This window comes from Schistocerca cancellata, chromosome 8 (assembly GCF_023864275.1).
Source record: "Schistocerca cancellata isolate TAMUIC-IGC-003103 chromosome 8, iqSchCanc2.1, whole genome shotgun sequence".
NCBI lineage: Eukaryota > Metazoa > Arthropoda > Insecta > Orthoptera > Acrididae > Schistocerca > Schistocerca cancellata.
Window position 1 is genome coordinate 348,227,302 of NC_064633.1, and position 144,179 is coordinate 348,371,480.

At 41.8% G+C, this 144,179-nt stretch overlaps 1 protein-coding gene across 1 annotated transcript; it reads left to right on the top strand.

The window, feature by feature from the left end:
- Positions 1 to 12,446: 12,446 nt before the first annotated feature.
- Positions 12,447 to 95,702, top strand: LOC126095572 (uncharacterized). The gene is made up of 4 exons (XM_049910349.1): positions 12,447 to 12,653; positions 69,033 to 69,880; positions 81,678 to 81,777; positions 95,493 to 95,702. Exons 1-4 carry the CDS (start codon positions 12,447 to 12,449, stop codon positions 95,700 to 95,702), a joined length of 1,365 nt encoding a protein of 454 aa, XP_049766306.1.
- Positions 95,703 to 144,179: the final 48,477 nt, after the last annotated feature.

Consider the following 144,179-nt stretch of genomic DNA (forward strand, 5'->3'; position numbering starts at 1 on the left):
CACTCAATGCAATTTTAAATGAGACTTATCCCACTAGGCAACACGTTTTCAGTCATCAACAGACTGATGTCAGGGTTGACAGGCCCAGACGAGGCGTACCCCTTTGCATCGTGCAGTCATCAAGTGTACGCGAGTGGGCCTTCGGCTCCGAAAGCCCATATCGGTACTGTTTCGTTGAATGGTTCGCACGCTGACACTTGTTGATAGCCCAGCATTGAAATCTGCAGCCATTTTCGGAAGGGTTGCGTTTCTGTCTCGTTGAAAGATTCTCTTCAGTCGTCGCTGGTCCCGTTCTTGCAGGATCGTTTTCAGACCCCAGCGATGTCGGAGATTTGATGTTTTACCGGTTTTCTGATATTCATGGTACACTCGTGAAATGGTTGTACGTGAAGATACCCACATTTCATCGCTACCTCTGAGATGCTGTGTCCCATCGCTCGTGCGCTGACTATATAACACCACGTTCAAATTCACTTAAATCTTGATAACCTGCCATTGTAACAGGAGTAACGGATCTAACAAGTGCGCCAGACACTCGTTGTCTCATATAGACGTTGCCGACCTCAGTGCCGAATTCTGCTTTTTTACATATCTCTGTACTTGAATATGCATGCCTTTACGAGTTTCTATGACGCTTCAGGGTATTTTACCAACCGCATCATTAACTTATACTTCTCTCTGTTTTGTCATCATTAGCTTGTGACGTTCATCGTATTAAATCAATACTACTCACAGAGAACTGTTATCAAGCCTTGACAAACTTTAAGGTGTAATAATAAATGATGTCGTGTGGCTCATCACGTGGCTCATGTAGATCTAATTCGGATCCACCCCCCTCTCCCCACCCCCTCATTGGCTCACATGTCAGTCGCATCCGTTGTCGCGTTCCGATGGCTTCTGGTCCGTCTGCACTAGTCACTTCCGTGACGAGCCTTCCATACATTCGCTGTGGCTGCTGGTCCTACACTCCCACGCATCTTCTTGACGTAAGTCGGGCCCCCATGACTGACTGGCCCCACCGCCACACATTTATATTCATGTAATTATTTAGTGACACCTGAACATAAAGCTTTATACTTAGAAACCGGTCATGGAATATATTCACAAATTACTTGCAACTAAAGCAGTTTTTTGTTCTATAAGTGGTAGTGAGAAGAGATAATTCGCACCATCTTTCAGGTGTGCGGTTATGGGAGTTGTTCCACTGCGGCCACAGTGGATAAAGGGCAAAAAACGTAGAACTTATATTTGTGTGGCCGTCGAAGTTCCAGTCTGAAGCATTCTTAGAAGACAAGAATCTAGGCACGTCCGAAGGCATCCTTGTGATCCCAGTTACAAATATATTTTTCTTTCTTAATGGGTGATTTTGGTGGGAGAAAACTTCATTCTTATAAACTATCACCTTCTGTTTAAAGCCCATTATATGAGAAAAAATTTTGAATTGGTATAATCCTAAATGTGATCTAGCCACGTTTGTGCTAACGATGTCATCCTTTCAGAAAATATAATTTGATGGCCTCTTGAACGTAATATTTTGACTTCCTTTCTCAGACGTTTTCTTGTCGCAGTTTCTTGCAGGTCCTGCAACGAGTGATGAGTCCGGTTGCTATGACGCAGTTCGTATGCAGTTCGGTATCCGTCTGCATCACACTGTTTCAGGCGACTTGTGTAAGCTAAACCCCCTTACATTATGGTCATATACATCGTAACACAATCAGTTGTAAAATAAAGCATAAAATTCCTTTGTTATCCTATGTGCTATAGGTACTGATGTACACTGAAGAGTCAAAGAAACTGGTACACCTGCTCAATACCGTGTAGTTCCCCCGGGAGCACCCAGAAGTGCCGCAACACGACCTGGCATGGACTCGACTAATATCTGAAGTAGTGCTGGAAGGAACTGACACAATCAATCCTGCAGGACTGTCCATAAATCCGTAAGAGTACGAAGGGATGGAGATCTCTTTTGAACAGAAAGTTGCACGGCATCCCAGATATGCTATATAATATTCATGTCTAGGGGAGTTGGGAGGCCAGCGGAGTTGTTTAAACTCAGACGACTGTTCCTGGAGGCACTCTCTACAATTATGGGGGTGTGGAGTATCGCATTGTCCCGCTGGAGTTGTCGAAGTCCGTCGGAATACACAATGGACACGAATGGATACAAGTGACCATACAGGATGCTTACGTACGTGTCACGTGTCAGAGTCGTATCTAGACTTATCAGGGGTCCCAAATCACTCCAACTGCACACGCTCCACACCATTACAGAGCCTCCATCAGCTTGAACACTCCCTACTGACGTACAGGGTCCATGGATTCATGAGGTTGTCTCCATACCCGTACACGTCGATCCGCTCGATACAATTTGAAACGAGGCTCGTCCGACCAGGCAATATGTTTCCAGTCATCAACATTCTGATGTCGGTGTTGACGGGACCAGGCGAGGCGTCATGCAGTCATCAAGTGTACGCGAGTGGGCCTTCGGCTCCGAAAGCCCGTATCGATGATGCTTCGTTGAATGATTCGCACACCGTCACTTGTTGGTGGCCAAGCATTGAAATCTGCAGCAATTTTCTGTCACGTTGAATTATTCTCTTCAGTCGTCGTTGGTCCCGTTCTTGCAGGATCTTTTTCCGGCCCCAGCGACGTCGGAGATTTGATGTTTTACCGGTTTCCTGATATTCATGGCACGCTCGTGAAAAGGTCGTACGGGAAAATCCCCACTTAATCGCTATCTCGGTGATTCTGTGTCTCACGGACGATGGAACCAAGTACAAACTCGCTTAAATCTTGGTAATCTGCCATTGTAGCCGCAGTAACCGATGTACCAGCTGCGGCAGACACTTGTTGTTTTATATAGGTGTTACCATCCGCAGCGCCGTATTCTGCGTGTTTACATATCTCCGTATTTGAATATGCATGCCTATACCAGTTTCTTTCGCGCTTCAGTGTATAACGACGTGAAGATTATTGTTAAGTTTGAATCAGTTGTGGATGCACTTCTGTTTTGATGTTGAGAATAGTAACAGGACAATTCTTGCTCTGAATAGTAATGAATCTGATGATGACAGTTAATTAAAGTTAAAACACTAATTATGCAAGCACTTACTATGATTGTCGTCCAGTTATTAAAACAGAATCATCACATGAATCACAGAATTCTCCAAAATGGTAACAGTGTCGTTTTTCGCTAAACGTCTCATTCATTTTCTCAACAGGGTAGGCCTAATATTTAGTATTCAGTACGTGGGATAACATAGAAGTTCGTATAATAATCTACTTATGAAACATTTGCTACATATACTACTTGCAGTTCAATGTCTTTTTTTTCAGAATCCAGAAGGAAATTCTAGTTTGAAATGCTTCATGTATCTTCCCATGCCAGCGTTACAGATATTCATCTACTGCTATGGTGGCCACGAACTAATTGATCAGGTATGTAATTCCCCGTAAAAAGTACTAATATCATGTAAGTATATTTTGAAGAAGCGTAATAAATTCCTAAGCAATTTCGGATCGTGCTCCCATGTTCGATGTACGTTGGAGTGTATATGCAGATAAAGATGTAAAATCTTCATTGCATCGTATTTTGAGGCAAACTGTTGACTGTATGTTGTAACTTCAATTGCTACAGGTATCTCCCAGTTTACACTGATCGATATATTTTAATTCAGTAACTTTTGGGGATCCTTCAAAAACCGTTTAACACAGCACACTACAGATATATTTCCCTTTTTAGTTATCCCAAAGAATCTTGACATATAGTAATGAATCATCCTGTACATTCCATGAATTCATAGGATGCTCACTGGCTAAAATTCGAAGTCATTCTTGTTTAAGAAAGCTACTTCTACAAACGATGGAACAGTTACGCATTTTCGCAATAGTAGAGGGTAATAATACCAATTTCCAACGGACAACAGAAATAAACTTTGAAACTGAAAAAACTCATTTAACATGAAATGTTGAACTGGATTTCGCTAAAGATCGAAATGTGATAGGCACACTTACTCAGTAAGATTAAATCATTTAGTAGTTTCAAATAAGGAAATACGAGGGCATGCTGAAAAGTAATGCCTCCGTTAATTTTATGTGGAAACTCTTACAACTTTCTAAATAAAACTAACGTTGTTAACATTCTACATCTTTTTTTCTTCATATATACCTATTTGCTTCTGAACATAATCACCCTGGCGATGAACGCATTTCTTCCGGCGAGAGGCTAATTTGTTGATACCGTGATTGTAGAATGTCTGACACTGGTTATTGAGCCACAACCTCACCTCTGCTTGCACCGCTTCTTCACTATCACAGTGAATCCAAAGCGTCGGACTGTTTCAGATTTTAAAGGGCTCGCGTGTGATCTGGAATTGTCATGCTGAAAGAGGGGGTGTTCCATGTGAAGCCGAACTCTTCGAATTCGAAATTCTTTAACAGCACGCTCTTCCTCACACAGCGACATAGTTACGTTGCAAACCGACTTGTTACACGCTACAATTCGCTTCCTTCTAGCGGCAGAGGGCTGCAAATATGTAGGCACGAAGAATAAAGATGTAGAATGTTGATAATGTTTATTTAATTTAAATCCATCAATGCTTCGCAATTGCTAAATATGTATGGGCGTTGGAATACATCCTAACCTCCTTTTCCCCTCTCGCTGTCCCTTATCCACTCCATCACTATCTTTATCCATATTTTCCTCCTTCCACCTATCTCTGTCCCGCCCCCCTTTTGTATACATCTGTTCATGCACACTCTCTTTGTCCATCTTTTCCTCCTTCCACCTATCTCTGTCACGCTCCCCTTCTGTAAACATCTCTTAATGCACACTCTTTTCATCCATTTCCTCCTTCCACATCTCTCTGTCCATATCCCCATTCCACTTCTTTACATCCATTTCCTCTTCCCACATCAGTCCATCTTCTCCTCCTCCTCCTTTTCTCTGACTTTATTTATTGTTATCTTTTTATGCGTAAACTCCGACTGTGGAAGTCTGCTGGACTGTATTCGTTGTTCCGGAGTCATAATAGATCGCGGATTGCGTTGATTTGCCTCCAAACACTGTCTACGCTCTCCGTCAGTCTCATTGAGTCAACGATCATGTCGTTGGCCTGCTTTGCGCCTGTGCCGACCGATATTTTGACGCCTCACTGGCGGAATAAGCCGCGAACTGAAATCAATTGAATATTAGTAACACACACAGTTGTCACGAACTAATACCAATACAGTCGCCGGACGCTGTGGCCGAGCGGTTCTACGCGTTTTAGTCCGGAACCGCGCTGCTGCTAGGGACGCAGGTTCGAATCCTGTCTCCGGCATTGATGTGTGTGATGTCTTTAGGTTAGTTAGGTTTAAGTAGTTCTAAGTCTAGGGGACTGATGACCGCAGATGTTATGCCCCATAGTGCTTAGAGCCATTTGAACCATAAATACAGTCTTTGAAACACACGAAAGATATGATTACCATCGACAACAGCCTAAAATATCACTTTCAATTTTCTTCTTTCATTCAGTATGGAACTTATTGTTGCTATGAAAACATGTGACAGCGGAACTGTCAAACTAAATGTCACTCTTTTTGTTATGTAAACGATTGTATCTCTCTCTCTCTCTCTCTCTCTCTCTGTGTGTGTGTGTGTGTGTGTGTGTGTGTGTGTGTGTGTGATCGCTTAGGAGAAAGAGAAAGAGAGAGAGAGAGAGAGAGAGGTAGAGAGAGGGAGAGAGAGAGAGAGAGAGAAATCTGCCAAATCGGCAAATCTGTTGATAGTTGTGATGTTCTTTGATACACGCGGCAAAAATTTCCCCATAAAATATTCGGAGGCAGTACTTTTCTTCACGCCTTCATATCCAAGGACATAGCACATGCAATAGGACCATGACCATAGTCTGATTTCACACTTCAGTGTCTAGTATTATATGGTTTATATTACTTGCGTTTACCTTTGAGGACATTGTGGGTCCCAAAGGTTTGAGGCGTGTTTTTGCTGTGCGATAACCATGTCCCTTGAAGCACAAAATAAATAGAGTGGGAACAGGGTTCAGAATACAATTGCAGTAAGAAAGAAACCTGCCGACATGACGTTTAGGCCGGCCGGAGTGGCCGAGCGGTTCCAGGCGCTACAGTCTGGAACCACGCGACCGCTACGGTCGCAGGTTCAAATCCTGCCTCGAGTTTGGATGTGTGTGATGTCCTTAGGTTAGTTAGGTTTAAGTAGTTCTAAGTTCTAGGGGACTGATGACCTAAGCAGTTAAGTCTCATAGTGCTCAGAGCCATTTGAACCATTTTGATACGCCTGGGCATAGAGTCAAACAGAGCTTGGATGGCGTGTACAGGTACAGGTGCCCATGCAGCTTCAACACGATACCGTGACGAGCCAATTGTTGGGGCACTATTGACAAGACGTTTTAAATTGGTGAGATATCTGGAGACTGTGCTGGCCAGGGCAGCAGTCGAACATTTTCTGTATCCAGAAAGGCCGGTACAGAACGTGAAACATGCGGTCGTACATTATCCTGCTGAAATGTAGGGTTTCGCAGGGGTCGAATGAAGGGTAGAGCCACGGGTCGTAAGACATCTGAAATGTAACATCCACTGTTCAAAGTGCTGTCAATGCGAACAAGAGGTGACCGAGACGTGTAACCAATGGCACCCCATACCATCACACCGGGTGATACACCAGTATGGCGATGACGAATACGCGCCTCCAATGGGAGTTCACCGCGATGTCGCCAAACACGGATGCGACCATGATGATGCTGTAAACAGAACCTGGATTCGTCCAAAAAATGACGTTTTGCCATTCGTGTATCCAGTTTGTTCATTGAGTACACCAACGCAGGCGCTCCTGTCTATAATGCAGCGTCAAGGGTAACCGCAGCCATGGTCTCCGAGCTGATACGCCATGCTGCAGCAAACGTCGTCGAACTGTTCGTGCAGATTGTTGTTGCCTTTCAAACGTCCCCATCTGTTGAATCAGGGATCGAGACGTGGCGGCACGATCCGTTAAAGCCATGCTGATAAGATGCCTGTTATCTCGACTGCTAGTGATACGAGGCCGTCGGGATCCAGCACGGCGTTCCGTATTAGCCTCCTGAACCCACCTATTCCATATTCTGCTAACATTCATTGGATCTCGACCAACGCGAGCAGCAATGTCGCGATACGATAAACCGCAATCGCGATAGGCTACAATCCGACCTTTATCAAAGTCGGAAACGAGATGGTACGCATTTCTCCTCCTTACACGAGGCATCACACAACGTTTCACCAGGCAATGCCGGTCACCTGCTGTTTGTGTATGAGAAATCGGTTGGACACTTTCCTCATGTCAGCACGTTGTAGGTGTCGCCACCGGCGCCAACTTTGTGTGAATGCTCTGAAAAGCTAATCATTTGCATATCACAGCATCTTCTTCCTGTCGGTTAAATTTCACGTCTGTAGCACGTCATCTTCGTGGTGTAGCAATTTTAATGGTCTGTAGTGTATTAAAGTCGTGCGACATTATTGCTATTGTTCAGTGTTCAATGGTCGCAGCACAGCGACTTGATACAAGCTCTGTAGCCCAAACAGGTTATTCAAATGAATTAATCTTTACACTTTTAAGACTTACCGATAACTTTCAGCTTTTAGATCATTAACTTGGTCCTTTCAGTAATGAATATCTGGCAGATCTATTGCATCCCAAACATATCAAAATTACCTATTCTAAACACAATTCGTCGTAAATTTGGATGACCAGAATGCATTTATAGCAATGTTTCGCCATAGGATTTGTAATTTATATTTGCACTTACTACATCGACACATCAAATCGTATTTCTCCAATCGTCGAATTCCACATATTTCAGAGACAAGGTCTTCAATGAAAATTTCAGAAAACATCAGACTAAATTCAAAGTGTCACAACATTTTATTCTACATTCGCATTATGCCAGATTCTGCCACGTATAAAAATTTTACGCTATTTAGCAAAGGTCTGCTATCGAACGCTACTGATCGTGAACTGGTACAAGATTAATACTACACCGCTATTATCAGCGGCGTCTAGAAACAGCTAAACGCAATTTCTCGCAAGGATTGGTTGTTTGGTCACGAATAACTTTGTCCACCATCTCATAGTTTCCTAACCGCGCCAAAGGTCTTATAGCGGATGCCAAGACATCGCTATGAATATGAAACAATCAGAAAAACACAAACATTTTAAATTATTTTGTCAAGAACACCAACTTTTACAAAACGAGTTGTCATGCATTGAAATAAATTGCGCAGTTTACTTCACCATGTATCGTGACATTGGGATTACCCGTAGTGATGCAGCTTCAAACATTGAACACATCACGTGTCACGCGATAAACGTGAAATAAAAACTAGTCTAAGGAAAAACGATCGCAACACCAAGAAGGAGTTGAGTAACATAAATGAACGTCGGGGATGTGTATCTGCATCTGACAGATAATGTCTATTCCAATTTTGCAGCCATCGCATAACAGTGGCTCCAATAACGCCACTATGTGGATGCAAATCATGTCGGCTTTAAATACGAGCTCTAACGGTCGTGAGTATTAGTTACCTTTGAGATTTGACGTGGTGAGGTGTTAGTCAAAAGGCCTTTAGGGAAGTAAGATGCAATTAATAACACCTCAAAAGGTTACGCTGTGAGGACTATATAAGAAATGATTGAGAATGTATGCAAAATCTAATTTACTGACAACATGTATTGTCCCAAAGCAAGACAGACATAAATTATGATAAATAAGTTATGATTGGATATCGTAAACAACTAACAGTTGGTATAAGAACACAATGGACAAGGATTGTGAGTGGCAGAAATGAGTCAAGTACTATGGCCCTAAAAAAAGTGGATAACGCAATCTGAATTAATCTGACACTGAGCAGACTTTGATTGTTCAAATGTACAGTAGTTTATGTTGGTGCAGTTGAGAGCAAGTGTCGATTGAGATCTATACGCCCCGACAAGGCTGGAGCAGCAGTATGTTATACTGTTTGCTTCAAGCGGCGATGTAACTCGCAGCTGGCGGGATGCATGCGGCGGAGGCGAGACGTTAGGCGGTACCAGTGAATCGATCGCGGTCACGAAAGAAACGCAAAATCTCACTGTCCAGCGATCAGGCAGACGGATCGCAATTTACTCTCTACCATCTATCAGAGACCTGACATCACGGTAGATTTCAGTTTGTGACACACCCGTTCGCAGGTCATACAAAGGACGATATTGGCTCACTTATAAGACAGAGAGCACAAGGATACCAAACCGCAAGACTGCCAAACCAAAAACGAATAAGTGTGCCCTAGGCAAACGAGTAGTCTGAGACGTTTGAATTCAAAACGTCGGTACATTGAGAACTTCACCAGCGGCTCCCCAGTTTAAAAGTACTCTCAAGTGAAGTCAGCCTCAGGGCAGGTCCCAAACCACAGATGCCAGACCATGACCAGAAGTCCTCTTACATCTACATCTACAACCATACTCCGCAAGCCACCTGACGGTGTGTGGCGGAGGGTACCCTGACTACCTCTTTCGGTTCTCCCTTATATTCCAGTCTCTGATTGTTCGTGGAAAGAAGGATTGACGGTATGCTTCTGTGTGGGCTCTAATCTCTCTGATTTTATCCTCATGGTCTCTTCGCGAGATATACGTAGGAGGGAGCAATATACTGCTTGACTCTTCGGTGAAGGTATGTTCTCGAAACTTTAACAAAAGCCCGTACCAAGCTACTGAGCGTCTCTCCTGCTGAGTCTTCCACTGGAGTTTATCTATCATCTCCGTAACGCTTTCGCGATTACTAAATGATCCTGTAACGAAGCGCGCTGCTCTCCGTTGGAACTTCTCTATCTCTTCTGTCAACCCTATCTGGTACGGATCCCACACTGCTGAGCAGTATTCAAGCAGTGGACGAACAAGCGTACTGTAACCTACTTCCTTTGTTTTCGGATTGCATTTCCTTAGGATTCTTCCAATGAATCTCAGTCTGGCATCTGCTTTACCGACGATCAACTTCATATGACCATTCCATTTTAAATCACTCCTAATGCGTACTCCCAGATAATTTATGGAATTAAGTGCTTCCAGTTGCTGACCTGCTATTTTGTAGCTAAATGATAAGGGATCTATCTTTCTATGTATTCGCAGCACATTACACTTGTCTACATTGAGATTCATTTGCCATTTCCTGCACCGTGCGTCAATTCGCTGCAGATCCTCCTGTGTTTCAGTACAATTTTCCATTGTTAAAACCTCTCGATACACCACAGCATCATCTGCAGAAAGCCTCAGTGAACTTCCGATGTCATCCACAAGGTCATTTATGTATATTGTGAATAGCAACGGTCCAATGACACTCCCCTGCGGCACACCTGAAATCACTCTCACTTCGGAAGACTTCTCGCCACTGAGAATGACATACTGCGTTACCAGACCAAAGCCCAGCACCTGAGTGCCTCGCACCTCTCCAGATAAAAAAAATCCGTTTACCCGCAAAGTGCACGAGCGACACCGCCTTCACCCCGTCTTGAGCCTATCACAGGACTTTAGAGGTGCTAAATCTCCCCTCCACAAACTCATGTTCAACCAGTGCAAGAGTTAAGAAACCTGCGTCTCTGAAAAAAACAAAAAAACAAAAAAACGAGAAACCACCAATTACTGGCTTTAAGTTTTTGCGAAGGTAGAAGGTGTTTTTCTCTGAAGTCGCCTCGCTTCCTCCAGCAACAAGAAACAGAAACAGTCTTAAAGATCTTTGTCTAAATCGCCTGTGCCTTGGAGCATGTTAGTCCCAGCTATGAGGGGTAATAAAGATTCTATCTCTAAACGTTTCCCAGATGACGGAGTTTCATACACAGCTGAGGCGGCCAATGGAAGTGGGTCACGGGCCTATTTGTAGCATCGGTGAATATGAAAACTTTTGAATTTTTATTACACATGACTCTGCACACAATGCCTGGTTTATGACTCGACTGAGTAGATGCGTCCCTTCAGTCCGTCGCCCACAGCCCGGCCCTCGGCTCGCCCCAATGCAGGTGTAGTGGCATTGTCCTGCTGGAACCTGTCTCGACTAGGGGCTGTTCTGTCTGCCCTGTACGGTTGTGGGCCTGTCTGGCAAGATTTACTGATGGGTTCGCTACCAATTGCTTTCAACTTCCAACGTGTCATTTCTACAAACTAAGACCCATAAAAATACCTCATGCTTTTCACGCCCTAGCTGGCTCCATCAATGTCTGCTCAGGCCGTTACCTTTCTGGAGTCTCACTCAAGGTGCGTAAGGTCGTAACAAAATCTTTAATAATTTCCCGTTTACGAAAAATAGGTGAGAGAGTAACTTGTCTTCTCTCAACCTCACCGAGTTTGAATGAGGTTGTGTAATTGGGCTACGAGAAGCTGGATGTTCCTTCTGTAATATTGTAGAAAGACTTAGCAGGAAAGTAACCACTGTACATGATTGCTGGCAGCGCTGGTCCCGAGAATGTGTGGTCACAAGGGACGGCCACGTGGCACTACCGAGAGCGAAGACCATCATGTTCGGCGTATAGATCTGGCACGTCATATTGCATCTGCAGCAGGAATTTTAGCAGCAGTTGGCACCACAGTGACACAACGAACAGTTAAAAAGCTGTTACTTCAAAGACAGCTCCAAGCCAGAAACCCTGTTACATGCATTCCACAGTCCCCAAACGACCTCCATCTCCGAGAGCTCACTGGAGGGTAGGTGGAGACTGCTGTGTTTTATGATGAAAGTTGTTTGTGCCTCTGCGCTGTGCCAGTGACGGCCATGTGCTGGTTAGGAACAGGCCAGTTGAGGGCTTGCAGACAACCTGCCTGCGGACTAGACACATTAGACCTGCACCTGGGGTGTCATTTCGTGTCACAACAGGGACACTCTCGTGGTTATCCAACTGCAGTACTGTATGTCACTCTAGTGATTCGTCCTGTCGTGCTGCCATTCATGAATAGCGCTCCAAGGGATGTTTTTCAGCAAGATAACGATCCCCCACATAACGCTGCTGTGACCCAACATGCTCTATAGACTATCGACATGTCACCTCGGCGTGCTTAGTCACCAGATGTGCCTCCACTAGGGCACATATAGGACATCATCGGACGGCAGATGCAGAGTAATCCACGAGAAGTATAATCTGTCCCTGTACTGACCGACCAAATCCGACAGGAATGGAACTCCATCGCACAAACTAACATCCGGCACATGTACAATGCATGCTCGTTTGCGTACTTGCATTCAACATTGTGGTGGTTGTACGGTAAACCTGTAATCTTGCAATGTTAATCTCTTATGTAAGTTATTTTGAAAAATGTATTCCCAGAATTTCATTACTCTACATTAGTTATTTTTTGATGTTGCCACTTGGTTTCCGTGAGTGTATTTTTATTCTGAATATGTTAGCGTCCGACGGTGTTCGGCCCAGCGTTCAGGCTGATGACAGCTACAGCACTCTTCACCATCACTCAACACTTTCCCTGCTCACAGGGCCTCGGAGTGTCGCTGTCCGCATACAGCTGTGAGTGGGTCGGCGCTACCCGGCGTGCCACCTCGTCGCTGCTCATCCTGCTGTGCAGGGCGCAGAAGCCGCTGCAGCTGACCGCGGGCAAGCTCTACCCCATCAACAGGATCACGTTTGTTTCCGTGAGTTTCAAGCAGTTGCGACATAAAGGAACGCAGGAGACGTGCAACTACACGCAAATACTGATCACGTCTATCTTCACGGCATTTTTTTTGCTGCTAATAAGAACAGTCCACTTGTTGTAAATTCCTTAGTTGTTTACTCTTTTCGGGTATAACCCATCGTCAGAACATTAGATAAAAGAACTAGAGTTTCGTGTCACATGAACACTAATGTTAATACTGAAATCATGTGGCAGTATACTCTGGTTTTGTCCTTTTATCTGATGTTCTGACTATGTGTTACGCCAGAAACGCTTAAACAAAGAACGGTTGTGGGCTGTTGTTACTAGTGACCATATAAAATTATGAGGAAGACGTGATAAATTTTCAAACAGTCTGGTAGGTAAAAGCATCGTATTGGAAAACATCCGGGTGTAAGAATCACTTAGTGACACGTGCAGGAACCCTCCACCTGTACTAAACTTGTAGAAATGTCTCACTTTAGCCAATGAGTCCGTAGAGGATGGTACAAAATGCCTAAAGTGATTTTCTATCCGAGTTTTGCGGAGATTAAGTCAATAGGCTCATGGCACGCTCTTGCCTTTCGGATGGGAAACTGCCCCTAAAGGCAGAAGGAATCAAAACTAATCAACGGTATGAAAAAGCAGAAGGCAATGGGACGCAGTGCATTAAGGACAAACATTGTGTATCCACAGGACATGTGGTCTGTAATTGAAAAAGTCTCATGATGATCTCTGTATTGGCAAAAGATTATGGAATAGTCCCCCATTCGGATCTCTGGGAGGAGATTGCTAAGGGGGAGGTGACGATGAGAAAAAGACTGAATAACCATCAAAAGGATAATAATGTTCTACCACTCGGGTTGTGCAATGACAGAAGTTTGAACGTGGTGGGGAAACTACAAAATCTGAAAAGGGAAATACTAAAACTCCATGTAAATGTAGTGGCGGTCAGTGAAGTGAAACTGAAGGAAGGCAAGGATGTTTGGTCAGATGAGTGTAGGGTAATACTCGTGTCAACAGAGGAGAAAACGATACACCGGGGATAGGACTCGTTATGAATAAATGGAAATGTCGTGTGGCTAGGGCCTCCCGTCGGGTAGAAATAGGAAAGCTGGGCAGAGACTGAGTAACTGGGAATAGTTCAGTGATAGGGTTTTTCTCATCATAATCGACAACAAACCAACACCGACACCGACAACAATAGTACAAGTATACATGCCAACGTCGCAAGCCGAAGATGAAGAGATAGAAAAAGTGTACTAGGATACTGAACGGGTAATTCAGATGTAATGGGAGATGAAAATGTAAGAGTCATGGCGGACTGCAAAGGGTTGTAGGGGAACGAGCAGAAGGAAGATTTAATGGAGAGTATGGGCTTGGTACTAGGTATGAAAGAGAGGAAGACTAATTGATTTCTGCAATAAATTTCAGCAAGTAATAGCGAATAATCTATTCCAGAATCACAAGAGGAGAAGGTGTACTTGGAAAAGGACGGGAGATACGTTCGGATTTCCGTTGGATTACGTCATTGCCAGGCAGAGGTTCCGAAATCAGATACTAGATTGTAAGGTGTATGCAGGAGTAAATATACACAGAGATCACAATTTAGAAGTAATGAAAAGTTAATCAGGAAAAATCAATGCGCAATGATGTGGGATACGGAAGTACTCAGGAATGAGAAGAAGTCCTCTGAGGAGTAGCTAAGGAATAGCCCAGTAGGAAGTTCAGTTGAAGAGGAATTGTGGTTTCTAATAAGGGCACTTACGAACTTTGGAAAGAAAAACATAGGTACAAAGAAGGTAAATGCGAAGGAACCTTGGGTAACACAAAAAATACTTAGATTGATTGATGAAAGAAGAAAGTTTATAAAAAAAGTACTCAGGGATATTGAGGAATCGAGAAATGCAAGTTACCTAAGAATTAAATAACTAGAAGGTGCAGGGAAGCTAAGCCGAAAAGACTGCACGAAAAATGTGAAGAAATCGAAAAAGAAATGCTTTTCGGATGAACTGAACCAGCATATAGAAAAGTCAAAAAACCTTCGGTGACATTAAAAGCAAGGATGGTAACATTAAGAGGCAATGGGGAATTCACATTTTTGAAAGCAGGGGAGAGAGCAAATAGGTGGCAGAGTTAACTTAAGGCTTCTACGAGGGAGAATACTTGTCTCATGACGAGATAGGAAAAAAAGAAAAAAAATAGAAGTCGATATGGAATATATAGTGTATCCAGTATTAGAATCAAAATATAAAAAAGCTTTGGAATAGTTAACATCAAATAAGGTGAGTATATAGGTGGCAGATTCAACTAAAGGCTTCTACGAGGGAGAAGACTTGTCTCATGACGAGATAGAAAAAAGAAACAGAAGTCGATAGGGAATATATAGGGTATCCAGTATTAGAATCAAAATATAAAATAGCTTTGGAATAGTTAACATCAAATAAGGCAGATAACATTCCACTGAAATTTCTAAAATCACTTGGGAAGTGGCGGTATAAGTCTGGTGATATTCCGCCTGACTTGCGATCATCGACTCAATTCCGATATTGCAAGAGCCGACAAGTGCGACAGTTACGGCGCAACCAGCTAAACAGCTCACGCATCCAAGTTGCTGACCAGGATAACATACAGAAGAATGGCGGAGAAAACTGAGCATATGTTAGATGACGATCGCTTTGGATTTAGGAAAAGTAAAGACACCAGAGTGGCAATTCTGACGTTGCAGTTGATTTTGGAAGCAAGACTAAATAAAAATCTAGAGACGTACATAGGATGTGCGACTCGGGGAAAGCGTTCGACAATGCTATGTGCTGCAAGATATCCGACATTCTGAGAAAAATGTGTAAGCTTTAGAGAAAGACGTGTAGTGTACAATACGTAGAACAGCCAAGAGGGGAGAGTGGAAGACCAAGAACGAAGTGATCAGGCTGTAGAGGGTGCTCAATAGGGATGTAATCTTTCACCCCTGCTTCATTCTTTACATCAAAGAAACAATTACAAAAATAAAATAAAAGTTCAATAGTGGAACTAAAATTCAAGGTTGACGCTACCAATGATAGTACTCGCAGTTGATATTGCTATCCTCAGTGGAAGTTAGAAGGAATTACAGGCTCTGCTGAACTGAATTAACAATCTACTGAGTACAGAATATGGGCTAAGAGTAAATCGAAGAAAGACGAAAGTAATGGGAAGTAGCAGAATTGAGAACAGCGAGAAACTTAACGTTACGATTGGTGATCAAGACGTAGATGAAGGTAAGAGATTCTGCTGCCTAGACAACAAAGTAACCCACGAGCGTCGGAGAAAGGAGGACATCAAAAGCAGACTAGTACTGGCAAAAGATAAATCTGCTAGTATCAAACAAAGGCCTTAATTTGAGGAAGATATTTCTGAGAATACATGTTTGGAGCTCGGCATTATATGGTAGTGAATAATGTACTGTAGGAAAAACGAAAAAGAAGAGAATCGAAGTATTTGAGATGTGATGTTACAGAAGAATGTTGAGAATTAGGTAGTCTGATAAAATAAGGAATGAGGAGGTTCCCCGGAGAATTATTGAAGAGAGTAATATATGAAAAATACTGACAAGAAGAATGGACAGGATATAGGACCTCTGTTAAGACATTACGGAATAACTTTCATGGTACTAGAGAGAGTTGTAGGGGTAGAAAGTGTAGAGGAAGACACAGATTGGAATACATGCAGCAAAAATAATTAACGACGTAGGTTGTAGTTGTTACTCTAAGATGAAAAGGTTGGCGTAGAAGAGGAGTTCGTTTTGGACCGAAAAAAGAAATCCGTCTTACTGAGTCGTGGTGTAGGATTCCTTCTACCTGTTTTGTCGAGAAGTTCTCGAAGTTTTTGCGTTTCACGAAGCAATGTCAGCGAAGTCGTGTTCTCTGTATAAAATACAGTTTTAGCTCCTGTGATTCTAAGTAATGAAAAGGGAAACTATAATATTTTGAGTAACGTTCAAAAGGTATGCCATTGAGATGCATTTATTTACTAAACACCGTTCAATCGTCGACAGGCTACCTGGGCACTCTGTCTGTACCTTGTCTTACACTCGTGATACTTCGTAGTCGTTCGTACATTTTCGTTACCTTAAACTTTAATCATTTATTTATCAAGGTGTCGACTGCTTGGGTTATAATATTTTTGTAAGAAAGTAATTATGAGGTGCAGGCTTCTCCTAATATCTCTGTTGGAAAAGGCGGCTTTTAATTGCAAATATTTATTAAGCAAGATCGCTTGTTTCGCGGCAGAATAACTCGCCTTTTCCTATGTACCTCACTGCCAATGTTACGGCCGTTCTCTTGTCTAGCCGCATCGGCTCACATCACCGTCCTGTGGCAGCGACACATGGTCAACTGGCCCCTCACCAGCGTAGGAACTGAACCCTACTCATGGTTGCGCCCATTTTGCTGTAATGCTTTACTCGCTGAATGGTACACGAGATCTGCAGGCGCGATACAAAATCGTATAACTGGAAAACAGAATGTGGCCTGAATATGCGAAACAAATTTCTACAGCAGAAAATCTTGATTTCACTTGTTAATATCGGTGCTGGCAGAAATGAATCATGTTACACAACGAACGCCTTCACAGAACGCTACCAAGCGGATACTCTAGTATGTCCATGACTGTTCGTTATGTTGATTAAATTTTCGTTTTTATGCGAGGACTTGTCAGTAGGGATTCCAAGAATACTACGCATTATTTCTTCTAGGAGGACTACATCAAATGACGATCATAGGATACTTCACCTTGATCCAATAGCGGGCCGATGACATTTACTGCAATGCTGGAGGAGGTTACAGGCAGAAGGTCACCGAAAACTCCTAGGAAGCTGGGTTGAGACCTCGAACTATCAACCGCCGTTTACCGCTGACACCCTACCACGACACAGATTTACATGATGTAGCGTAAGCCAACTGGGACATTAAGAGGCATACTGTGTATCGAGGCAAATTTCATAGCCCCTGGAAATTCGAGCGCGTTAGCTGCCTGTAAAATTCTTCTGCCGGGACAGGAATATTGCTGAAGCAGCTTAGTGCACGACCTTAGTTCCGTCACAGTAGTGAGTCCAGGTATCACGCACTGCAGCCATTTATCGTGGTGGGACCTCTTTGCAAGTCATTGACGAAATAAAATTTCGGAGCTTTCTGTTACACTCAGTAGCGTTCAAAAAAATTGTAGTAAGTAGTAAGGTTGGGTGGGGTAATTGATAGGAGAGTAGTCTTACATGCCGGAGTTTGTCGGTTCGAATCACGCCACGATAATATCCTCCGACGGTACCGAAAAGTTACAGGTGTTATTGTTAAACCAAAAAGTACTGCGATGTTGCCAATAGCAAATAATAAGTGAAATATACAGCGGAGTTGGTTCACTACCAAGAATCAGCAACAAGTGTTAGGCGTTACTTCGCTAAACAACCCACCAAGGAATGGAGACTCTCAATTCGCATACAACACTAGATAAAATAAGAGCTGTTGAAGAAATTCACCCAGGTAAAAATTTAGATATGACAGAAAAAGTTAATCTGTACAACACAGCCGGCCGGAGTGGCCGAGCGGTTCTAGGCGCTACAGTCTGGATCCGCGCGATCGCTACGGTCGCAGGTTCGAATCCTGCCTCGGGCATGGATGTGTGTGATGTCCTTAGGTTAGTTGGGTTTACGTAGTTCTAAGTGCTAGGGGACTGAAGACCTCAGAAGTTAAGTCCCATAGTGCTCAGAGCCATTTGAACCATTTGTGCAACACATAAACACTCGCAAAAGCGTGCTACTTATCTTAAGTCTTGCTGATGCCCAAAAAAATAGGGCTAGCAATACAGCAAGCGATATAATGGTTTGTATGGAGAGATGAAAGCTTTAAGGTTTCTCTGCCGACCTGAACCCTCAGTTTCACTGAGGGTGGACTGGGACTAACGGACTTGCACGCAAAATGCGCAGCACGGTTCGTCAATGGAACTAAGTGCGTAGTAGAAAAGGGATCACTCTCGCCAACTGCTGCACGGTTTCACAAATATCGTCATCAGGGCTAGCACCGGTTTGCATTGTCAGTATCCCACACTCAGTAAACGTTGGCCGAAATTATTATGTCAATAAAATCTACATACCAACAGATATCCTAAAACAAGGAAATGTTCGCAACATGGCAACAGCTCTCAAAAAAATAGCTGACTATCGCAGCACAACTGTAAAATTGTGTGGGGAAATTTAGCGATGAACATAATACCTGAAGTCCCCAGATCGAATTGGAACAATGTGATAAACCAGGCAACAGCGACCAACTCCAAGATGTACTCAATCAAGTTAAAACCATTAGCTGCATTTGGAATTTGTAAATCGGAGGACACAATTGAGCATCGGTTTGAGTGGCCGAAATTTGTCGAGATCTGGCACACAGCAAGGGACATGATTCGACTGTCCAGTAGAAGAGACGTACGCAGTATACAGTAGTCTAACGCCATGAGACCTGAATGGAAACCGTTTCCCAAAGGAATGCGAAATGCAACAACGTTGATCATGACACACACAGTTCATATAATTTGTTTACTAAAATTAACAGACGACTTACAGTACCCCGCATACTTACGGTATGAATACGAGAAAGTAACTCGTTATCCTAAATACAGATTTACATACTCTGATTTTCTCAAGGTTCCAATATGGAAAGGTTATGATGTTATGTTGACTAGAATCCTTCCGGAGAAAAAGAGAAAACCAAATGTAATGTGAATTCTAAAAAAGTGTATCCTAAGAAATCACTGAATGGGCACTTTCCTGCCAATTTCCGTCCAAAAGACTGAAATGTGCAAGTGTTGTCATTTATATAATTACATTTCAGACGAGTTTGTGTTCTGTTATTACGTGAAACTGTTAAATGCTAAATAAATGTCTCACAAAAGGTGCAGAATTTTATGTATTCTTAAATCTTTATCGATACGACTTTAATCATCATTTTTATTCAGTTAATCTAGTTAAAAGTAATTTTTAGTTCCATTCATTTATCACATCATTTTAATCATAATATCAATTTCTTCATTAGTTCTCATTTTCCTTTTTATCATTCTTTGTCCACTTGAAATCTTTGTTATGTGATTTTAATTAATTTTATGCAAAAAATTCAATTTAATTTCTATTGTTATATCACCCTGTTTTTACGTCCAAATTATTGCGTTCATTGCATCTATGTCCACTCTGTTTGAATTTCGTTATACTTATAATCCTTCATTTAATTTAAATCTTCATGTGCGTTATTTTGTCCATGTGCAACAGGTATTTCGATTATGTTTCAAACGTTCTTATGATGCAAAAAAAATTGCACGTTGGGTAACGAAAAATACATTTTTCAAGCAACTACGTAGTCAATATAAATAGATTATTTCGTCTTTTGCTTGTTTAGTGACAGATCTGAATTTTGAAATAATTGAGCTTTATAATAAGTACATATAATTAAATTCATATTCACAAAAATTGCAATAGGAAGAAGAGTGATATAAAAAAATGAAATAAATGAAAAAAGTTCACCTGGTGATTAAAATAATGTGACAAAGAAATAGTAATAAAAAGTAGCATTAAAAACAATTAATTGAATAAAAATAATGACCAAAGGCATTTCGACAAAGATTTAAAAGTAAAAAACATCTACTTCACCCGACGAGATTCGATCCCACAACCTTTACACATGAAGCTATTCTTCTATCTATGGCCAGACTGTGCAAATCGATTTTCTAACGTTATTCAGCATCATGCAAAAATCCGAAGTTTTTTCCGTCGATTACACTCAAAAGAGGACCACCAGGCTGAATGACTGCAGGGTGTGACGCCTGGGAATTTAACCTACACCATAGTATGTTTGGTTTCAAAAAGTCGTTCCCACCTCTGCAGACCTCTCCTTGTTAGAGAGCGTTTTCTAATGGATGTCCTCTGATTGCACGACCGTCGACCGACCATCGTTCTGCACACAACATCCTGAGTTAGAGACGATCACCTGACAATAGTGTCCGTACCGCCGACTCCTTACATTTGATCTTCAGCGTTCGGATCAGAAGAATGTGCCGTAAACAACCTGGTGAAATATAAAAGGAAGCTGCGATTCTCCAGACGCTCGAACTTCTGGAATAATAGTGTGGGCAGCTACTGGATACAATAACAGGACGGGTTTGGTAATTGTTCAAGGGAAGCTGAAAGCTCGCCAGTATCTACCAAGAGTGATAAACACTGTCGTCAGAAGCCTTCATGATCAGGGTACCATATTCCAGCTGAATAATTCAAGATCCCACACTCCACTTTACACCAAGAGCACCTCGAAGAATGTACGGATCCCTGACCAACTTGCTTAGCTCACGTGTGGGACGAGAAGAGTAGAAATATATTCTCTTTCCAGACACGAGGCAGAAGTCTCCATGAACTGAAAGAGTGTATTCTTACGCGTGGAGGTCACAGCTCGTACTAATGTCACTGGTAAACGTAAGTTCCGAACAGATTGAATGTTCAACCATTTAACATACACTATGCGACTGACATGTCCACAAAGGATTATGAAAATCGGAATCATACGTCAAGAAACACTTTCCATTTCTTTCAGTGTATATAATTTCATTTATTACGTAAATAAAGAAAAAATGAAAAAAAAGTCAAATGTTTTGTGAAATTGTTTGTCTAAAAGTTTAGTTCAGACAAGTTAACGAGACGCATGACAAGTGTAACATCTCGTTAGAGGTATGTTCATACCTTCCAAACCTCAAAGTATAGTATAAGTATGAGCAGTTTGAGTGCTTACGATTTGTCAGCAGCTACTTGATGACTCAAATCAATATTGTTTGTCAATTTGTGTGTAACGTGTTTAATTGTTAAAGTAGAGTGCGGATACATAATAGTGGCACCCTGCATGAAGATGTTTTTGTGAGGCGACACCTTTTACACGTGTAAATTAGTGAGAGAGGCACTGGAAAGGTCCGTGTATAACGGCCAAGTGTTATTGGTAGATGAGGCGTACAGTGCGAGTGTGAACACAATATCTGAGCAGACTGTTATAGACGGATGTGTAGCGAATGTGGCAGAACGTCACGAGTTGACCGACTTTCAGTGTTAGATAATAATCGGTGCAACGGCCATAGGTCAGAGCATTTTTGAATTGCACAAAAATTAGGGTCTCTGAGGTCATCAGTGTTTAAGGTCGATTTTCAGTGACCATGCACAAACAATGTTATCGCAGGCGTAAACCGCCGCTCAAGACGACCACTAACGTTTGAAGAACTGACGTCAATCGTTGCGTGCTCTAATCTGTGACGTCAGGAATCTTTTCCAGCCAGGACTGTAAGCAGAACAATAAACTTCGTATGCTGCAGCAGCATACGACTGAGTCGTGTCCCACTCTTTTTCCCACGAATTGTGCTCACTCACAATTAAACATTGCCAGTTATAAATAAACGATTTTCAACAAAGTTTGCGGGTATGTAGAGGGGTCCAAATAATACAGTACGTATTTATTCGTTTTGCCCAATTTCACTTTTAAAGGGTGACTCACGCCCCTGAAGATAATTTGACATACTACGTTCAGAGGGGAATACCTACTAAACCATGATACATCAAAACAGTGGTTCATACAAAAGCTGAAATATAATTGAAATTATTGAAATCTGTTTAATCAACATTTGTAATAATTTGAGATTTTGCAAAATACCTCATCACCATTAATTTCGTAAAATTAAAATTTTTGTTACAACATTAGTTAAAGAAACTTTCACGCTACATACGTCCATGAGTAACAAAGCCGGTTTCTGAAATAAACTTTTGGAAAATAAGCCGTACACTGTGTGCTGTCGGAGTATTTTGAACACACGTAATTTCAGTACATGGAAAACCTTCTCAAACAGACCTGATTGTGTACTAGTGACTGCAGGTTGATTATATTGTTCCTTAAGTGCAGATTGACTTCTCAATCAATGACGTGATCAGACTCTAGTTTACCAGATTCAGAGAGAAACTTCTTTTTAGGTGATCAGAGACTACTTTACCAGATTTCGATCCCCTTAGAGTTTACCTCTCAACGACCTTCAGTTAGTTAATATGGCAACTGTACGAAAATGTGAACAAGATAGTGCTGGCAATATATTCGGATGGGATTTTGAAAAGAGATTCTCGAATTCCCCTCCAAAACTCTCCATTAGTTTCATTTAAAACTTTGAAACCGTGGATGTGTAGTGTACAAACACACTTTTGAAGTCGTGCCTGAGAATAGGGAATTTGTTTATTTGGTGATCCCAGAACGCTCGACGGGACAGGAACATTCGTTCGTCATATATGGAAGAACTCTGTGAGGCTTTTAGATCTAGTTGTGCTGAATGATTATGACGTCAGTCCCCACTTAGGGAACAATGAAGTCAACCTACATTCAATAGTACATAATCAATTCTGTTTGAGAAGGTTTTCCAACATACCCAATGCTCCTGATACAGATCAGGATATTTAGTATACCGCACGCCATAATTCGAGAATCCTGTAGAAATTTGTTTTACATTGTGTTGTCCGTCGTGTATATTATTTGAAGACACTTCTTTAATTTTATAGAGAAGGTCTAAAAATATTATTTTATTAACCATTTCTTTACAGATTATCATTACTGTAATGAATTTCTGTAGTAATAACAAGCTACTTATTATTTTCAATTAACGAAACACGCATGTGTGAAATGGTAAACTAAAGAACAAAAAAAGTGCATGTAAAACGTAAAATAATCGTTTAGCACATAAATAAAAAAGTAAAATAAATAATAGGAATAATATTGAACGTTTAGATAATTTAATTAGGTATGTTGAAAATACACTGACAGTGACAATGTGTACAGCCCACTTTCAAAAAATGAATGTATGTACCAAGAAAGCCGGCCGCGGTGGTCTAGCAGTTCTGGCGCTGCAGTCCGGAACCGCGGGACTGCTACGGTCGCAGGTTCGAATCCTGCCTCGGGCATGGGTGTGTGTGATGTCCTTAGGTTAGTTAGGTTTAAGTAGTTCTAAGTTCTAGGGGACTTATGACCTAAGATGTTGAGTCCCATAGTGCTCAGAGGCATTTGAACCATTTTGTACCAAGAAAGCTTCTCAAATTCATGCTGTTACGAAAATTCCACTTTTTCAAAATTAATGAATAGTGTTGGAGTGTTTTGTAAAATTTAAAATTATTGCAAAAAGTTGATTATGCAGTTTATATATATATATATATAATGCTTACGAAGATATTCCCTCTAAAACTAATAAGCCAAATTACCTTTCGGGGTGTAATTTGCCATTTACAAGTGAAACTGGGCAAACACGAAGAAACAGGTATTGAATTGTTTGACCCATCGAAATACCCCTAATTTCATCTGGAACGATTGTTTATAAATAGGACTGTTTCCTTATTAGTGGATTACGATTTAGTTGTAACTGTGTCGGCTAAAGTTTATTGTGGATCAGAAAAGAAGTATTTCTCACAGGAATTATAATCAGCTTACACTCTGACAATCAGCAAGTCCAGATTCGTTACGTTGTAAACAAACTTTTACCTTTAACATGATCGAAAGAAATATGTCTAATTAAAACGCCGTCGGTTCGAAAACGGCCGCCAGTCATCCCTATTAATACCTAAAATTGCTCTTTAGCTCTGTTACCAGCATGCACTTGAATATAAGTGCTTGGAGACGCCTTCAACTTTTACTACCATGAGAGCCACACAGATACCAGGAGGGTACTAGCTACACTGGCAAAGATGATGTAAACTGTTATATCGACTGTACTCATTGGCGGGAAACCGAAGAATCAAACGTACAGTCACACAAAAGGCATCCTCCGCCTGCATGGCTAAGGTCGTTAACGTACACTTTTGCAGCTGCCCTGGGATCGAAGCCCATCGATTCTACCCTGGCACGAGAAAATATCAACGCCAGTATTTGATGGAAAGAGCGAAGAGGTGGAGGCTTAAAATTGCAGGCTGTCAATCTTTACGCCAGACCCCTGCGTTGAATATAGAAATCTCTCCATAATATCTTGTGATGTGAGCACATGCCACACAGATGACTGTTAACAGTCCGTGGAGTGAGTAGGAGGGATGGGAGGGGAGACAGGCAACCATATGGTTACGACCCCATTGTGGTTGTGCTTTACCCTTGCCTCATTCAAGCAATGGTTCACTCACAACAATTAGTTTTCCATTACAGCTAGCCACAGTTACTGTAGCAAACTGACATCCGTGTGATACTCTCACTTAGCACTGTGCAGCAAAAATATTCAATTTGAGGATGGGAGGTGGTGGTTCTGATTGCTGTACACACCGGTACCTCTGATACCCAGTAGCATGTCCTATTGCATTGATGCATGCCTGTATTTGTCGTGGCATACTAGCCACAAGTTCATCAAAGCATTGTTGGTCCAGAATGTCCCACTCCTCAACGTCGATTCGGCGTAGATCCCTGAGACTGGTTGCTGGGTCACGTCGTCCATAAACAACCCTTTTCAATCTATCCCAGACATGTTCCACAGGGTTCATGTCTGGAGAACATGCTGGCCACTCTGGTCGAGCGATGTAGTTATTCTGAAGGAAGTCATTCACAACATGTGCACTATGCAGGCGCGAATTGTCATCCATGAAGACGAATGCCTTGCCAATATGCTGCCGATATCGTTTCACTATCAGTCGGAGGACGACATTCACGTGTGGTACAGCCGTTACGGCGAATTCTATGACCACCAGCGGCGTACGTCGGCCCCACATAATGCCATCCCAAAACAGCAGGGAACCATCACCTTGCTGCACTCGTTGGACAGTGTCTCTAAGGCGTTCAGTCTGACCGGATTGCTTCCAAACACGTCTCCGACGATTGTATGGTTGAAGGCCTATGCGACACTCCTCGGTGAAGAGAAAGTGAGGCCAATCCTGAGCGGTCAATTCCGCATGTTGTTGGGCCCATCTGTACCGCGGTGAATGGTTTCGTGGTTACAAAGATTGACTTCGCCATGGACGTCGGGAGTGAAGTTGTGCATCATGCAACCTATTGCACACAGTTTGAGACGTAACACGACGTCCTGCAGCTGCACGAAAAGCATTATTCAACATGGTGGGTTTGTTGTCAGGGTTCCTCCGAGCCATAATCCGTGGAAAGCGGTCATCCATTGCAGTAGTAATCCTTGGGATGCCTGAGAGAGGTGTGTCTTCGACAGTTCCTGTTTCTCTGTATCTCCTCCATGTCCGAACAAGAACGCTTTGGTTCACTCCGAGACGCCTGGACACTTCCCTTGTTGAAGGCGCATCCTGGTACAAAGTAACATTGTTGACGGTATCGAACCGCAGTATTAACCGTCTAGGCATGGTTGAACTACAGACAACTCGAGCCTTGTAGGTACACGGTGGAATGACTGGAACTGATCTGCTGTCGGACCCCCTCCGTCTAGTAGTTGATGCTCATCCATGGTTGCTTACATCTTAGGGTGGGTTTAGTGACATATCTGTGAAAAGTCAAAGGGACTGTGTCTGTGATACAATAAGCACAGTCAGCTTCTGTCTTCAGGATTTCTGGGCACTGGGGTGATACAAAATGTTTTTTGATTTGCGTATCTTCAGTGAGGACCAACTCGTACAGTGGGTACAATACTTAAAACGTCTGTTAAGCGACGTCAATATCTAGACTGTCTAACTTTTGTAGTTATTATAATTCCATAATGTATCCAAATAAATCTTCATTGAACATAGACAACAATATAGTAATTACAGGAAATATCACCTGCGTTTACTCTTACTATTAAAAGTCGACTTACGTTTAAGCAAGTGTCCGTTGGCTACTGTTCTCATTACTACGAGTTGTGTTCAACTAAAGTACCACTAAGTCCTTCAAATGCACCCATCATCCTAAAGTATCAAAAAAGTTAAACAGCATTTACAGGACTGTTTCAATAAGTCACTTAGCCAGAAAACCAACGTGAAATTGATTTTGAAACATCTTACTCCTTTGAAACGTTTATATTAATTAGGTCCCCTTTTTAGATTAACTTTACGATTCACTTTGCCTGACTCTTCCGTTGAATTTCTTTCTAATTTCGAAGATCCGTTTGTTTAGAAAATCTCTCATCAGTATTGCATAGAGATCACAGTACAGTTATAAGCTGCTTTGTACTCAATTGCATTTAATTCATGGGATGGAGTGTTTCTTTAAATTCCACTCTCCTTTCTATTATTCAATTACTTACACAAACGCATTCCAGTATTACAAAAAGAACAAGTATGAATTCAAGGTGTTTTCCATCCCATTTGCCATTATTAGCAGACAGAAAGAAGCGAGTAGAGGAAGCAGTAACAAGGAAGAAGGTAGGAATCTCTTAACACATACTTCGTAAGGTTTTCTTTCATTTGTATATTTCATTAACACAAATAAGTTTAATAGTACATTATCAGACAACATTATTACATAACATCATCCTGAAACTACCTTCTCTGCAACAGCAGAATTAATGTCGTTTTAGAATGTTATCTATGATGTGCGAGTGAAGCTATGGCTCCCGCCTCCATAGATGTATATTACGTATTGTTGGATCTTGTACTGGGTACATCTTATATTACAGTAAGAGTCATAGGCAGTGATAACTGTACATGAAATTTTAGTAGTTTTAAATCATCGACTTTTAAAAAATCTTCTTTAGAGTTATTTCTTCATCGTATTCATTTAGTTAATATGGCAGTTGTGCGAAAATGTGAACAAGATAGGTGTTGGCGATATATTCGCCTGAATAATATACTTATTACTGCTTACATTGTCTACATAAATCATTAGATTATAAGGCCCTATCTGCATTAACAGTGTTTTGATCACTAAATGGCACACAAGGCCTAAATGACAATGCCGCCTACACACTTGTCCACAGTTACGCAGAATAATTTTCTCGTAATATAAACTTTTTATAGCGTGTTATACTATGTTAGTACAAGATGCGCTCACATAAGACTGTTACCGTTAAGATAGTGCGTCAGTTAGCAAGAGTTATACCAGTTTGTGAAACACTCTAAGCCAGGTGTCAGCAAACTACGACTAGCGGATCGAATCCGGAGCCCTACGTCAGTTCATCCGGCCGCCGATAGTACTTTAACTTGTTTGATAAGACATACGGAAGACGAGACGTTGCAATACCATTCAAATTTAGGTATTACGTTTATAGTGCTAAAAGACCTTCACACGTGCTGATACCTCCTGGCTGCTGCGTGCCTTAAATTTACCATGTTCAGTGACCAGGACCCAGCTGAAAGAAATTCTGGGCACTCTCTTCATACACTGCATGATGCAACAACGTGATCCTTGTGGGAAAGACTTAGATATTTCTTGTGTACTGAAAACAGTCTTTCTTAATGTGAACTATTCGGGGACATGCACTCAATCATCGCCAGTTCCAGGCCTTTCTTGAAGAAATTGATTCTGAATTCTGTGTCTTGCGTCATCACACACAAGTGAGGTGGCTCAGATGCCATGCACTCCTGTTTCATCTTTACCAGATCTGAAAACAAAAAGACGTTTTTCTAACTGAAAACGGTGTAGTTGTCAGATCCTACCTGGCTGTCAAAGTTGTCAATTTTGGTCCACATTACATACCAAGTGAATAAACTGAACTTGAAAGTTCAGGGACAGATTAACCTCGTTTGTGATCTCTACAGAATCATAAAGGAATGCCGGAGAACGCTCTCATTGTTTTAAGCACAAATGGAATGAGGAAACGTTCCTCATTTTCACTGTCTTAAGAGTTTTTGCAACAACTCCCGAAAATGTCAACCTTGATTTTTCTGGAAAGAAGTTACTCATGACTTGAGGATGCATATTTTGGAGAGATTTTCAGGTCTGGCTAGAAATGAGCGACATTCTCCTGTTCCAGAATCCGTTTGAGTGTAACCTTGATGATGAGCCAGATGAAACACAGTTGAAACTCACTGATTTGCAAGCGAATAACTTGCTGGAAGAGCAGTACAGAGAAGGAGATCTTGTAGCAGTTGGCAACTACCTGATGTGAAGTTTCCGAAACTGGAAACATTTTCCGCTGATTTGGCGCCAGCAAACACTTTCAGAAATGAAGTATGTTAAGTCAGCACATCGAAAGAAACTTTCTGATGAACATTTGAAAGCAATTTTCTTGATTAGCTCCAGCAATACCAAACCAAAAATTGATGAAGTCTTGAAAGCCAAACGTTATTTCACAAATCTTACTGTCTTTTGCAGCTTAGTTTAGGAGACGAGGATTGATGTAACGGTTTTTGTTGTTAACTTCGCCATCTTTGATAACTGCTTTTAGCAAATAAATATGTTGGTTGTCCTTGTTTTGTGTGCATTCCATGCCACACACCTGCGATTAACACGGAATGTTGAATTTAGGTTTCGTGTTTCTTTCCCAGAGCTTTCATTCTGGGTTGACTGAATTGTACAGAATATTAATGCGACCCACTCTGTCATTTTATCAGTTATACGGCCCATTGTGTGACGCGTTTGGTGATCTCTGCCTTATGCACTTAATAATTGTGCCAAAACAGTTGTTGCCAAATTTTTTTCTGTTCTTTTTCAGTTGCTGAACGCCTCCTACTCGTTCTACGCTTTGCTCCGCCAGACCAGAGATCGCTGACCGACTCCGGAAGTCATGAGGCTTTTACCACAAAACGCTGTCACTAAGACTTTTATACGTATGTTTCCAGATTAGTGCACACTGCTTTCCACCAGAGCTGTTCCTAATATCCGTGAACCGCGACCATTATTAAGACTGCAAATCGAAACATATGGAGGAACTAGTTGCATGTTGTTCTATGCTACGCCTAGATTATCTTCTCTGTATGGCCCCTACCCTTTCTTAAGCCCGTGAGAAATTTATGACTGGCGGAACTTACGAATAAAAATTTTGTACCAAGGCTGATATTCGAAACCAGCACTCTTGCCCACGAGGCAGATGCACTAATCGCCACGCCACCTTGGCACAATGCCTTTGTACAGCTGCACAGACTTCCCTAGTACACCCCTCCCCAATCCAAATTCTCCTTCAGCCACAGTCAACACGATATTCCCTGAAAACTCGAACAGCATTGCAGAGGCTCTCCAACTATATATGGAAATAGCCCCTCAGAATGGAAAGAACGTTGGATCCTGCCTGAAGCCCAGGCCTAGGTGCTTTAAACTATATGATTCCACTCACCTTTTCCAGTCTGAAACATATATGATGTATATATGCAGACTGAAGCAACGAATAAAAATTTTTACCAAGACCGGGATTCGAACCATTGCTGGTTAACTCATTTGCCTATTGAACCGGAGACCCTGGTTCGAATCCCGTCCTTGGCAGAAACTTTCATTTGTGGCTTCAGTCCACGTATCATAGGTGTTTAAGACCGTAAAAGATCTCTACAATCATATCGTTTTATATGAATTATGACTGGACTTGTGTAAATCATGGCAGAGCAGTGTCAATTTTAACTTTTTACCACAAAATGCGTAATTCAGTAACGAAATTAGTGTCTTTTATATTTTATAAAAAAGATGTAGGCCAGTAACTGTACATGAGTAGTTGTGTCAGTATAATTTCTTCCTTAGACTCAGAGGAACTCTGTGGAACCCAAATTTCCATCATCCCTTTACACGGTACTTGTGACGCAGTTTGGCTTCAGAGTGATACGGTGTCAAGTTCCTAGGAGTAGGTGTAGCGTGCTCAGTGTGAATTTGGACGGTGGCAATGTTTCCCCCGCTGGGCGTTTCGCTGATACATATGAAGGTAATTATAAGCACTTTACATACAGTCAGTGGATTTCATCAACGCCATCAACAGACTTTCATTACACATAGAAACTATCATAACCTTAAGGTAAAAATCTTTCCTCATAAAATAGTTTCTATGTTTTCTTACTGTACTCAATAACTCAAATAATATATATTTGTCCTTTAGAATTTATAACTTCACTCAAGGAAAAGACCCCCGCAACAGATTATTTTTAAAAAAAGAAACTGGAAATTCATGTTTCATACACTGATATGTTTGGATTAGCGGTAATCAATCTAAAACAGTTCTGGTCACAGACCTTAGAGCCTTCTCAATCGTTCTCCATTGTCTGGAGGGATAATTTACTTGCAGACTCAACCTACTTAACAATTTACATAAGCACGAGTCTTTTCAGGACTTTGAATTCAGTTTAGATCACTCCTCCAATTTTCTTCTGTAATGTGCACTCTGCATTGCCTTTTTTATTCACCTGAAAAGACTTAGATGAAAAAAAATTTACTGTCATGTCGTTTGGATCCAGCGCATGCTGAGAGAGTTTTAATGTTGAGGGATGGTTGTATTATCTATGTTACTCAGAAAGCGAATGTTTATTGTGCAAATAAAGAAATTAAAGTGTAATCTGTTCATGTATTCCTCGCAAAGCACCTATCAATAAACTATATAATTTCAACTGGAATGAATTATGTTGATATTTCATCCAGAAATACTCTTTCACAAAACATTTGTACTTCTGTAATGTATGTGTTTCGTTGCCTTCTTTTATTCATTCGAAATTACTCAGACAAACAAAATTTTACTGTCATTTTGTTTCGATGCAGTGCTGTTCGTAAAAGAAATTTGCTTTATTGTTAAAGAATGGTTTATTGTCTGTGTTACTAGGAAAGCAAATGTTTATTTTCCAAAATGGAGAAAATGAAATTATAATCTGTTCATATACTCCACTCAAAACAGCTCTCAATAAAATATGTAAGTTCATTTAGAACCATTGTGTAAGCATTCAATCTAGAAAAATTCTTCAATTACGTATGTAGCGCCCAGCACAGTATAAAATAAAGAACATCACTGAAAGTTTTGTAGATGTGGGGATTCCTATCCACTCCTTCTCACAACGTCCGTACTGCATCTTCTACTGGCGTTTCCTATCAAAACAATTATACCGGGACAAGCGCAATATTTTTAAGAATTTACTAGTATTTATGACTACATTCAGCATTATCAAGTCGTAAGTAATTATTAGTAGCAATAAGTATCAGGGTGGAAAGGAACTGAGAAGTTGTAGTTATTATTGTTTCTCTTTTTCTTAGAAGCTGAAAATCATCTTTATTTTGCCAACCTTTGAGATGTCTGGACAAGCTGAGTCTGTGATTACATTTTGTGTGGACACCTACACAACTTCACAAGTTTTGGGAAACATAGTTGGAGACAATGGTGGACAGAAATTATTTCGTGTAACTGGGCAACAATTGGTTCCATTATGTAGAATGTTTCATAATAACTCTGATGATCTTTGAGGTACTGTAAAGGCCGTATCGAGCATTCTGTACGCCGGAGACCAGGAATCACTTCTCAGGAAACCGTTCAAAAGTATAAAGAGGCTGTCGTATATTTTCAGACCAAAATCTGAGAGCGACGAATTCTTTGGCAACAAATCTGGCTCCTACTCCAGCCGAGCAATATTCCCTAAAATTTTGTCGTAGGGGCAGGACAGTGGTAATCTGCAATATTTAAAATTTACTGTACCGGTTTGCAGAATTCGAATGGAATATGGGTATTAAAAGCGCTTGAACTACTTTCCTTTACCATCGACTTACACACTTTTGAAGGTACTGAATTTTGGAAGCATGCAGTTTTCTTTATTGTAACAAATATGTGTGTGTGTGTGTGTGTGTGTGTGTCTGAGTGTGTGCGTTTGTATGTGTGTCTGAATTTCATAAAAAACCGAGAGGAACTTCCAGACGGTGTTAAGAATCTAATCTTCACTTGTCACAGAGTATAGAGGAACTGAACTACCTGCACCGAGCAACACGCAGAAATGTATAATCATTACTATCATTACAGCATCGAATTTCTTCACATGAACATATATCAAAGATAAACTGATCATCGATATACGGTGTATTTCAAAATGACACAAAAGACTGCCCAGATTTTGCAGACAAGGACTAGAGAAGCCGACTGATGAGTGCGAGAACATACCCCGAGACTACATGCAGTGACAGTACGCAGTAGCGGTGTTGTGGGAACGTCAACATTAACACATCACATGTGCCGCATAATGTTTGTCTGTAACTGAATTCTTGGACCGCTACCTTGATTTTAAATTTAAGATTCTGAACTGTTACGCTCCTGACACTAGCAAGTCAGTTAAATTTTATCATTTAAAGTGGAAATGTGGTTAGATGTACATGTACTCCTATTTGTAGGTATTATCTACTTTTATTTTATTTACATACTTAGTTTTATCTGTTTTCTTCTCTTATATTCAGTCTATACGTCTGTGACATTCATCCTTCGTGAGTCAATCTCTAACACATTGAGATCTTTTTAGACACCACCTCACACTCTTTGTATGTTTATATCTTTCTCATTTTAGTGAAACACTGTATTCCATCCGCCATGTTCGCTACACGGGCGCAGTACTGCGGTTTCTACTTTCATGCTACACTATGTAATCAAAGGTATCAAGACACCTCCAAAAATAGAAAAGTTCGATACAATCGAAAAATTACGCGACGCAGTTCGACAGTTGCCGCCGCAGGAGCAGACCAACCGAAAACGTGGCACAAGTATCGGGTGCCACCTTTTCGGTTGGACTGCTCCTACCGTCTATACTTCACGGTTAACGCAACCGACATCCCGTCACCACTCTATGCAGTTACATTTCACCTTAAGTGAAGTACGGCGACCAACAAAGCAGGTGAAAGGATCCAAATACGAGCCCACGTTGTTGTTGTTGTTGTGGTCTTCAGTCCTGAGACTGGTTTGATGCAGCTCTCCGTGCTACCCTATCCTGTGCAAGCTTCTTCATCTCCCAGTACTTACTGCAACCCACATCCTCCTGAATCTGATTAGTATATTCATCTCTTGGTCTCCCTCTACGATTTTTACCCTCCACGCTGCCCTCCAATACCAAATTGGTGATCCCTTGATGCCTCAGAACATGCCCTAGCAACCGATCCCTTCTTCTAGTCAAGTTGTGCCACTAACTTCTCCTATCCCCAATCCTATTCAGTACTTCGTCATTAGTTATGTGATCTACCCATCTAATCTTCAACATTCTTCTGTAGCACCACGTTTCAAAAGCTTCTACTCTCTTCTTGTCCAAACTATTTATCGTCCATGTTTCACTTCCATACATGGCTACACTCCATACAAATGCTTTCAGAAACGTCTTCCTGACACTTAAATCTATACTCGATGTTAACAAATTTCTCTTCTTCAGCAACGCTTTCCTTGCCATTGCCAGTCTACATTTTATATCTTCTCTACTTCGACAATCATCAGTTATTTTGCTCCCCAAATAGCAAAACTCCTTTACTACTTTAAGTGTCTCATTTCCTAATCTAATTCCCTTAGCATCACGCGACTTAATTCGACCACATTCCATTATCCTCGTTTTGCTTTTGTTGATGTTCATCTTATATCCTCCTTTCAAGACACTGTCCATTCCGTTCCAAGTCCTTTTCTGTCTCTGACAGAATTACAATGTCATCGGCGAACGTCAATGTTTTTATTTCTTCTCAATGGATTTTAATATCTACCCCGAATTTTTCTTTTGATTCCTTCACTGCTTGCTCAATATACAGATTGAATAACATCGGGGAGAGGCTACAACCCTGTCTTACTCCCTTCCCAACCACTGCCTCCCTTTCATGCCCCTCGACTCTTATAACTGCCATCTGGTTTCTGTACAAATTGTAAACAGCTTTTCGCTCCCTGTATTTTACCCCTGCCACCTTCAGAATTTGAAAGAGAGTATTACAGTCAACATTGTCAAAAGCTTTCTCTAAGTCTGCAAATGATAGAAGTGTAGGTTTGCCTTTCCTTAATCTTGCTTCTAAGATAAGTCGTAAGATCAGTATTGCCTCACGTGTTCCGATATTTCTACGGAATCCAAACTGATCTTTCCCGAGGTCGGCTTCTACTAGTTTTTCCATTAGTCTGTAAAGAATTCGCGTTAGTATTTTGCAGCCGTGACTTATTAAACTGATAGTTCGGTAATTTTCACATCTGACAACACCTGCTTTGGAATTATTATATTCTTCTTGAAGTCTGAGGGTATTTCGTCTGTCTCATACATCTTGATCAACAGATGTAGAGTTTTGCAAGGACTGGCTCTCTCAAGGCCGCCAGTAGTTCTAATGGAATGTTGTCTACTCCCATGGCCTTGTTTCGACCTAGGTCTTCCAGAGCTCTGTCAAACTCTTCACGCAGTATCATACCTCCCATTTCATCTTCATCTACATCCTCTTCCATTTCCATTATATTGTCCTCAAGTACATCGCCCTTGTATAGACCCTCTATATACTCCTTCCACCTTTCTGCTTTCCCTTGTTTGCTTAGAACTGGGTTTCCATCTGAGCTCTTGATATTCATACAAGTGGTTCTCTTTTCTCCAAAGGTCTCTTTAATTTTCCTGTAGGCAGTATCTATCTTACCCCTAGTGAGATAAGCCTCAACATCCTTACATTTGTCCTCTAGCCATCCCTGCTTAGCCATTTTGCACTTCCTGTCGATCTCATTTTTGAGACGTTTGTATTCCTTTTTGCCTGCTTCATTTACTGCATTTTTATATTTTCTCCTTTCATCAATTAAATTCAATATATCTTCTGTTACCCAAAGATTTCTACTAGCCCTCGTCTTTTTACCTACTTTATTCTCTGCTGCCTTCACTACTTCATCCTTCAAAGCTACCCATTCTTCTTCTACTGTATTTCTTTCCCCCATTCCTGTTAATTGTTCCCTTACGCTCTCCCTGAGACTCTGTACAACCTCTGGTTTAGTCAGTTTATCCAGGTCCCGTCTCCTTAAATTCCCACCTTTTTGCAGTTTTTTCAGTTTTAATCTACAGTTCATAACCAATAGATTGTGGTCAGAGTCCACATCTGCCACTGGAAATGTCTTACAATTTAAAATCTGGTTCCTAAATCTCTGTCTCACCATTATATAATGTATCTGATGCCTTCCATGTATACAACCTTCTTTCATGGTTCTTGAACCAAGTGTTAGCTATGATTAAGTTATGCTCTGGGCAAAACTCTACCAGGCGACTTCCTCTTTCATTTCTTAGCCCCAATCCATATTTACCTAGTATGTTTCCTTCTCTCTCTTTTCCTACTCTCGAATTCCAGTCACCCATGACTATTAAATTTTCGTCTCCCTTCACTACCTGAGTAATTTCTTTTATCTCATCATACATTTCTTCAGTTTCTTCATCATCTGCAGAGCTAGTTGGCATATAAACTTCTACTACTGTAGTAGGCGTGGGCTTCGTGTCTATCTTAGCCATAATAATGCGTTCACTATGCTTTTTGCAGTAGCTTACCCGCAAACTTATTGTTTTATTCATTGTTAATCCTACTCCTGCATTACCCCTATTTGATTTTGTATTTATAACCCTGTATTCACCTGACCAAAAGTCTTGTTCCTCCTGCCATCGAACTTCACTAATTCCCACTATATCTAACTTTAACCTATCCATTTCCCTTTTTAAATTTACTAATCTACCGTTAAGGGATCTGACGTTCCACGCTCTGATCCGTAGAACGACAGTCTTCTTTCTCCTGATAACAACGTCCTCTTGAGTAGTCCCCGCCCGGAGTTCCGAATGGGGGACTATTTTGCCTCCGGAATATTTTACCCAAGAGGACGCCATCATCATTTATCCATACAGTAAAGCTGCATGCCCTCGGGAAAAATTACGGCCGTAGTTTCCCCTTGCTTTCAGATGTTCGCAGTACCAGCACAGCAAGGCTGTTTTGGTTAATGTTGCAAGGCCAGGTCAATCAATCATCCAGACTGTTGCCCCTGCGACTACTGAAAAGGCTGCTGGCCCTCTTCAGGAACCACACGTTTGTCTGGCCTCTCAACAGATACCCCTTCGTTGTGGTTGCACCTACGGTACTGCCATGTGTATCGCTGAGGCACGCAAGCCTCCCCACCAACGGCAAGGTCCATGGTTCATGGGGGAGCCCACGTATGAGTACCAAATACAGAAGTGTACCCTTTTACACTAGGTTCCAGACAAGCAGCAAAATTGTCCAAGTCGATAACTCTGGACTTCACACAACTCATAAGGAAAAAAAAATCGTTGAACAAGTCATTCTGTTCCTTCTTTCCTCTGATCGAAAACACTGACCATTCGTGCCCGTTATCCGTAAACCCTTTATAAATTTCTTCAGTGTCGTCTTATAAAACACATAAAATATTGAAATAGCATTTTGGCGTATTACGTATCTTCTAATATGACGCTTCAATGCACCAGGAAGGATCTGAATGATTCGTAACTAAGTAAATACCTCAAGCCGTCATGTGTCACGGTTCAGTCAATGTCGAGCTTCGAATTTGTAACACGGTTATTAGTATCTGCGGAGTCTAAATGTAGAAAAGAACTTTCATTTGAAATGCACTCATTCTATAATAGTGAGGGACTTTTTGCACCACACTAATGGCTAACAACTCCAAAAAGTGACAAGATTACGGTCGCAACAGTGAGTCCTTGAGCAAAGTCTTTGTTACAACTCTTGACTGCTATTAGCTGGTGCCAACTATTTACTAAATCATGACAGTTTGATGTTACTGTTAGTTCCACGTCCGAGTAAGTTCTTACATCCATTGCCAATACGGTTTGGTCACCAGCTGCTATCACTTCCTACGTTCCGAAAAACAAGCTGAGCTTTGCTAACCACGTTGGTTGTGTTACGACCGAATTGTTAACAATTGCATTTTAACATTTTCTGGTCGCGTAGTCTACTGAACCGCTGTCACTGCATGAACCCGGAAAGACAAACTGGCTGCACACATTACGTTTTATAATTTTCTCTTTCTACTACACATCAAGGGTTAGGCATTTGCCTGTTGCATTTTGTAATAAATATATGGTAACAATTGCTGACGTCTTAAAGAGACTTTTCCTTAGTAACTGATCAGACGGTTTTCAGATATTTCAATATATAGTTGGCTCTCAGAGGCCGGAGGACATCGCAAGGAATGACAAAGTAATAAAATTTTCTATTGTCTATCTTATATAACTCTTGTGAAAACAACATGAGCAAAGTAAAAGATGGCTTAACATTTATGGCAACAAACTGACAGTAGCATGGATTTGTTCCACACGCCAGTGGAATTTGTAAGAGAGAAATAAAAGTCTACCACGAGCTATACACAGTCAAATATTATTGTGAAAAATAGTATTGTACATTTCGAATCGATTGCTTTTTTGTTATACAGTAGTACATCGCTTGAAGAATGCCGTTTCTGAATGTAAAAATTGGATACGAGAGGTATAATGAAGGGAAGGGCAGTAATGCAGTTTTAATTCATTATGTTTCAGAAGTGTCCCGGTTTGTATTTTTATTGCTTATTAGCTGACAAACCCGGCACTGCCAACGTATTCATTTTGGCAATCTTCTATTAGAAACGTAAACAAAAACTCAACTGTGCTGTATGTATCGAAAATACTTCATTTTTTTGTACTCGTGGAAACACCTTTGAAATTATGAAACAGTCCCACAAAGAAATATGAATAATGTACAAATGTATAAGTACGGGTTCCCGAACAGTTTCTGTAGGCAAAGCACAACTGCTTCGTGTGTCTACAATGCGAATTTGTAAACGACTATGGCAACGCCTCTTCATAACTTTGTAGAAGGTGAGTGTTTTCGCTTCCAGCCGTTTGCGCTTTGCAGTTGAAAGCTGTGAAAACTACTGCCCGGTGTCAGGGATTTCCTTAAGTTGACTCGACTGTATGAGTGTCTCAGGAGTAAAGAATAAATGTATTGAAGCACAATGCATAATGACCGAGCGAGGTGGTGCAGTGGTTAGCACACTGTACTCGCATTCTGGAGGACGACGGTTCAAATCCGCGTCTGGTCATCCTGATTTAGGTTTTACGTGATTTCTCTAAATCGCTTCAGAAAAATGGTTTCCTTGAAAGGGCACTGCTGACTTCATTTCCCATTCTTCTCTAATCCGATGGGATCGACGACATCGCTGTTTGGACCCTACCTGCAAATCAACCAACCAACCATGCATGATGCAGCATGTCTAATTAAAACGCCGTCGGTTCGAAAACGGCCGCCAGTCATCCCTCTTAATTTCTAAAATTGCTCTTTAGCTCTGTTACCAGCATGCACTTGAATATAAGTGCTTGAAGACGCCTTCAACTTTTACTGCCATGAGAGCCACACAGATACCAGGAGGGTACTAGCTACACTGGCAAAGATGATGTAAACTGTTATATCGACTGTACTCGTTGGCGGGAAACCGAAGAATCAAACGTACAGTCACACAAAAGGCATCCTCCGCCTGCATGGCTAAGGTCGTTAACGTACACTTTTGCAGATGCCCTGGGATCGAAGCATCTCTGTGATTATGCCGTTATTTCTCTTGAGCTACGTGTCGTACAACGATACATTTGTGTACGTATATTCAGCGGCATATGTGGACACTGTCTTCGAAATATGTTGCAAACAGAGTTAGTAACAAAGTATTAAATTTAAACGTGATGCATGATGTGACAATTTTTCAAGCATCTCTGTGTTTATAACGTCATATCTCCTGAACAGCACAATGCGATCAAAAGTATCCGGATACCACCAGAAACATACGTTCTTCATATTAGGCGCATTTTGCTGTCACCTACTGCCAGGTACTCCATATCAGCGATCTCAGTAGTCATTAGACGTCGTGAGAGAGCAAAGTGGGGCGCTCCGCAGAACTCACGGACTTCGAACGTGGTCAGGTGATTGGGTGTCACTTGTGTCACATGTCCGTACCCGAGATTTCCACACTCCTAAACATCTCTAGGTCCACTGTTTCCTATGTGATAGTGAAGTGGAAACGTGAAGGGGCACACACAGCACAAAAGCGTACAGGACGACCTCGTCTGTTGACTGACAGAGACCGCCGACTGTTGAAGAGGTTCAAATGGCTCTGCGCACTATGGGACTTAACATCTGAGGTCATCAGTGCCTAACTAACCTAAGGACATCACACACATCCATGGCCGAGGCAGGATTCGAACGTGCGACCGTAGCGGCCGCGCGGTTCCAGACTGACGCGCCTAGAACCGCTCGGCCACACTGGCCTGCGCAGTTGAAGAGGGTCGTAATGTGTAACCAGACCATCACACAGGAATTCGAAACTGCATCAGGATCCACTGCAAGTACTATGACAGTTAGGTGGGAGGTGAGAAAACTTGGTTTTCATGGACGAGCGGGTGCTCATAAACCACACATCACGCCGGGAAATACCAAACGACGCATCACTTGGTGTAGAGAGTGGAAGCATTGGACGATTGAACAGTGGAAAAACATTGTATGGAGTTACGAATCACGGTACACAATGTGGCGATCCGATGGCAGGATGTGGGTACGGCGAATGCCCGGTGAAAGTCATCTGCCAGCGTGTGTAGTACCAACAGTAAAATTCGCAGGCGGTGATGTTATGGTGTGGTCGGGGTTTTTCATGGAGAGGGCTAGCACCCGTTGTTGTTTTCGTGGCACTATCACAGCACAGGCCCACAATGATGTTTTAATCACCTTCTTGCTTCCCACAAGCACCTTCTTGCTTCCCACTGTTGAGAGCAATCCGTGGATGACAACTCATCTTACAACACGATCGAGCACCTGCTCATAATCCACTGCCTGTGGTGGAGTGGTTACACGAAAAGATCGTCCCTGTAACGGACTGGCCTGCCAGAGTCCTGACCTGAATCCTACAGAACACCTTTGGGTTGTTTTGGAACGCCGAGTTCGTGCCAGACCTCACCGACCGACATCGATACCTCTCCTCAGTGCAGCACTGCGTGAAGAATGGGCTGCAATTCTCCAACAAACCTTCCAGCACCTAATTGAACGTATGCCTGCGAGAGTGGAAGCTGTCATCGAGGCTAAAGGTGGGCCAACACCATACTGAATTCCAGCATTACCAATGGTGGGCGCCACGAACTTGTGAGTCATTTTCAGCCTAGTGTCCGTATAGTTTTGATCACATGGTGTATAATACGTAAGTGGGTCTCATCCCCACAGCGATTCTTGCATGACAGTAAGTGAGACGTGTACCAAGTTTGGTTAAAATCTGTCCCATTTTAGGAGGACATACGGAACATACACACGTACATGCATACGTTTTTTAATATGTGTGTAATCTTGCAGAATCGCGTAATTCCTTTAAGATACGGAAGTGGGATGCATTAGAAGATCCACATTGTGCGTTGTCCAAATGTTTTACGTTTATATTCGACTACCATGATGTGTTGTGTTCGTGGCTATAAACATAGGGCAGATTTCCTTGTTTTATTTTGTCAGTTATAACTGTCTAAAGCCGTACTTACTCTAAAAATTTGTTTGATCACTTCCATGCTTACCAACAATGATTCTATTGGCTGTGGCATATTGCTGCCGCCACCGAGGTCTTAGCTGAATTACTCCCTCATTTACAAGGAGACAGTGCAATGTAATCTCCGAAGTTTTTTGCATTTTTCACGTAGCCATTGATAAATATGAAGGCACAGGTAAATGACAAAAATGATTCAAATGGCTCTGAGCACTATGGTGCTCAACATCTTAGGTCATAAGTCCCCTAGAACTTAGAACTACTTAAACATAACTAACCTAAGGACATCACACACACCCATGCCCGAGGCAGGATTCGAACCTGCGACCGTAGCAGTCCCGCGGTTCCGGACTGCAGCGCCAGAACCGCTAGACCACCGCGGCCGGCTTGGTAAATGACATAAACAATACTAATATCGACTGAGGACCGAACTTAAAGCCTTTGGTTTAGCTACCTGACTCCCATCTAAACACCGGGCTAATGTATGATTCAGGTAATTGTTTAAAGTATTAAATGTTACAGAATATTCCGTGATAGCTCTTTGAGTTTAATTTAGCCTTCAGTTCATCTGTTACTGCATTCGGCTGATTTATGATTCAGTTATTATGAAATCAAACAACTAAACCTTCCACAGTGTTACGAGTGCTGTATTTACTGGAGCGTGTCCAGGTATTGAAATATAATTTAACGGTGATCAACGGCTCTGACCGACCTGTAACTTTATAGTCATTCTGCGGTTTCATAATCGCCCTCTCGTACGATAATAGAACTTGGAAATCAGTTTAACAACTAATCTGTTTTAAGTAATGTCGTCAAGCACTTTAAAATGTCGTTACATCGTCCACAGTTGGATTACACATTAGTTCGTCGACACCTTTGTTAACAGAAATTGCGAAAACGCCGTTATAAGCGACCAAACGATGTTGACAGGTACATCTTTTAATGTCTAGTTTAATGGTCAGTCACTCAATGCAGTGATTAAATACGAGGCTAATTGCGTAGTAAACAAACGCTTCATCAGCACTGACTGCTTTTTACTTTCCATTGTGCATCAGATTTACACAATACGTCCCTTAATGTAGAAAATTACATATCTGTCGTATCGTACGTCAGCAATTTACACACTGCTACAAATGTAGGGGCTGTCAGTATCTGTGGTGGGTGAGACTAACTTTGTTTTTATTCATTGCTATCAGAGTTGCTTCCGCGATTGTATTACTTTCAAAATAATAATAAAAAAAAAGTCATCTTCAGGCACATATAGTAATTTTTGTTTTAATGCAAGTTACATTTCAAGCCCTGGGTACTCATTTTCAGCTACTTGATCAGTGTATATCATTTTTTTCGGATTTTGGTTACTACTGGTCCCGTTAACAGTAGATAGGTATATTAAAAAGTTAGTTACGTCCACTTACTGTTACCTCTTACAGTCGTTAGCCGTGTTTACATGGCTGCGCAATGTGCTATAATTTTACTGGAGGTTGGCAGCATTATGTCAGCGTTCTTCATTTTATGTGGATTTAATATTAACCTCTTGATGAAATATTTCATGTCACGGGAGCATTATTGCTCTTGACTTTGATCGTCAGTTACTACAAGTAACTGCGGATAATCTGATGAGGGCACTCTTAGTTGGTGTTGAAACCAGTAGAAACAAAATTTTCTTGCAACCGATTGGCCATTTTATACTTATCAGTATCCAGTAACTATGTCCTAGCATCTCACGGACAATGGAAAATGCCCATTGACGACTCATTATTGAAGGAAATATGTTTTCGAAGAAGAAACTGAAACTGATGTTACTGACACGGCAGTAATCTAAGAACGTGGTATTTTGCCAGTGCAAACTAATTCCTTCCTTACTGGGGAAACGTGGTGCAGATGAAGCAATATTCCTGAATATGATGGTTGGGACATAAAATTGTGGCATCCGCAAACGACTTAGAAGTATAAAGTACCAACATGGTTGCACGAGTGGAAGATTCAGTTTTGTTTCCATTTACATTCAGTCGCCTTACGTTAAAAGACTCATCTAAAGTTCGCAAAGCCTAAGAGATCCGTTTCTGAAGTTGTTAATTCTTTAGACTGTGTCATTAGCATAATGATTTTACAACTTCAGAATCGACGTACCATGATAGCACTAATATGTATGTCTACTAGCTACACATATGATGAAGAAATTGAAAAATAATTTACGGTTCTCTCCCAGTACATACTGCAGCCTACATCCTTCTGAATCTGCTTAGTGTATTCATCTCTTGGTCTCCCTCTACGATTTTTACCCTCCACGCTGCCCTCCAGTACCAAATTGGTGATCCCTTGATGCCTCAGAACATGTCCAACCAACCGATCCCTTCTTCTAGTCAAGTTGTGCCACAAACTCCTCTTCTCCCCAATTCTATTCAATACCTCCTCAGTAGTTATGTGACCTACCCATCTAATCTTCAGCATTCTTCTGTAGCACCACATTTCTAAAGCTTCTATTCTCTTCTTGTCTAAACTATTTATCGTCCATGTTTCACTTCCTTCATTCCATATGAAATTAAAATATTTATAAGTTGCAGCTTTGTATCTGTTATGACTATGCGTAATCGGTTACACAGTAAAATATATGAGCAAGTTGGTTGTTCATATTATTGCCCTAAGTTGCAGATAGCCAAAAAATTTTCATTCTCACCATCAAATAGTATTTACTCTGCAGAGACAACAGATATTAATGATGCAATTAAGTTGGGGACCACAAAATGGATTAAAATATTATCTATGAATGATTCTGAAAGCAATTTGGAGCAATTAGAGCATGAAAAGTGGAAAGCTGATAACAGCTGTATTTATGATATGCTACAGTTAATAACGAAAGCTAACAAAAAAATAAATACGTTCATCTAACGTGGGTAAAAGGACACTCAGGTATTCGGATGATTACGTAGTAGATAGTCTTGCTAAAGTTATTTAGTTAATCAGTTTCATGTAGCAAAGACAATTTTGCACAATAAATCGTAAAGATGTGAAACGAGTCATTTTGCATTCAAATCGCAAATTAATTTGAAAATTTGATCACTTGCTGAACATCAGATACGTGTTTTTTTTTGTTTTTTTGTTTTCTTTTTTTTTCATTACACAGCTTTCATATTGGGAATTTCTACAGTTACGTAAGAAAGAGGCTTACAATGAAAAGGAATCCCTGTGGCAAATATCACAGCAGAAAAAAGATTTTCGCTCGCTCCAGTTCGGTGTAATGTATGGACGAAACCATGGCACAGCCATAAAAATCTATGTAACATCAGTTATAGGTATAAGATTGGGATGAGCATGTTACCCTGCACATTTCTACAGGATTGGAGTAGCACGTTCACCCACATGAGCGACCATTAATTAGACGACGGATATCTTGAGCATATCATATTGCGATGTTATCATATTACACTTTAAAATAAACTGTGGGAAAAGCCTCGTAAAAATAAAGATTCCCCTGCTGAGAAATCTTAAAATATTAATTACTAACAACAGCCCCAAAAATAATAGTTTAATAGTTAATATGTTACCCACAAGAAACAGATATAAATCTCTGGCGTATCAAAGACTGTATTTGTGATTTCATATACGTGCAAAGTAACTGTGGTTTTAGAATTTAACTGTAATCACTGACCTAAGCAATTGTAACGGTTGAATTGTTCCCTGGAAGAAGTCAACAAATTTAATCAAAGAAATATTTTACCCACGTGAATAACGTAATTATTAATTCATGTAGTATAGCTGCATGACTTTGCGGAACAAGGTTGTAGTTTGCTGTTGCTTTCAACCGTCGTCAGTGCCTATAACTCCATTTTGGCTAATGTTACGAGGCCAGGTGAATCAATCATCCAGGCTATGGCCCTTGTAGTTAATGGAATACTGACCCACCTCAGGAACCACAGATTAGTCTGGTCTCTCAACAGACATCCCTCTGGTGTAGTAGCAACTGTGTCGCTATTTGTATCAATGAGGCACACTGTAAAATGCTTAGTGTGGAGAGGAATGGGGTAAATACAAAAAGGTTGGGTGGTATCCGTATCCGACAACCGGTGATAATACCAAACATACCAATAGGCAAGAAAAACAGTTCCATATTGCTGAAATAAGGTGAATAATAGTTCAAGTACGCTAATTTGTGTGAAGTCATTTCGAGACGTTATCTTCTGGTTATGGGCTGGCTTCCCTATGGTAAAGATGGAGCAATATGTAACTTCAGCATAATCACTTTCAGTTCAAGACATAATACAAGACTCTCCGTGAAAACACTCTCATTTGTATGTTGCAGTTACAGTCTCCTGAAAAGTTCTTCGCGATTCTACAGGTTGTTGGTGTCGCTATAAAATGGCTCCGAGCACTATGGGACTTGACTTCTAAGGTCATCAGTCCCCTAGAACTTAGAACTACTTAGACCTAACTAACCTAAGGACATTACACACATCCATGCCCAAGACCGGATTCGAACCTGCGACCGTAGCGGTCACGCGGTTCCAGACTGTAGTGCCTAGAACCGCTCGGCCACCCAGGCCGGCTGATGTCGTTATAGAAAGATTTAGCAGTGTGTTGTTCATGTAACAACTTTGCAAAGACAGCACTGACTTTAATGAATTGAATAGTATTTACATATCCGTAATAGTGTTGGTGCAGTGAAACGTCGGATGTTACGAACGGTTCTTCTTAACAGTTTCAAATCAAGAAGCCGTTTATCGCAAGATATGAAGTATTCGGATTGGACACTGTCGTGGACGCCCAATCTCATCGAATCTGCAGTGTCAGGCGCAATTTCGTAGACGCTTCCACGAGCTGTAATACATGTCCAGTAATTCAGAGTTATTTTGCGTAACTCTTTTCAAAACTTGTTTTCGTTTTTATGTTATTCCTACTTAGACTAGGATCTAGGTTGGTGGGCGAGGGGACATGACCATAGGAACCACCACAAGAGGCAGCTTAATAATCCCTTCATAGCATGCATGCTATCAACACGACTTGCCTCGTACAGACTTATGACAGATTTAGCAGCAACTGCTCCAGATGTAGCTACTCATTCCTTACATGAAATTCACGATTAACGTTATGATGTGGAACGTGTAAACAGAACCAAAATACAATACTTACATATCACTAAATAAAAGCATGAAAAGTAATATTTATATGGCTTCTTGCTGGCCGTTTACAGTTTTTTTTAATTTATGGAATGGCTAATTATCTCTATTCAAGAATTCAACTACGTTATAGAAGAGTCTCTTCTGGAAAAGTATCTTTAAATTACATTTGAGAACACTTCTGCCCTCTGCCGGGCACTTTATTTCCATGGGTAGATTGTAAGACAGTTTTCTAGTTGGATATTTCACCTCTTTCTGCACGAGTTAGATGCTTTAAAGAGTACTGCAGAACATTTTTATTTCAACTGTGGTACACATTTGTGCTGAATTACCCAGTAACTTTCATAAAATGTCATTTGCTATTTTATCTGTTAATTTTTCTATGTTCGGCTTCGCAACAATGCTTGTATCATCTGCAAACAAGACTAATTATCGATCCTGATTCAAATAAAATGGCCGATAATTAACATAAACCAAGAACAGTATTGGACCAATGTCGAACTCTGTGGGTCCCTCATTTTAATTTTCCACCATGCAGATCTTTTGGCGTCCCGCTTTGTATTAATCGAACAACCTTAGGTAACTTACTGGATTCTGTTTCTTAAGTAACAACTAAACCAGGCCTTTTCTGAACTACATATGAGTATTCCAAAATATCTCAACTTATTTAATAGTTTATTATGACTTATAACATCAAATGCCTTCGATATGTCACAGTAGATTTCAGTAGGTGAGATTTTATTAATCAGAGATTGTAATGTGTGCTCAGCAGAATGGCCCTTTTGATATCCAAGGCGTGAATAGCTAAGTACCAAATAACTACTATAGTGGCTGACAAAACTAAAACAAATTACCTTTTAAAAAATTTTAGAGAATGATGTTAGGAATGACAATGGGCGCAGTTACTGACATCAGTGGAGTCAACCTTTTCATACAGAGGCCTGACAACCGCATATTTCTATCTCTCTGGAGAAACAGCCTGAGTTAACAATTCATTACATAAGTGACAAAGGACATTAAATATTATGGGGCCAGATGTTGCACTTTTTTTCATGCTGAACCTCTTTCATGCTCCACTTTTTTCTCCCAGTTTTTGGATTCCTAAGGCCCGCCGCCTAATACGTTTTGTGCGAGCCGTAGTCCACGTAGCTGAAACCAGTGACCCCCACAACACAACTTTTATGCTACGCAGCTAAAGCCGCAGTCTCCCCACTCAACACCATGTGGAGGTGGGTCCTCATGGAGGTCTTTTACCCTCCCATTTTTAGTAAATGGCAACTCTATTATACTTATAAAACTATTATACATCTATTATCCATCAAATTGGAAACAGGAAATTACAAGAGAAGAAAATCTAAGAAGAGCGATAAAAGAAGACAGGATAGATTCAGTAGCAAATGTTCCTTCACCTGCGCTGCCCAGGGAGGAGGTCTCGGAAAGTGACATCAAGTCTGACATACATTGTACAATGATAATTTACTAAGGTATGTTGACATGTTAGTCTACTTAATTCTAGGTCACTCTTTAACATGTTTACAATGGTGTCTAGTACAGTAACCGATCGCACTACGTTATACATTATGCATTATGTTTGTTTACTATGTGATAAAGGATTATTTCTGCTACGCGTTGTGTATGTTACGCATTGTATCTCTTCATGTGTTTTTTCACGTATATACTCTTATTCCAAACCGCATTAGGTGCTAAAAATCTTTGTTACTGTAGTAGCTGTTTTAACGTGACATACAGTAAAGTAATCAGCTACCTTACATGAAAAAACTGTCTCTCTACTTTCATGTATATTTAACGTTCATATATTTCGCTGTCTACATATTCTTCTTTGCGTGTTAAGTCATCCATGACAGTGTTGGACTAGTTCGTTGTACTGGGGTCCTCATGTGAACTAACCAAGTCGTCTCTTTGATGTCTCCTACGATGCCTGTAAGGTCTTATTTATTTATGGATGGTGTGTTCTGTCTTTGACAGGTGGTCTGTTATTTCACTTACTTTTTCCTACTTGTGTGAGTCCTGAGTGTGTGTTGTAGAGTTCATATTGTGATTCCTGTTAAGTTTCGTCATGTGTGTGAGTACTTCTCACAGTTCAGTACAGTGTGCGCAGGGGATCTATGTTCAACACATTGGTAGTTGTTGTCGACTGAAAATGAGATTTACATTAGGTCCGCTGGATACGGACCTTGACCAGTCAGGAAATGTACGATGACATGGACAGGTTGGCCTGATTCTTCCGTAACCATTCCCTGACGTTCGTGAAATTTTAGAAAGCGTTAGTAATTACACTAACAGAGCTGTCACATTTAAATTTTTCTTAGTTTTTTGTTTGCGTCTGTAATTTATTTTGTCTTGTTTCGAGTGGTTTAACGTATATCAGTCCTCTTCGATCATTTATAACGTTTTCCAAGGTTCTCGCTGCAATTATGTAGCTTACGGAGATAATCTTCCACGTAGGTGAACAAGTGTAACGGGAAGTTTGTACTGTCAAGTGGGTATCAGTTGTTTTTTCATGATTTCGGAATAATGTTTCCTATTCAAAATCTTAAGCGAAGTGTCTTTTTATTCTGAAAGTTATTGGGTACAAGTTTTCCCTTCTTTTCCTTTCCATAACAGGTGCTCATAATTTTGCTAAGTTTTTTTCGTGTTCCATGAATCATTTTGCACAACAAATCGTAATGATGTTGAAAGAGTCATTTTACATTCACATTGAAATTAATTTATAAATATGGTTATGTGCTGTGCAGATCTAAGCTTTTCTAAATATACGGATGTGAGTTAGTAATTCCTACCCACTATCTTTTATACATTACTCTAACAGAAATCTTACTGAATGGATGGAGTTGTCAAGGACAAACTTTTTCAGTTTGTTTTTTAAATTTTACTTTGCTGTCTATCAGACATTTTATACCACTCGGTAAATGATCCAAAATTGTATCAGCAGCATTGTGCACCCTTCTTGTTCTAAGGATAACCTTAATGTGGAGTATTAAGTGTCATTTTTTCATCTGGTATTGTAATTAAGTACTTTATTGTCCCATTTAACTGAAGTGGATCATTTACAACAAACTTCATGAGGAAATAAATATACTACGCAGCAGTAGTCAGAATGACGAACTCCTTAAACGGATTTCTCCAAGAAGATCGTGAATGAGCACCGCATATTATTCTTACAGGACATTTTTGAGCAATGAAGACTTTCTTTCTTAAAGGTAAGTCACACCATAATATTATTCGATATGACATTACTGAACGGAAATATGCAAAACATGTCATCCTACTGATTTGTCACTCCCGAAGATTTGTGATGATTTTAAGAGCAAATGTTTCTGAACTAAGTTGTTTTAGGGGTTACAAAATGTACTTTTCCCATTTTAAATTCTCATCAATAAGGACATATAAAAAATTGGAAGTTTCCTCCCTGTTTGTTATGTACTACATTTGTTATTAGTGTATCACCCCTACATTTGTAGAATCGAATATGTTGCTTCTTTTTAAAATTGAGGATGAGACCATTCACAGAAAATCAGTCAATGATACTTTTAAGAGTATTGTTTTCCTTTTCTTCGGTTTCTGTATTTATGCTTGGTTTTATTACAATACTACTGTCATCTGCACAAAGAACATATTAGATGAAATATAGATTACACATATAAGGAACAATAGTGGTCCTAAAATTGTTCCTTGGGGGACCCCATACGTGATTTATCCCCAGAATTACGTCTCCGCACTATAATGGTTTAACTACTAAATACAACATTATCCATTGGTTGGCGCCTTAGATAGGTCGCAGAAAATGCCAACTGGCGCTATTTTATTATTAAATGATTGTATAATTTGTTGGATAAAGTGCCACTAGCAATCTCAGGAGAGTAACTCTTCTGAAACCCAAACAGTGATTTGCTGGGAATATTATTGTCCCTAAGGTGAGATACTATACTAGAATACATCACCTTAAAAAAACAAAAAGATTGGGAAAATTATGTCAGCTGTGAAACAGGTCGGTAGTCGTAACGAGGGGTTTGACAACGGCGTATTTCTGCACCTCTGGAAACCTGTCTTGAGTTACTATTAGGGACATTTTGCACTTAACGTATATGATAACGTTAGGGTTCCGTAGGCCGCTTCCATATATTATTAGGTAAATAGTTAAACCTGTTGTTAAAATAGTGAAATGTCTATTGAGGACTGCCAATCGTATTATCAAGACAGAAATCAATGACAATGTTTGGCTTTTTCATTTTGTTTGTGATTTGTAATACCATCTACTTTTTAAAACTTTGCCACTGAGTAGTTTAATGGCAGGAGATATTACGGCAGAGAGCTGTACAGTGCCTTAGAGCCGATGCCTTTTTTCGGAAAACGTTAGGTGTACCGTTCCTCGCTCGTGAATAATGAACCGACACGAACGACAATAAATATATGCCAACTCCTGTAATTGATCATTGACGACAACAAACACACAGTTTGAAACTGAACAAAACATACCAAAAACGTCGTAATGAAATTTGAAAAATATTTGTGGTCGTTTTTAAATTCAAACGGATACCTACAGAATAATCAAAGTCTGATGTCACGTACGATACCGGCCCTTTAGTTGACACAAAGAAATTAGGAAACCTGTCCCATAATTGTTCCTAAAAAAAAAGCGAGATAAATCTTATAAGTGAAAACATTGTATTTTTCACATACTTGTGTTAAATTTCTGTGATTTGCTTGTATGTTTCTCACAAGATACAACCCTCTACGCCTGCATCGAAGTTTATTGCGTTTCCACGTGCACGCTTATACAGTCCCAGTGTTATTTTGGAAGTGCTGGCGTTCTTAGATTGAATCTGAAAGGAACTGGAAATGCTTGAAATATGCATATTCTATAAATATTGCTGTAGAGGTACTGATTTGCTGCTTGGGGCCGTTTATAAAGTAGAAATTAGTACGCAAGTATTTACTGTAAGTGGTTTCATTCCCAGTGGTATCCGTACACGCTGAAAAGAGAACTGTCGGTCTAGAAACAAAACATAATGATTCATCTCAACAAAGCTACAGCTTTTCTGACGTTTCAAAGCAAAGCTCTTTCCAGAAGGAACTGGAAGAAGAGATTTTGCGCTTCGTGACGAGCGTGTTTCTGTAAGTAATTAGTGAAGAACAACTTTCGTCGTAAAGTAAAATAAATTAATCCAAGGCAACAGATTTTGTGGCTAACGAATGTCTGACATTTTCTCTTTAATTACAAAAGGAAACCAACTGTGACCGCAAATGAAATTTATTCCCGTTTCTCTGGTGATTAAGATAGTTATTATCTGTGAAAGAAACTTCTGAAAACTGTGGGTATGAGATTTTAGAAGTCTTGTATCGATCCCCGTCAGAACCCAAGAAGCAACAACCACAAGTAAAACTACCGTTGAAACAGAGCTACACTGACTGTCGAACACAAGATGTAAGCAGCGGAAACACTTGTACAACGAAATAAAGTGCCCCAAGTCGTATAAAATGCATACTGTCAACCAATATCAATTTATGGATGCTAATGTCGATGAGTAGTGGGTTTTGCAACATTTTCAAATTAAAGCTTTTATCTCAATTATGTCACGTGAGCCCTGGAGTCTGGTGCCCTTCATAAAAATATTGCCTTGGGTAGTAGTCTTCAGATTCTACTGTTTATATCGGGTCTGTTTCTCAACCTCTCAGCTAAAGAAAAATTTTAAAAGCGAAACATCAATAACAAGCGAGCGTCTTTCGCAAAGATGTCGTAAGTGTGAGAAAGAAGGATTTTATTACTCGCAAATAACATAGATCGTTGACTGTGTGTGACAGACGAAAACAACGCTTGGGCCGGGATTCGAACTTATAATACTGCATTTTGTGGGCAGCGCGGAGGGACCAATCCAAGCTTCAACTTATCACGCACAACTCCCCACCAAATATTCTGAACAAAGTTTCTTTCTTAACAACAATAGTCCAGACCCAGACTCCTCATAATGCCCTTTCTCTAGGATACGCCATTCAGTCAACTCTATAATGCAGCCTTTGTTCTGGAGAGTTTAGAATGATTAGTGGATGTTTCTTGACATATGTCAAAGATAAGAATTTTAGTTACAAATCATCCTGCCACTGATGGATTAAAACTTACAATTAAGACTATACGATTTAATGCAACTGAAACAGCAAATTAATGTAGAAGATTTCATCTTCCAGTCGTTTAATAAACAACTGCGTTCTTCTAACCTGATATTAACTAAATTACTGGAATTTCTGAGGCTATCATACCATGATCGGATGGATTCTTCATTAATGCAGTTACGTCCTTGTTCATTGGAGATATAATCAGGGTGTGACCAGTGCATTACACACAGTGGCTCGCTACAGATGGAAGTGAAACTTCAGGGCCAGGTACATTCACGACGGGGTGAGATGTCATCTGTTCTTTTTTTTTTAACCACTTGTGATGACTTCCTCCTTACACAAGGATGAAAAGTGGGTGTATCAAGAAACTCCACACGACACAGCACAATAACCTGTAAAGTTTTAAAAATTACATTTTCCGTTCGTGAAAGTTTATATGTTACGTCGAGTTAGCATAGTGCTTGATTCTTGCACATACTGACTACCGTACTACACGAAATGGCTTAATGGAAAGGAATGCGTTAATGATATAGGGTCTGAAGTAGTAGATGGTGACTTAAATGAAGGGCGGTAACGGACAGCATTGAAGCCAACCAAATACTAAATGCAGTTAGGCCAAACACGTTTTCCCGCGAACATATATATATACATTGAGATGTAGATCATCAGAAAAAAAAAACGCTTAAAATCCCTGCAAAATGCTAACCACGCTCTCTAGCGAAAAGTCAAAAAGAAGAAATGACGGTCAGCGTTCCCAAGAATCAACCGGTGTGTCAATCCTAGAATAGGTGGCCGCGAAAGCCTAAATAATTTTATCATTTATGTGGTACATGCTGGGCTGCTAAAGTTCGGAGTCCAGTTAGAGGAACCAAAGTACAGTCATCGTCGAATATTTACTGACGACGTGACAGCAGCAGATAACTCTCTTTAATGTTTAAAAACCAATGTTTTTGAACTTACAGACTTTGTTCTGAATAAGTCGTTTCTAGGAGTGAGGAATACGATAGATGATAAGTGTTTAATGACGACAAGCTGTTAGAGAAAGCTAACAAGGCTTATGGCAGTAAAACATGGTGAGACTTAGAGTCTGGAGACGAAAGTGCTGCAACGAAACCCTTTAGGGAACTTAAAACCGCCTTGACGTATGTGGTGCATCGGCCTAAGTTCAGCGAAGAAGATTTCCCAAATGTTTCTTCCGGAATGCCGTAACAAGATAAATACACTCATCGATGAGTAGATCATGTAGAGCTGCGAAAATGCGGCCGAGTTCCCACGTTTCGCCAGCTGTTCCAAATAGTCCCAGATATTGTCGCTGGGTTAATATCGAGTAATTTAGCGAGCAAGTTGATGTGCGGTACAGTAACTGAGCAAATCTGGCAGGAATCCATGCCATCATATAAAATTGATCGTCGGTAAAGCAGATGCCAGACTGAGATTCATTGGAAGAATCCTAAGGAAATGCAATCCGAAAACAAAGGAACTATGTTACAATACACTTGTTTGCCCACTGCTTGAATATTGCTCAGCAGTGTGGGATCCGTACCAGATAGGGTTGATAGAAGAGATAGAGAAGATCCAACGGAGAGCAGCGCGCTTCGTTACAGGATCATTTAGTAATCGCGAAAGCGTTACGGAGATGATAGATAAACTCCAGTGGAAGTCTTTGCAGGAGAGACGCTCAGTAGCTCGGTACGGGCTTTTCTTGAAGTTTCGAGAACATACCTTCACCGAGGAGTCAAGCAGTATATTGCTCCCTCCTACCCATATCTCGCAAAGAGACCATGAGGATAAAATCAGAGTGATTAGAGCCCGCACAGAGGCAAACCGACCATCTTTCTTCCCACGAACAATACGAGACTGGAGTAGAAAGGAGAACCGATAGAGGTACTCAAAGTACCCTCCGCCACACACCGTCAGGTGGCTTGCGGAGTATGGATGTAGATGTAGAACGTCGCATGTGAGACTTGACGAGTAGTACTTGTTTGGGGTGACTCTAGCTACACAACGCAAGAACGGAATTACAAATATGTGCCGAAACAACAGAGAAAAAGTCACAGACGGTTCTCAGGAGAGACGCCCTGTATACGCTGACGAATGTTTATATGAATATACATATTTACAGAATATAGAGTTCTTTGTTTCAAATATATATCAATTTTGTTCTTCTAGTTTCCTTACTTTCTCGTTATCCCCGGTTTTTAAAGTATGAGGTTGTTTTGATTACGTCAGATAATTTGTGTCCTATTGCAGTCTCGGGCAAACACAGTACAGGTGTTGTGGGTAGGTCTCAAACTTGCCTCCTGTTGTGGTGATCCTATAACTTCGCACGTCATAGTATTTACTTTTTTCATTTCTTACGTTTGGGTCTAATTAAGTATGGATAGTAGACTGCTAGTTAAGCTGTACCAAATAGTAAAATTGATCTTTTCCTGCTGACAATGCTTTCTGAATTATCGTCGTTGTCGTGTTGGAGGCGCCATTGATGCAATATTTGAAGCAGCCAGTTGGTCAAGAGCACTTTCGAAATACAAACGGTTTGAGATCTTTGTGTTTCGATGTAACGGGGATGAAATTGCACTCATCACAGGATTACATTCATTTTCTAAATGAAACCAACATGAATTGGTTTCTGCAGAGGGAACACAATCCAACAACAAACTATACGTTTCGTGAAGAGTCATTAATTGCTGTCAGTAACATGCCTTGTTGTTTGTATTGTAATATGCTACTGAAGGACAACTAGCCGATTGGAGGAAAGGATGTCGCTAATGGTTCCTTTGCATGATACACTGTGCTGAGGTGCTGCGTTCTAGAAAGGGGCGGGTCGATTGCCTTTAATGGTCCAGCGCTCGGTAGACGCTGTCGAGCCCTGCTTTATGGTGTGCGGTGGTGCTTGCTTCATCTGGTGCACAGCGCCCTGCCTGCGGTATGCCAGCCGCTGACGTCAGCCAGACGAACGCCGCCTGTCAGTGCTTCATTGCCAGTGCTCCGTCTCTCAGTCTACTGCTGTGCCTTCTGTACTGTTCGCAGGTAACGAGACAATATGAGTGCTGCTTGAATTTAGACCTCCCACCGAGCCACCACAATCAACAGCCGGTCATGTATCACATTTATTTTCGCAGTTTCCATCGTGAATTGCAAAGGAAAAGGTCGGCAGGAGTATTTTTGCAGTGAAAGGCTGTTGTTCTTGGTAAATTAACGAAGGAACGGAGATCGCGCTTAACGGCCGGTCGACGACGGAAAAGAAATTGGTAGTGTCTTTTTGAAAGAAATCGTCCCCGTAGTGGCCTTAAACGATTAGCATAAACCACCAAAAACCAAAATGTAAGGTGCCTAATTGAGATTTGATTCGGCGTTCTGCCGAATGTGAATCCACTGTTTTAACACTGCTCTATTTCGCTTGGTACCTTTAACGAAGCAGTCTTATTTTAGCTCGGTGTACGTGTCCTGTGGTTGTCTAGGTTAAATGTATATCTTGTGTGATGTACTGAGGGGAGAAGTTGTTGGGTCTAATTCAGGATCACGAATACTTCATTGCTCAGGGCAAGACAATAAAAATAAACTTCTCATGCACATATTACCACATGAAGCGACTTGCTTGCGTCATAAATCAAATGGGGTAGCAAATTACACATAAATAAAATCCATCTGACGACTTCGGAAACTAAAATTTTACAGAACTAGTTGAAATTATTGTTGTAGTCACAAAATCAAGAAACAGTGAAGGGTTCTAGAGGGCATCTCGAGACAGAAATTGAGGACATGACACCGTTTCCAAAAGCTTCACCAAAGACACTGCAGACTTTCAAAGTTACAGGGGTCAACAGCTGGTTGTACGTCACCTATTCTCTTGAGAAACAAACAAAGGATGAGGCACCATGTCCGGAAATGTCATCCGTTGTCGCTATTCACCGTCGAAGTTAGTGGGGGCCAGCCTCCTGGAATCTGGGTACAGGCTTTTCATTCATTGAAGAATTCTCTGAATTTCTAGCAAGGATTGCCTGCGACGCTACTGAACTGTAGATTAACATTACCAGGCGGAATGGCAAGTATTGTGATTTTGGCTATGATTGGGAATTAGTTTTGGTTTTAACGCTGTTCGAGAGAAATTATGATGGTTTGTTAGCGCGGTGGAAGTATCGTCGCTATTCTTCAGTCAAGATGGATGGGAACATTTACAATCCAATACTCTGAAGTGTGGATTTCAGTACAACGTAAGCATGACAGTAGTACCTGTCATCCACCCACAACTTCTTCAAAGACGTCCCCCCCCCCTCCCCCGTCCCCACCCCCCACACATTGCTGCACAACGGAATCTCAGTATTGAACTAACATTAGTTTGTGGACAAAGTAGACTAGTGATAGCTTCCCAATTCAGTTTTACATGGCAGAGCTATTTCAGTGGGTTCTGTAGAACACAACCATCTGTAAGTAATCTACGAGTCCAAATGCTTCAGTCCAGAAATAAAACCTCTATTTATGCACCAGAAACGACAAAAAAAGTGAAAATCTTCAAGACTTAAACGACGTCATCTCCAGGATTTGAAACTTTCACAGCTCAGTGAGCTGTAACACAGCGCCAAAGAGGAATTAATTCTGCAATCCAGATGGACTGACAGAACAATAGCGTGACAACCAACACAGATAACAGCTGAGTTGGTTCAGTATTAGGCCATTAAAAATCTATTCTACTTACCAATTCCAGTGTGGGTTTGGGACACTTCTAACGTTCGTCTAGTCGTTTACAGGTCTACATCACACTTTACGACACCCAGCCAAAAAGTGCAATTTTCAAAAGTTGTTTGTTCACTTATGTTCATGTCTGACTGTATAGACGCTATTGACAATCCATACTTGGACTACGAGATAAGACTGTAGATAGTGTAACATATGGCAGTTTTGTTCGGTCCGGGGAGAGTACATGTATAGTCGACGTGGTTAAGGCGGTCGCACGCGATAAGCGGAAAATCTGATTTCGAGTCCTGGTATAACAGAACATTTCATACTTCACTATCTATAACTAATACTGCCAATGCGTAGGAATTCGCAGTCAGCGAATAAATTATGAAACATTTTGTCCTGTTTTAGTTATGCTAGTCAGTAAAGAAAAAGACATGCAAGTGATAAAATAAACCAAATAACGTGATCAGATATATTTGGAAAGGAAAGAAAATGCTGTAGATGACATCGAATCGAAAAAGCAGTTTTTCAGAGTATTCATCCTGCTTCTTCACTTCGAGGAGCATTAATGTTGTTTATTTTCTTGATATTCAATAGATTTTCTCAATCACTATAGCTTTTTTTCTTTTTCAATCTTTAATTTTCATTTCGTACCACAATGTGAGGTTATCAATAAATTTTTGCAAATGTTTTCAACCTTTATTTCATAAATCGTTGGATATGCTGGATTTAATCACAAGAGATTGAATCTTAGATCGTTCCACTAAAAAGGTGGCCTACAAATTCATTTTAATATAACATGTACTTAGTATATATAACTGAATATGGTTGTATTAAGGTATCAGACCAATTTATCATAAAAAATTTTATTAGGTAGTTATCAATCGTTTGAGGTGTAAGATGTTTTGTGTACTGTCTCTGAAATTTAGTTCCTGGGCCACAATACGTTTCCTAAATCACCGAGTCAGTTATCTAAAAGAATGACTATTTCTGTATTTTGCCCCCTTTTGGAAAAAGGGGAACAACACCACCACCATTTCGACGGCAGACTCGGGTTTTATGTTCCGCAGTACTGTTGTGACAATCGTGGTTGTGTTCGACGCAGTCTAATTTGACAAATGCAGTCAGATACTGCTTGGCGCCGGTCAACGAACAAAAACTAAGCTTTTCTGCCGAAGAAGTTCCATAGCGGCTGGCGTTGGTCCCTACGAGATCGGCGCTCTGCCGCGTCATTGGATGAAGACATGGGCTCCTATCCTCAGTTTGTTCCTTAAAACACCCTATACAACGCCACGTCGTTCGTCGGCATTGTTTTATTGCATCCTAAATAGCACAAAAACGGGATACTGCTCAGTTTCTACTATTGGCTGAAAAGCAAAAAATAAATAGCACTGCTTCATGAAAGAAGTGAAACACCCAGAAGACATGGCCAGACAACAGTGTTGACATCGAACACGTGTACACTGCGACGGTACGGAACGCTTTCTGCTGTGTAGTTTCACTTCTAAACAACATTCCTATACCAGCAAACCAACTTTCTCTTTATTGCTGTAACTCGTTCCTTAAGTACTGGGGCTACACACAACTCAGTTTAAAAAGAACAGCTTAATATAAACATAGGGCCGAGCTATGAACGTATGCTTTCTTGCCCCACAGGCAATTTGCTGCAGATAATAGCCCGTACCTGTGATACTGCAGTCAAACAGTCTACACATTGGCTAGATTTGCAAGTTAATAAAATACACAGAAATGTAAAATAAAAGAAAACAATAATTTAATAAAAGTTCTATTCTCATATATGTAATTGATGTAAACGACAGAGAATTATGTTGAGTAATGTTTATTCACGAAAGAAATTGTGAAACGTATGGGAATAGGTCCTGCGATATTCAACACAGACAGAAAATACCCTTATCAAATGCAATGAACTTATATTGAGAGCCTTACGAAAATGGCAGCAAAAATTCCAAACGAAATAGTCGTCAAAGGTATGCGAAAACAAATTCTATTTCATAATCAATATACACAAACATTCACAATATCAGAACAATTCCGAGTTCCACATGTGATTCACAAATTCATAGACATGATGCAAAGAATTATTAACTCATACTTTATCTATTTTCATTTCTATAAATAAAGCAGCAAAAGTTAAAATCATTCACTGGAGCACTTTCAAACCTCTCGATATGTAAGTTCCCTCTAAACTTAAAGTACAGTAACAGCCCTTTCACCAACCAAAACCAAACACCTCCATGACTGAATCACACACCTTACTGCAGTTCTGTCTCCTTCAGGAACTCGACATAAAATGTCTTGAATTGCTCCCTTGAACTCTTCAATCGAGAAGGCCCAGTCTCCACTTGACTCCTGTAGTGTTCAGCTGCTGTCTGCTTTTCCATTGGCTGAAGACCATCCCCACCAAAAATACATCATCCTTAAGCCCTACAGATATGATTTGATTCAAGTTGGCCACTTCCTGGACTAAACTAATATATTGCAACAATATTTGAATAAAGAAATGTCCTAAACATTAGGTTACAATCGTATCACTTTTAATAAATATGGGTAATGTAGGTTCATAAATAAATAGGCCAGAATTCTTTAGCAAGTGTGCTCATTATAAATGACAAGAGATTGTCCTTAAGTATTCTTTAAACATCTATTTATGCATCGTTGACGGAAACATCTTTTGGTTCTCTTTTCAATTGTGGTGTCTGCTAACACATGCGAACATGCGATTGAACACTCATAAATGAGCACAGTTTCATAATTTCACTTGCAATCAACATTTAAATAATGTTACTGGCAAAATAATAAAGTGTTCATTAATTAACCACACAAATATTATGATATTAGGTATTGATATTATATTCTTTTACTGTGTAATAGTAGCAGATATGATTTTTTGAAAAACATTTGCATAATGAAACAGGTATGAAATAGGACATAAATCAAGGAGTAAAATAGTTACAGATACGTAGCTTTCAGAGGTGATAGTCATAGTGCAATGTTGTCATTAGAGATATCGTTTGTTGATATTACATGATGCAATCAAATGTTGTCAATTCAGAGGTTCAATATTTAAATGTTTATTCAGTGTCACATATGAACTTCTGTAGTTTTGAAGGTACTGAAATATTTTTGTGCCATTCGATGCACCTCATTTATCTGAGATCGTCGGTGTATTCAGATTTGCCTTAGCACCTGACATGAATTACTATAGACTCTGAAAGAGCTGTAAGAAGGCATTATTCAGTTTGTGTCAAAGCTGGCCATTGCTAGGAGCATAGCTAGATCTCTTAAGCTTCGTCCAAATTTCCCTTACCAGGATTTCCCCACACCCGGCCCTTTGCTGACACACCTGGTTGCCTGCAAATAATCAACTAGCTACGCTAACCAAGGCACGCTGTGCCCTGGGCCTGCTGGCATTTAGCCATGCACCAAATTCATTTCTCTTCAACGCTAGACCTAGGTGGATGAATAACTCGCCCACATACTCGTAACACTCGCAACGTTACAACATCGTTTATGAGTATGTACATGATTAGAGTCGTAGTTTTTGTGACAAGTAGAACAGCCACTAGAGTGCATTTGTTCTGTTGGTGTTTAGTGTTGTCACAGAGCAGCTGAGTTTATAACTGGAGTGAGTAGCTTCGTATGTTGAATGGTCACTGTGGACGACGCGGAGATGCTGTGTACTTGTGTGAGACGGTATAATCAGCACCTGGAAGAGTTTGAAAGGGACCTTACTGTGGTATCTATTTGACTGTCTGGTCGAATCGTGCAATATCCATATATTTGAGGCATTTGGATCTGACAGTGCCCAAATGTGAGACTGCACAGCAACTTTAGGGCACATATACTTGCCGCCAAGATTCCAATCGGCCACATCCAACCAACATCATGGAGGATCGCTAAATTGAGTACCAAGCACTTTGTAGCCACCTATCTTCTGCACCTGACACCTGAGAGCAAGTAATGGACTCTCTGCAACATTCTGTATAAGCCCGCACCATGGCTCAGAGGCTAGCAATGGACGGACTAGATTGACACTAACGCCAGAACACAAATGGCTGCGTTAGGAATGGTGCCGTCACGGGGTAGCAAGCACAATTGACGGACGGCGTCGCATCGTATTCAGCGGTGAGTCGTTGTTCTGCAGTAACCCAGATGACCATCATTGGCGCGTATGACAGGACCAGGGAAGAGGCCACATTCTTCCAATGTTTAGGAGAGACACAGCGAATTTATTCGTGGCATCGTGGCGTGGGGAGCCATCGCATAAGACTTCAGGTCACCGTTGGTAGTGACTGAGGGAACTCTGATCGCACAACTGTATGTGAAGGACATTCTGTGTCCTCTCGCGTTACCTCTCATGCGACAGTACCGCGGTACCATTTACCAACAGAGAAATGCTCATTCATATATGGCACGTGTCTCAATGAAGTGTCTGTGCGTTTTTGAGGTCTTCCTATGGCCAACAAGATCCCCAGTTCTGTTTCCGATGAAACATGTCTGAGATCAGTACGGTGGTCAACCTCGTTCCAGTGCCAGAGTATAAAGGATAAGTTACGACTGTTGTGGGCCATTTTTCTCACGAGAGGATACAATGGGGATATGGCATCCTCCCCAACAAAATTAGTACATTCATCCGGGAAAGAATGACTGCAATGTCATACTGATAAGTCAGTTGTTACAATCAAGTTTTTTTGTAAATACTGATTAGAGTTTTAATGGCAAAAATAACATCACATACTCTCTCAATCCATGAAGTTTCATTTCGCTTCCTCCTTCCCCCCTGGGTGCTTCACTTCTTTCGTCGGGCAGTGTACATCCAATTCAGTGTTTCAGCAAATGCATGTGAAACTTTTAATTTGTTCAAATGGCTCTGAGCACTATGGTACTTAACATCTATGGTCATCAGTCCCCTAGAACTTAGAACTACTTAAACCTAACTAACCTAAGGACATCACACAACACCCAGTCATCACGAGGCAGAGAACTTTAAATTTGTCTGTGGATAAAGAATATTACAGGCCCAGGTACAATAAGCATAACAGACAAATTGTCTCACTCTCCTAGTGAATTTTGTGTTTGCTATGAAATGAAGTGCTATACATAATAAGAAAACATAACCCAGAAGTACGAGAGAAATAAGATCTATGAGCTATAGTAAAAGTAAATCGAATATTGGTTGGTTGCTACCAGCAGGTATCTTCAGACATACTCCATATGATCGTGAGCCGTATTATGTTATACCGGAATGACTCTTAGATACAAGTAAATAGTTGCCAACTAGTCCACATAAATACCTGTCGATGAATATGAACAAATGCAGAAAAAGTGAATAAACATCAGGAATAGGTCACTGTGCATATGCGAGTGGTATACCATCCAATAATTGTCAACATGGAACACTGTGACGCATGACCCAGCTACCAGAAAGACGACATGGGCACCGTGAAGTACCCACGATCCAGCTCAAAGCTTAAGGATTACCTTGCACCAGAGCAGTTTCCGTCGCTCAGTTGCAGGTGTTGAAATGAATAAAACCTATTCCTTCCGCAGCAGGTTACACATTATATATAAGATATTTGTTGCTGAATGAAGGTCTGAAACACATTTCTATGACGTCACAACTTCTCATCTGGGTTCAAAACATTTTCAATCCATCACTTTATTCAAACTGAGATGACAAAATTCGTGGGATAACGATATGGACGTATACAAATAGTGGCAGTATTGCGTACACAATGTATAGAAGGTAAGTACATTGACGGAGCCGTCATTTGTACTCAGCTGATTCACAGGAAAAGGTTTCCGACGTGATTATGACCGCATGACTGGTTTCGACAGATTTAGAATGCAGAATGATAGTTGGAGCTAGACGAATGGGACATTCCATTTCGGAAATTGTTCTTGCTGAATCCTTTCTTCCACTCCCTCTCCTACAATCGCATTCCAGTCCCCCGTGACTATTAGATCTTCATCTCCCTTTACGTACTGAATTACCCCTTCAATATCCTCGTGTACTTTCTCTCTCTCTCTCTCTCTCTCTCTCTCTCTCTCTCTCCATCTTCAGCTTGTTACGTCGGCCTGTGTACTGAAATATTGTTGTCGGTGGTGATTAGCTGTTGCTTAGGGCGAGAACAACCCTATCACTGAACTGTAACTCACTCCCTACCCTACCTTTCCTATTCATAACGAGTTCTACTCCCGTTATACCATTCTCTGCTGCTGTTGGTATTACCCCATACTCGTCAGACCAGATGTCACGTCTTCTTCCCATTTCGCTCCACTGCCACCCACTAGGTCTAGATTGAGCCTTCCCTTTTCCGACTTTCTAGCTTCCCTACCACATTCAAGCTTCTGACATTCCAAGCACTGACTTGTAAAACGTTATCCTTTTGCTGGCTATTTAGTCTTTTTCACAAGGTCTCCTCTGCCTTCACAATCCCCTCCCGGAGATACGAATGGGTGCTAATGGGTGTTAGTCCGAAATATTTTGCTACTGGAGAGATTACCATGACTCTTTCTTCCTTTTTCAGGTGACACGTCCTTTGGATACATTTAATGTTTCTGTAATGCAGTGGTTTCCATTGCCTTCTGCATCCTCATCCAGTTCATCATTGCTAAATCGTTCGCATTTTAGGTGGAGTTTTCCACCCCAAGTGTAAGAGACTGCTGTGAACCTCTACCCGCTCCTCCACCCTCTTTGACAAGGCCGTTGGCAGAATGAAGGTTACTTCTTATGCCCGGAGTCTTCGGCCGCCATAGCCATGGAAGTTTTATGGATGACAGTGGGCCATGTCACCGGGCTCTGATTGCTCGCGATTGGTTTGAGGAACATTCTCGGCAATTCTAGCCAATTATTTGGCCGCCCAGACCGCTTGCATGAAACCCATTGAATATTTATGGGACAGAATAAAGAGGTCACAAAATCCTGCACCAGAAACACTTTTGCAAATCTGACTAGCTAGGCATCATGGCTCATTATTAGTTGCAGGGGACTTCCAACGACTTGAGTTCATGCAGCGTCGAGTGCTGCACCACGTCTGGTAGAAGGAAGTCCGACACGATATTAAGAGGTATACCATGATTTTTGTTACCTCAGTGAATATGTGAGAAACAATGAAGGAACTGGAAGGTATTGCCCCTGAAAAGATTTAGAGTTACGATGAGACTCGGCAAAGAAAAGGGTCTTAACTAAACGGGGTTGGAAATATTCTGAAGTCATAATGAATTCAAGCCAAGCGTCGGTCTCTCTCACGATGTGTGGGAATGCGGCTGGCGAGATCTTACCATCATATATCAATTCTGAGGCAGAGAAAATGTGGGATACCTGGAAGGAAGGTGGCCCCATAGGAGTCAGACATAACCGCACGAAAAGCGGTTGGTACGACACAACCAGTATTGAAGAATGGTTCATGATTTCGCTCTAACCTAAGCTGAAGAAGAAAGAAGGAAAGAAGGTCATTATAGGGAAAGACCGCAGCACTCGCATTAGCCGAAGGGATATTAAGAGGTGAGGCTTCACTCATTGCCTTACCTTCAAAGGCAACACATCTGACCCATCCTCTGGGCTTGTTGTATTTTCGTCCTACGAAAATTTACTGGCGTCAGATGCTAAATGAATAAAGAAGAACATATTACGGAAGAAAACATCCGATAATCCTAAAAGACATTTTCCCATAGCTGTGAAAGAAGTTTGTGGATAGTCTGGTTGTCAATAGACCTAATCTGAAAGATGGCTTCAGAAAATCAGGGCTGTACTCTGTCAACAGGAATAAAATTTTAAATATGTCACCGAATAATGAACCCGATTTCTCATTACCATTAGTGAGCGCTTCCTTCCTACACTACTGGCCATTAAAATTGCTACACCACGAAGATGACGTGCTACTGACGCGATATTTAATTGGCAGGAAGAAGATGCTGTGATATGCAAATGATTAGCTTTTCAGAGCATTCACACAAGGTTGGGCCGGTGGCGACACCTACAACGTGCTGACATGAGGACAGTTTCCAACCTATTTCTCATACACAAACAGCAGTTGACCGGCGTTGCCTGGTGAAACGTTGTTGTGATGCCTCGTGTAAGGAGGAGACACGCGTACCATCACGTTTCCGACTTTGATAAAGGTATGATTGTAGACTATCGCGTTTGCGTTTATCGTATCGCAACAGTGGTGCCCGCGTTGGTCGAGATCCTATCTACTGTACCTCCTCATATTCTGTAAAATATTATGCCATCTCTTGTTTCCTCAGTTGCGCAAATTATAATTAACATCGCGTTCAATGATACAAGTCAGGTGAATCATAAGATGGCACAATGGAGGATTACTCTCTATCGTTCCTAACCTAATTATATTCCAGATCCAGTCCTTACACTGAGATTTTTCTTCTTTTTCACAGAATTATCTGCTATTCCATAAAAAATGCCATTGAAGACTTGTTCTCATGGTTTCAACCAAGTAACTGCTTCGAGTAGGATCGACGTCACGTTATAAACTAACAAAGTACGAGATAAAGCAGTGCTTTCTAAAGAAGCAATACCAGAAGACACCTAATACAAGAAATTATTTTCCAGGTAATTGAACAAGAAGTATTTCCTTTACGTGTCTGATACAATGCCACGAAGCCTTTTCACAAAGTGCGAAGATTTAGAAGGCTTCCTTTTAAGGAGCCTTACGTGGTTATAAATTGAGTGAATTACAGGAGAGCCGAGAAAGAAATTTTCTTGACAAAGAGAAAAATAAATAATCATAATATTAGGTTTCCGTGATGATGGGATTATCGCGTTGAGCAGATCTCTAAATATGTGATGAGGAGACTGAACGGACGACGGAAATTCGGTTACAATCTACTATTATGTTATCAGTGTTCTTTGTCACGATGCAACGAGAACAGACAGACCCGTTAAAAATTAAAGATTGCCTTGATATCACTTTAATATCCACTGCTTCTAAAGAATTGCTGCGAACGTGATAGGAAAGATCCGAATACTGATGGCACTAAGGACACTTTAGTTTACGCAGTCGACAGAGAAGAAGATATACGGTACGTCAATGCTAGTAAATTGACAAGGTCAGGCATAAGTTCTTCATTCACAAGTAGCTGCTACATTAGGTTGCAGCTGTCAAGGTGATCGAGTAAAATGAATAAGAAGGGATATCGGTCAGGTGAGTTTTCTATTGGAAACAGTATTCTGTTGTATCAGTAATACTGTGACGGTTACCAAAAAGATAACGCCGGTTATATTGGGTAAGTTTCTGCACGAAGACTTAACACTTAAGTTGTTAACAATACTATAGAAGGCACAGATGTGTAGTGTCAACCAAAGATGTCGCCTCAAATTAATAAGGTTGAGCGATGTTTTTGGATTTCATCTTCAACGCTATTCTGGCGTTGTTTCGTGAAATGTTAAATTTTTGTGTCCGTTGCTATTTGTACTGTCTTCAGCTCTCACGTCATTTGGTGCAGTTTGGAGGAGGTGTTTGGCCGTTGTATAGACTGCAGACTTTCATGCAGTGTTGCAGTAACAGTGGCACAATAACATGACAAAGTACTACTGTAGTTCAGTAAGAATTATATTTCTCAACATTCAGAAGTAACAGATATATAAGTACTTATGAGGTTGGAAAGCCAATTATACATGAAAAAGTCCAACAAGAAGCTTTAAAACGCCTTGTTTAACGACAACATGGCCACTTAGATATCCTGAAGATTACTACCAGAAAAGAGCTAACATAGTTTAACTACGTGATCGATGAGCAGCCACTGGAATCGGTCACAAACTTCAGATACCTGGGAATATCTGTCCTGGAAGGCAGGTGTCGTATTTATTGGACGAATTCTTTCCTGGATAAAATTTCCACTCGTTGCACTGAATGGTTTCTCTCTTTAAATGAGCTAGTATTAATAAAAATGCATAGAACAAAGGTAAAGTACCCGACAGTATCTGATTTCAATATTATTGGGATATAAATCAGTATTAGTGAAGGTGAATGATATACAGGTTGGATGGGTAGTTGGAAAGTACAGTGCATCTGTAAAGGTAACTACATGCAAGGCGCTGGTGCAGTTAATTCTAGAGTGCTGCTCCAACGTTTAAAGTCCTTATCAAACAGACATTGAACTGTTTGGAGACGCGAGTTCAGATGTGACTAATTAGTATAGCCTATTCGAGAGTGTAGGAGAAATGCTGAGGAATTTAAATGGGAACTATTGGAAGAGAGTTAATTCAGTCAAAAACCAGTTGGAGAAATACAGGGAACAGATGTTCGAGGAAGACAGTGACAATTTTGCCACTACCAAGAAATACCTCGTCTATGGATCGTGCGAACAAGATAAGTGAGATTATGGTGAGTGCCTATATAAAGGGTGTTTGGAAGTCTTAGAGATAAACGTCTGGTGGTGATAGATGGCGCCTTGGGGAATAACATTAGTTACAACAAAATGTTCATTAAGGGTTCCCGGCGACATCAGGCATCAGTTCTTTTTAATTCGCCGAACTAGACGGGCCTACTAGCAAAGTGTGCTGCATCTGCATGCTACAGTCAATCGGAGTAACTTTGAACTACGTCGTCCCATTTTTTTAAATACTGGACACAAAAAGGGGTTACATGTCACAACAGATATTGTATCATTTTGCATCTGTAGCTGCTCTGGGCAGCCTACCACTGATCCCACGACACCGGAAAGAATGGATAATCTGGAGTCCTGAGACAGAGACTGGAGAGTCGAATGGCGCTCTGTTGACATCAGTAATGGGAGTTCATTCTGTCTATATCCGAGTGACGGACGTACAAGTGCACTTGTATTGCGTAGACTGGTATCCAGTCTATTCCATAGTGTATTCGCCACGACACTCAGGTCAAGGCGCAAGCTTCATGGTGTGGTAGGCCATCAGTTACAACCCGCAGTCAGATTTGACATTTCTGAAAGATAATGTATCCAGTTCCCACTATATTTCAAAGGTTGTTATTCCCATGATGCAGCCATTCTGCTTTTTCAGCAGAAAATGTATGTACAAATAAGGCTGCTGAGACGCTCCGTGCTCTTCTTGGTGTCCAACAATTGCTCTGCACAGCGACATCAACATATCTCTCGTCAACTGAACACATATGGGACATGATGAACTTGTTCGTTCTCCAGGGTCTGCAGTAACCATTGCGGAACTGCAACAACAGACGAAAGATACTTCGGACAGTCTATTGCAGGACGCCATTCGGCTCCTTCATGTTCGTTTGCATGTGGGAGTACACGCCAGCATTGCTGCCAGAGGGTGAACAATTTCAGTCAAATCTGGTACACATATTTCAAAGATATACAGTTGTATAAGAACCATCAGCGTCCTAGTGTTGTGAGTGTGATAACGTGGAGAGAGAATGGGGGAGGCGGAGATGAGAATGGAGGGCAAGGAGAGATGGACAGACATAAGAGGGGAGGAGGTGAAGGAGTAGGAGGAGGAAGATGAGATGCAGAGAAATAGGAGAAGGTGAAATGGTTGGACAGAGGGAAGAGGAGCAGGTGGACAGAGGAAAGAGGAGGAGATGAATAGAGACAGGGGGAGGAAGATGTTGGCATAGAGTTTGGAGGAGGAAATGAATAGATAGAGGGGGAAGAGGGATAGAGCAAGGGATAACGAGGAGATGAGCTAGAGAAGAGAGAGGAGGAGATGGACACAGAAAGGAAAAGGAGGAGATAAAAGGGAGAGGAAGAAATGGACAGGGGGAGAAGGGAGATAGAGAGAGAGGGAAAGAGGAGATGGACAGAGAAAAGGGGAAGGAGGAGACTGACAGAGGGATAGGTTGAATTAAAGGGGGGGAAGATGAGATGATCCGAGAGGGGAGGAGCGGACAAATAGAGGGAGAGGAGCAGACTGGCAGAGATGAACAGAGAGACGGGTAGGAGGAGACGATTGGAGAGTGAGGGTGGAGGAGGTGGTGAGAGAGACTGGGTGAAGAAGATCGACTGTGAGGAGAGGTAGTAAGGAGTAGAAGGAGGGGAGGTGGGAAGGAGGAGATGGTCTATTAGAAGAATGGAATACATACATACAGAGGCACCGCTGGGTACTAATTTCAATTAATCTAATAGCTGATCTCCCTGTTCATTTCCAGAGTTCACCCACCATGTTCGCTGAGGCGCATGGCGCTCTCCAGGACAACGTGCGCGTACTGCAGCTGTCCGGCCTGTGGCCGCCGGCGCGCATGAGCGGCTGGGGGCTGCTGTTTCCGGTGTACACAGGCGTGCTGTACTTCTGTTTCCTGTCCGTGCTGTTCGCCGTGCTGGAGCTCGCCTACCTCTCGCAGAGGGACATCAACGAGCTCACGTACGCGCTCATCGTCGTCATGTCGCACTTGGGCGTCCTGTTCAAGATGACGCACTTCCTCTCCAACAGGGGCGCCTATCTTCGCCTCGTGGGGCGTCTGAACGGCCTGATACAGCAGACACAGACGGACGTTGTCTCCGACCCGCAAAGCGTCCTCTCCGCCTGCCACCGGAAGGCGATGCGGCTCACCTACTACACGTTCGCCTACCTGGCACTGACTGGCCTCATCTGGTACCTGCTTCCTGTCCTCGACATGTTCTCCTCAGCTTCCGCAGGGAGGCGGCTTCCCGTGGTCAACACTCGGTGGATCGACAATAATAACACAGCATTCTACGCTCTTGGATACGTCGTTCAGTTTCCGTCCATCTTCTACTTTGTGGCAATTAGTGTGGGACTGGACGGCTACTTTGCGACCGCCATGATCCACGTCGCTGCCCAGCTGCAGCTTCTCAGTTTACGGTTGTCTCAGCTGAACAAAAGTCGGCCGCCTGTGTCTGCTGCGACGGAGTTTTCGGGCGTGCACAAACAAGAATGTTGGTCACCGTTGGCACTGCGGGAAATTGAATCTCTCGAAGAAAGTGGAGGCATGTATCATCAGCTGGTTCAGGAAATAAAACGACACCAAGAAATTGTCAGGTACGTATACAATGATATGACAATCGGCTAGGACCACACGATTCGTTTTGAACGGATTATTCGGTTTTATAGCCCAAATTTTGTTCTTCCGTTATTTTTTAAGCGAGAGAATAATTCTCCGATTTGGTACATGAGTTTACTACGAAGTATGCGAGAATCACTCCATATGTCATGCAACTGTAGTATATCTTTCGATAATGCAACAACATGATAATTCCACGATGTATATTGAACTGGTATAACAGTGTGTATTTTAGTGCCAACATAAAATAGGTCTGCATTACAGGAAGTTACGGTAAAGGCTGAAATGAAACACACGCATTGGAACTCTGTATAAACTTTTTTTGTGAAGAGTACAAATGGAATAAAAAGGAATTAAAATTGTCTACTGTGGTTCAGAATCGTCATCCAGTGAATGTACAAGGCGTTTCCAGCGATGAGGAAGGCGCTGAATGCCATTGGCATTGCCACCAACATGTGCCGCCTTCGCCGAAATTCAGTGAGGACATTCGCCCTGTTTGCTAAGCGCTTTCCACGTAGTGATTTCCTCAGTCGTGGAATGAGGTCCAAGTCACATGGACAGAGGTCTGGTGAGTAGGGTGGGTGGGGGAGAACCCATCTTGTAGTTCGACCAACCTCACAACGAACGTTTGAGGCGCTGGCATCGTGCCACTCTCGTAAGGGATCGCTGTCTGTCGGTTGATTTCGGTAACGTTTGCCGCTGACTTTAAATATATGCGATGCGGTGATGCCACATGTTCGCAAGATACATATAAGCTGCCATGACTTATAAAATGACCCTCGTATGTTGTGTAACAAATATAATCTTAAAACGTATACTCTTGAAATATGACTTTGTTATAGTTCCCCTGATTATTGTTAGCTAAAACAATAGATAGGTCTAACTTAAGTGTATCAGCGACATACAAACAAATTAGACTTCCTAAAATTCAGCAGAGAAGGAAAGACAATTTTTTTGGTAGGAAAGAGAAAGAGCTCAAATGGACTGTCTATTCAAAAAATGGTTCAAATGGCTCTGAGCACTATGGGACTTAACTGCTGTGGTCATTAGTCCCCTAGAACTTAGGACTACTTAAACCTAACTAACCTAAGGACATCATACACATCCATGCCCGAGGCAGGATTCGAACCTGCAACCGTAGCGGTCACTCGGTTCCACACTGTAGCGCCTAGAACCGCACAGCCACTCCGGCCGGCCTATTCCTCAACAGAGAGAAAGTAACTGAAGGCCTCAACTGCATTTATAGGAATATATTTATCTGCAAGAAAGGTTATAAGATGACAGATGACAGCCTCTAGACATCCTTTGCACCTTTTTCTCTGTAAGAATTCAAAGATGTTTAACAGACTGTAGAACTACTTCACCCACCTGGATAGATTTGCATACATAACATGAATGAGGAGCTCAGCAATCGTAGACCTCACCTTAACAGCCTTAACAGCAGCGTGAAGAAAGAGGGTGATTATGCTGGAAACTGGATTAAATTCTTTCCTTCAGTGTCTGAAGAAGGTGTATCAAATATTTCCGGAGTGGCAGGGTTTTTGATCAGTATCCCCTGGTTCCAATGCCTTAGTGGAGCGAATTAATTAAATATGTAAAACATTCTCGATTTTCTTACCGTGTCAGTTCGGGATACAATCTCGAGCTTTCGACGATAGTCTCCATCGTCATCGTCAGGAGCAAATGTCTTCACTATTGCTGTGGTGGCCTTATATAGCCCGTGGATGGCTTCTGATTGGTCAGCTTGTGATTGGTCGGCGATTACGTACTGCTGTGGCACGATATCCAGTAAAATAGGAAGAGTCCTGGGTAGAAGGGGTAGAAGACTGATCTTTAGTCCTCCTAAGAAAATTAAGGTGATGCGCCCTGTTAAGGACAGTCTCGGCATCAGCCTCCCTGGAATTTATAATGTCCCCTGTGATTGTGGAAGCCGTTTCCGACCGCTGTCCAGAACACTAGTGGCATGTTAAAAATAGAGAACTGGAGAAATCTGTAAATGCGGAGCACAGACTCACTAACAAACATCAAATACTGTTCGAGTAAACAAAAATTTGTCCCATGCCTCCACATAATGGCATTATGTTATTAAGGAAGCTGTTGAAATAAAAATGGGCGAGAAGAACTTTAACCTTGATAGTGGATATTATCTAAGCAGTGCGTGGAAACGAGCGCACGATGCAGAGAAGCAGCAGAGACATTCCTTGCAGTGTTTGCGTTTCACAGAAGCGGTGGTGCCATCAGCGCAGACGCAGACACTGTCTGCGACAGCAGTACGTAATCGCCGACCAATCAGAACCATCCACGGGCTATATAAGGCCACTACATCTGCTCCTGCAGATGACGAAGCAGGCTATCGTCGAAATCTCGATATTTTATCCCGAAATGACGCGGCAAGAAAACCGAAAATGTTACACATATCAGTGCCGTCGCGAAAGACTTCGTTGTCAATTATTTCATTCATGAAAAATAAGTGGTGTGAGGCAGGAAAAAGACGTTCAACGGATTTAATCAAGACAGAACTCCAGGGAACAGTGAACTATAACAGCATGACCAGTTCAGAAATGTATGCATTTCCAAAGAGTGATATTCAGTTACTAAAAAGTGACAAATGTTCAATGAAATACAATTAGAATCAATGTTAACGTGATAGACTAGTCTTTAAAAGTGATAAATATGCTTTCTTTGTCCCATAGATGTGTCACAATTGAAAGAAAACAGCACTCGATCACTATTTTTAATGAATTAACCGGGTTTCAACTCTGCTAGGAGTGTCCTCCTCAGAATTTAAATAAAAAATGGTCTATAACATGGTCACAGAATTATGACTAAAAACGTATAATACAGAGTATAAGTGCAGAATCATCGTAAAAGACTGGCAGTACTTACATACCATTTATAAAATAATAAATATGCCAAAAGGGCATTAGTCACAAAGATATTTTAGATAAGAATTGTGATGCCGAGCCACTAAGGGCTGCTCGTTACTTGCGCGGTTACAGGTTGCAGGTTGTGACCATGTTATAGACCGTTTTTTGATTTAAATGGTGAGGAAGACACCCCTAGAAGTGTTGAAACCCGGATAATTTGTTAAGAATAGTGACCGAGGGCTGTTTTCTTTCAATTGTAACTATTCACGGTCTCTGAACGTACAGCCATGTACAAAATTGGGCATAGATGTGTGTTTCTGATCTATAAATATTGTGTGTACTCTGTTATATATATGGAAGGGCTACGTAACCTTTTGTGTGACGTATAATATTGTTGTAAGTATATAATTAGTAGTCACTAGTTTTTTCAATTTTATAAAATTTGGCGACCCTATAGTTCGCATTATTAGTGCAGTGAAAGATTCTCAGCTGTCTTAAAAAAAAAAAAAGAATCTTCTGAGCTTCTTGCACCACCAGATGAGGTTTAGGTAGCTTTCGAAATTAACCTTTTTCTACTTGTGCCAGTGTAGACGGAAAACTGTTTACGTAGGTACCCAACTTTGCAGGAATGGTGTTCAGACTGTGCGCTGCAGCATTTGCCGTGTTACTAGTACATGTGTCATGACTTGATATTAGGCTCTGGTAATGGTGCAGCGACGTAGGATTGAAACAGAAGCCTCTCAGTGAGTCTGTTTTACAGTTGCAGACAGTCAATGTGGGTCTAGACAAGGCGAGTGGCGCTTTGTTTGTAAAGCAGTTTTATCAAAACAACAGCCTGTACTACTGTTCTTCGCGTCCATCGATACTTTGAAGGAATATGGAGAGATCTTCTTTCTTCACCGTGGTTGAAGAACGTGATTCGGAAGTCGAATGAATTGGTGATTTGGGAATTGCGCCTGGGAAACGTTGACGGCCAATTGCACCGTAAATTGTTGAAGAATTTACTGTTGCCATGCCTGAGAATGCTGGACCCAATGTGCGATATTCAAGCAGCGCACGAGCTGTCACGACAGCCGAAGATTGGACGGTCCACCATTCATAAAGTGCTGCGAACAGTTGCGAAGCGTTATCTCCACTGCAGTTCGAAGCTGCCACGGGCGCAGATAGTCATCACGTTGAGCAACGTTTGTAGCCTGCAACATAAGCCTGGTACACAGTTAACAGACGTTACCCTCTCATGTGGAGATTGAGATGTGTTTCTTTCGATGGGTTATTCGTTATTTCTCTTCCGCATGTGATTACAAATGATTGCACAGGGTTTCATTGCCCTACTATCAGTCGTTTTCCCACCATGTGTATCCGGCAAACTCTTAAAAAATTCACAATAGTTGAAAATTCTTGTCTTTGTATTAGACTGCATAGACCCAATTTGAATATCCACAGATTCGCGAATCACGACTATCTTTTAACGCACACAAGAAATGGTACTCACCGTAGTTCCAAGTCCAACAACCATAATAGCAGGGAATAAGTCAAAGTCGAACTCCAAAATATCACTAGTCACCGCACAGGCATGGCAAAGGCACGATCCGCTAAATAGTCACCAGCCATCCAAATATTTCAAGTGGGCCACCATGGCTCTGAGGCACAAGGCGTGATTGCGAGCGAGACTCTGCCAAACCCCTAGCATACAGCACCTGTATGTGCTGAGGGCGCACTTAAATCACGCTCGCATTATCGCGAGTGTACAACCTACAGACAGGCCAAGGAAAACGTAGTAAGTAACACTATCCAAAGAGATTCCACAAGCACATTTATCCACATAGTGTCCGCATAACTCACTTTCAAGTGTATGCACATACAAACTTAGGATACTTTTTGCAATTCCATTTGGGATCAATGTATTTATTTGCCTTTACCATTATTCAGTCTTACCTCCCTTCGCTGAGGTAGTGATGCGCCCTGCTAAACCCACAGGACAGGACAGGTAGTTTTAAGTTGTGGAAAGGGGCCAAAATAAGCGGCTGTCAGTTACACACTAACATACAACCTTTTATTTGATCAAACATTACAAGAGCAAAGATAATTTCAAAAAAAGAAAACGAAACACAGCTTTAGTTTTAGAACTTAATTAGCCGCTGAATGCACCGTACGATCTCATGCCTTAACGGAAAGATCACTTTAATTTAAAAACGACTGAAAGCCAATAACTTAAAGCTCAACCAAAATCATAAATTTGAAAAGCAAAGCCCTACCTTAAAACAGTTCCTTAGTTAGGCTGAAGCCCCAAAGAATCTGACCTTCAAGAGCCAACAACTTAAATTCAAAATCGGCTGAAGGCCCAACATTTAAGACTCAATAACATTAATTTTAAAAGTGGCAAAGGCCTTGCGTAAAACTTCTTAAATTAGGCTGAAGGCCCAATATATCTGACGCCCTAAGGGCAAAACAACCATACAAGTACAAACAACAACAACAAACAAGAAAAGGCAATACACCCAAGGGTGCTCAGAAGTTCCGAGGATCGACCTGGAATTCAAACACTAATGCTTGTTTATGTGAGACAGGCAGCTGGCCCAACCATTGTCGATCCGACGACAATCCAAGCGACAGACAGTCAATGGACCCACCGACAAGCTAACCTCCGCTTCACCCAACCAACATACAACAGAGAGTCTAATGGAACAACATAGAAGGTATTGGCGTCCACAACCAATTATACATTGAGCTGTCAAATTACACATCGTGCTGGACAGCAACAACACGATCAGTAAAATACACTGCCTGAATTTACGTCAACGGCCAGGACAGGTAACTGGAACCTTAACGGTCACAAGGCAGAAGATTTCGCTGGTGCACTTCAATTCAAATAACCAAGTACAGTTAAATTCTGCTGGAGAGTGGCTGAAATTTTCCAACTTGAAAACACACGTTGTTGCTCGCGGGAATATCCCAACAGCCGACAAGGTAACTCCAAACGACACAATATGACTTCTGGTAGATTACGTCCAAACTCAAGTTTCATGTCCAGGATCTGTGAACCACGAACCTCGTAGCAATGGGAAAAGCGCCACACACTCCGACACCGGATAGATGCTGCCAGCGGGTCGGGCCAAACTACGTGCCGCGGAGATTTCCTCGCTGCTCCATGCCAACCGACCAACTGCCCTCACACAGCCCAGCCGGAAACTATAAGCGCCAAGCCGAAAATAGTCCAAGGTGCGAATATCGATACATACCGCTGCTGCCACCTGCGGAAAGAGAGGATAGCAGCATAATGGCGCTAACCGCGGGAGACTAAACACAGAATAGCAACCAAGGTTTAATTCAACGCATAGCATGAGCCAGCCATGGCTCAGGCAGCTCATAGTAAGAAATCTTTGTAAATGTACGAGAGGCGATCAATAAGCAATGAAATACTTTTTTTTCTGAAACCAGATAGATTTTATTCGGGATCCATTTTATCATAGCTTCCCCACTGTTTTGGCTACAAAAACCTGTTTTTCCAATTTCTTGAGGGCAGAACAATACACTTCAGAGTTGATCGTTCCACGTTGATGAAGGATATCAAACAGAATAACCCCTTCAGAGTCCCAGAAGACTGTCATAACGACTTCACCGGTTGTAGATGCGGCTTTGAACTTTTCCTTTGCAGGAGAGGTGATATGGCGCCACTCCATGGATTGAAGTTTTGTTTCCGTTCGAAGTGACGAACCTATTTAACAAAAAAATGTCACGATCAGCCTCACAACGCACAAGAAATTTCATACTCTTGATCATTCGTTGCTCTTTATGATTTTCTGTTACGCGGCGACGAACCCAGCTTGCACATACTTTTGAGCACTACCAACAGAGGCGACCAGTTGAGCAGCGAGTTGTTTGTGATCCGCAGGTGACCTCGAATGAGAGTGTCCACACCTTCCAACATGCCTGGAGTCACATCTACGCGCGGCCGGCCTATGTGCGGGCAGCCTGTGTGCGGCCGGCCGGCACATGGGACAGCGGACAGGTTTGCGTTACCTTGTTGTGATTATGACAGACGTCCAGCCAAACGACTCACCAAGCTTTTCTTCGTTGCCACGTCTCCGCAGATATTCTGCAAGCCCTATAAATATCTTCAATTCTGTGGTTTTCCGTCAAAAGAAACTCAATGACAGCTCTCTGCTCGGAAACCATCTCGTCTATGATGCCATTTCGAAGACTACGTGCAGGGTCGCCACCTGTCATAACTTCATGAAACATAGGTGCTGAAGGGCTAAAGCGGGAATATTCGAACCTGTCCCACAGCAAATTCCACAACTTTTCAACTGAAATCGACAGAGAAAAATATGCGTTGCGTTATTGATTGAATACATTTCGTATGTGTCCCTGCGCTAATGTTCGTCATGTTGAAGGATAAAATTTTTGGCATCTCCTCGAATTTGTGGGAAAAGTCATATCGAGGTATGTGATTCCTGCATATGAGCGAAAGAATGTGCGAGCTATGTAGCTGCATCATGGAAACCCCTACCGGTTAACAGAGAAACCATTATCTACCAGGTGGTGAATAAATTAACTTTCGCATCTATGCGAGAGTTAAATCGACCACAAGATTCATTCATGAAGAATGTATAGCTGGATAGAGAGTGTTTACGTCGCTCACACACGACGCTGCCTATTCGCCGCTCCATAATGACTCGAGTATAGTGATTTCAGACCGGTCGCCAGGGGGCGCTCGCTCCGCTCGCACTGGAATCTCCGTCACTTGCCACAAGACCGACAGGCGGCGCAACATATGTAGAAAGAGATCGCCGCTCAAGGCCACACCCTCAACGGAGCAGGTTTTATCGTTCTGCGGCCCTTTATACGTCTGAGCGTCCAGACGTCCAGCAGTGGACACAACGAACTTTGGAAGACCGTCATCGTCACCTGTGCAACAGGCATCAATCACTAGAAGCGACTGCTCACTGGATCAAAGACGTTATACAGTTAGACGAACAAATGTCATTGTTACTTAGGAAAGCTTCCTGCTTGACAGCGTGTAAATCTACGTCTCATCTACATCTACATCTCATCTACTTCTACGTGGTTACTAAATGGTTCAAATGGCTCTGAGCACTATGGGACTTAACATCTGTGGTCATCAGTCCCCTAGAACTTAGAACTACTTAAACCTAACTAACCTAAGGACATCACAAACATCCATGCCCGAGGCAGGATTCCAACCTGCGAACGTAGCAGTCGCGCGGCTCCCGACTAGGCGCCTAGAACCACGAGACCACCGCGGCCGGCTGCGTGGTTACTCTACAGATCACACTTAAGCGCCTGGCAGAGGGTTTCATCGCTCCACCTTCACACTAATTCTCTAGTACTCCACTCTCCAGCAGCGTGAGGGAAAAACGAACACGTATGTCTTCCCGTGCGATCTCTGATTTCCGTTATTTTGTTGAGCTGGTCGTTTCTCGTAACGTAGGTTGGCGACAACAAAATATTGTAGTATTCAGGGGAGAAAATTGGGGACTGAATTTTCGTCAGAAGATCCCGCCACAACGAGAAACACCATTGTTTAAATAATTCCGCCCCAAATCCTGTATCATGCCTGTGGCAATCTCTCCCCCATTTCTCGATAACAGAAAACGTTCTGCCATTCTTTGACCTTTATCGATGTACTCCGTTAATCCTGTCTGGTGAGGATCGCACACCGAGGAGCAGTACTCCAAAAGAGGACGGGCAAGCGTAGTGTATGCGTGTCTTTAGTCGATGTATTGCACCACCAGCGGTCCCGGCGTGTTCCCGCACTGCGTGGACCTGGCTCCTCCTGACTTCCCAACCGAACTCCCTCGGACCCAACTATGCAGAGGCAACACCTGCACATTGGCAACCCGACATCTGTGCACCGAAGAAGGGACCAGCCGAAGTCTCACAGGATGACCAAAATCAAGAAACCATTCCAAGCTCAACAATGAAAAGGAGCTACCAGAATCCAAAAGGGCACAAGTAGGTTCACCACCTACTCGAGAACAAGTATAAGGCTGTGGGAGTGATGATCAAGCAGCAACACGGGCACACCAGAATTCTGCAAATAAAATGCAGTCTTTGGTTCGCCTACAATACAATATTTTCTATGTGTTCTCTCCAATTCAAATTGTTCGTAATTGTGATAGGTATTTAGTTCAATTTGCAGCCTTTAGTTTTGATCGATTTATCGTGTAACCGAACTTTAACGGATTCCTTTTAACACTCAAGTGGATGATTCCATACTTTTCATTACTTATTGTCAATTGCCAATTTCCACACCATATATATATACACTCCTGGAAATTGAAATAAGAACACCGTGAATTCATTGTCCCAGGAAGGGGAAACTTTATTGACACATTCCTGGGGTCAGATACATCACATGATCACACTGACAGAACCACAGCCACATAGACACAGGCAACAGAGCATGCACAATGTCGGCACTAGTACAGTGTATATCCACCTTTCGCAGCAATGCAGGCTGCTATTCTCCCATGGAGACGATAGTAGAGATGCTGGATGTAGTCCTGTGGAACGGCTTGCCATGCCATTTCCACCTGGCACCTCAGTTGGACCAGCGTTCGTGCTGGACGTGCAGACCGCGTGAGACGACGCTTCATCCAGTCCCAAACATGCTCAATGGGGGACAGATCCGGAGATCTTGCTGGCCAGGGTAGTTGACTTACACCTTCTAGAGCACGTTGGGTGGCACGGGATACATGCGGACGTGCATTGTCCTGTTGGAACAGCACGTTCCCTTGCCGGTCTAGGAATGGTAGAACGATGGGTTCGACGACGGTTTGGATGTACCGTGCACTACTCAGTGTCCCCTCGACGATCACCAGTGGTGTACGGCCAGTGTAGGAGATCGCTCCCCACACCATGATGCCGGGTGTTGGCCCTGTGTGCCTCGGTCGTATGCAGTCCTGATTGTGGCGCTCACCTGCACGGCGCCAAACACGCATACGACCATCATTGGCACGAAGACAGAAGCGACTCTCATCGCTGAAGACGACACGTCTCCATTCGTCCCTCCATTCACGCCTGTCGCGACACCACTGGAGGCGGGCTGCACGATGTTGGGGCGTGAGCGGAAGACGGCCTAACGGTGTGCGGGACCGTAGCCCAGCTTCATGGAGACGGTTGCGAATGGTCCTCGCCGATACCCCAGGAGCAACAGTGTCCCTAATTTGCTGGGAAGTGGCGGTGCGGTCCCCTACGGCACTGCGTAGGATCCTACGGTCTTGGCGTGCATCCGTGCGTCGCTGCGGTCCGGTCCCAGGTCGACGGGCACGTGCACCTTCCGCCGACCACTGGCGACAACATCGATGTACTGTGGAGACCTCACGCCCCACGTGTTGAGCAATTCGGCGGTACGTCCACCCGGCCTCCCGCATGCCCACTATACGCCCTCGCTCAAAGTCCGTCAACTGCACATACGGTTCACGTCCACGCTGTCGCGGCATGCTACCAGTGTTAAAGACTGCGATGGAGCTCCGTATGCCACGGCAAACTGGCTGACACTGACGGCGGCGGTGCACAAATGCTGCGCAGCTAGCGCCATTCGACGGCCAACACCGCGGTTCCTGGTGTGTCCGCTGTGCCGTGCGTGTAATCATTGCTTGTACAGCCCTCTCGCAGTGTCCGGAGCAAGTATGGTGGGTCTGACACACCGGTGTCAATGTGTTCTTTTTTCCATTTCCAGGAGTGTATATATATATATATATATATATATATATATATATATATATTACCTAAATCGTAAATAATTCAGTGTGAATCCTACCATTGCAACTTTAGTGTATGGGGTGGTGGGGATGGGGTGAAAAATCTACCTCCTACAACTGATGCGCAACAGATATAGTCTTGCGGAGTCTCATGTATCTTTTTCAAACAGCCTGGATTTGTAAACAGCACTCGGGTAGTGCACAGGTTGCGGTCCTTCTCAGGGAAGCTACGTTACAGACAATTTCATGAAGGGGGCGACAAGTGACACAGAGTTTGACTCGACTGAGCAGATTTGCAGTCAGTTGCAGTGCGAAGCAGTCTTGTAGCGTCAATGCAGTGTCACAATTCAAGCGTTGCAGGCTGACAGTAAACTACGCTGCTCAGACTCTGGAAACACGTAGCGTGGGTAGACCAAACCCAAAGCTACGTCGAATGTGAAAACAGCAGTAGAGAGCGAATGTTGCAACTACAAGGAATGTGAGCTGAAATCCGTACTGACGAACAAATATCAGAATCGCGGTATACACAATACAGCTGGAACATTTTAAGATTAGGATCGAGGTCCTGCATGTGAGATAACAGCTACATCCAAGAGTTTATAGAAGCCTGATAGTCATCTCCACGTGTCTTGTTTGCAGCGCAACTTGCAGGTGTTCTTGCGGTTACCAAAGTGGAACTATGAGCCATGCAAATTACATCGTCGATACTCTCTGAGTCCTTCACCACATCGCTGGTGTGGTTGTATGTTAGACTCAACGTTACTTACAGACAATGTTATTGAACTGTCACACTGTGACTACCCTATGCCTGACATCGATAGAAAATCCCGGAAATATCCACATGCCAACTTTAGGGCTGCTTACACTTTGTTCTGATTCGAACTCTCTTCCAAGTATTTAAGAGCTTTCTTATTAAGCCGATGCTCTGTGTCACCCACATGTTTGTGTGTACACTTCAACTAAAAAAGGTAATGAATGAATCTGTGACAAACGTCGTTAGCTTCATTTTTTTATACATAGCAACGTGATATTTGTAGTGTTTGTAGTCTTTCGCACGTAAGATGTCGTTCATAGAAAATATTGACATATTTTGTGTAGTTTTCTAACTACATTTCATGTTGGCGTACAATTTCACTGCTGAGTCAATGACAATAAACATTGCTATATGACTTTGTTTCTAGCTTCGTGAAGTATCTGGAGACTGTGATGAGCCCAGTGGCCTTCATTCAGTTCCTCTTCAGCGTTGGCAGCATCTGCGTCACACTCTTCCAATCAACTTTCGTAAGTTAACTATTTTATTCACTTTCATATTATCTGCCTCGCCTTGAGGTCAGTCTACGTAAACTGTGAGACTCTCGAACTCCGGTGAACAGGCATCGGTAGGCCCAACTCTACCGACGGACCACCGCGTCATCCTCAGTCGATAGGCTTCTTTGGATGCAGACGTGGAGCGGCATGTGATTAGCACACCGCTCTCCTGGTCGTTTCCAGCTTTCGTGGCCGGGGCCGCTACTTCTCAATCTAATAGCACCGGAACTGGCTTCACAAGGGTTGAGTGCACTACTCTGGCCAACAGTGCAAAGCAGAATCGGACTGTCACCCATTGACGTGCTCGCCACACCCGACAGCTTTCGGTGATGCGGTGGGAACCGGCGTTACCACTGCAGCAAGGCCATTGGAAAGCTAAGACACATGGAATGTTATTTCATAGTAAGGACATACTGTTCGTAGAACTTAACAAAGTCTATATTTAATTTGGATGAAAAAATAACCCTTATATTCTATTTTATCAAGCAGTATAATGGTATTTTATCTTTCATAACTTAAATAGGTAGTTTAAATATCTTTGAGTAAATTTAGTAAAAGCTGTGGTTTCCATCACATTAGCGTGAGTGTGTTTTGGAGGAGTACGGAAGAGGTACTCATGCTCTATACAGCGTAAACCAGAACTGCACCAAAAAAATTTTCGGAGGATGTTCATGGATATTTCCTGAGTGGTGAGGTACAAGAGATTCGTGGCCTCCAGTGGCTCATTACAAGCGTAACTGTATTTCGTTTGCTTTCTTGCCTTAATTTATCTGCGTATTTCTATGCACTGAAAATATTTTCATATCCCTACGAACGTCGACGATATGCACTGTGTGTTTTGATTGTGACACACTTGTTCCAATTACTGATGGCAGATGTTGTTGACAACATTAAAGCCCACTTTTCGCAAAACCACTGTTCGGTCCTGTCTCTCGTTTTTTCCTCCTTTTTTTCGGCTGAAATAAAGCTTCGTAAAACAGAGGGTGCAGTAGCATAAAAATGATAGTTAATGGGCTATTTTAGTAGCTCATGAGAAACTAGTAAACAAATGGCATTAAAACAACTTTAATCTTGTGTGAAAATTAACACTGATAATAAACGCTAAGAAACTGAAATACAGTTGCAGCTTAAATAATGATACTGTGAAGTCTTTCACAACTGGTATTTACTTCGATATAAACTTCCGAACTCAGAGGCTGTGGTCGATGTATCGAACGATTTACCGGCGTTTCGTCCGTATTTGCGAGAAACGTTTTAACGGATGAAATTGGTCACTGAAGATGTCTGCCACAGACAGGGACCATATGTCAGCAAATAACCTCGTTTAAATACCACTATCTCTCAGTTCCGGACTTTAACTGATATTAAATAAAGTTAATTGAATTTCAAGAGCGACAGGAAATGACTGTCATTATTTTCAATAATGCTAGTAATTCTTTTTTACTTTGAGAATCTTATGTCCTTGACTGTAACACATTCTTTGGCATAAGCATTTCTTACTTATGGCTGTCGGGTGATTATTATTTCGTCTTATCGAGCTTTTAGAATACTGGCTTTCTTTAAAAATAAGTGGGATGTTTACTTCATTAAATTTAGGAAGGCAACATATGTAAAGCAGGAAAATCAGTGCCTTTTTGTATTCTATTTATGATGGTATAGTAGGGAGAGTTTAAAGTACGGCACAAACAAAACGATAAATAGTTACCACACACATTGAAGAAGTAGCCAAAAAGTAAAGTATGCATAATGATGCGTTGTGTTATTAAATTTTCTTTGTCCTCAGAACCCACGGCCGGACGTCGTTTTCAAGTGCGCTATGTACTTACCAACACCTGTATTTCAGATTTACATATACTGTTGGTGTGGCCACAATATAATGGAGGAAGTAAGTATTAAACTAGACTGCACATTAGCGCTAGTATACGACAAAACGACTTGTCGTTCTAGTACTTTGTGCACTCAATTGCTTATGGGTATCTTTAACATACCATTCATATTTACTACTGTATTCACAATTGACAAGTGCAGGGTCGAAACCCTGCCTCACAATCCAGGACAGAGTTTCCCATGATTTCCGTAAGCCGCTTGAGTGCCACCTTTGAAAGAGAATCGGTAGATTTCCTTCGCAGTATAATCTTGTGCTGCGACAGCGTCGTTGTGTGGTGAGATAGTGTACCGAATGGTATAAGTAAAGGTGTGTTATCGACTTTAAAATTTCTAGAATCTGTTGCTGTCATCTGTGCCATGGAAGAGAGAAAAAATTGATCAAATATCATGAAGGATGTAGCTGGCGAAAATAATCGTCCTCGACACATAGTGGCTATATTTTGGCTCAACCATCTACATCTACATGGTTACTCTGCAATTCACACTTAAATGCCTGGAAGAGGGTTCATCGAACCATTTTCATACTACTTCTCTACCGTTCCACTCTCGAATGGCGCTTGGCGAAAAGTAACACTTAAATCTTTCCGTTCGAGCTCTGAGTTCCCTTATTTTATTATGATGATCATTTCTCCCTACTTAGGTGGATGTCAACAAAATATTTTCGCATTCGGAAGAGAAAGTTGGTGATTGAAATTTCATAAATAGATCTCGCCGCAAAGAAAACCGCCTTTGTTTCAGTGACTGCCGCCGCAACTCGCGTATCATATCAGTGACACTCTCATCCCTATTACGCGATAACACGAAACCAGCTGTCCTTCTTTGCACTTTTTCGATATTCCCCGTAAATCCTACCTCGCAAGGATCGCACACCGTTCAGCAATATTCCAGCAGAGGATGGACAAGTGTAACGTAGGCTGTCTCTTCTGTGGGTTTGTCGCATCTTCTAAGTGTTTTGTCAACAGAGCGCAGTCTATGTCTCGCCGTTTATTTCACAAGTTGGTAAGAACTACGTGTGCGATGACAGACTCATACACGCCTTGTCACGACCACTTCAGCGCTCGAGTTATAGTTGCGACTTCTTGGAACATAATCCCCGTTAAATGCACTGCCGAAAATATTAATTGTTCCCGAAGTAAAGTAAGATTTTGTAGAGTTATTAAGACCGTACTGCATTTCAGAATTAGAGTTCGGAAAAATCTACTCCAGAAATATTTTGATAGTTCACGAGCACAAGCAGGAATTTTACAAGTACCTAAGCCTGCATGAGAATGAGCAGACGCCTTTAGATGTAATACGCCGCTCATGTAGCAAAGGTCTCTGGCAATCGCGTTTTGTCTAATAATAGGTGGTCGTGAGGAAAATCATCTCAACCCAAGCAGAGCCGTCGATCTATCGTAGTAAAAATTACAAACAGAATTTATTTTATGTATTGATACTTAAACTACAACGCTAACTATACTACACAACTTCTATTTACGTGCTGCTTCCTCTACAAACTTACAAATCACCGAGGTCGCTAAAGCTGGTGCTTGACTTGAAGCTAAGCCGATTCGAATACTTGTGCCTGCCAATAGTTGGCCGGCAGCGGGAAGAGGCATGACGGTGTAAGGTTTCTGATAGTCACACTTTAGCGACGAACACGCTGAAGTCGTTTCTTCAGTTTCTTGGGGGTAACACAATACGCTTCAGAGTTGATCGTCACGCAATGAGGGGGGACATCAAACAGAATAACCCTTCAGAGTACCTGAAGACTGTCGACATGATTTTACCGGCTGAGGGTGCGGTCTGAACTTTTTCTTCGAAGGAGACGTGGGGTGGCGCCACTCCATGGATTTCCGTTTGTTTCCGGCTCGTAGGGATGAACTCATCTTTCATCGCCGGTGAAGTTGTTCGACAGAATATCAGCCTCGTAACGCGGAAGGTCTATTGTTAAGCGGCGAGGAACCCAGCGGGCACACGCCTTCGAGAACTCGAACTGGTGGACGAATGTTGTCAGCAGTACCAACAGAGACGTCCACTTGTGCATTGAGATGTTTCATCGTCATCCGTCGATCACCTGGAACACAGCAGGAATCACAGCTGTGTGGGGTCGGGTGGTACGGTGAGCGGACAGGTTAGCACGATCTCGAGCGAGGATGACAGACGCCTCGCCCAATGACTCATCGTGCTTTTGTTCACTTCCAAGTCTCCGAAGACACTGTGCAAGCGTCTATGACTACCTGTGATGCTTTGATTTTCCGCCAAAAGAACTCAGTTACAGCTCCCTTCTTCGAATGCACCTGCGTTACAAATTCCAAAAAATATTCAAATGTGTGTGAAATCTTATGGGACTTAACTGCTAAATTTATCAGTCCCAAAGCTTACACACTACTTAACCAAAATTATCATAAGGACAAACACACACACGCCAACCTCCGCCAGTCCATGACTGCAGCGCCTAAGACCTCTCGGCTAATCCCATTTTGAAGGCTACATACACTGCCGCCAGTTATCGGAACTTCATGAAACTATAGGCGCTGAAACTGGAATACTCTACGATAACCCACAACAAATTCAGCACTTTTGTCAACATAAACTGACCAAGAAAAAAATGTGTTGCATTACACACTTAACGCCCGTCGTTTAAAGATAATCCATTAAAAATGATTCAAATGGCTCTAAGCACTACGGGACTTAACATCGGAGGTCATCAGTCACCTAGACTTAGAACTACTTAAACCTAACTAACCTAAAGACATCACACACATCCATTCGCGAGGCAGGATTCGAACCTGCGACCGTAGCAGCAGCGCGGTTCCGGACTGAAGCGTCTAGAAACGCTCGGCCGGATAAGCCATTCAGTAATATGTGTCATGAATCTAAAATTTCCGCACGCTGTTCTTCTCGCCCCGTCCAACTGTCCGTGACAGCATTGCCTCGGCTTGTTTAGTTAGAAGGTGCGGTCGACGGTGTTTGTGCCGCAGCTTGCGCCGTTCTGAGCTGACCTGGGGAGACTGGAGACGATGGGAGACCAGTCACCTGTTCTGCTCTCAACAGGAAATATCATTAGTGAGTACCATGACCACGGTGGAATGGTCGGGAAGCCAGTCGAATCTGCCGTGGTCAACGTGAGCCCCGATTGAGCTAGAGATGGCAGCCCAGGCTGATGATGCAGGCTGCGATTTGGGGATGTAGGCAACGGAACCGAAGAGTCGGCGACATAAAGGAAAGCCATAGCCAGTAACCGTGGGACAAGTGGCTGATGAGCGATGGGACGGTGCCAGGCCTGTACAAGCGCGGTGGATCGATTCGTCTTAAGTAGCGTAGCAGGCTGAAAGAGTCGCAGTGTTAGCAGTTAGAAAGGCAAGTACTGAGAGTGCCAGTAATCCAGTAACCGTCAAATGTTTTGCTCATGAACCAATAATGACTTCGTTCCGTATACAGGTTGGTCCACTGATCGTGACTGGGCCAAATATCTCACGAAATAAGCGTCAAACGAAAAAACTACAAAGACCGAAACTTTTATAGCTTGAAGGGGGAAACCAAATGGCGCTATGGTTGGCCCGCTAGATGGCGCTGTCATAGGTCAAACTGATATCAAATGCGTTTTTTAAATAGGAACACCCATTTTTATCACATATTCGTGTAGTACGTAAAGAAATATGAATGTTTTAGTTGGACCACTTTTTTCGCTTTGTGATAGGTGGCGCTGTAATAGTCACAAACATATGGCTCACAATTTTAGATCAACAGTTGGTAACAGGTAGGTTTTTTAAATTAAAATACAGAACGTAGGTACGTTTGAACATTTCATTTCGGTTGTTCCAGTGTTATACATGTACCTTTGTGAACTTATCATTTCAGAGAACGCATGCTGTTACAGCGTGATTGCCTGTAAAGACTACATTAATGCAATAAATGCTCAAAATGATGTCCGTCAACCTCAATGCATTTGGCAAAACGTGTAACGACATTCCTCTCAACAGCGGGTAGTTCGCCTTCGGTAATGTTCGCACATGCATTGACAATGCGCTGACATTTGTTGTCAGGCGTTGTCGGTGGATCACGACAGCAAATATCCTTCAAATTTCCCCACAGAAAGAAATTCGAGGATGTCAGATCCGGTGAACTTGCTTCGACGACCAATCCACATGTCATGAAATATGCTATTCAATACTGCTTCAGCCGCACGTCGTTCATATCGGAAGTACATCGCCATTCTGTCATGCAGAGAAACATATTTAGTAACATCGGTAGAACATTACGTAGGAAATTAGCATACACTGCATCATTTAGATTGCCATCGATAAAATGGGGGTCAATTACCCTTCCTCCAAAAATGTCCGCCAAGGTCGCTGATATTCCACTTGTCGCAGCCATCGTGTATTTTCCGGGTCCCAGTAGTGCATATTATGCTGGTTTACGTTACCGCTGTTGGTGAATGACGCTCCGTCGCTAAATAGAACGCGTGCATAAAATCTGTCATCGTCCCGTAATTTCTCTTGTGGCCAGTGGCAGAACTGTACACGACGTTCAAAGTCGTCGCCAAGCAATTCCTGGTGCATAGAAATATGATACGGGTGCAGTCGATGTAGATGTAGCATTCTCAATACCGATGTTTTTGAGATTCCCGATTCTCGCGAAATTTGTCTGGTATTGATGTGCGGATTAGCCGTGACAGCAGCTAAAACATCATTTGTTGCAAGTCATGGTTGAAGTTTCACATGTGGCTGAACACTTCCTATTTCCTCAAATAACGTAACTATCCGGCGAACGGTTCGGACACTTGGATGAAGTCGTCCAGGATACCGAGCAGGATACATAGCACACGCCCGTTGAGCATTTTGATCGCAATAGCCGTACATGAACACGATATCGACCTTTTCCGGAAATGGTAAATGGTCAATTTTAACACGGGTTATGTATCACGAAACAAATACCATTCGCACTGGCGGAATGTTATGTGTTACCACATACTTATACGTTTGTCACTATTACAGAGCCATGTATCACAAAGCGAAAAATGTCATCCAACTAAAACATTCATATTTCTTTACGTACTACACGAATATATAATAAAAATGGGGGTTCCTGTTTTTAAAAAACGCAGTTTGTAGGGAAGCAGGACACTCACGCCTTATAAAATTCACATCAGTCTTTCCATTGTGCGCCAGCCTAATCCGCTGTAACTAGCTCTAACGTCATAAATATTGCGCAATACTTTAAAATGAAGTAAATAAACTGGAACGTTTCTAGCATGTCAGGAGTAATACAAAATCAATATGTGTTGGATATTAGTTCAATAACTTTAACCATTTTCGAAATTTGGATGTTTTTCTGTAAAAATCATTGGCGCAACATAAAAGAGCTAGAAACTTAAAAATTGATATTTAGATTCCTTTTGCAGAATAATTTAGTAGAAACAGTATTCTGGATCTCACAAATTAAAATTTTAGTTGAAATTCATGATTTTATGGTTTTTGTCTTAGAAATTAAGGAAGCAAGATAGATTAAGTAGGCGAATAAATAAAGATGGATGTTTAAATTTAAGTAGAAGGGAGATCCGCTATAATCATAAAAATGTGAGAAGTTTCAACAGAATAACTATAAAACTATAGCTATAGCGTATCTCCAAAGAGCAAGTTCAGAGCTCGTCTACTGTGTGTAGTGTAATTAAATTAATTCTCTCGCCCAAAATATTTGACTTAGCCACGTCAGACTTTTATTACGATCACTTACTTGTGTGCTGATTACACAATTAAATTGAAAGCTTCATCGGCCATCAGCAGAGGAAGCAATGATTTATTCAATAACTTGAAGTGGTGCATTACTAGCCCAGCGGCTAGTCGGGAGAGCAGATTTGATCAGGCGTTCCCTTAGCCGTCCGCACCGCAGCTTTATATGTAAGAACGCTGCGCGAGAGAGGAATGCCCCAGTTCTCTCCAGACGCTGATTAGTGCACCACATCTGCCGGGAGTCGCGTCGCGTCGGCATCATTGCTATAAACAGCCTCGGATGCCGTAATAAGTTACTCGGGATACGAGTAACCATGAAATCGTTTTCGAGTGAAATGTTAATTTAGGGATGACGTTAATGATCTATCTTTAGTTTGCGTATGTCGTATTTTCACGTACCGCCGCAGGACAGACATTCTACCATTGTTAGCGTGGCGTTTGATGAACATTATCATCAAATTATGGCGAGCATTCACTTAAACATTTAATTTGAACAGTTATAGTGGCATCAGCGCATTAGACTCTGAACTGCTCTGGTAGTTGGATTGTGTGGAATCTTTTTGGTCTGTGACTTTCAGAATTTAGTGAACATTTTAGAGAGAATGGTTTTTGATTATGAATCCCAGACAATCTCCTAATTCCTCAGAGCTATAGCTCTGTAGCTATAGCTGTAGCAATAAATGTATTTCTCAGATGAAGTGGGCACTAGGAATTCTAATTACAGGCTTGACGTTTTGCTAATCACTTTCTCGTTGCCAATATTGTAGTTAGAGAGCCAGTGTTGAGAGCGGCCAACAGCATAAATACAAAACATTTATTCTATTATTTCACCCGCCGCCCCACAAGCTGATATCCATTTGACCTATGGCAGCGCCATCTAGCGGTTTCCCTCTTCAAGCTATACGAGTTTCGTTCTTTGTAGTTTTTTCGTATGATGCTTATTTCGTGAGATATTTGGCACGTTCACTATCAATGGACCACCCTATATATAGTGTTCTACTTATTAATTAGCAGCCTTTTTAAATTAGTGTGTTACAGTTAGTGCGCGATAAAATGACCTCCACCCCCCCCCCTCCCCGTCCACCCCAATTACTGATCGCACCTCTGGAAACACTTACCTAGCGTCGACTGTACTGTTTTCCAGACTGTGGCCGCACTGAAGTTCTGACACTGTAAATACCCGACGATGTGTTTTTGTGTCTGCTGGGCACATAATGCTTGTCGTTTCTTAGAATGGCGCATATTAACAACACTATCCAATATTTAACTGTGATGCTAACCTTTTAAGAAAGTCTGAATCTATTTCTCCTGGATTACAGATACAGTATGTCCTAGAAGAAACGGAAAATGTTCAGGGATATGGCAAGAACGATCATTTGAAGCAGATAACTTTTTATGGACATATGCCCTACCCTAAATGATTTCCGAGATACAACATATTTAATGTACTTGTTTTTGGGGTCTTGGAGCCCACTTGAGTGTCTTAATCATCCAGCCTCTTTGAAATTTTAGTGTAGCACAACCTCCCTAGTTGCTTTCAATCTCTTTGTTCGGGATGCCTTTCTGCCACTGAAGACGAAGTTGCCCATGGTGTGTTATGAGTGTAGTAGTGCGAAGGATTAAGAGTGTGTCAGAGAGAATCATACATTAATTGTGTTTGCAATCGCGCGGGCTAACACACCACGCATCTACACTTAAAAATGATGTGCAGATATAGCGTATGTCTACGGCTTCTGCTAAGACAGTGCTCCTGTTGCTCTCGAAGACTACCGACGGCGCTTTCCGTGTACATATTTTTCAATTGATACTTTGTTAAATGCATGTTGTAATGCTTCATAACTGTTGTACGTCTATACGTGTGTAAACCTGACAATGTGTTAAACAACGGAGAAAACAAATAACAATGTATATTAAATATGTTCTTTCTCTGAAACCGTTCGGAATAGGGCATATGTCCGTATGAAGATTTTTGCTTCAAATGATCGTTCCGCTCGTATTCCTGAACATTGACCATTCCTCCTAGGACACATTAAATAAAATGTTACACAATTCTTTCACGCAGTTTAAGTTTAATGTGATATACTTGAAGACAAAGCTTCTTGCACATGATTATTTTGCACTCGCTACACTGGTATGTAGTTTCATTTCTTGCACCCTTTCCTATTCACCATTAACGAATAAAAAACAGTATTTCACAGTTCAGAAACTGAGGAAAGGTCACAAAAGAATGCAACTATTCAACGAACGATTTATGAAATAAAAATGAGAAACACTTGCTTCAAGTTTGACACAGTTGTTCTTGCACGAAGTAAGGACCACCATCTGAATCGTCGATTTTGTCATCCCCACTGTCATTGTGAAGAAACTCTTGCTCCAATTCACGCAAAATTTCGTGGCCCGTAAGAGAACGTGAAGCCAATCTTCAGTTTCTTTAATTGCTGAACGAACAGTTGCCGCCATCCAGCACATTCACTTCAGCTAATTTAGAAACCACACATCCCTGGAAACACAATGAAGAAGACCTATCAAGCCCGTCCGTGTAACTGGATTCATATTTAAAAGGTGTTGAGCTGAACCCAGTCACTTGTCGAGTGGGCAGTTGATCGAAATGTTTGCATCCTACCATTTGACGAGTTGATAATCAAAGTATTATTAACAGTAATTGTACTTATATTCGTATACTGTACTTCCTGCAACATGAGACATCATCAAAACTGTGTATTGAATGTTCTGAATTTCATTTTTGTTGTATTACAACAGACTTAATCCAATTTCATGTCTCTTGCTACAAATATCTACTGCAGTTAAAGATGACAGTCACTGTATTGCGCATTCACCTATAGAGCTGATCGGTACGAGTCACCCACACCCATGAGTTGTCAGCACTGGAAGACAAACAACAAAACATTCCCCCTCTCATATCTTCTAGACCCGAAGTGACCGCGCTATTTACGCCTCTGCCATCTTACCTAACGGACGAATTTACCAACGTCAGTTCAAGTCAAGCACCTCCTAAAATGTAGCTGTCTCCGTAAGTATTTTTGTTTGTTAGTAAGTAGGAAAACTACACTCTTGAGAGGCTCTTAAAGTTAGTTGACATGTTCTATCTGGGTTGTTGGTTGGTAAAGGCAGTTTATCGTAAGGTACTACTGAGAACTGCACGTCGCACGGATACTTGTTGGAGCCGCATGCACGCTGCGGGCAGATGTTTGACTACCATTCCAGTAGTCAGTTGATAGACAGCCAAAGAGTATGTTGCCTACTGCAGAGGTGGTGTGACGAGCAGCAACCACGACGGAGGCTCCATTAACCGTCGACGCAGCGAATGGCCACAAAGTGTAGACACAAACAGGCCAGGGGAGCGGTTGGTGTCTTTCCTAGGCGAAAGGCCGACAAGTACGGAAGTTACGCAGACAGAAGCTCTGATACTGTGTTTTAGCGATCGACAATGGATTATTGGTTGATTTTTTTCATTTAAACTGTGTTTGGCGTAAGGTGAAGGGCACGACTGTGTGCACTAAGTGTAAAGATTTGTCAGTCATCTTTCACAAGGACTAACCATGTGCACTGTGTGCTGTGTTGAGGTTAGTGTATGTATGTATGTATGTGTGTGTGTGTGTGTGTGTGTGTGTGTGTGTGTGTGTGTGTGTGAGTATGTGTGTGTGTGTGTGCGTGTGTGTGCGCGCGCTTGCGTACTGGCTATGTATTTGTTTTCTCGAAATGAGAGCTGTGTTGATATCGTCTGTTATTATGCTGTGAGTGTAACCGTTCTTGTGTATACTGTTGTACAGAGAATTATAATTACTTATTTTGACGTATGTAGTATTTAGTGGCTTGGTAGTTGTGTTGCTAACACTGAATAGTGCGAAGGGAGAGGTCTGTAGATCTTGTACTCAGTTTAACAACGATATTTATGAAAATGGTAGATTGTTACTCACTATATAGTGGAGATGCTGAAATTCAGACATGCACAACAGAAAGACCACTAAACAAGTAAGCTTTCGTCCAAAAGGACTTCTTCTAAAGTAGAAAAGGCATAAAAGTTCTACCAAACACAATTCTGACCACTGTCTCTGGCCACTGAGGCCAGACTGAGACAAACTGTGCATGACAGGAGAAGAAATGTGGGGGGGGGGGGGGTGTAAGGAGGAGGCTGGGGCGGGGAGCGATAGCAGGGTAGAGAGGGGGGACAGTGTTGCTTCTGGAAATCATATAGGGCATGGGTGGTGACAGTGTAGGGCAGCTGGTTGCAACTGGGAGGTTAGAGGGATGGGGGAAGGGAACGAAGAAGGATAGAAGTGAAGAGACTGTGGGTGTGTTGGTGAAATAGAAAGCTGTGTAATGCCGGAATGGGAGCAGGGAAGGGGATAAGTGGGTGAAGGATAATGATCATCGACGGCTGAGGCCGAGAGGGGTTATGGGAATATAGTACATATTGCAGGAAGAATTGACACCTCTGTAACTCACGAAATCTGGTGTTGATAGGAACGATCTACGTAGAACAGGCTGTGAAGCAGTAATTTAAGGGAACAGCTATCTGATAAGCAGCGTACTCAGCAACTGGATGATGCATTTGTCTCTTGGCCCCCTACTACTAATCTCCTAACTCTACCAAGCTGCTCTACCCTACTCCCACCACGTACCTCTACGCTAGTACAAGTAGCAGTTTACTTTCCCCCACATCTATCTTCTAATAATTCCCCGCCCAACCTCCTTCGTATCCCCAGAACGAAGATTGCTTCTCCCAGCATGCAAAGGTGCTCGCAGTCTGGTCTTGGAAGCAAAGAGACACCGGTAATGTGTTACAGTGTTGTCTACTTCAGAAGAACGCCTTTCGTCCGAAAGCTTACTTATTTAGTCGTCTTTCTGTTGCGTCGGTCTGTGATTCAACATCTCCACTATATGGTGAGTAGCAATGTCTTATTTTCATAATATTGGTACCATTCCATCCTGGATTTTCCACTGTTTAGAACTTAATTTAAGTGTAAACATATGGAAACCTTATCAAATGTGAAGTCTGCTTTTCTGATTTATGGACTGTAGTTTTATATTGGGATTATTTTGTTTTCTGGCAAAGAAGTCGAATACTGTAAAGTGTTCGAGGTCTTGTTGTTGATCAGTTTGGATGGTATTGAGTGGTTTTTTATTATTGTGTTGAAGAAATTTTAATTATTTTATTGTTTTCTTCTTAACCTATACTTCAGGAACTTTGACTGGCCGTATATTTGGATTCAGTTGTCACATGGCTATTTCGTCAACTGCCAGGAAATTTGGTTTAATGAAAATTGTTTGTCAAAGCAAACCCATGCCTGCAACGCTCACTCCCCTCTCCTTATCGCCAAGGGGGCCACACTCCACCCAAATCCTACGCTACAAATCTGTTTCTCAAACACCCATTTTCAAGTCCTAACTATGTCATTCTATCGTTATGTGGACAGAGCACAGTGGCGCTTCAAAATTAAAATTACATATGCGTAGAACAGTAGTTAAGGTGACTAGGTCGCATAAAAAACCAGACAGCAGGTGATTGATGATTCTATTGATCACAATGTATGCATGACGCGTTTCTGAATTATCTCCGTCTTCAGAAATCGAAGTACAAATGTAGGACAAAGACAAGAGTGTTACCAGTTGTGTCTGTAACACGAGATAACAGTAGTCTGTCATCTTATGTGACGTATACAACTGGTCCTTGTGCTAACTTTGCACTTCGATTTCTGAAGACAGAAATAGTGCCGAAACGCATCACGCATAGTTTCTGATCAATAAAGGTATTCTTCACTTGCTGTATGACTTTTTATGCGACATAGCCAGCTTAACTGCAGATCTACACGTATTTACTAGAATGGCCACTAGCCTCCTACATGACTTTGCGTCACAACTTCATTAATACTTGATATTCAGTGAGTCATGATTAGCTTTTGTTTGTTTCGCAGGACATGAGTTCTTCCGCTGTTTTTACAATAAGTAGTGGCCATAATACTGCGATGTCCATTCTTAGCGATGCCATGTTAATGTTACTGCAGAGTGCAGATAACTTTCCACCCTCACTTATACTCTAACGCCTAAACCTTATACTACCCACAGGGTGCAAGAGTGTCGCTGGCTGCCTACAGCTGTGCTTGGACAGAGGCAAGCAAACGCACCAAGAACGCGCTACGCATGCTGGTATGCAGCACACAGAGGCCGCTGCTGATCACTGCGGGAAAGATCTACCCTATCAGCAAGGCGACTTTCCTGTCGGTGAGTTACTACACAGCAGCAACACCAAACTACATTCGCAGAAATAGGAAGTGATGCACCACGAACACTTTGACCTAACAGCAACAAATTGATATTATACCAGCATTTCCATGCTTGTGGGATGACTGAATTTTTTTCCTTATGCTAGCCTTATTCCAGTATTTTCAACAGGGAAAAAATTCATTTCTAAAGATGAAGAATTGTATGAGTACATGATGGATATTGTCTCTAACATAACTGGAACTTATCAGGTGGAGATAGCAACACAGTATGCCCAGAGGATGTGTACGAAGTGCAGCTTATCGGCATCTCTTGGAGTTTTAGAACGGTCGAATTGTTCGTTTTAGGGACGTGGGTATATCAAACTAACATCCCACAGACAATTGGCAATAGTGCAATGAAAGCTCAATGAGTGGTGACGCAACAAACTCAGAACAACAGTGTGACTAGAAGATGAGCCATGGGTCATTCCAGAAGAACTATGCCAGGTTTGACTGAAGTAAAGACGGATTAAAAGAGCTGAAATCCAGGCAGATGTGACAGGCAGACTGTCAAAATGAACCATTGGCAGCAGGCTGCCGGAATCTCAGTTTAGATCTCGAGTTGCCACGCATCATTTACCTCTGACGCCATATCAGGGTACTTGCCTGGTGTATATCATGAATCAAGTGGGACATTGAGTACCATTCTGTGGTATTCAGTAATGAGTCTCACTTCTGTTCGTGACTATCAGATCAACGAAACCATGTCTGGAGGCGACGTGGTGAATCACTAGAAGCAACGTTTGTCGTAACTCCTGGAACCATGGTCTGGGGACCATCTGATTTTTTAACTGTTTAAGGGAAGTTGAAAGCTTCCAGTATGTTACTATTAGTATCTCTCCGATGGCATCAGAGAACCAAATGACACGTTCTGGCTGCGTAATTCAAGATCCAACACCGAAGTTAACACTACAAATTCATTGAGGAATATACATAATCTTGTTTCCGCTGGTCCTCTCCCCCAAGCCTCCCCACTTAGTAGGCAATACACAGTGTATGGGTTGCGATGGAAATATGTATACTTTTATACCAGCCTCCAGCCAGCAGTCTTCAAGAACTGGCGCAGACTGCGTATCAGGCATGGCTAAAAGTGCGTCAAGGCTGTTTAATTCCATGCAACAATTAATACAAGCGTGTATTATTGTCTGTGGTTTCACACCTCATCCTGTTACTGATGGTGAAGAGCTGTGTCGAACGGAATGAAAGTGTAATCATTTAGTACCCTTTGTATGATGGAAGTCCCCATAGCCGGCCGGTGTGGCCAAGCGGCGCTACAACCAGGATCCGCGCGACCGCTACGGTCGCAGGTTCGAATCCTGCCTCGGGCATGGATGTGAGTGATGTCCTTAGGTTAGTTAGGTTTCAGTAGTTCTAAGTTCTAGGGGACTGATGACCTCAGAAGTTAGTCCTATAGTGCTCAGAGCCATTTGATTTGAAGTCCCCATAAACTCTCTCTCTCCGTTCGAACAGGCCTCAAAAGACTCTCAGGTACCGACCAATCTCTGTGCCATTCTAATAGGCGTCATTGGATGCGGATGCATGTTGTCAGCACACTGCTCTCCTGTCCATTGACAGTTTTAGTGACCAGAGCTACTACTTCTCAGTCAGGTAGCTCTTTAATTCGCCTCACAAGGGCTGATTGCACCATTCTTGCCAACAGCGCTCGGCAGTCCTGTACGGTGATCCATCCAAGTGCTAGCCAAACCGACAGCATTTAACTTCGGTGACCTGATGGGAACCGGTGTTATCACTGCGGCAAGATCCTTGGCCGGACATCTCCACAGAGTTTGATAAATGTGTGACAAGTAATTTAGGGTGTAATACTTTCCACTTCCGTAAGTGTGCGTGAGATGTCATATAAATAATTGTTGGATAGTGTCCTACTATAGTAAGAACACTCGTCTCGTAATACTAATTTCAACATTAGGAACGATGCTCCGCAAAAATGGCGTCAATATGTTTATAGAGATTCTCAAGGATACATTGGGTAGAATGCTGGTGTCTTGTCGGTTGGCGCCGACACCGCATATGAACACCGAACATCGTTACTGGCAGCATGTCGCATTGTACAGTTTGTGTGGAAAATATAGTTACACATTCATCATTTGTCTTCACCTAATTTTTCACTGATAAACCCAGACCTCTCACTCACATTAAACACGGCTTCTCCAGACACACCTCTAACAACGGCGTTTCATATTTTATACAGTCTTGTGTTCTTACGCAGAAGATAGAAAAATATTAAAGAAAACAGGCTTTTAACTGTGAATGGAGTTCTGTTAGGGCAATTACGTAGGTCCTAACGAAAAAATTTGTAGATGCTTGTGAGTCGCAGAACACAATAACAGACAATTATTTTAGACGTTTGTAGTTTCTTATCAATTAATAAAGCTCACGGACACACAATGAAACTGAATATCAGTTTTTCAGAGAACGGAAGTGTACTACCCCTTTGCCAGAAGCGGCCAAAGAGAAAGTGAGCTGATAAACGTTCCCCGTCACATGATACACAGGGGATCGGCAAGCTGTTAAGCACAGTGCGTTAAACAATTCTTTTTTGTACTTGTTGTCAATGGAGACAAGTTGTTGGCAGAAATATACTGATCAAATTTTACAAATTTTGAGTGCTGATTCGTCTTACCGAAATCAGAAACAAAGTTAATATAAATACATGTTCGAAAAAGCTTCTTTTTATGGTGTTACGACAGTTCATTTTCAGTACGTTTTCAAGTAAAACATAGTAACTAAGTTCCCAGCCGATATGGAAGATTAAGTTTGACAGCAAGTCTGTAGTGCTGTCACTTCAAGCCAAATAACTGATTCAAGCATTGTACTCATTGACGATGTGTTATTTGACAGACTGTCACTTGAAAATTTCACCGGTGTACTACTAGTGTGTTATAGGATTAGTGTGCTGCTCATCCATGACACAGTATCATTGCTTGATCATTCACGTACGATCTCTAGGTACAAGGTCATACGGTAATGAACTATAAGCTGGTCATTCCCTTGCTGCTGTTTTTCGTTACGTTGCAGAGATAGCATACGTTGCACCCCACATGGTGGTTCGACGAAGACTATGAGTCATTCGTACGTCTGACTTGAGAAAACACATTTTGTGGAAGAAGATACCGGGTTCTGCACACAACATTTCACAGGAGCGGATGATACAAATCGTTCTACCACACCAAGAGCACAGTACATCACTTTCAATTGGTGTATCCATACAATCTTTATGGCTTTTCACGTGCCTATTCCGCTGTTTGTGTTTTTAGCCTAGTTTACAGTTTAGGAGATATGTGGAAAAGACGGAATTACCAATTTGGCTGCCGGCCGCGGTGGTCTTGCGGTTCTAGTCGCTCAGTCCGGAACCGCACGACTGCTATGGTCGCAGGTTCGAATCCTGCCTCGGGCATGGATGTGTGTGATGTCCTTAGGTTAGTTAGGTTTAACTAGTTCTAAGTTATAGGGGACTAATGACCTCAGCAGTTGAGTCCCATAGTGCTCAGAGCCATTTGAACCAACCAATTTGGCTAACAAACGGACAGATGAAACTCCTCACGTTTCAAGTTGAACACCAGCAGTATTTTAAGTATATTAATCAGATAAGGCCATATACTCACCCATCAACATCTAACATGTGCTTTTTTCAGTTAGTTATGTTACATAACCCCTTTGTACGATTAATCGTCATGTGGAATAAATCATCCTAAATTAATATTACACATTAATACATAAATATGGGTACTGGCTGACAATTTACAAGGTTTTGCTTCTTAAATACAGATGAGCTGGTAATTCTACCACATATGATCCGCCACAGAAATTCTTCTACGTCATAAGAATTATCAAAGAGAAACTTTTTCGAATCGTTTTCATATTTAGCTCTGCTGCCTATCAGTCTTTTTGTACTACTGTGTGATAAATAACTTTAACTACAGCATTATGCATCCCATTCTTTGAGAAAGACAACTGTTAAGTAGAATAATGAATCTTTCGACATTTATGTCTGAAGATGGCCTTGTAAGCCGAAAACCGGTTAGCAATAAAAGTAATATTGTAGAACAAAAGCAAACTGGTGCTTTTCATTTATTATTATAATGTTGTTCAACCAAGAGCCGACGGGAGATTCTGTTAATATAATATCATTATTCCTTCTGGTTTTGTGATTGTGTATGAATGAACTGTAATGTGTTATTTACCGTAAACTTCATGAGGAAGCAAATATACTGTGAAGCCACAGTCAAAATGCCAATCTCATGAAAAAGATGTCTACAAAATGATTGTGTGTGAGGGCACCACATATTTTTACAACACGCTTTTGAGAAATGATCACTTATTTCGTTAGAGATAAGATAGCAAAGAATATTATTTCATGACTTAAACGGATGAAAATATATAATATACACTACTAGCCATTGAAATTGCTACACCACGAAGATGACGCGCTACAGACGCGAAATATAACGGACAGGAAGAAGATGATGTGATATGCAAATGATTAGCTTTTCAGAGCATTCACACAAGGTTGGCGCCGTTGGCGACACCTACAACGTGCTGACATGAGGAAAGTTTCCAACTGATTTCTCAAACACATACAGCAGTTGACCGGCTTTGCCTGGTGAAACGTCGTTGTGATGCCTTTTGTAAGGAGGAGAAATGCTTACCATGACGTTTCCACTTTGATAAAGGTCGGATTGTAGCCTATCGCGATTGCGGTTTATCGTATCGCGACATTGCTGCTCGCGTTGGTCGAGATCCAATGACTGTTAGCAGAATATAGAATCTGTGGATTCAGAGGGGTAATACGGAACGCCGTGCTGGATCCCAACGGCCTCGTATCGCTAGTAGTCGAGATAACAGGTATCTTACCCGCATGGCTGTAACGGATCGTGCAGCCACGTATCGATCCCTGATTCAACAGATGGGGACGTTTGAAAGACAACAACAATCTGCACGAACAGTTCGACGACGTTTGCTGCAGCATGGCGTATCAGCTCGGAGACCATGGCTGCGGTTACCCTTGACGCTGCATTACAGACAGGAGTGCCTGCGATGGTGTACTCAACGACGAACCTGGGTGCACGAATGGCAAAACGTCATTTTTTTGGACGAATCCAGGTTCTGTTTACAGCATCATGATGGTCGCATCAGTGTTTGGCTCGTCACAATACGTCAGTCACTACTCTTGATGAACTATGGTATCGTGTTGAAGCTGCATGGGCAACTGTACCTGTACACGCCACCCAAGCTCTGTTTGACTCAATACCCAGGCGTATCAAGGCCGTTATTACGGCCAGAGGTGGTTGTTCTGGGTGCTGATTTCTCAGGATGCATGCACCCAAATTGCGTGAAAATGTAATCAAATGTCAGTTGTAGTATAATATATTTGTCCAATGAATACCTGTTTATCATCTGCATTTCTTCTTGGTGCAGCAATTTTAATGGCCAGTAGTGTATATCCACAGACTGATTTGTCTCTCCCCAAGATTTGCAATTATTCGAGTTTCAAATGTGTTTGAACTGATTTGTTCTAGGAATTTAAAATGGATTTTTTTTTTTAATTTCAGTTCTCATCGATTTGGACACAAAAATTTTTAAATTTTCCACCCTAGTTATTAATACCTCATCATGTGTGACATTTATCATTAATGTAGTATCTCTAGATTCCCAGGACTGAATAATTTGCGTATTTTTGATACTGAGAGGGTGGGTATTTGAAGTAAACCACTTAATCATACCTCTAAGGACATTATTTACCATTTGAACTCTTGGTGTACGCATGTTTAGAATTAAAATCATAGTGTTATCTGCAAAAAGGCTCTAATTCCACTTGTTGTATTTCCGGCAGAAGATCTACATCTACATTTACACCCATACTCCGCAAGCCACTTGACGGTGTGTGGCGGATGGTACCTTGAGTACCTCTATCGGTTCTCCCTTCTATTCCAGTCTCGTATTGTTCGTGGAAAGAAGGATTGTCGGTATGCCCCTGTGTGGGCTCTAATCTCTCTGATTTTATCCTCATGGTCTCTTCGCGAGATATACGTAGGAGGGAGCAATATACTGCTTGACTCTTCGGTGAAGGTATGTTCTCGAAACTTTGACAAAAGCCCGTACCGAGCTACTGAGCGTCTCTCCTGCAGAGTCTTCCACTGGAGTTTATCTATCATCTCCGTAACGCTTTCGCGATTACTAAATGATCCTGTAACGAAGCGCGCTGCTCTCCGTTGGATCTTCTCTATATCTTCTATCAACCTTATCTGGTACGGATCCCACACTGCTGAGCAGTATTCAAGCAGTGGGCGAACAAGCGTACTGTAACCTACTTCCTTTGTTTTCGGATTGCATTTCCTTAGGATTCTTCCAATGAATCTCAGTCTGGCATCTGCTTTACCGACGATCAACATTATACGATCATTCCATTTTAAATCACTCCTAATGCGTACTCCCAGATAATTTATGGTATTAACTGCTTCCAGTTGCTGACCTGCTATTTTGTAGCTAAATGATAAAGGATCTATCTTTCTGTGTATTCGCAGCACATTACACTTGTCTACATTGAGATTCAATTGCCATTCCCTGCACCATGCGTCAATTCGCTGCAGATCCTCCTGCATTTCAGTACAATTTTCCATTGTTACAACCTCTCGATACACCACAGCATAATCTGCAAAAAGCCTCAGTGAACTTCCGATGTCATCCACCAGGTCATTTATGTATATTGTGAATAGCAACGGTCCTACGACACTCCCCTGCGGCACACCAGAAATCACTCTTACTTCGGAAGACTTCTCTCCATTGAGAATGACATGCTGCGTCCTGTTATCTAGGAACTCCTCAATCCAATCACACAATTGGTCTGATAGTCCATATGCTTTTACTCTGTTCATTAAACGACTGTGGGGAACTGTATCGAACGCCTTGCGGAAGTCAAGAAACACGGCATCTACCTGTGAACCCGTGTCTATGGCCCTCTGAGTCTCGTGGACGAATAGCGCGAGCTGGGTTTCACATGACCGTCTTTTTCGAAACCGATGCTGATTCCTACAGAGTAGATTTCTAGTCTCCAGAAAAGTCATTATACTCGAACACAATACGTGTTCCAAAATTCTACAACTGATCGACGTTAGAGATATAGGTCTATAGTTCTGCACATCTGTTCGACGTCCCTTCTTGAAAACGGGGATGACCTGTGCCCTTTTCCAATCCTTTGGAACGCTACGCTCTTCTAGAGACCTACGGTACACCGCTGCAAGAAGGGGGGCAAGTTCCTTCGCGTACTCTGTGTAAAATTGAACTGGTATCCCATCAGGTCCAGAGGCCTTTCCTCTTTTGAGCGATTTTAATTGTTTCTCTATTCCTCTGTCATCTATTTCGATATCTACCATTTTGTCATCTGTGCGACAATCTAGAGAAGGAACTACAGTGCAATCTTCCTCTTGAAACAACTTTGGAAAAAGACATTTAGTATTTCGGCCTTTAGTCTGTCATCCTCTGTTTCAGTACCATATTGGTCACAGAGTGTCTGGACATTTTGTTTTGATCCACCTACCGCTTTGACATAAGACCAAAATTTCTTAGGATTTTCTTCCAAGTCAGTACATAGAACTTTACTTTCGAATTCATTGAACGCCTCTCGCATAGCCCTCCTCACACTACATTTCGCTTCACGTAATTTTTATTTGTCTGCAAGGCTTTGGTTATGTTTATGTTTGCTGTGAAGTTCCCTTTGCTTCCGCAGCAGTTTTCTAACTCGGTTGTTGTACCACGGTGGCTCTTTTCCATCTCTTACGATCTTGCTTGGCACATACTCATCTAACGCATTATGTACGACGGTTTTGAACTTTGTCCACTGATCCTCAACACCATCTGTACTTGAGACAAAACTTTTGTGTTGAGCCAACAGGTACTCTGAAATCTGCTTTTTGTCACTTTTTCTAAACAGAAAAATCTTCCTACCCTTTTTAATATTCCTATTTACGGCTGAAATCATCGATGCCGTAACCGCTTTATGATCGCTGATTCCCTGTTCTGCGTTAACTTTTTCAAATAGTTCGGGTCAGTTTGTCACCAGGTCTAATATGTCATCGCCACGAGTCTATCGTTTATATACATGATAAATAATAGTGACACTAAGATTACCGAGGGATGTGTCGCAGTGATTAGCACAATGGACTTGCGTTCGGCAGGACAACGATTCAATCCCGGGTCCTGACGTCCTGATTTAGGTGTTCCGTGCTTTCCCTAAATCTGTTCAGATAAATGTCGGGATGGTTCCTTTGAAAGGGTAGAGCCTACTTCCTTCCCCATCCTTCCATAATCCGGTGGGACCGACGGCCTCCCTGTTTGTTCCCCTCCCCCAGATCAGCCATCCGACCAAAACAAAGACTGAGCCTTGTGGCATCATGCAAATGATTTCTTTCTAGCCAGATGAATCGCCCCTGGATTGAATGGCTGAATTGTTAACTAAAACTAGCTGCATTCATATATTAGGTATGACGTTGCCCATTCGTAGGCTGTACAATCAGTTAAATAAAACTGCAGTTTTAACAGGCTATTGTCATTTACACATCTTAGTAGGTTATAGAAACTACCAACCACACCTCTTTTGTTAATTAATAACAGGAAAATTTAGTGATTATGGTTTACGTGGAGCAGTTGCTACAGGATATAACCACGTAAATTAAGAGGATGCATAACATATGTATGATGTGTCAGAAAAAAAAAAAAAAAAACGCAGAAATATCACATTGTTCTCGATGCCAAAAATAAATAACCTGGCAGATTTATAGAGGACCAAATCCATGACTTTCACGTTTCCCTGATTTCAAACCGTTGCCTTACTGAGGAGCTCCCTCACGAAATTGTACGTGCACCGGAAGAAATGTCAAAACTATTTCTTCGTTGACCACGAAATTAACATGGGTGCCCTCCCCTTATAACTCTAGCGCAGACACTTATCACACTCTTGGATGATTGCATACTTCTGCTGGAAACGGAAGATACGTTGAAAGTATGGTACGCCTTCCTGAAAGGACAGAATTGTACAATTTCCTTTGGAAATTTGTGGTAAGGTCCTATGGGACCAAACTGCTGAGGTCATCGATCCCTAGGCTTACACACTACTTCATCTAACTTACGCTAAGGACAACGCAGACACCCACGACCGAGGGAGGACTCGAACCTGTGGCAGGGGGAGCCGCACGAACCGTGGCGAGACGTCTCACACCGCGCGGCTACCCCCCGCGGCCAATTTCCTTTCGTTAGCAGTTCAAAGCAAAGTATTTTCTGGCACTGGTTTATGCGGATTTTATTCCTTGTTTTAGTGTGAGGATCATCAACTGAAAATTTTGTAAAAGTACAGCTGCTTCATTACTATATCCATTTCCCCTGTTGTATACCTGACAATTTCACTTTAACAATTCTTGCACAGTTTTGCCCGTTTTGTTAACCTACCTTCTTTTGGCAAGGATTTTCCGGAGAGTGCTTTCCTCCGAATTTCTTTGGCTAATCTTTCATTAGTTTGGGCTTCATCTGCTCACATAATTTCTATTACATCCTCGGTTTTCCCATTTTCGATGATGCGTGATTATACTCTTGCGTACTCGTGAACAGCGGTAAGTGTTCCGTCCATTCATGTCTGTCTTTGACACTTGGAGTGCCTCTAGACTACGATTAGATAAATCCTGCGTTGTTTTAATTACTTTGTTCTAACCGTTTTAGAGTTTAACGCTAAGCTCCTCCTCCTCCTGTTCTCTTAATTGCTTATCACATAAGAAAAATGATCTATCCTGTCTCTTATACATTAAATTTTATGGCTATTGTAAATCAGCATATTGAGGACCAAAGTTTAGGGCTGCATGACCATGATGTGTCTCCCATAATACTGGTCTACATTCATTGAACTGATTCACTGCTAATCGTTTGTGACGATAATCTGAAAACTGTTTGCACCCAATTTCTTTGAGATCCATTCGTCTTACTCGATATTCTCTTCACTTTTGTAACTCGAGTAGCTCATCACTTACTACCTTATTTACGCACGTTACAATATTTCAGTAAGGGTGAGATGGTGAACCGGTTTTTTCTGTACTGAACAGCTTTTCTAAGTGTGTAAAGGTAAATTATGAATTAAGCGATATGATAAAGCAGTCTTCTTAGTTCTTATTTGACTGATTTGTTGCAGTTCACCACGATTTCCTCTCTTGTGCCGATCACTTCATCTCAGACTGTGCTTGCACCCAACGACCTCAGTTGCTCGTCCCACTCATTCTATTCTCTACATCCCAAAATTAACGATTTTTTACAGTGTAAGTTATTCTCTGATTTCTTAACACTTCCCGTACTACCCAATCCATTACTACAGTTTGTATTTTGCACATATTCCTTCCCTCACCGGTTATATGGAGAACATTTCTTATGTTATTGGTCCACTTAACTTTTATTATCCTTCTGTGACAACATTTCTCCGGTTTTTTTCCTCAGTCCACGAGTAACTGTAACTTCCATACAATGTCGTGCTCCAGCGTATATTCTCAGCAATTCTTTCTCAAGATAAGGCATGTGTTCTATACCAGCAGACTTCTCTTTGTGAGCAACGCTCTCCTGAACTATGCTAATTTGCATTATATACCCTTCTTACTCCACCCATCATCTCTTGCTTTGCTTTTAGGATAGTAAAATTCCTTCGCTTTGTCTTCTGCTTGATCCTCAATTTTTTAGTAAATGTAAAACATTTTTAACGGAAACTTCTAATAAACAAGGTTCCTCACGAGTTTAAGTGATTACTAGTTTAAGCTGATTATCCACCCGAGAGTGCTAATGTGCTGTTTCCTGGATTCGGGTGGCGTGTCGGCCCCTTATCGAATGCGCTCGGCTGATTAACGACAAAAGCCGATTTGCCGGCCAGCCTGGATGTGGTTTTCCACATCCCCCAAAGTGAATAGCTGGCTGGATCCCCCGCCCCACCTCAGTTACACGTTAACACTATTCTATAGATTACACTAGTCGCAGACAGTTGGGGTACACTACTTCCGTCCTGGGGGGTACGGGTGGCGGCAGGAATGGCATCCGGCCGCCCCTCAAACTAACGTTGCCAAATCCGATTAACCATGCCGCCCATGCGTAACCGCGGGAAACAGGAGCATGAAAAACAAGAAGTTTAAGCTGATTGTCCAGCTGTCTTCAGATTTGAAATGAGAACAGAAAACTCGCACTAACAAAGGAACTAAAAGGAATTAATTAAAACTTCGATGGAATAGACAATGTTCAATTCCTACTGAGAATGTGTGCGTTGGTAAAGGGGTTAGGTTTGCAAGATAGTGATATCAATACAAGATGGTATAACCAAAGCATAAGTACGTAATGTACAAACCCGTCTTACATGACTACCTTGATATGCAATGTTATTTATGCAGTCTCATTACGGTAGTGACTTATCAATAACTTACTGTAAGTCATCCATTCATACACGTATAGAGACTTGCGCTCGCGCTAAAGGAAAGGCAATGTGGTGTTAGGTGCCGCGCGAATACACATAGTAACAAAAAATACCATCATATAACGTTAGTATTATAATAGAGTAAGTGCAGAAAATATAAAAGAGTTAATTAAATAATATCATAAAACCATAAAAGGTTAAGAACAATATAAGCAAGAGTGTAACCATGTAAGACAAATATGTAAAAAGGTTATCAGGTCCTGTATGTGACACCAATATATGGAAAACAAGAAGGGAGCAAAAGAGGGTTGTACAACAGCTACTTAAGAAGAATGCAACGAAGATTTACCTGTACAATGTGTACAAAGGCTAAATTTCATAGGTAAGTGTCATGGCCCAGTGTACTCGGTAATTAATTGTGCAGTAGCCACACATCAGTGCTCATGGGCAGGGCAAAGCTGAAGAGAAACGATGACTCCAGCGAACGTCCGGTCAACATATATCGTATCCCGACGAATATGCAATCCATACGGTGTGTCCTGGCACGATGTTTAAGCTCGTGTACTGGGTAAGGAATGGGATGTAAGTCGCAGATGTCCAGCCGACAGGCATCAGCAGGACAGTCATCAGAATATATAATTTTTAAAAAAATTGATACAATAAATAATTAAACAAAAAAAGATGTCAAAAACGCAAAACACAATTCGAGAAGCAAGCGCGTTGTAGCTCGAAGTGTAGGTTCGTGGACTGGGCGTAGATGAGGAGCTGTAATCACTGCCACAGTGCCCAGTCAGGCGTGGACAATATCCAGTCATCAGATTCACAATCTAATACAGGTAGTCACGACACTCTGTGGTGTGAAAGTTTTTACTCTTTGACAAGTGGCGCGACACTAGCGCCCCAAGCCTTGAGAAAACTGACAGTCATAGGCGTCTTAAGGATAACGTTCGTTTTTGATTATTTTCTATTTAATTAACGAAACAGTTGTTTTATTTTTGCGTTTGACGCGTTAGTAAATTAATAAGAGACATGAATTATCGTGAAATATATTTGGAAAACAGTCTAATATCACTGATTTACTGATATAAACAACAACGTATTCGCGAAGAAAAACTCTGGAAGAAGTGTATATTAGTAGTTTATTCTGCTGAAAGAAAAAGATTAAAACATGTATTTCATGCATGAGAAGCATATATTTCTGTTATTATTATTCTAGGCAATTTCCTTCGTACCTCAAAAATCTTTACGAAGTCTAATAATTCGCTCATTCTTACACTTCACTCGACTTTCTAATACACGGATATTTTTGTAAATCTAATTACTTTTGCTTCAAAAGCGTTTGTGTTGAAGATTCTTGTCGTATGTGGCTCAGATATAGGAACAATTGTGGAATTAGTTTCTTCTGTGTACTGGAAACTTTTGACTAATGCGTGTGAATTCCTAAGGGACCAAACTGCTGAGGTCATCGGTCCCTACACTTACACACTACGTAAACTGACTTATGCTAAGGACAACACACACACCGATGCCCGAGGGAGGACTCGAACCTCCGGCGGGAGGGGCCGCGCAATAACTTACATGGCGCCTCTATCCGCGCGTTCACTCCACTCGGCGCTTTTGACTACTTATTATCACGTCTGTGTGGCTTTTCTTTTAGCTACGGCTGTGGTGGCTTATTTATTACGTTAAATAATGTAGGTCTTACTATCCATAAAAGTTTCCAACGTTCCCATTCACTGATTTGGCTGGAAGTGTAGTGAACAAAACTCTGCTTTGTTGGGTAGATATAAAACGTCTTTTTGCAAAAGGCCGGGTCTTTTGGTATTTAGTAGCAATTACAGAAAAAGGACATTATCCAGAAAATGTCTGTACGTTAGAAGAGAATCGTAAACAACTGTCCTGTAAGGTACCGTTTCGTACCTTCCAGGGCCCTTAGGAAACTAAATAATGACAAATCCGTGTCACTTTTTGTTAGTGTCGATTTTTATAGCCCTACAAACACTCACTACTGTGAAAAACTGCGTTACAAATCAGTGTAAACGTTGGTATTCGCATTCATCCGATATCGTATTCACAAGTGTCACTTGCTAGCCGCTTGAGGCGCTGCTATCGCTGTGGGCAACAAAAATGAGAAGGGATGTGGCAACTGTTATGTTAGATTGTGGCAGAATAACACCAAATTCCAAAGCACAGTACAAATCAAAGATGTTTATGAAAGATCATGAATCATACTGAAGAAATATTCTTGATTAAAATCTCACTGACCGTTAAGTATAGGGTCACGAATTTATCAGTAGAGTTTTGTTTATGTTCTAGGCTAGATTCGATGTTCGGATGTATGTATTCTAGTGAGTCAACACAATTCTGTATATCATGTTCGTTCCTATTAAACGATGCTGAGACATCATCAACTTAAAATTTATAGTAGACAGTTTTCTATTTCAAGCTGCTACGTTCTTTTAAAAAAATTCTTTTCTAAATTGTTCACAGAACATTCGGCTAGAGTACCGTGAAGACTGTTACCCACTGCTAACCCATCCATTTGGTGGTAACGTTTTCCATTTAATTCGAAGTAATCGTAGGCTAATAACAGCTCAAGCAACTCTATTCTTTCTACAACTATACCTGGATTTAGTTTCTTGGACGATATTAAATTCCCTTTAAACGTCTATAAGCATTCTCCGGGTGACATACCAGTACATGGACTTGTCCACTACTAGGAAAGGTTTTAAAAAGATATTTGGAATTTATAAAAAAAATTTATAAAAAGAAGTGTATTCCCACCTCATCTTCTGCGGATATAACGTTATGAGACAGTTCCTCCCCTTCGTTGAGGTCCGAAATGTACTCCTTCTACTCGTGATCTCTCGTCACCATTTAGAAATGTAGTTCACTTTGTGGTCTTAAACTTGAATTTTTGCTTTGTGTTTACCGAAAGTTAACTTGGAATATCTGTACGCTTGATCTGTCCTTTCTATGATCGATTCATTTAAGACCTCTTCGCACTTTTCTTGCAATCATTTCGGTATATCTTCCTTGCACTTCCTATTGATATCATTCGTCAGTGTTTTTTATGGTGTACACATTTCATTTTCTGAACATTTTTAAATTTCCTAATTGCGTTGACCAACTGAAGTATTTCTTCTTTCACACGGAATGTTTTCAAACTTTTATTTTTATACATTTCCTCTGTTTGGAGATGTTCATTCCTTCTCAACTCGACTACCGTCACTGGTATTCAATTTTGCAGTATCTACAACTTCTGAGAAATTTCCTTATCATCGTTCTTCAGTACAGCCTAATCTTCACGATTACTAAACTTTTACCGGAGAACGTCTTAGAATCCAATATCTGAAGTCGGATCTGCCTCAGCTTAATGTACTCGAGACGGTATCTTCCAGTGCCCTTTGGCCTTTCCAAAGAGTATCTTTTTCTCTTGTGATACTCGAACGGTGTATTTTCCCTAATTAGTCAAAATGTATTGCACAGACCAAAGAGACTTTCCTATCTCCCATTCCTACTGTCGAGCCAGACTTCTGCTTCTGGCGTTGGATAAGTATCTCTGCAGCTTTCACGCTAAACTCACAGCTCTGCCTTCTTCAACTGAAGCATCGGGGCACCTAGTTTTGCTAATAACTGTTTCTTCCATGATTCTATTAAGTGTATTTTCTTCTGGTACAGGTCTGTTCCGTTCAACTACCTGCTCCTTCAGTGTCACTTAACAGTCGTTCCCATTTCTAATTTGTGATACAGCTCGTACTAAACACTGCATTAGAATTTTTTTTATTTGTAGCATCACTTTGTGGGGTGGCGGGTAAATGATGCAGATGGTCGATACTTCGATATGTCGTTATTGGAAGACACTTAAATTGTCTGTACGAGCTTTACACCTACCTTCGTCGTTTACAGTGGCCAGAAAACTATTTTTGTGGTAGTCCAGAAAGCGATGGAGGACATACTGACCATAATTTACAATCTGCAAATCCACAATACTCTTTGCGCTCACTGAAAGAAAATGTTCCCTCTTCCTATTTACTCCGAGGGATCAGGAACTAGGACTATGCATAGAAATAGTGAGTGTTAACTGTATGATATATTCTATAAAAGTTCACAAAATATAATAATATCCCTTATGATAATATTAACATTCCTATCGGAAACAGCACTATTAAGAATTTAGAGGCGATCTCTAAGGGAGTTCTAAGTAAAATAGTATTTCCCCTGATTTCTAATCACCAAAAGTTGATTGCTTGTTTTCTAAGCGGAAAACAATTTCGCTACTTACCAAGGGGTTTCATCAATATTAGGGCGACTCACAAACATTTACTTCCGTGATATCTAAGCGTCCAGGACGATGTACAGTCGCGAGTTCACTTCCTACTTTTACCGGCAAAGCCTCCAAGTCTGCCCAGCTCTGACGTCATCTGCCGCACTACACAAACAGGCGTTTGACTGAGGCGAACAGTTGATATCTCGTGCGAAGTGTCTCTCCCCATATACCTCTCTGGCCATATTTATGTATGGTGGCAGCGGATCACCAGACGGAACATCTGCTGTCAACTGCCCTACGCACAGGTAGCAGTATCTAAATGGCCTGTTTGTCGGACACGTATTCATTAATAGCTCTGTCGTTCAACAATTTATATAAATAGAGAAAATATTTGCTCTAATTACTGATAAGGTCTTAGCTCTACTGGATTTAAACTTTGCTGGCTAGAGTTGTTAGAACGGAACCGACAATACAGTATGACCTCTGAACTGCATCTTTAAGATTCGTTGTAACCACTGTTAATTAAAAAACAGTCTTGAAACTTGGCACAGTTTTATTATTGCATGAATGTAATCGAGTGCTGTAATTATAATTTTGTGTTGCAAATACAAATGAGACTTAATCTATCATGGCTAAGGATGTTTTCTTTCCAAATTTGGTTATTGGTAAATAACTTGAAAACTAATAGAGGTAGCTTATTGGTGTCACTTATTTAATGTTTTTACATCAAACCGAGGCTACATACGAATTTTCATATATCTGAAACTAATACTTAGCGCCTTTGAGTTTTTCGTAAAAATGCCGATTTTGACCCATATATTGCTCTGATTAAGTTGAGGCTTGTGACTTGCTTATTCTAAAGAGTTTTTAGCTTTGTAGTCTTGTTATTCAGCACTGCTTATTTTTTCATAAAATTGTATATGTTGTCTAACATTCATTTGATCAGTCCGAGACTTTGCACTATTAACAGTAGTATACTTACGCATACACGGATTGAGTTTGGAAAAGTTATTGTAATGTTTAGTTTCGCTCTTAGATTACGGTGCAGTCCTTTGTATGCTAAGCACAGGTGCGTTAAGATGACGCGCCTCTGTTAGTAGTGAACTGGGGTAAGCCCCGGCACGCTCTCTTGCCTCTGTATCTCTTGCAATGATACAGCCCTTGTTTCGGCTCAACTTCTCCCTACAGATATTTGTTGAGACACCAGCTCCTCCAGCAGTTGTTACAGTTATTACTAGTACTGTTGTTAGTTACTTGTTTTTTCGCATCCTAATTACTTTCTTTAGCCGTAGCATTTCGTTTCACCTGCCCTCCACTGTTTTACATTCTTCCGAACTACTGTAAGAAGTACGAATTCGTTTGGTTAGTAATCGTGGTTTGGTTAGTAATCGTGTTCCATCCCAGGATTCATAAGTACTTTAAATTTAGTTCTATTTTCTCACCCCAATACTAATACCTTTGTACCATCTGTTATATTAACATAATATCTCGTCACAAATTAATTTATTGTCACTAAAATGAATTCATCTTACTTTTTAGATGATAAATGCTTCTTATTCGCTGTTCGCTGTGCTGCAACAAATGAGGTCCCGATAACGGAGCAGAAAACTACAGAAATTCTCACAACCTAGCACTAAAAATTCTTTATACTGTGATATACACAAGCTTAATACAAACCACTCCAAATACTGTTTTTTCAAGTGCACCTTTATATTTCTCGGTAAGTCCTGCAATGCACACATGTTTTATAAACGTAATACAGGTTAGAGAGCAAGAATCTTATGAGTTTAGCATTTACGTTGTAAGATATTAACCAACAGCGTGTCTTTAATTTTTAAGTGATGCACGTGTTGTCCTGTTAATCACAATCTACTTGCAGTGGTAATTCTTGTATGACTTTCTTGTACAAAGTACTAAATATTCACTATTGTCACTGAGTACACACTACTACCAAATCGCACATTCTTGGTATAACGAAATTGTGGTCGGCTAGGAAAAAAAAAAAAAAACAGATGACTTGATAGACGATGGAGTCCATAACTTCACTGATATGGGGATTATGCGAGGGTTTTTGTGTTTGGGAGTGACTGTGGTGTCGGTACTAAGTAATTAGAGGGGATTTGTCTGGGAAAAGTGTTTTGAGAACGTTGGTGACATTGTTGCAGACGCTAATGGTAGTGCTGTTCATGGTTGCATACCAAGTAACTTCGATAGTTGTGGTGAAACTGCACTGAATTGCTGGTGCTGCCACAGAAATGGAGTGTTGATTTTGTATCTGTGAATAATCTAGATGAGGAACTGAACAGAACTGCCAAGAAATTTTTATAAGTTGAGGCGTAGTTCAACTCATAGATGGATGGAGGCTCCGTCTTGGTCGCATGATAATCTTGGTTATATTTAATACAATGAAGTAAGAGAAGCGGGATGGGAGGAGATCAAAAATGGGAGGAGATCAAAAACGAAATAGTTGAAATAGCAAAAGAAAATTGTCTCGTGAAAAGAGTAAGAAGACATCCATGGTGGGACAATGAATGTGATGAGAACCTAGAGAAGAGACAGAAATTGTGGCACAAATGGAACTCCACAAAAGATCCTCAAGATCTTGACAATTTTAAAATCCAGAGAAGAGAAACAGCTAAGCTTTTCCGTAATAAAAAAAGAAGACAATTTCAGGATAACCTAGAACAGATTGAGGAAGACTTTAAAAGAAATAATTCTAGAGATTTCTACAAAACTTTTAGAAAACAGCTAACCAAATACCAATCCCCAAATTTATGTTTTAAAGATGAAGAGAACAAGCTAGGTTTGACAAACAAGACTAATTGTGAAATATTAGCAAAATATTTCGAGAATCTACTAAATTGTGAACCACCCAAAGATAAAATGAGTTTTGAAAACCACCGAAATACTAATACCGAGTCAAAACCTCCAGACGCTGAAGAAATAAAACACATAATACACAGTCTAAAAAACAATAAAGCCCCAGGTGAAGACTCCATAGTACCAGAAATCCTAAAAATAATGGATACCAACCTCCCACAAGTTTTGGAACATATGTTTAAGAAGATCTGGGACGAAGAAAGAATTCCTGAAGACTGGCAGTGTGCCCTGATACACCCACTACACAAAAAGGGGGATAAGATGAATGTTAATAATTATAGAGGGATCTCGCTACTACCAGTAGGATACAAAATTTTGTCAAGGAAATTACTTCAAATCGTGGAGCTAGTTCTGGATAAAAAAATAGGTGAATATCAAGCAGGTTTTAGACAAGGTAGATCCTGTGTTGAACAAATATTTAACCTGAAAACACTAATTCGTTACAGAATCTCAAGAGCCAGAGATTTGCAATAGTATTTGTAGATTTCAAAAAAGCATACGACTCGGTAGATAGAGAAACATTACTGAAAGTATTGGAAGAATTTGGGGTCGATAAGAAAACAATTCAAATTATCAAACAGACGCTAACAAACAGTAAGGCCAAAGTTAAATTTATGGGTGAAATTTCAAGGAAGTTCGAAATTAAAACAGGTGTTAGACAAGGTGATGGTTTATCCCCAATCCTCTTCAACTGCGTACTGGAAAAGATATTGAGAATATGGAAAGAAGAACTCAAAGGCACCAAGAATGACATCAGAATTGGAACAAAAAAAGAAAAAATAGAAGTGGACTGTTTAGCTTTTGCAGACGATCTGGCAATAATTACAGAAAACGAAGAAATAGCTCAGAACTACTTGGAGAAACTACAAGAAGTTTCGGCCAGAGCTGGACTGCAGATTTCATTTGAAAAAACCGTGTATATGTCTAATCATAGAAATAACAAGAAAAATCTTATTACTAGATACGGCAATATTAAGAGAGTAGAAAAATTTAAGTATTTAGGTGAAATAATTCAAGTGAATGGTTTAGACAAGAGTGCAAACCAGGCGAGAGCAAGGAAAATTGAATTTGCTTTTCAAAAAACCAAAGACATATATAACAAAAAAAACATTTCGATTCAAGCTAAATTAAGACATTATAAAACTGTCATTAGACCAGAATGCCTGTATGCATCGGAGTGCCTAACTCTTAACAAAAAGGGGGAAATAGAAAACATGGAAAAGAAAGAAAGGAAAATTTTGAGAAAAATATTAGGACCGAGAAAGATTGGAGAAGAGTACAAGCTAAAGAGTAATAAGGAAATATACAAAACTATTGAGAAAGTGAGTGAGGCAATGCGTAAACGCAGACTAACGTTTTATGGTCACCTGTCGAGGATGGATGGAAACAGACTAACAAGAAAAGTGTTTGAACATAGTAACAGGAACGAAAAAACCAACAATAAATGGATACAGATGGTGAAAAAGGATTTGGCCTATTTTAATGTCACCCGTGAGTCAATCAGGGACAGGGAAAAGTTTAGACAAATAGTGAACGAAATTAAGTGTTTTCCAGAAGAAACGAAACTAAAGAATAATAACAGGAAATGGTCGGAAGAGCGGAGGAGGAACCACTCGAAAATGATGAGGAAATATTGGGAAGAGAGAAAAAAAGATCAAAGAGCCGGGCAAGTGAATTCTTGAACGTGGTCCAAAGATGGTCGAAATCGAAAGAAGAAGAAGAAGAAGAAGTAAGAGAAGTTATCAGATTGTGATATGCACATACACAGATGGCAGTAGTGTCGCATAACAAGGTATAAAAGGGTAGTGAATTGGTGGAGATGTCATTTGTCCTCAGGTGATTCATGTGAAAGGGTTCCGAAGTGATTATGGCCGCACGATGGAAATTAACAGACTTTGAACACCGAAAGGTAGTTATAACTAAAAGCATGGAAAATTCCATTTCCAAAATCGGGGAATCAAATATTCTGAGATCCACAGTGTAAAGAGTACACCGAGAATACCAAGCTTCAGGCATTACCCCTCGCCGCAGAAACCTAGTGGCTGACGGCCTTCACTTAACGACCGAGAGCAGGGGCGTTTACGTAGATATATCGGTGCTAAGAGACAAGCAAAACTGCGTGAAATTACCACAGAAATCATTTTGAGAGGTACGATGAACGTATCAGTTAGGACAGTGCGGCGAAATTTGGCGTCAATTGGCTGTGGTAGCAGACGACCGACGCGAGTGGCTTTGCTAACAGCATAACATCGCCTGCGGCGCCTCTCCTTGTGCAGTGATCATATCAGTTGTGCTCTAGACCACTGGAATACCGTAGCCTGACCAGTAAGTACGGATTTGAGTTAGTACGAGCTGATGGTATGGTTTGAATGTGGTGTAGATCCACACGAAGCCATGGACCTAGGTTACCAACAAGACTGTGCAAGCTGCAGGGTGCTCCATGAGGGTGTGGACTGTGTTTACACAGAATGGACTGGGTCTCTGACTGAAAATTGTTATGTTCGGCTATCTGGAGACAATTTGCAGCCATTCGTGGACTATGTGTTCACAAACAATGATGTAATTTTTATGGATAACAATGCGCCATCTCACAGGTCCACAATTGTTCTAGACTGGTTTAAAGAATATTTTGAACAATTCGAGGGAATGAATTGGCCACCAGTATTGTCCGACGTGAATCCCATCGAACCTTTACGGGACATAATGGAGAGGTCAGTTCGTGCACAAATTCCTGTACCGGCAACACTTTCGCAGTTATGGGCGGCTATAGAGGCAAAATGGTTCAATATTTCCACAGGGGACTTCCAACGACTTTTTGAGTCCATGCCACGTCGAGTTCCTGCACTACTCCGAGAAAAAGGAGGTCCAGCACGATATTAGGAGGTATAGCATGCGTTTTGTCGCCTCATTGTATACAGACTTCAAAATTGATTATAGCTACTGAATCAATTAAAACAGGTGTTTTGACATAAAAAATAGTAAATAATGGAATATTAATGTTTATCGCCGTAGTAGGAAGTTTTGCTGCTGACATTCACATTTCTTGCGTCGTTAAGGAAGAAGAAGGACAAGTACTGTTCTTGCAGATATGCTACAGAGGTGAGTATAGATGATTGTTGGTGTTGCGATGGCAGGAATACCACAGTGCTGGTGAAGAATTTGGGCGACAATGCTGTGAGCAGCGAAGGCTACGGTAACAGCAGTTGACATACGTGGACAAAGCTCCATCGACTCAAAAGCAGATTTTTAAGTGCAACAGAAAAGCTCGGCATTTACACGGGATGGCCACATTAAAGCATGGGAAAATCCTTTATCAGAGAGTTAACATGACTATATCAACGGTTCGTGTCTACTATCGAAAGCGTATTACTCAGTAAAACGAAAAAACCAGTCCAAAGTGTCAAATTTCACATTTTTAAAGCACTCTGGTATGTTGCCGCCAGGTCTCAAGGCTGTGGGGAGTGAAAAGGTCAACTCCATTGAGGATTCCCAACAACAAACTTTATTTACCAAGCATCGAAACAACCAACACTGGTAATAACAGAGAGACACTGATATTACAAATTACTATTTGTTCAAATAATACACAAAATAAAAGATTCATAAAACTCTTGCAAAGCAGCAAATATAACTTTTAAGAATACGTATTTTAATTTAAGATAAATGGCAGTGACTTTCACAAAATATTTTTTTTTTTAATTTGGAACCTACGCTTTTGCCTGTGACAGAACTTAGTGGCAAAATATAGTTCATTTTTTGTTAAAAAAAGTCTTAAGAAAAGACTTTACATATGTTGATCAATGCAAATACTATATATAAAATTATTTAACAGAGTATTAATAAGCTTGGCGGCTCAGAAAAGGTTTGAAGTCTTTTGAATAGTTTAAAACACCAAAAACATTATCTACAACTTACACTTTTAAATCAGAGAAAAAATTTCTTAATGTTAGAATACATGCATCAGTTACAGTACTGCTCAAACTTAGCAGCCTTCTGCGGTCGTAGACACACTTACTTGTACTGGTGACGCGACAACGCGTGAGGCGCATCTCAACCGGCTTAACAAACAAAAAGTTTCCTCTACAATACACCAAACAAACTATTAGAACATAGCCCGTTGTACGTCAACTGTGAAGCCAGCCAACCTTTTGCAAGCAAGATGTTAAATCAAATATTAACGTACGGCCTTGCACACAGTCAATAAGCCCAAAGTTCTTAAAGCAATCTGCAATGCTTTAAGACACGTAAGACATTTTCGTTGCAACTTTAACCATCAAATGATTTAAGTAGGATGCTTATTGAAATACTTTAGCAGTATGCGAAGCTGAAAAGCACAGCTCATTGTAGGGTAAGACAAAAGTACACATTTAAAATTACAACTAAAACGGCATTGCATAATTAGAACTGCTTGCGCACACAGTTCAGCAGAGGTAAGCAGCACATAATCAATTACTGCAAGAGCAACCGTTACCAATAATTTGACTGAGTCACACTGCACACACTGCTATTCAATACAATATACTTCAAAAAACATAACAAATTTTACCACAGTCGTGCTTATAGATCTTGCCAGCCATTGAGCTTTAAATAAACAGATATTACGCCAAAATTTCCCGGACCCAAGCTCTATACAGTTTGAATAACTTGCACAGCTCTCGTAAGATAGACCCAGTACATTACGCTATGGACACATGTGGCAGTTGTAAACAAAACGGCACGTACAGGTCTAGGAACTCCCATACACAAAACGTGAAAGCACATTTCGTTCAATACGAAAGAGCCACCCAACAATTAACCGTACCAGAATGATCTTGGTTGAGAAAACAGCTTGCCGACCAGAATTAACACAGCTGAAGTTGGCAGCGGCACACGACTGTATTTAGGCCTCTGGACAGCTACACTGTCCTACAGACGTAGCGAGGTCCCAGTTCCGCTTTTAACTTGAAGTCTTGCGCCACATCGTCCACTCAGAAGCATTGCTTCCGTACTTGGCCAAAACCAATATCTCTCGGTAACCAGCGTTAACTTCCACCGATTCTCGCTGCTGCGCCGACTCCCCTTCTAATCCTTTCGCGCGCGCCTAAATAGGCGTTCGCGACCAATCGCACTGCGGCAAAGCCCGGGCACAAGAAGAAGCTGACACAATAACTGCTCCAGAGATAAGTTACGGCTCATATGCGATTACTAGTTTCGGGAGGGGGGAAGGACAACTTTTAAATCGTCGTATCATAGTCAAAAATGGTATTTGTGAAAATGCAAAAACCAATGAAAAATGTGGAAACGAACATATGGTTTCTGCTTTTTCGGAAATACGATTTTTTATTATGTTACGATGATACGAAAATGGGTCCCGATCTGTAAGTAATATTCGTGTGAACATAAAAAATATGAAATTTGCAACTTTGGACTGGTCTTTATTGACAGTGGTTGTTGACCCACAGCCATTCTAGCTTGCTGAAATTTCGTAAGCCTATTGCTCATTGAACAGTTTTAATCTCCGATGTCTCACGCGGATTCTAAGGATTTCAAAGTGAAATTTCCACGTAGGGAGAGAGTTTTCTACCTTACAACATTTTTCAGGCTTTTGTTCCTATCGATACCTGCAATAGAAGTTCGATATGTTTTCTTATTCCATTTCGAAATGTTTACTTTATGTGTGCTATAGTCTTTTCCAGACTTGTATGACAACACTCGAAGAGTCTGTGCCGCTTAACTACTGTATCACATTAAGACACATTTTTGACGTACACTTCCACTAACTCAGCGTGAGTTTTTCCCGCGTTGTTCCCCATAAAACGCAGAACGCATATTAGCGCCCAATTCTCCATCAGTGAGATGTGTCATTTTTCCCATTTCTCCTGTGGCGGTGTGATAACGTACTCTGGCGCAGGGATTTCATTGTGCACGAGTAATTCAAAGGTGTTTCTGAAAACAAACTAAAATTACTTCCAATGTTTTGTTTTTCGAGGTGAAGATAAGAACTTTATGAATATCCTCGTATTACTTACGTAACTAAGTTGTATCTGTGAACTACAGAACTACAGAACTGAAGTGCAATTCCAAGAAAAGCAAAACATTCAGCAATTGTCGGAACCCCGTGATGACGACTTGCATGCCGTATCTCGATAGACAGTACACATCTCCTGCCCCAGCGGTCAGCTAATTATGATCCCGTACACGCCTGTCACTAATGGACAGCGGATTTGGGGTCCGTTCCATCCCCTTCTCGCGTCAAAGCTCGCCCTCTGATCCGCTTCCCCAGGTAGCTTCTGTCTGTGTCAGATCACCGCTCGTAATGTGCTTGTCAATTCCACTGCAGCGGCAGGCAGCCCATTAAATGGTGATATGGTGTGACCGGGTGCCTGGGACGTGTGTCCGGCACACAGCCATTGCAGCCGACGAGCGGCAGGCGTGATTCGTATCGCACATTAGGAACCTGCGCAAATAGCAGGAAACGGAGTGAAGTCGTGTTTTCCAAACAAGGTGAGAATTGTTGATGAGAAGTAAGACAAAAATATCGAGTGAAAAAACCCTCGCGACGAAGTACATGTTGTGGTACTACAAGTACAGAAATACAGCAGTAATATTATAACTAGCAGAATTTTAGTCAATAAAACCCATTTACCGTTTATTTCAAATTTATTACAAGAGACTAACAAAGTCAAATTTAAGAAAAACGTATCTCAGTACTTCCGTTTCTTACATAAGTCCACTCTTGGGGCCAGTCGTTGCAAAGTTTATTCTGAAACTCCCTGCGCTGCTGATGAAGAAATGACAGCACAGTCAACAGGTCAATGTGTTTTGCAACTGAAGAACATAGATAGTATTTCAGATCAAGTACGCGATGGCATACTTGTGCCATAGTCTTTCCTCTTTTGAATACATTTACATTTTCACATTCTTCTGTTGAAGCGTAAGAATTGTTAAATAGCTATTTCAGTTGGAAGGTTATGTCACACTTTACTCACATTCCAAATGGGTATCTTACACATTCAATTTGACAACAATGTTTCAGCATCATCTTTGATACGAAGGACGTCAGTTGTATCATTGGAGTTATATGACTCATGCCTCAAATATATTGTGTAACAAAAGTCTTGCTTACCTCCCTCCGTTTCTCCATACCTGCAAAGTCTCTGTCGCACCTGAAAACGCTGTCACCACGCACTATAACTTTTGTGCTTTATCATCAAACCATCCCAGGCAACCAGGAAGAGACCTTGACACATCTGACTCGCAACTCCATTGGAAACCACTGCTTGCCACAAAGATCATGTGACGTCTAGTAATGATTGTTTGGAACATTAGCCGAACGATTTTACTCTTGGAACATGTCTATGGACACGCAAAGGAGTACCGAGAACACGTTTTGCAAAAATATGGCACGTGGCGCGTTTTCATTTACCATTCTTCAAATGCGACGTCGTCTCACATTAAAAACCATAGAGCAGCCTCGTCCAGTTCCAGTCCAGGACTCTCATTTTGCTGCAGATACGATGACAAAATCATATTTTGCTTTCATACAGGCTTTTATCCATCTAAACAGATGTAAAATGCTTCCCATCTGGGACCTAGAAATTAGATCTATGGTGTACTAATGAGTACTCAGATTATCGTTACATACCTCCCACACATCGAGGCCTTGGCAATAAATCAAATCTCAGTTTGACAGTCGCTGTTTATCGTGTCTCACTGTTCATTGATTGTTAAACACATCTATAAACGACTGCTAACCGAATGTACTTGATGTCTATTTACAACAATATTTGTTACAAGTAAATCTTCATCTTGCTGTCAGTTTACTTTACGGAATTATTTAATACTCTATTAGAAAGTGGCTACTAACTCATCAGGACTTTTACTGATATATTTAATACCTAATAGAAATAATGTCTAAAATACTTATCACATTAATTAACTGCACTTTCTTCTGGATTCCAAAGCTTTGGAATGCTCTGATAAACAACTTCTTATAGAATTATCGAGCGATATTTTTGTACCGAATCTTCTGAGATGTCGATAAAATTTGAGGTATTGGTGTCGGTAGCAGATACCCTAATGAATCTAATACTGGAACGACGATATCTAGCAGCAGAGAGTGCTAACCGTGGATACCTCAGAATGTCGATTGAACTGCAGGTTACTGGTAGTGCTTTGTCATTCATTCACTAACTGTGGTCTGTCAATCCCACAACGAAGGAAGGCCTTCAGGGATAAGGAACGTTTGAGCAGTAGTGTATATCACAATACTGTGCCGTTTCCACGTGGCGGAATCCTGGACCGTCTACCAGTCGAATGTCTTTGAAAGAAGTGCTGTCTTATTTATTAAGCGCTGGTGGAGAGGCGATAACGGCGGGCGCATCTACTAAACACAATCACGAATCAGTTGATCAACCAGAGTCAATGCGGAAACGTCCGTCAGGCTGGAGTACAAGCTTTCATAAATGCTGTTTCAAGTGTTCACCTTTTCAGTGCCCTGATAGCTGTTTCCCCTTTCAACTCCTTTCATTATCGGGAAGAGAAAAAGTATCAGGAAGCCAAATCTAGTGATCAGGGTGAATATGAAATCGTCTTAATTAATTTTAGGATAAGAAACTGTCTTTCGCTTTAAGTGCCTGAAAGCGAAACTGTGGAGGGGCAGTTACAGTGATTACCGAAATGCGGTTCGTTTTCTTCCCACGGGGCCTCACAATATGGCTTTAGATCTTGAAGGTAACACTGGCGATGAAACAATATGTAGTTTTCACATAGATTCTTGATTTGGTCGTCGGAATAGCATTTGCGGAAACATGTACTCCGACTCTACTGAGGCTTCCGCTGACCTTTAGTCAACACACTCCAGATAATCTGCGGTAGTGATATCCAAGACGGAAACAAGTTAGTATCTCTGCTATGACTGCAGAAAACCTACGCCAAACTAATGTGAATAATATGTAAGAGCGGTAAAAGAATAGTGAAGACCATTCACATGCATGCATATTCAGATAATGTTTCAGTTATGATAAGAGATTTAAATACGCCTGAAGACATAAGCGGAGTAATAGAAGCAAAAGGAGAAAGAAGTTGAGTCTTTGAAATGAAAATGAGACGAAATAACTGGTCATGTTCGATACTTGACCAGGAGAGCGTCTCGTGACCAGAAGGCTTCTGACAGTTTATTGTGGAAAAGATACATGTAGTAAATAGAACGTACCGGTGTTTGAGAGATTGCTAGGTACAATATGTGTCGTGGTGACGTAGACTGCGGCCTTTGAGATCAGTGTCAGATCCCGGACAGGAGAATGAATTTTTCCTCTCTGAAAATCCTCCAGGATGGCCTGAGGTATACTCATCCTGCTGTCAAATCTACTGGGAATCTTTCCCAGAAGCAAAGGGTGGTCGGGGCGAGGGATTCGACACCACTCTCCCTCCTAATGCCACGACGAAAGGAAGGGGCAGTCAAGGCTATAGTCTGGACCTGAGTTTGCACCGCAGACTTTGCCTCTAACTAGGTATAATAACATCAAGTTGAAAATGTACTTTTTCTTGTACAAAATGTGGTTATATATAGGTAAGAAATGGGAACAATGACGGTAGCAGATATAAATATGTTAAACATTGTATCATTTATAGTAAACTGATACCAAATAAATAGTAATTTTTGTATCATGTCACAAACCCTGCTGTGTGGGTAGAATATAGCGATGTTGTGGCGCCTTGACAGCGAGTTAAGATGTCATCATCCACCTAGAGATAGGGTCTTTACTTGTCATTGGCTGAGTGAAGTATTAACACATACGGCAGCGCTCATATTCCTGGGTCGTGATTGGCTGAAACGTTCGAGTCAGAAGCTCTCTTGTAGCTGGTGGAGTTGGGCTGCGGCGACCAAAGTGAACGGTCGCGTGTGTGAAAGGTCGTGGATCGCTAGAATTATTAGCATGAACTCTTCTAAGCTCACGTGCTTTTACTACTCAGAACGTTTATGATTGTTGATGTAGTGTTCGTTACAATCTTTTAAAGAGATCAATATTAGCACTCAGCAATGTTACGTGCTGATTAACATGGAGGGTTGTGTAATAATTCGAGTGTGCATTACCAGTGCCCTGGAAGGGATTGCAGCACTAAATAAATAATATGGTACTTCTTGAATGAAGTTGAATTGCTTCTTACTGAAAAACAGATCCTCATTTGCCTATAATTACACCACTTCATAAAGGGAGCCACGACCGAGCGTCATCTTCTGCAGCGAGAGGAGTATTCAGCTTTACAACACGCCAGGTGAGACCTAGTATTGCACAATGTTTATGTACACATCCAGATACACCATCACGTATACGGCTAGGCTGTCATTACTAGCTTCTTCTCATTTTAACGAAAAATCATACGAAAACACTTGGATTTTTGAGGGACACAGACAGTAGGTGTGAAAGGTAAAACTATGCTTTACAACAGCTTACACAAAGCAAATATAAAGCAAATCTCAAATGGCAAAGGATACACTGCTAGGGGATATTGAATCGAAGGCAAATGACAGGACGCCCACACACAGGCTGGCCAGTGTACCAGCCCACTGTTGAATCCGCTGCTCGTACTCCATCCGAGTCTGGATTGTTTTCCTACATTACAAGCTGAACGTTACGCTATACGAACAGGTCTCTGTCATTTCTTCTACACAATGAGAAATTAAAACAAACATGCCACAGTTTTAAAGCAACAGATAAATTAATATTAGGAATGTGTGTTAAATTCTGATCAGATGAACGTTTTTCTGATCTGTGTGTAGACAAAATAGTTGTCAAGATCGTACTGCAAATATCTGACTTAATTATGCTAGATAATTAGCTAAAGAAACTCTTGAAGAATATAAGCTGAAACCAGTTTGGAGGGATGGAGAAGTAGCAGAGATGATTGAAAGGAAAAAAGGAACTTATTTGATGTTCCTGAATTTGAATGACAGAGTAGAGACAGATATAGGACACTAAATAGAAAAGTGAAAATAGAAGTGCTAAAAAGGAAAAACAAGGTTTGGGAAGAAAGATGTGAAATTGTAGAGAGGGTGATTGGTGGGGCTCTTAGTGCTGAGGCATGGAGAACAATCACGTAAATGCATGTCAGCTAGTGACAAGTTACATTATAATAATATTCTCATGGTCAATGGTCAACGTATTTCAAGGATCTGCTCCAGAAAAATCGGCCTGAATTTTCACGTAGATACGAGGTGAGGTTGCAACAGGAAGAGTTGTGTTTAGATACAGAAGTTCGTCAGAAGACTGCGAGGAGCTCTAAGATGAAAAGAGGGAGAAGCCTATGGATCAATACATCCAGAGCTGATGATGTTTAGTCCACCTAAATACTAAACAGGCTGTTTGAAAGAGTATTAAATCGAGAAGACGTACAGTGGAATGGAATATATGTCACTTAAAACCTGTAGATGAGAAGGGTCACGTAATGATCCAAATAAATATAGGGGACTGGCAGTGATCCCGTTCGTTGGAAGACTGTACTCGAAGGAAGTGAAAGAGCTGGTAGAGAAAGAAACATGTCGCAATCAATGAGAATAGCAAGCAGGACTCCGAGCAGGAAGGTCGTTAATGCACATCTTCACAATGAAACTAATGTGTGAAAAAAGCATAAAGATTGGACTGGAGACGCGTGTCGCATTGATTGACTTAGAGAAAGTACAAGATAATGTAGTCACCAACAAAGTACGGGAAAAGCTGAGACAGAGGTAGATCGAAGACTGCTACAGGCTGTTACGAAATTATATGAAAGTAACACGGCGAGAGTAAGGATTGTGAATACTTGTAAAGAAGAATTCAAGTTGAAGAAAGCTCTGCGACAGAGATGTGGGCTGTCACCGACCCTCTTTAAACTGCATCTAGGAGCAATCTTGCAGACTTGCAATTGAAAATCCATGTTAAGGGAGTGACAACACAGAACAGCAAGATATGTAGCATTTATTTTGCAGATGATCAGATATTACTAACAGAATACGAAGATGATCTGAGATATATGGTAAGAAACCTTAAAGAGGAGTACCATAAGGCTGGCCAGCAGGTGATTATGAAGAAGTGTTGGAAAGGAAAACGTAAATAATTTGGAGGTAAGTGGAGAAGTAATTGTAGGTGTAGAAAAGCCAAATTTCTTGTAGTGTTATTTGAGAAACAGGGCACAAGCAATGGTGAATTCACTAGTAGCATTAATAAAAGATGAGCTGTAATTAGGGCAACGACCTCTGTTCTGTGGAACAGAAAAATAAGAAGAACAACGAAGGACAGAATGTATAAGACTATGAAATCACTAGTAGATTTAACAAAGGACGAGCTGTAACAAGGGTCATAAACTCTGTACTGTGGAACAAAAAGGTAAGACCATCGAAGAAGAGAATGTGTAAGACTATGATGCAGAGTAGGAGTAGAGTAGAGGGGCTAGGAATTACAGACTGTGTTACTTCAGTTGTTTCAATTGTAGTTTGTTCAACTACTAGTAGCTGTTAGATTTGATGGATGAACTGCTTCGCACCTACGTGCTCATCTTGAAACATCCCTTTAGAAAAATTATACAGGACTGAGCTTAAACTAACACACAATATTTTTAGCGCAACGCAATCTGACTTTCAGAAATCCCTACAAAAGAATGGCCCTGACTAACTTTAACCTATACCTTTCACAAATCACTTACCTCACCAAAAATCTTCGTTACTCGAACTACTGCAAAACAGCGAGCGCCACTACTGCCAGCTAAATAAAAAATTCAAACTACTGAAGGCACTAACTACTGATAGGCATAGTTAGCAAATGAAAGATTTTAATAGAGAACAAACAATGTATTTACCTTAATAATCATAATATATATAGCAGTTCATGCCACCCAGTCTTACAAATTTCAAAACTCCGCCAGCTCTCTCCCCACATCCACCACTGCTGGCGGCTCACCTCCAACTGCACAACGCTACGCGCTGTTCACGTCCAGCTGCCCAACACTACAATGGCAGACAACAATGCAAACTAGCCACAGACTGCACACAGCACAGCCAGTGATTTTCATACAGAGCGCTACGTAACGTTGCCGATAAGAAAACATAAACAGCCTACTTACATAGCCCCCATGCTCCCCACAAAAAATTTTACAAATTGTTTTGGGCAGTGGCCAATAATGATTTGATAAAATTTGTCATAATTACAATAACAAAGAAATCAAATGCACACACTTATTAATACAATGTTGGTCAAAAGCTAAAATTTTCTCACAGTCCATAAAGACAATTCTGATCTTTCATCACAGAAAAACTGCCGTTTCTTTTCTCAAAGTCTGAGCAGTAAAAGACAATGCACATGTAAGTAGTGGATTTCCATGCAGTCTTGAAGAAGTAGTGTTGTCCTTCCAACGGAAAGACAGTGCTGACTCTTGACATGCTGATACGTAATGGGCCACAACAGAGCAAACCCACAGCCGAGTCATTCGAAATTTTGAAGAATATTGGTAGGTAGGTCATCACAGAGCAGACCCACTGTAATCCTGGTACAGAGTATGGTATTGGTGGGCCACCAGAGGTGCAGACCCACTGCAGTCCTTGTTGACATAATGTTATTGGTGGGTCATCAAAGATGCAGACCCACTGTAGTCCTTGTAGAGACAGCCAGCAGCCATCTGTTGCGACTGTGCAGGTGCACATTCACCATCGAAGAGTCTTGCGGAGAATATAGCAAGTCCATAAACCACCACTTGTACACTCACAAAGTTTTTGGAATTGTCCTTAGAACCAGCAATGCTGTTATCCAGTCCCTTGCTGAATTATCAACACACGTGCAAACACTAACAGTCCCTACTTCTCACATATTGTCCTTATACTACACTCCTGGAAATTGAAATAAGAACACCGTGAATTCATTGTTCCAGGAAGGGGAAACTTTATTGACACATTCCTGGGGTCAGATACATCACATGATCACACTGACAGAACCACAGGCACATAGACACAGGCAACAGAGCATGCACAATGTCGGCACTAGTACAGTGTATATCCACCTTTCGCAGCAATGCAGGCTGCTATTCTCCCATGGAGACGATCGTAGAGATGCTGGATGTAGTCCTGTGGAACGGCTTGCCATGCCATTTCCACCTGGCGCCTCAGTTGGACCAGCGTTCGTGCTGGACGTGCAGACCGCGTGAGACGACGCTTCATCCAGTCCCAAACATGCTCAATGGGGGACAGATCCGGAGATCTTGCTGGCCAGGGTAGTTGACTTACACCTTCTAGAGCACGTTGGGTGGCACGGGATACATGCGGACGTGCATTGTCCTCTTGGAACAGCAAGTTCCCTTGCCGGTCTAGGAATGGTAGAACGATGGGTTCGATGACGGTTTGGATGTACCGTGCACTATTCAGTGTCCCCTCGACGATCACCAGTGGTGTACGGCCAGTGTAGGAGATCGCTCCCCACACCATGATGCCGGATGTTGGCCCTGTGTGCCTCGGTCGTATGCAGTCCTGATTGTGGCGCTCATCTGCACGGCGCCAAACACGCATACGACCATCATTGGCACCAAGGCAGAAGCGACTCTCATCGCTGAAGACGACACGTCTCCATTCGTCCCTCCATTCACGCCTGTCGCGACACCACTGGAGGCGGGCTGCACGATGTTGGGGCGTGAGCGGAAGACGGCCTAACGGTGTGCGGGACCGTAGCCCAGCTTCATGGAGACGGTTGCGAATGGTCCTCGCCGATACCCCAGGAGCAACAGTGTCCCTAATTTGCTGGGAAGTGGCGGTGCGGTCCCCTACGGCACTGCGTAGGATCCTACGGTCTTGGCGTGCATCCGTGCGTCGCTGCGGTCCGGTCCCAGGTCGACGGGCACGTGCACCTTCCGCCGACCACTGGCGACAACATCGATGTACTGTGGAGACCTCACGCCCCACGTGTTGAGCAATTCGGCGGTACGTCCACCCGGCCTCCCGCATGCCCACTATACGCCCTCGCTCAAAGTCCGTCAACTGCACATACGGTTCACGTCCACGCTGTCGCGGCATGCTACCAGTGTTAAAGACTGCGATGGAGCTCCGTATGCCACGGCAAACTGGCTGACACTGACGGCGGCGGTGCACAAATGCTGCGCAGCTAGCGCCATTCGACGGCCAACACCGCGGTTCCTGGTGTGTCCGCTGTGCCGTGCGTGTGATCATTGCTTGTACAGCCCTCTCGCAGTGTCCGGAGCAAGTATGGTGGGTCTGACACACCGGTGTCAATGTGTTCTTTTTTCCATTTCCAGGAGTGTATGACCTACAGAAACGTGTGCAGTGAAATGTAACTTACAAGTTACTAATATGATGAACCGGTGTCAATTACGATTTTATAACGTGAGAATACAATTACAAACGTACAAAATACATCATTAAAGAACATAACAATACAGATAACATTCGTAGTACAAGCTTTACAAAAGAATCGAAATAACATATACATCAGTGTTACAGGAATTATGACATAAGTAAATACATAAAAGATCAGAATAACTTTTGAAATATCAACTTTACACATGAGCATTAAAACAAAACAGAATAAATAATGTCTAAGCATATTTACAAGGTAAATAACATATTATTAATGCCAATTATATTTGAGGATAACAGTATTCCTCATCATAGTGAATGTAGCTTAGTATTAGAAGAAGAAAACATTCTATGAAACTACACAGAGACAGGAAGAAAACAAATACGCAAGGGTACACAAACACATAGTGGGATAACACAAAAGGAAAGGACAGGTTTTGTTTTATTGCAGTATTTTGCAAACAAAACTTTCTTTGTTTCATGGAGATCTCCCTTCATTCATCATTATTCCCAAAAAGTCCTATCTATACCTCCTTCCTGTATTCTATCACACATGAGCATTCTTTACCTATTCTCCATAGTCAGTTTCTTATATAGTCTACCCCTCTTAAGCTAACTTATATCTACTGAGCTCAGATGCTAAACTAAGGGACGAGGGAATGCAGCAGCACAAAAGAATTAACACAAACAGCAATGAAAAAAATGCAGATTTGCGAAGCGAGCAGCGTTATAGAAATTAGCAAATCAATTGCAATATTACAACTAATATAAGGCAATGTGCAGCAAACAAGAAAAATACATCAGTAGTAAAACTAGCTTAACAGAGTAATACAAAGTCAAATTCAGTAACATTATGACTGGCAAACAGCAGCAGTAAATGCTATAACTTCTACCTAAACATGACAAAGCTCAAGCAGAAAAATATTACAGTAAAAATGGCCATATTTAATACCTATGTCACATCTTAACACTAGAGTGATACATCACAATTTATTCTACAAAAGAAATAACCAAGTACTTGAAAAGAAAATTATGTATGCAGTTACTGTTACTGGTCCCTTCTTATTGTTCTTTCCTTTCCAAGTGCTCCTTTTTTTGAAGAATGTGGATCACAAAATTATTATTTAATAAATCTGTTGACAGAAAGTGTTCACATTAGCAAATGCATTTTATTTTATTTTATAAAGCCAATGCTGCAACACAGCTGGAAACTAGATATCAAATGAAATAAGCAACTATGTACAAAGTAAAGCATAAGAACATCATTCAGTAGTCATGGGGCATTTTAAGTTAGTAGAAAAATCTCTCAACTAGAAAGACAGTAGTCATAATCAGGTGTATAGACATAAAAATATTTCTCGTCACTTCATTAGGGATTTCAGTAAATATCATAAATTAAGAGCTTCACAGTGTTATCATATGTTTTCAAGTTTGAGCGTGTCGTATTTGCAATGCTTTCTACAAAGGAATGTCAACAGCGAGGATAATGGCCCCTTTTTTTTTCACCTGTGCCTCTGAAAACGCACACACTAATGGCTTTTTCTCCAGGCGTCTGACGCAGCTGGGTGCCCACAACGCATTACGTGCAGGTGGTCACTTAACTTTCTTACGGAAATATTTACGACAGCAGTTTCCGCTACAGTGACAGTCCCACATACGAAATTTCACGGGTCGAGAATTTGCGTTGCAAATGTGTAGAAACAAAATCCTATGCATATAACATTGTCCAAAAAATTTTCGTCGGTATTGTAATACATTCACGCATTTACATACATTTCATAACTCTTAAAGTACGATTCTTGGTTTCCAACATCCTTTTCATAAATCAGAGTCCCTAACCACTACTCCTTATTCCTTACCTTACTACACATAGACTTATTCGTCGACACTTCTTCAATATTTCATCTTAATAAATATGTAGCATAATCAAATTCCTCATATAACATCAGCTTATTGATCATAAACACACCTCAACAGCATAATACACATCGTCGTCGTAAAAATAACATCATAACACCTCAGTCAACTCTCAAAATCGTCGTAGCTTCCTCCAATAATTTCAAAACCTAAAAAAAATTCTCTGCTCATGTCAAGAGTGTCATCTGCCTCAAACGTACTTTAAAAATCGTAATCCCATACCAAATATATCATTCAAAGCTCTCATTATATCACAATGGGTCCGAAAAAATTTGAACAGTTCACAAAGTACAGACAAAATACAATTTCATAAGTGTGAAGTTACCCAACTGTGTAATTGCGTAAACATGTGTCACTGATGTAGTAAAAAAAAAGTTTGTCTCCCTCAGTTAAATGATCAGATAGCTGTGTAATTTGTGTGTTAGAGAAATATGGTACCGATGTGTAAAGTTGTCTGACTTTCAGAAATCCCTACAAAAGAATGGCCCTGACTAACATTAAACTATACCTTTCACAAATCACTTACCTCACCAAAAATCTTCGTTACTCGAACTACTGCAATACAACGAGCGCCACTACTGCCAGCTAAATAAAAAATTCAAACTGCTGAAGGCACTAACTACTGATAGGCATAGTTAGCAAATGAAAGGTTTTATTAGAGAACAAACAAAGTATTTACCTTAATAATCATAATGTATACAGCAGTTCATGCCACCCAGTCTTACAAATTTCAAAACTCCGCCAGCTCTCTCCCCACATCCACCACTGCTGGCGGCTCACCTCCAACTGCACAACGCTACGCGCTGTTCACGTCCAGCTGCCCAACACTACAATGGCAGACAACAATGAAAACTAGCCACAGACTGCACACAGCACAGCCAGTGATTTTCATACAGAGCGCTACGTAACGTTGCCAATAAGAAAACATAAAGAGCCTACTTACAATCTGTACGCAAAGTTAAGTAAAAGAGTTATAACCTAATTGCAGTACCAAGCATTTCACCTTTTCCTGCTCCTGCTCACTTCCTACACTCGGCCTATCCTTCATTTTACAGGAGGAGACCCACGTGCCGCCTTCCAGACGGTATACAAGAAAAGAAAACCTTTCGAAAGGTATGAAACGCTTGGTCGTATAATAATTCATTATAATAGACGATTTCGAGAAATGATTCCATTACACAATCAAAATTTGGTACTTCAGAACTGTTTGATAAACGTTAACTTTGCTGTGTTCTGTTTTAGCGATCAGTACGAAATAATAAATAATATTACAATGTTACTCAGTTTGAATATTTTGTCAAATGATGTTGCCAGATTGTGGGTCAAATACTGCGTTCGCCGCAAATTGGATTGTTTACATTACGTTACCTTCCACAGTTGATCAGTTACGATTTTGTCTTTCTTTTTAGGGTCCGGTACCTCACCCTGTAAAAAAGGGAACCTTATACTATCACTCCGTTGGCCGTCTCTCTCACTATCTGTCTGTCTGACAGTTAAGACCACTTTTTCTCAGAAATGGGTGGAAGTATCAGGTTGGAATTTGTTGTCACATACTAAGGTTTATGGTGCATTGACGGTTGTCAAAAATGTAAGCTTCTAAGTCAATGGAATCAAAAGCTACGTCCATTCCCATCACGTATTTTGACAGTAGCAAACCCACTCGTCAAAACCTGCAGATGAACAATAAACATACCTGTGGGGTATCGTCGTCAAGCGATGAAGTGCGTGCTTAGAGATCAAGAGGAAGTTTAATCGAATCTGGTCGAACTACGGATTTTTCCGTCTTCGATTTAACCTAGCCTTCACCTCTCAACGATGTGAGGATTGGCCAGTAACAACACTTTAAAGCCCGGTTGGATAATTGGGGCAGGTTAGATACACGCAAAGCACCCAAGTGGGGCGCAGTAGAAAGACTAGCGGCAGACCATTGAGCCACACGAATCATTTTTATTGTTATCTGTATACATAATTATGTTTCTGCGGAAACCTCAGAGAGCATGTCCTACCAGCATTTGTGCGAATATTTTATCTTTAGTTACAAATGAGTTCTTTCTGGAAAGTGATAATCGTTAACCCTTTTACCAGCTTTGATTCTATTTCTACATTAGTAGTTCGGAAGTTCATCCTACGAAGAATAAGCAAGAATGCTTCAAGTTGTCAACATCTGCGCCAGAGAAGACATATCTTGGTAACACATGGCCTCGCCGAGGCTGTAATAAAATCTGCGACTGCCACTGCAGCTTAACAAAATGGATGACCCTGGTGAAGCGGTTCCTCCAAAGTTCAATGTCAGTAAACGTCAAATATTAACACAGGGTGCTTAATATGTGCACTGGGAATTCACCGTTTGCGACACGTTGAATGTCCCAGGAATCACGGAATGGTGCTACGATATTTTGTTGTTAGTTTAAAACCCGGTTAACATAGTAAACAGCACACTCTCATAAGTTTATCGGTGTGTGCAGATTTATTTTAGGACACACACATAACACGTAAATTGAGCAAATGGCCTAACCATAGGTTCAACTTCTGTCAGTTTAAACGTCACTTTGTAGTATACATAAAAATCGAATGCTTAAAATCTTAGGCTCTTCTTAATACAGCCTCCTGAAGACAGAGATACTTCAGCATCTAATTAACATAGTTCACAGTTCAAAAATGGTTCAAATGGCTCTGAGCACTATGGGACTTAACATCTATGGTCATCAGTCCGCTAGAACTTAGAACTACTTAAACCTAACTAACCTAAAGGACATCACACAACACCCAGTCATCACGAGGCAGAGAAAATCCCTGACCCCGCCGGGAATCGAACCCGGGAACCCGGGCGTGGGAAGCGAAAACGCTACCGAACGACCACGAGCTGCGGACAGTTCACAGTTCTTCTCACGAATTCTTGTTTATTGATCTTCCACCTCCCGTACAGTTTAAATCCACGATCGTAATCTTTGGATGATTTTCGGGTTTAATACAGTAGTAACATCCGTTTACATAATAATGATAAAAAAATATCACTTGGTGTGTTGAATACACACGCGCTTCCTCCTGCCGATACAGTAAACCACATTCTCTTATTTCAACCAAAAGATCCCCTCAGTCATAACAATATTTTATGCAGTTAAAAACTGAAACATCGCAATACCTTCCACACAAATTAAAATTTTAATATTATATAATAATTACAGCTTAGATAATATTTACACTTGTGAAAATTAGCATACAGTCCTACAGGCAGTCAGACGGCGTACATTAACAACATAAGGGATGATATTTTGCCATAAAACTGGTGCAATAATAAATGATTGCGTATGAAAATCAATGCGCAAATTTTAATAACGAGAAGTCTTCATTTCAAGTTGGCTGCGTGATTTTACGTGGGAATAAAGCGGCCAGTTCACCACGCATTTTATCCCCACCATTCGTGTTCGTAGAGAATTTTCGCAGTTATAAATCTGTATGATGAATCCTTACAGAATGGCTGTTTACCTAATAAGTTTGTAAACTGAGCATTTCCTTACTCTAAACCACACTGCAGACACATATGATAACTCTCCACAAATTCGCTTTTTTCTGGAGACAACAAACCTTTTCAAAATCTAGTACAGTGTTTATCTATGATTGTTCAGTAGACGCCTCCGTCCGTGACACGTCTCAGTAATCTGTGTGTCATAGCAAAATATGAGACTAAGGGTATATAATTTTATTCCTCCACTAAAATTACTTCAAAGGTATCGTTGATTATTTTGAAAACATCACAGATACTAGCATAAATTTTCAGATCAATATCTACCAGGCAGGTCTTCTACTACCAGCGAAAAAATGTAAAGGAATTTCGTTCGATGAGATTCGATACTTAAGGCTCATTCGTACCTGTGCATCTTCACGATTAAATTTAAATGATTGTATTAGAAACTTGTGCAGTGAAAAATGTATTGCAGAATTCCAGTGAGAAGTGGAATGTGATACTCCGTAATTTGGCATCCCATATTCTTTGTCTACTGAGCTTGCGAAGAAATCCATCAGTAATTCCTTTGGAAAATACTGAAAGTACTTCTTCCTGGAACCCCTTTCTGAAATGATGTTAAAGGAAAATAAAACCATAGGTTTTTTTCAGAAATATCGAAATAAATTACCATATAGAACTTGATCCGTAGTCGAAACTACGTTCCTAAAAATAGATTTTAACTCTGCCTCCGCACCAGCTTCTTTCGGGATCTTTCATGCAGAACATGCAAACAGGTTAAAGAGCCACGAGTAAAAAGATGGTAAAGGGGAGAAAATTAACATTAAGTACACCATTAAAATAGAATTAATTTTAACTAGTTAAAGAGGCATGTGGTGGGTTATTAATAAATTAAGAAGAACAGAGCTTCGGATTCAACGTCCCTTCAACATTCAACAGTGGAGTCGTCAAATAAGAAATCTGTGCAAACTTAATTTTACATGAAGTTAGTAGATGAAAGGGTTTTTTTCGAAAGAGATGTGTACGGGCTACGATAATTCTATTGCGAGATGATAGTTAATAGTCTACGAATCTAGATCGCGGACTTTACTAACGAAACTGCTTGTTGTCACCACACATTTAATAGCAGCTGTAGCTCTAACATTACTAGTATGAAGCCCTCGGTCAAACACTGATCAATACGATACTTTTGTATGCACATCCTTGTATACGGAGTGCGATGAAGTGCGAGGTCTTCAGATTAAATGTAAACACAATATATCCATTTGATTCTCGCATTGCGAACAATGAAATTAACCAAATGTTTTGAATCAACAAATGTATGAGAATGTCATGTGTACACTCTTTGACATAAAACTTGACCGGCGGCCGGCCGCTTCAGAGGCTAAATCCGCGCCGATCGCGACATGGGACAAAGAAACTGGCCAACTCGCTAATTCTCTAAGTCCGGTTATCTGCACAATCTGGCAACACTGTAGACTGCGGCACTTCCTGGAGGAAAACTTGTCCCAAGATAGAGAGACTCTAGGCTGATTACGCCTGTGGTCTAGCGGTAGCGTGCGTTGTTTCTGTTCATAATGTCAGTGGATCGAGAGCAGCTGGCATAAAATATTTTTATAGCCTCTTCTGTCTGAATGCTGAAGACGTGAATGTAATGGTAGCGCAGATTCAATCTATTTCGCTTTGTGACACACCGATATCAAAATTTTATCTAGTAACGATTTTGCGGCAGATTTCCTGCAGACTGTCCTCCTCTGGACGCCGTATGCGGCAAAGCTCCGGGATCCATTTGCTGGCTACTGGCAGCGGCCGTGGCGACAGCAGCGGCGCTGCACTCCCCCGTTCTTTATCGAAAGAGCCTGCTACCGCTCATCGCTTTTGATGATTTGAAACGCTTTATTATTAAATGTTGCTCCACAGAAAATTTCTACAATTTCCATTCACGCTCAAAAGCAACGGAGACAGACGCCCTGATTAGTAGGCGGGTAATCGGCAAGAGCTGAGTATGGCCCGAAATTAATTTTATAGACTGGGACGAAATTAAACCACCTCACTACATTCGATGAATTTATAAATGCTTCATACCTCGTTTCTTATTATTTGTGCAACTTTTGGTCAATGATTGGATGTTTTCGTCAAGCCAGAGTGAGCGTCTGTGGTGTAAAATGTATTACAGTTCTTGTTTCATTCCTTATGGTAAGTCTATGCGATAAACTGTGTGAATACCTTGCAATGCATGCTCTGTAGCAGTGCAGGCACACTGCACATTTGGAGTTCCATGTATGGGTTCATGAAGTATTTATTGTTGATCGGAAGTGATAGTTAAGGTCATCAGATTTAATCCAGATAAATTTGTCGTTTTGAAGGTTTCAGAGAACGGAAAGGAATTGCTAACGCCGGTGTTAGAAAACGTCTACAGTTAAATGCTATTGCAAAAATTTAGAAGATGTGAACTATATTAATGAACATGTGCACTTCATAAACAACCTTCTGACATGTTAGACCTATATGACGAACAAAGCTCAAATTTATATCGTTGACAGTCGGTTTGAATCTTTTCAGGACCAATTTTGCAGTGAAGCACCTTGGAATTTGCAAAGCAGAAATCCATGATATTAACTTAATTTACTAAGTCGAAATCGGACGAAGATTGATGTTTAAAGGCATTCTTCAGATTTCGCATAAGAAATGTTTACTAGCAGTTTGCAACTCCATTAATTAAAATGTAAAATAAAATGTTTTAGTCAGCGGCTTCTACCGTGATTCGAACTTATAGTACAAGCACTGCAACGCACAAGGGAACCTCAAGTGCTCTACCAACTTTTTTTTTTTTTTTATGTCAGGCTTACCACCTTTGCTGACATACATGTTGTTCTACTATCGCATAAATAGTGTCTACAAATTCCATATGTTGACAAAAGTGGCTAATTAGAAAATTAATTAATTAAGGAAATAAATAAAACTGAAAATGCTCAAATGAAAGACATGAAGACATTGCGGATAGTACAAATACAAAAGAAACATGCTCCTGTAGCAATGAAATGAAATTCGTGTCGGGGGCGACATCTGCTCACGACCCGACGTTCGATAGAGCAAGAGAGCCATCTATCGACTCGTTCTCCAGACGTTGGTGTAAGACTGGGTCGTCTTCTCGAAATTAACTAAGGGTCCGTAAGTGTGATCGATGTCAATCTCGGCTTCTTCGTCTATCTCATCTCTCACCCGTCACACCCCATCTGGCCGGCGGGTCGGTAAATGTAAGTCGCAAGTAATTAGCGAAGTCTTGCCTATATTTCTTATGCTGTTGCAGCTTCGTGTGCCCATCCAAGAGAAAATGCCAAAAATCAATTTTGTCCTTTTCCGATTCGTTATACACGTAGCCCACCACCATTCCCCGCACCCATGTCACTGCATTGGTTTTTTGGACCGGGAAATAAGATTCTTGGGGGAAAAAAAGTGTGTCTGATGAAATTGTGTGAGGGGCGGAGCGTAACAGGAACGCCAATATCTGTTGTGTCAACTGCCACACTGGAGCCGTCCCACTACATGCTAAACGATGTTCATCAGTGTCCACTGTTGCGCAGCCTAAACATAGTGGAGTGTCTGCCAAATGAATCGCGTGCCGCCGTTGATTCGTTGCGAACTTCCTATTTATCACCACATACCATGTTGAGCGTACCGACGTTGGGAGGTAAACGTTCCGTATAACGCGCCAGATCTGTCGCCAGTTCTTGTCTGGGTACTTCTTTTCCAGGGTATTCCTGGGACACCGGCGCAGTAAGAGATGGTATACGTCTCGCGTCGTCGGTAGTCGTGTTGTTGGGAAGGAATCTCTGACATAGCTAAGCTCCAAAAAAAAAAGACTTGAAGTGTGACAGCTTCGGTGAAATATGGCCCACATCGACTGGTGGCAGCATTGAAGTGGGCGCTAGTACATCGGCCAACGCACCCGAGATATTGCGAAATTGGCCCCGCCACTGTCGGAAAATCGTACTGACGAATAACGCCCGTGCCTTTTCATATACGTTCACTAGACCAAGTCCACCCTCTCCAGGTGGTAGCGTAAGCGTTGTGTATCGGATCTTAAACAGGTGTCCCACACTCACGTAGGTTCCGAAAGTTGCTTGTATGCGTGATGCCATTGTGCGCGTTAAAGGCAGGACATGCGCTACGTGAGTGAGTCTCGGTGCTAGGTATACGTTAACATAGGTCACCCTCTGAATCATATCCAACGCTCTTAGTTTCTGTAACAGCACCATTGTCCGCATCAGCTTTAATATGCGTCGGTAGTTATCCGCTGCTGTCCGCTGCACATCCGTGTGGAACGTAATACCTAGGCATTTTACGGTCTTAACTAAGATGAGCGGCCCTTCCTCCCCCGGTTGTAATCCTCGACCGACATTCATGCAGCGTGATTTTTGTAGATTAAGCACGCTTCCTGCCGCCATCCCGTATCGCTGTATCCATGCCAACGCCGTACGTACTTCTTCGCCTGTCCGTGCCACCAGCATCACATCGTCAGCATAAGCGCGGCAATGAAAGGTCAGTTGTGGCAACGGCACTCCCTCCAACCGACTTCGGAGACCATATAAACAGGGTTCCAAAGCCATTGCATACAAAAATATCGACAGGGGGCAACCTTGACGAACTGACCTTGAAATAACAATGTAGTCAGTGCCCCGCCCATTCACCGAGACCTTTGATCGTACGCCGTGTAACAGTCGCATGATCACTAGGATGAAGGCCTGTGGGATTCCCAATCTGTCCATCACCGCATGCAAAAAGGTATGATCCACTCTGTCGAATGCATGATCGAAGTCAATAGCGACGAGTGCCGCACGCACTCGGCATGCCGCTGCTAATGCGATGATATCTCGGTAGTCACTGAGCGCCGTATGTACGTTGCTCTTACCGCCGAGGCAAGTTTGATCTATGAGGAGTCTATCAGATAGGGAAGACCGCAGGCGAGCCCCAAGTATGCGCGCGAAAATCTTGTAGTCGCAGTTCAAGAGAGTGAGTGGTCTATAATCTCCTGGATTTCTGCCACCGCGTGGTTTGGGTATGGGGATGATGATACCCTCCGTGAACTCGGCAGGTATCTCAGTCTGCGGTAACAGGAGTTCGTTGTACATCTGAATCCAGGTCCGTCCCATGAGGTATGCAAAGGCGCGGTAAAATTCAATTGGGAAGCCGTCCTGTCCAGGGGACTTGTTCGGAGCCCCCCTGGCAATTGCGTCTGTCAGCTCATCCTCTGTTATCGCTGTGATGAAGGTCTCTGCATCCAGCGGTGGTCCTCTATCTGGCATTTCCGAGATGACATCATGTAGTGTCTCGTGGTTCACATGTACAGGTCCATATAACTGGCGGAAATAGTCGGTAAACACATGCGCAATATCACGCTGGTGCACGACTAGCTGGCCAGTTTCAGAGATTAGTTCCCTGATCAATGTCCTGCGTCGTCGTTGGCGTTCACGTACCACGTGGTGCATGGAGGGGGTTTCGGCAGCAACTGTGTCCGCCAATCTCGCCCGGACCATTATACCTTCCATTCTTAGTCTCGTCAGCTGTAATAACTTGGCTTTTATCCTGCGCATGGCCGTGTGCCTTTCCGGCGATGGTTGTTGGGTCATCAGCTCCCTCAGGGCTGTAAAATAAAAATCAGCCGTTGTGCGGTTCCACTGCGATTTGTCCTGCCCGTATCGTATCAACGTTCTCCGTAACGTTGGTTTTGCGCATTTAATCCACCACTGGAGAACCGAGGTGTATGCTCGTTGGCGGCGAACGCAGGTCTCCCAGGCCGCCTCTATCGAACGGTGACATTCAGTGTCACGTAAAAGTGCACAATTCATTTTCCAGTGACCTTTACTCCGCCATATCTTCTGACGCGTTAGTGAAATCGTACAGACGTACGCCATATGATCCGTAAAAGCCGCTGGCCAGATTTCGGCATCCAGTATCGTCGTCCGTAGAGCTCGTGTCACGTACACTCTATCAAGTCTACTCGCCGAGTGTCCCGTGACAAACGTATAACCCGGTCTGTCACCATGCTGCAGTTCCCAGGTATCCAGGAGTGCCATTTCGGTAATCAACGCACGCAGTTCCATACATGGCACATAATGAGGTACTTGGTCCTTTTTGTCGACGACACAATTAAAGTCGCCGCCCACTACATAGTTATCAAAGCGTCCAGCGAACAACGGTGCTATCTCTTCGGTGTAAAAAGTCGCCCTTTCTCTTCGTTTTGTGGAGCCAGATGGTGCGTATAAATTGATGAAACGAACGCCGTCGACAGTGATCGCTATGCCGCGTGCCGAAGGGAGAGACCTGACGTCCTCCACTCCTATTCCTTCCCTGTTGAGAATCGCCACACCGCATCCACTTTCATCGTGCACTGAATAATGTGCCTCGTAACCGTAGAACTCTGGCGGCGACGTGAAACGCACTTCTTGTAAGAGGACAATATCCACGTCCGCAGCGCGTAACATATCTTTCAGCATTTGAATTTTAAGCGGTGACCGTATGCCATTAATGTTTATCGTGGCAACGCGGTACGCCTGGCTTGTGTTCATCAGTTGTAGGGCGGTGTCATTAAGCGTCCATCTGCACCCCCGGCGCTCCTCAACACACTAAGTTGGTCAACATTTCCCGACCCCGCCCGGCCTCCGGCCAGGACTGTCCTCAATCGTCGCGTTCGTATTTTCATCCCGTTCCTGTTGGTCCATTTCTTGCGCCCAGTCCCCCAGAATATTTCCGGAACTGGTCGAAAGATGGGAGGTAACGTTGTCATCGCTCTGATGTTGGACAGTTGTCATCTCCACTTCCGCCTTCCGGTCACCAGAAGGAGAGTTCAAGTTATCGTCGCTGTGTAGTTCCTGCATCGTCATCTCGGTATCTGTTGAATCCACTGGTCTCAGGTCGATACTGTCGTTGTCGTCCACTGTCCCCTCGGGACTATGGCTATCGTCAGCAGAAGTCAGTCGACGCTTCTTTCTTCTCTTCGGCGAACGCTGTTTCCGTTGCCTTGCTTCCGCATCGGCTGTTGGGGTTGCGTATCCTCCGTCTTGGGCCTGGCCTATAACGCTCGCGGTGGAAGCACTGGCAGCCACCACGGATGATCCTGGAGCCGCCGTCAGCTGCATCTCTTCTGTGGTGTCTTGTGTCTGCTGTGGTGGAACCGGTGGTCGGAGTTCCAGTCCGTTGGTGTCCATGTTCTCTATAGGGGGCAGCTGCTGGTGCCCATCGGAAGTCTCCCTCACGTCGCTTCTCAGGGCTTCCACAAAGGTCAACGGTAAGACAGTCGTCGGTTGTGGCGCCTGAACGTCATCCCGTGGAGTTTGCACTAAACGTCGCTGGAGGCATTCCGAGCGGACGTGACCTTCTTTCCCGCACCCCGCAAGTGCGAGGTTGCCCATCATAGATTATAATTGCTCGACAACCTCCTATGTACAAATAAGAGGGGACGTGCTTGCGCAGCTCTATCCGTATTTGTCTCACCCCATTTAAAACGGGGTACGTGGTAAAACTCGTCCATTTTTCGGCCACATGGGATAGAACTGTACCGTATGGTCGAAAGGCGTCGGTAACAAGTTCAGACGGGACGTCAAACGGAAGTTCGAAGACTCGTATAGTGCGGATCCCCATTCCCGCGTGATCGACTGTAACTGCACCAACATTCCCGTCGGCATGACAGAAACGATACCCGTTCGGTGATCGTTGTAAAAGTCTTTCGCAAGCAGCCTCGTCAACAAGCTTGACATAGACGACGCTTGAAACGAGCGATAAATTGATTCCCATGATTTCCTGTGGATCGATTTTCACCTCTTCTCTGAAGAAACGTTCAACCTCGTGTGCCTTTGGTCGTGTATAGTAGTTCGCAAAACTGAACTTCAAAGTCGTTTTTCTGTACGAGTGTGCCATCTCGTTCTATACTCACAACACCGCACACGCGAAGCTGCTCCGGCGTAAACAAACAGGCACGCGCACCACAGCGCGGCCGGCAGGCAACACGGTCCGCACTGTGTCACTGCCGAAGGCAGACGTGAGCTAACGACACACTGGCGGCCAGAGGCGGACTATAGTCACTGCGATGTTGCCTGAGCCTCAAAACGCAACCTTAAACACAGAAACAGAGGAGGTGGAGATTACTGTTTTAACGTCCCGTCGACAACGATGTCATTAGAGACGGATCACAAGCTCGGATTAGGGAAGGATGGGGAAGGAAATCGGCCGTGCCCTTCCTAAGGAACCATCCCGGCATTTGCCTGAAGCGATTTAGGGAAATCATTGAAAACCTAAATCAGGATGGCCGGGCGCGGGATTGCACCATCGTCCTCCCGAATGCACACACAAACAGGTGTTACTTATGTGAAGAACGCCGTTCTTGGAGTCCAGAAATTAAATATACTTTCTAATTGTGTCATCTTGCAGCGGATTATATCGTACGAGTCTTCGATGTGGAAAACGAATGTTAAGTGAATTTAGCGAGGTAACGCCGACCTACACCCGGAAGTAAATGCACTATCAGAGTGTTGACAAATACTTGCTACGACGCTGCCATTTCTCGGCTCTCTGACGAGGCAGCTCTTCAGCGAAATGCTTGCCGTGATTCTCCGATACGGTTCTTCAGAGTGGAGACGCGCGCGCACGTTTGGTTTTTATGCGGCGTTCTCCCCTGGTGGTTTCTGACGTCGCCTTGTGGGCTATGTATACATATGAGACATTCAATTATCATTAATCCAGAATGATACAAGTTTCAGCTTCCGGCGTGGAAGAAGGCTGTTGACGCCGACATTATATCATTTCAACGTAGGGAAAGCAAAACGGATCATTCAATGTTTCTCATTCAACATAAAGCATGTGAGATAAATTTCCGTAACGTTCATAATCATCTAAAAATACAAACGAAGTAAAAATACACCGGAATCTTATTCGAATTGAATATAATGTAAGATACCAAACGCTTTGCACCTCGATGTCGAATTTGTCCACTTGCAATCGTTTGCAGCATGCACATAGATTGTCATGATTACCACGAGAATGAAGAAATATGTTGGTAAGGATGGAAGCAAGAAGAGACGCAGTCAACAAATATTCTATTCCTCATGGCATTCATTTCATTTGACACGTAAGAAGAGGTAAAGCGGGAATTTACTTTCGTTAACACGAAAGATATGCCGCACATATTGATAACGAGGAAGTCTGCGTCTT

What these genes read in the sequence shown, in the direction of transcription:
- LOC126095572 (XM_049910349.1), top strand. Translation starts at nt 12,447, where the DNA reads ATGACAGCTACAGCACTCTTCACCATCACTCAACACTTTCCCTGCTCA. An exon ending in ACAGGATCACGTTTGTTTCC is followed by an intron (nt 12,654 to 69,032) that starts GTGAGTTTCAAG and finishes GTTCATTTCCAG; the next exon opens with AGTTCACCCACCATGTTCGC. An exon ending in CGACACCAAGAAATTGTCAG is followed by an intron (nt 69,881 to 81,677) that starts GTACGTATACAA and finishes CTTTGTTTCTAG; the next exon opens with CTTCGTGAAGTATCTGGAGA.